This window comes from Xiphophorus maculatus, chromosome 23 (genome assembly GCF_002775205.1).
Source record: "Xiphophorus maculatus strain JP 163 A chromosome 23, X_maculatus-5.0-male, whole genome shotgun sequence".
Lineage (NCBI taxonomy): Eukaryota > Metazoa > Chordata > Actinopteri > Cyprinodontiformes > Poeciliidae > Xiphophorus > Xiphophorus maculatus.
In genome coordinates this window covers 29,630,518-29,757,826 of record NC_036465.1, presented here as the reverse complement: position 1 = coordinate 29,757,826, position 127,309 = coordinate 29,630,518, and the positions used below count along the sequence as shown (strand labels likewise).

Below are 127,309 nucleotides of genomic sequence, written 5' to 3'. Positions count from 1 at the left end.
CTGCTGAGCCGCCTTCTTCTGTCTACTTTCCTCACCTCGATATCCAGGAAGAACACCTTGCCTTTCAGCCCTGTCCATTTCCCTCTTCTTTTTCTCTTTGCGTTTATGTCTGGCAGCCAATTCATCAGCCAGAGGGTTTTGCGTTGGAGTTTTCTGTTGCTGCTGTATTTTATGTGACAATGTGGCAGTCTCATCCTCGTAAAACATGTCACAATGCTTTTTCTGTAAAAGAACATCACATTTCTTCAGTACGTCCTCTAAACTGTAATCACCAGATTTCTTTTTTTCTTTGGTACGCAGAGTCTCATTCTGTCTCAAAAATTTCCGGCATTGCTCTTTCTTCCGTCTCCTCGTCTCAATTTCCTCAGTTTGATGGAGTCTATCTGACTCAATCATGGCAGCCCTGTATTGCCTTTCAAGTTTAGCTTGTTTCTCCTCCTTCTGTTGTTTATATAGAATTTGAGCATCCCAGGTATCAGTCAGAGACTGTTTTATTTCATCTTTCTGCTTCCTTTCTCTTTCCTCTTGCAACTTCTGGAGTAACTGCTGATTGGCCCTCTCTGCACAACGCTTGTTCTCCAGAAGAATGTATTTGGCAGCTTCTTTCCTCTTTATTTCGTCTAGATTGTCGTAAACAATCTTCTTACAATCTTGTTGAGAAAGAACCTTTACAGGAAGCCTCATCTCACGCTGGTTTTGAAACACAGATATAGAAGGAAAGTCTTCATTTGTCTCCCGCATAGCCATTTCTTTAGAAAACATGTTCTCCTCTAAAGTGTCTTTTGCAACTTCTTTTTTCTTCAGGTCCTGTATGATGGGTTTCTGTTCTTTTTTACATGACAAAGGCTTCTTAAACTGTTTGTCATGTTTGTCTTTCCCAGTAACCTCATTGCAATTAGCTGTGGACACAGCTCTTTGTCTCATTTTTCGTTCATGTTCTGCATTTTTTGTATATATCGTCCAGTATGAAACAACGGTGTTTGAAGATTCTTCCTGCTCTCGAAGTCGCAAAGCTTGGTACAGTTCTTCATTTGGTTGTATCTTCTTTGTCCTTACCGTAGGAATAATAATCTTGGGTAAACGAGGGGAGTCCATCTTCCGTTTCTGTCTCACGGTGCAAAGAGAACAATTCACTATAAATCCGCTGGGTTCTGCAGGTCTGGCTCTAGAACACAAGTGACAAACTATTTAAGAGGTTTCAGAGCTGATGTCATAGACCTATGACACAAAGCATCTGATCCTAATGACATCATCAGTTAGGTAGAAGTGTAACATTAGTTGCTATTGCTATGGTAACCAGGAAAAGCTCTGAAGTGATTCACACCTTCTAGTAAAGGAGATGTCTCAAACCATTAAAACATTTCCAAATAAATTCATTCATATTAAGACAAATGAAACTTTCCCCAACAATTTAGACTAGGTTCTGCCAATGTGGCTGTAATTTAAATAGGCTTAACAATGCAAAACACAATCACCTGGTTTCCCATTAAATCTACTCAACAGTGTTTTCCTCATCAAAAGACATTTTTGATGAGAAAAAGTGTTGGATGAACTCAGGTTAAACTGTCTCTCATTTAGACATCTTTAGCGCTTTGTTCCTTTATCTCATTTTATTTTGTATGACACATGACTTCCAGTTTTTGATTTGATGTTATTTTATTTTTATTTTGCTCTATATATGTTGTAGAATGGCAGCTTAACGGCAGAAAGGAACAGAAGATTAGCGGCCCTATTGATAGAGGCACAAGGTATGTTTCTTTTGTAAATGAGGATGGTTCTAATTTTTTAATCGATTGAAATGGTGAATTTGTTGTATATAAACACTAGGGCATAGTTTTGAATTAGAGTTGATATTTTTAGAGGTGAACATTATTTTTAGTTGAAACGTTCTGGTTGTAAGAGTGTGTTTTTGTAGCTTACACTGCCCTTTTTGTGTGTGTGTGTGTGTGTGTTTGTGCATACAGCTATTACAGTGAAACTCAGGATTTACTTCCAATAAACAATCCTTCATTTGGGGCTGGGGGTGTTGCACACTTTTTTTTTTATCTTTAATCCTATTAGGCGTGTGCTGCTGTTCATGCCTGTATATATGTGTGGCCCAGTGTAGACAAATGAGCCAAACACATTCAACTGAAAAACGGAAGTGGGTTTTATTCCTGACTGTCCTCAGATGGAACAGTATTAATTTTGGTTTGATTTGTATGGCAGCGCATTGCTATCACACAGAAAAAAAAATATTTTGACTGCTATCACGCAATAGCGTGATACTTATCTTAGACGTGATACGTATCTTGTTTAAACGTGATAATTGTGTGTCCAGGAAGTGGCGGAAATTCAATGTTGAACTTTAGAGTATGGAGCATTATTATCATCGCAGATACAAGAGCTTTACTGTTCATTTTAGGCTGCTTTCAAACATCAGTGTTAGCATAGCTGGCACGTGTCATTCTTTGGTATTCCTAGGCCTGTCACAATAACAAATTTTGCTCAACGATCAATTGTCTCAAAAATTATTGCGATAAACGATAATATTGTTTGAAGACCTTTTTACACTGATGTAATGGAAATGACGTAATAATGCATGCGATTTCCTGCCAAAGTTAGATACGCTTTAATTTCAAAAGAACACTAAACACTGGAACTGATAAACAAAATAAACAAAACAACCAAAAATAAAATGGATTCTCAGTCTCCATTAACAAAAAATTTACTTGAAAAAAAACTAAACAACATAAAGCCAAAGTGGAAATAAATACTGCATTCAACCAAAAGAGTGCAGATTATGAAGTCTGTATACTATGTTGCCCTTCAGTAATAATTAGATTTAAATAGAGAAAATGGGCACATCGACTACCTGATGCAATAATTCACACTACAAGGTTTTTTTACCCCTATTTTTCCCCTTAAGACAATGTTAGAACGCCGGCCGTTCTAACATTGTCGCTTACGATTTCGTAACCGATCATCCTGTAGTGTTTGGTGTGTTACGGTAGATCAGGGGGCTCAATACGTCGATCACTGGAAGGTTTTGAGTTGATCTCGACAGTTGGTGACAAACTGAACACCGCCAGGACGATGAGACCAGAACTTCCTCTTCTGACACGTTTATCAAAATATTCACTAAGGTCCTAAACGTTTGTAGCTTCATTAAAGAATTATATCAACAAATAATAATCAACAAAACCTGTTAAAATTTATATTCTCAGTAATTATTGTTTCAACAACGTGTTGCGCAATTCAGTGCGTTTCAGTTCCATTAGCAAAATAAAAAGCGACTCAAAGACCAACTGACTAGCAGAGCAGGAGTTTACATTAGCTAATCAACCAATAATCGAGAAATAAATATCAAGCCTGGAAACTTGACATCGTAACGGACTGAATGTTATGTTTTTAACGTCGTACCTCCGCTTGCGGGGCGCAGGCGGTTGCCACGGCAACGGGCGTGCTTAACGACAAAAGAGAGAGAGTGTGTAAAACGGTAGGAGAATCTCACTGAGGAGGAAATATACTGCATTAAGTTTTCTATCACTTTATTATTTCTGCTATAACTGATGTATATTCGCATATAAAATAAGTCAATAAAGTTTAATTTACAATTTTTATGTCTTCCTGTCATGAGAGGTAGATCTCAGCCGGCTGGTGAGAGAAAAAGTAGATCTTGGTCTAGAAAAGTTTGAGCACCCTGCGGTAGATCGTCGTTGCCGCTCCGATCTAAATCAGGGGTTTTCACCGACTGGGAGCTTTAACTCAGCCTGTTGAATGTGACAGGCAGCCAATCAGAAAGAGTGGATTCTACTCGGTGCTTTCTGAGGGGAAATTACGTCGGGGAATCCCAAACAACTGACACGGCGCATCCCGAAGTCCAGCGGACATCGGAGATGATATGTGGAAACAACATTAATGTTTATTCAACATTTTGTGCAAATAATGCAGAAATGACAAGAGGAGGAGTTGGAGCTAAATTGCTACTGCAGTTGTTAAACCCGGTAACTTTTCAGCTGTTCTTCGTTAACGTGACATAAATAGGTTCTAATGATTTTCATTCAGTCAGGACTTTACGCTGACACTAGCCACATGCATTGCAGGTAGATTGTAGTAAAGCATTGATTAATGCCTGGTTTTAAAATTAGTTCACTGAACTTGTAGCCATTATTTTGTGCCCATTGTTGGACACCACGTGGCAGGAACGAACCGTTATACCTAGGATTTCTGTCGGCTAATAATGTGTTGTCTCTCGGGTTTCGAAAATGGGCAGCTCTAAGATCGTGTAGTGTCCGCTGGGCTTTACACTAAGGAAATGAGGAAGGGAGGAGTCAGTGGAGAGCACCGGAGTTGAGCCTTTTTTCATTTAGTGTCATTAACAGAAAGAGATGATAGTGCCGATAATTAAAATGACGTTGATAGTTTTAATTTATCGTACCATTAATTGATTTATCGTTTATCGCGACAGGCCTAATCATAGTATTAATTATTACCGCAATTAACTATGAAAACTCAACTTTCATGATTGAAAATTTTCATAATTTTCAATTTAATATGTGTCTGGGCTGAGGCCACGTTTCATAAACACTGTGACTTTAAACAGATCAAATGCTGTTTAAAAGTTTATCATCCAAGGTTATTTAACATGTTAATGGCTGTGTAGGGATGAACTCCTGTAGCAGTCTGTATTACTGCAGATCTGAAGAAGCCTCTGACTGAAGACACTGTTGTATGATAGTTTGATGATGAGGATGCTCCAGGTTGTTCATAATGTTCATCATTTGGTAAAGAATCTCCACACGTCCCGTTACGACGGTTGGAAGAGATGATTTGAACTTCCTCCTCCTCCTCCTGGATAAACGGCGTAACAGCAGGTACAGTACCATCAGTGAGTCCACCTCTGCTGTTTCTCTTCCTATTTCATCTTTGTGTGTGGTCAGAACATTGGCTCCATTGTGTCCTCAAAAATTACTTTTTTGTTTTTGGGTGGGGTGGGGGGCAGTTTTAGAAATTCAAGCATTCCCCATGATAGTTAAACTACATCCAGAATATGTCGGATTGTTGATGAATTTTTATTTCTCTGGAGGCATAGTTACAGATTTATTGTTCAAACTTTGGTCCAACTTAACCAAAATCTAGATTCTTTTTTAAACGAATACAATTGTCTGTTTAGTCATGTTTTCAATATCTTTACAGTGACTATTCATGGTTCAGATTTTGGGGTTCAATATTTGCAGATATTTCCATAGAATGCTATTTCAAATTATTTGTGAAAACCACAAATATTTTTTTTCTGTAAAGCCCAACTAAGTTATTATGAAGAAAATGCAGCTAGAGAAGTTGAAATGTCTTGATGCAACGCTGCTTAGCAAACAATTGGCTGTCGATTACAAAACTGTCAATCCAAGAGCACCGTTAAATTACACAGTATTGATCGTAAACTTCAAAGTGGAAATACGGAAGACTGGATGTTAGCTTCTGTGGTAGTGTCAACATGGCTTCCACTGTGTGTATTAATGCATATTAAGGTATATTTGATGTTTGAACTATTAAGACGCAGTTACAAGTGTTTTATGAAGGGGTCTCAAGTATTTATAGATTTTAGCCATTCGCAGACAACTCTGGTTCTTAACACCCACAAATCCTGGAGGTTCACTGCATACCAAAAACACATTAACATATCCTTAACTATCATATTAAAAGTGGATTTTACATCAAATATCATTTTCTAAGTCAATTTGAGGATTTAGCTAGAATATTTATCTGGACATCAGTACAGGCTGGTGAAATTGTCAGATATTTAATAGTGATGATATCATATTCTCCAATAAGGAACGTTACCCTTTGACTGATTAAAAAACGTTACAAGTCAGTTAACTGAAAATTATTTTAATCACTAAAAAGAAAAAATTATTTTTTCTTTTTCTTTCGAAAAATATTTATTGGTACTGTAAGCATTTTAAAAAATTTACATTTTTTTCAATTATACAGAAATTTTCAAGAACTTACAAATTCATCAGTTTAGACTAAAAGAAGCTAAGAACAAGAGTATAAAATACAAAATCTCTGTGTATTAAAAGTTGAGCAGGACCGGGGTGACTCCTTCCAAAGTCCGGAGCCGTCCCGACCTTCCAAACAGCGCTGGTGCTCAGAGGGGAAGCCTGCCCTGAAGCTCCTTCCCTCCTGCCTCACCCGGAGGGCCAGGCCGCCGCTGCTTGGACCTCTGTTCGTGGAGCGCCGGCTCCTTCGTCCACGGAGGCGCAGGCGATTCTCCTTGGTGGCTGTGTCCTTGGCGCGCCACCTGCAGCCCTTGATGTTCCTCTTTTTGCTGCCACCATCCGGATCACAGCCACGGGGGGCATCTGCCTGCGCCTGCTCACCAGCAAGTTTCTGGAGGTCCAAATGGCGTCTTTTATGGTGGCTAGGGTGAGCCACATCTCAGCGAAGTCCTTTTTCGTTATTTTCTGCTGGCTCACCCCGTACAGCACTAGCTGCCCATGGAGGACCTCCCTTGCTGGCAAGTGTGGGAATTGGAAGGAGCCGGCCTTCGCCCACAGGTCCACAGCAGCGCTGCACTCCCACAGCAGGTGCCTCACCGACTCCGGCGCGCCACAACCGGGTCGGGGGCAGATGGACGTTGCAGACATGCCGCGGGAGTGCATAACGGCTCTGACCGGCAGGATCCCATGAGCCACCATCCATGACAGGTCCTGGAGTCTGTTTGAAAGGACGGGATGGCTCACGTTGCGCCAAACTGTGGAGGCGTCACCATACAGGAGGCCGAGCACTGGAGTCACTGATTCCCGGTCCTGCACAACAGAAATAATAAAACAATGATTTGTTAAAATCTTGCTCTACTCTCCTTCCAGTTTAAAATGTTCTAAAAATTTCCGTATAAAAACATATGCAGGAGGAAGGTTAAAAGCTACTGGAGTTCTAAAATCAATTTTTATCATTTTTAATTTTCTAAGATAGGACCCACACCAGAATCTGGTCATCTTGTTTGTTTTGTTATTGCTGGAAAGGTTCATGGCTTGTTTCAGGTGAGTGCTCATATAGTGGCTACCTAAAAACAAGTGAAGGTCTGGGACTCCTTTTCCTCCTTTTTCTTTAGGTTTGTACATAATTTCTCTTTTTAACCTTTCCCATTTGGAGTTCCATATGAAATAAAAAAATGGCTCGTTGTAGTTCTAAAAACACTCTCTTAGGAGGGATAAAAACAGCACTGGTGAGTAAAAACACTGGTAAAATCACAGCTTTAACTATTAAAATCTTTCCTTCTATTGTGAGGTTCCTCATCCCCCAGAATCCCAGTCGCTGTTTTACTCTTCTTGTTATTTCAGTCCAGTTTGTCTTTCCTTCTCCATGTTTGTCAAATTTTACTCCCAGTATTTTTTGTTCTTCTTCCGTTACTTGAAACTCACATCCTAATTTTTCATTCTTTCCATGGTCCATAAAATTTTTTCTTTGTTTAATTTTGACCCTGATGCTTTCCCAAACCAATCGGTTAATTGAAAAATCCTATCTATTGATAAAAGATCTGTACATAAAATGTTAAAATCATCCATGTATAAAAGACATTTCGCTACCTGCCCTCCACTCCCCGGTATCGTTACACCTAAAATCTGTGGGTCCCTTCTCAAGATCTGCGCCAGCGGCTCGACGCAGGGCACATAGAGAAGGGCGGATAACGGACAACCCTGACGGACACCGCAGTTCACTTTCACTGCTTTTGTCAGAAACCCGTTAACCATAAATCTGCTGGAGATTTCTCGGTACAGCAGTCCCACCCACGCTACGAACCTCCCAGGAAAACCCATTTTTTGCAGTACCTGGAAGAGGTACTGGTGCGAGACCCGATCAAACGCTTTCTCGAAATCTAGATTTAGGACTATCAGCCGAATGTTTCTGTCTCTCGCAAAACAGATGGTGTCTCGGATCAGTGTCAGGCTGTCCGTGATCCTCCTTCCCGGGACGGCGCAGGCTTGATCCAGGTGGATTAGATCCCCCAACACTCGACGCATCCTGGTTGCTAAAAGTCTACTAAAAATCTTACAATCAACTGTCAGCTATTTTCAGATTTTTGCAGAGATATTCAGTCAGATTCAAGTCTGGATTATGAATTGGGCAGAATTGAGTTTTTAAATATAAAAAAATAGTAGAGAAGCTGGTCCTCGACCAGCCCCGAGCCAAGTGTCTTGATTTTTGATTTGCTTCTCCTCCTTTTCGTGTAGTGCCTGCGTTCTGCCTGCGGCTAGCTCCTCCGAGCCTTCCTGCGCTGGTTCAAACCAGCCTCCGGACTGCCTTCCAAGGCCCGAGCTCCTCCATCGCCAGCCACCAGAGCCGCCGACTACCCTCCACAAGCTGCCAGAGTAGTTAGCTACCCTCCACATGCCCGTGCATATACCTGTGCAGTCTGCCAGCATTCTAGGTCCTCCTAGAACCGGGGGGGACGTGTCCCCCACAATATTGGAGGCAGGCACATTTGTCCCTCCTAATAATTTCACAGCAGTTGTGAAAAATATTTGATTTTGAAATTTTACTGCTAACTTTGTCTAAAAACATAGCTACTCTAGCCACAATGTTCTATTTCATCACAAGGAAATGAAACAGCAGCAAAATTTGCCTTTTTTGTTGTTGCTTAAAGTTTAATGTCACTGTGAGCAATGGCCACACAACACCTGATAATACTGATCACTTAACATGTGAATTATATTGTATTATATTATATTAGATATTCAGGAGAATAGCAGTGCTAGAATAGTGATGCTGTTGAAGAAAGGTGAAGAGACCGAGGAAGCTCTGGTGAGGTCTTCAATTAGTTTATTGAATATTAACTGGTTTTAATTTTTAAATAAACTAAACTATTTTATTATGAGAAGAGCAGGTCAGGGATAGTTTGTGTGTATACGTTTCTGTGAGGCTGCTTATCTAAGCATTATAGTTTTCTCTACATTCTTCCTGCTAAGATATGGGGGAATTTTTCTGCCATAATTTGAGAGTCAATATTTTCAATTTGAAAGCAGGATTACATGTCTTTTTTTGTCAAAATGTGTAATGTTTGTACACCAACCTTTGTTCTTGTGCTCTCACAGAACTCTGCTCATCAACGAAACATTCTCTGCTTGCTTTTTGAACAAAGATGTAAGTGTTGTACTGGGTGCATTTGTTTCCTTCTAGTGGGTGTGCCTGTGTGGCTACTACTGATAGCCAATATTAAAGAGCACACATTTTCAGGTTGGCTTGATATCATGTCATGACTATGTTGTAACACAGTTGATCAGAATACTGTTAGCATCTGCTGGTGGGCATTTAGTTTAACATGGAGCAGAAAGCGCAAGCTGTTTCTTCCTACATCTGATGAGTGGTTCAGGTTGCTACAATTGAAAGTAGCCATATTCACCCATACACAGGCTCACCTGTGCTTGAAGGAAACAAATGCATCCAGTACACTTTTTTTCTATTCACTGAGAGGCTGCCAGGTGATGGTGCCTTTTTGCTCCAAAAGCAAGCAGAAAGTTTTGCGTATGCTAGCATAGAGTTTTGCAGGAGCTTGAGGAGCAAAGTTGGAGACCAAACACTACAAGTTTTGAGACAAAATACATGAAGTCCTGCTCTAGGTTCCTCTCACAGTCAGGTTAATTGGGTTTTCTAAATTTCTCGTTTGGTGTGAGTGTGCATGGTTGTGTTTCCTGTCTGTGATGCCCTGCAACAGACTTGTCCAGGGTGTACTGTGCCTGTTGCTAATTGGCTGCTGCAGATAGGCACCAGCAGCATTCCTGATCCTAGTGGGATAAAGGTGTAAGAGAATGAATGGATTAAATTAAACGCAAAGAGAAAAAGAAGAGGGAAATGGACAGGACTGAAAGGCAAGGGGTTCTTCCTGGATATCGAGGTGAGGAAAGTAGACAGAAGAAGGCGGCTCAGCAGAACCTGAAGACACAAAACTTTACTGAGCCAGAAAGAGCTGTTCATCATCAATCGGCCGTTCTAGATCGTGACAGTCACTGTGACATTGCTGATAACAACACAAGTCTTGAAATGCGTAAACAAATTGTGTACGACCAACTTTCACTTATAAAGAAAAAAGAAGATATGAAAAGGACTTCTATGGAGGAAAAGTTAATGGAAGACATTAAACATCGGGAAGCTGCAGAGCAGAAACTTGAAAAACTGGAGAAGGAGAAAAAAGCTGCAGCTAACATTTGTCTGATTGATTCGTGGGGTTCCCAGATACGACGCAAACAGCAGGAGAAAAAGGAACTTCGTGAGGCTGAGAGGAGAGAGATGCTGTCCTTAATTGAGCTGGACAGAGTGTGTGGAGGTGAAAGTAGAAAAATCAGCCATCAGAAATGCAAACAGCCTGTTCAGGGGACTCTGCCAGCAGCAAGACCAGGGAGAAGCAGCTCCAAGATCTGTGCGGGAAAAACCAGCAATGCTTGCAGATCTTCACCGAGTCGTCAGAAGGTTAGCAGTACCACGTCTGTCAGACTTCCCTCACTGGACTCCAGCTCTATACACCTCCCTGAGGATTGCCAAGAGACTGAGAATGACATTGTAAAACTCCCATCCATTCCCATACAAAATGAATAATTGTTTCTCAGCTGGCCAAGGAATGCGAGGGGATTCCCCTGGAGCTGAGGAGAGGGAAGTCTGGGCCTCCATACTTAGGCTTCCGCCCCCACGACCCGACGAGCAGAAGACAATGGATGGATGGATGGACGGATGGATGGATGGCTCTTCAAACCAGTCTTTCCTTTTGTCTTCTGCCTGTCTGTGAAAACAGCAGCTATCACTTTTCGTTTACATAACATCTTTGTAAGATTGTTAGCTACGTCAGACATATGAGGCCTTATCTTTGAAGGTAGCATACACGGTATTAGTAAGTTTAAGTTATTGTTAGTCATTTTAACAAAAGGTTTTCTCTGGGTGCTCCAGTTTTCCTACAAAAACGACAGACAGACAGACAGACAGACAGACAGATAGATGTGAGGCCTTTTAATTGTTATAATTAAAAAGCCTCAAACTTTTTATTATGACATTAAAAGTGTCACTTTTAATGACACTTTTAATGTCATCATTATACATATATATGTAGACATATATACATATAACTCTTTCCAATTCAATATATATATATATATATATATAGAGAGAGAGAGAGAGAGAGATTTATATGTATGTGTATAAACACATATCACTCTTTCCAATTCAATATATATATATATATATATATATATATATATATATATATATATATATATATATATATATATATATATATAACAAACAAAGGGTCCAGTCCCACCCAACTACCGACCAATAACCTGCCTCTCCACAACATGGAAGCTCATGTCAGGCATCATAGCGGCCAAGATAAGCAAACACATGGATAAACACATGAGCACGGCACAGAAAGGTATCGGTGTAAAGAGCAGAGGAGCCAAACACCAACTCCTCGTAGACCGCACAGTTGCCCGAGACTGCAAAACCCGACACACCAACCTGTGCATGGCTTGGATTGATTACAAGAAAGCCTATGACTCAATGCCGCATACTTGGATCATTGAATGCTTAGAGATGTATAACATCAACAGGACTCTGAGAGCCTTCATTGCAAACTCGATGAAGCTGTGGAAAACCACCCTTGAAGCCAACTGCAAACCACTTGCACAAGTGTCCATCAAATGTGGCATATACCAAGGAGATGCTCTGTCCCCGCTACTGTTCTGCATAGGCCTGAACCCTCTCAGCCAAATTATCAACAAGACTGGCTACGGATACCGACTCAAAAATGGGGCCAACATCAGTCACCTTCTCTACATGGATGACATCAAGCTGTATGCCAAGAGTGAGCGAGACATCGACTCACTGATCCACACCACCAGGATCTACAGCACGGACATTGGGATGTCATTCGGACTAGAGAAATGTGGTCGGCTGATCACAAAGAGGGGGAAGGTCATCCGCACAGAAGGGGTCTCACTCCCAGAAGGAACAATAGCAGACATAGAGGACAGTTACAAGTACCTAGGTATACCACAAGCAAATGGCAACCTCGATGAGGTCACAAGGAAAGGAGCCACAGCTAAATACCTCCAACGAATAAGGCAAGTCCTGAGAAGCCAGCTCAATGGCAAGAACAAAGTCCGCGCAATAAACAGCTATGCCCTGCCAGTAATCAGATACCCTGCTGGAATAATTAGCTGGCCAAAGGAGGAGATAAAAGCCACTGATATTAAGACTAGAAAACTACTAACAATGCATGGAGGATTCCATCCCAAATCCAGCACCCTGAGACTGTACACGAGCCGCAAGGAAGGAGGCAGAGGACTAGTGAGTGTGAGAACCACAGTCCAGGACGAAACAACTAAGATCCATAAATACATCGGGGACAAAGCCTCAACAGACAATGTGCTCAGTGAATATCTCAGACAACAGGGAACGGAGGTTGAGGTGCCAGAGATACCATCATGGCAGGACAAGCCCCTACATGGGATGTACCACCAGCAAATAATCCAAGTGGCTGATATCAGTAAATCCTACCAATGGCTGGAAAAAGCTGGACTCAAGGACAGCACAGAGGCCCTCATCCTGGCCGCCCAGGAACAGGCCCTAAACACCAGAGCAATAGAGGCCCAGATATACCACACCAGACAAGACCCAAGGTGTAGGTTGTGCAAGGAGGCCCCTGAGACAGTCCAGCACATAACAGCAGGGTGCAAGATACTGGCAGGGAAAGCGTACATGGAACGACATAACCAAGTTGCAGGCATAGTGTACAGAAACATCTGTGCAGAATATGGACTGGAAACCCCGAGATCAAAGTGGGAAACACCCCCAAAGGTGGCGGAGAACGCCAGAGCTAAGATCCTGTGGGACTTCCAGATCCAGACAGACAAAATGGTAATGGCGAACCAACCAGACATTGTCGTAGTGGATAAACAACAGAGGAAAGCCGTTGTGATAGATGTAGCAATACCAAGCGACTGCAACATCAGGAAAAAGGAGCACGAGAAACTAGAGAAATACCAGGGCCTCAGGGAGGAACTGGAGAGGACCTGGAAGGTGAAGACCACAGTGGTGTGCTTCGTTTTAATGAGAAGCGGGAATACGGTCACGTCGCAATGTTTTGCCCAAACTGCGGGAAAGAGCTGGTTGAGCCGTCACCAAACTTCTGCAGCAATTGTGGCAAGAGGCTTCAACTTCAGGAAATATTTATGGAAGATACTCCACAATGTTCAAGTAAGTTAATAAGCATAAAGAAATATTTATGTTTCTTATGGATGTAGCAACTTGCTAACGTTAGTGGTCTCCAGACCGTGTCCACTGTCATTTAGTTGTTCATTGTAAATGCAGTTAAAAGTACACAAACTCGATATAATACAGCAGCATGGTATTAGCCATATATAGAAAAAGCCCATCTAGGGACAAGTGCTGCGAATTAGCTGTTGCTATTGCACTGTGACGTAAACATGAGACTGCTGTTTTGTTCAGTTTGTCCATGTCGCTGTATGTCTGTCCCTACCAAATAAACCAATTAAATTAAATTAAAAATAGTAAGGTCCGTTACAGCCTTAGGCACTGCTTAAGGCTGTGGTCCGTTAAGGTCCGTTACAGCCTTAAGTAATTTGTGTCGTTCGTAATACATATCGTCTGTTTGCATGAATGTGATGTGCAACATTTTTTCTTTACTTTACTTCTAGCACAACAGCCTGTTCCATCCTGCCCTACACCAGCCCTCAGCACCTTCCTTGAATACAGAAAAAAGAAAAATGAGATATAAAAGATGGACCTTTCCTCCTTCTGTACCCAGATGGGACAGAGGTTATTAATATCCCTGGGACACAAACACCTTTTACTCTTGCAGCTTATAAGGCTGAAATTGGCAAGTCATACCAAAGGATCTCTTTTCCTCTGCTTGAAAAGGGACTTTGAAGAAGGTAAGCTCAGCTGTTTGTGTGTATTGTTTGGCACATTGCACTAACTTCAATAAATGTACATTTTAAAACTGTGCAATTAAGCATTGGTGGCATGAACCAATCAAGTAAAAAGTATACATAGATTGGCTCCTAAATGTAAACTTACTTCCTGGAAACTTGATAGCTAGACACTCAGTTATTAGTTTTTACCAGTGCTGTGTTTATGCTTCCAGATACAATGTAATATAGTTGACCGAACACGGTACTATCACTTAGTAGAAGTTAAATTGGCTTGTTTTGTCTTTTTTTCCTTGTTTATCAGTTGGAAAATTGTCAGACTCGTCCGATTCCGACCCAGAGGTTGTTATTAGAAAAAACTCTGAGTTTGATCTTGCTGATACACTGGTAAGTACAACTTAAAATGTATTTGGTCTTTTGTTTTTATTTGGTTGAGTGACCACAACAAGAGCATTTTACCTAAGCTTCATAGGACTATGCCGATGTTTTTATGTGAAATTGTGTTTCATTTTCTTCAGCCATGGGAACCTATGGATGAAAGCAGTCCTTTGCAAAAGGTGGCAGAAACAGAGTAAGTTATATTTTAGGTACATGCCATAGCATGGTGTGTGTATGTGTATGAAAAGTATTATAGCCTTCAGTGAATTTTCATACAGTATGTACTGGTGACATGTTGAATGTGGATATTTTTAAATTATGTGGTTATGGGAACATGTCCTGGGAAGTATTTGTATTTTTTTTCAAGATGTTTGTCTTTAAATGTTGAATATACTGGCGTGGAAATAATTATTACACTACCCTTGCTTTCTTCAATGTCTTATACATTTTACAAGTATACAGTTGTTTAGGTAAATATAACAAAAAGGTTCACAAGAGTTTCAGTAAATAACTTTTGTCAAATAGTTTTGCATGTTTTTTGCGATAATGAGTAAAATCCCTTTGCTTCTATAAAGATGGCATTGTACTGCCAAAACTGCTTTTAGGCATTCCATGTTTTAAGTTATGTCTGTTTTAGTCAGATGATGGACAGAGGAGTTACAGTGCAATAAAATGATTGAGACATTGAAGAAAACTGGGTGATCCCATAATTTATACTTTGACAGCATATGCTCAAAATACCCATTAATATGTTTTTTCATTGTCCTCTAAGGAATGGTGTTGGGGATCTTGTACTTGCAAATGAAGTACAACAGGTACAAACTTTTTATTATCTCACACAACAATCCACAGATTTTTATCTCAAACCTTTAAGTAAAATATTTAAATATTAAAATAACTGCAGGTTAGTCAATCATTAAGTTTTACTCTTGTCTTTTCTCTGTTTTCAGGTTATGGACTTGGATAACAATGGCAACAATCCAGGCACCAGTCCAGGGGCGTAGGAATAAGTTTACAATTGGGGGGGACACATGTCGGAAATCTGAGATTCGTAAATATTCAACAGAAATATATCTTAAGTACGCTACTTAAAAAAAAGGCTATTTAATCTTTTACTTTATTCCTTTATAAATTGTGTCTTGCAAAAATAATGCATTTAAAATTTACATAATGCATTTGTTCATAAGATGTGAGCATATCACCAAACAAAATGACTGGAGTCTTTTATTAAGCAAAGGGAGATGTCTTTCAAGGGCTTCAGCCCTTGGCATATTTAGTGTCCGCATACACACTAGAAAATCAAATATTTCAGTTGGATTAAAAACAATTCAGTAGGCCACACAAGTGCAAAGTTTGATATGTTTTATTTTGTCAAACTTGCAATAATGGTCAAAAATGAATTTATATAGGTTGACTGACCATAGAACCATCTCTTTGATTAAACAAAATTCTGAGATGAAAGAGCCCTCACAGACAATGTAGTGAACAAATTATTCACACTTTTAACATTAAGTAAAAGAAGAAAAGAAAATCAATCAAAATATGCTTATTCAGTTTGTCGAACTGTATGACTAATTAAACCAAATCAAAAATGAAGAAATATTTACCAACAATAAATACACATTTAATAGACAAGCTTTTTAACTCACTGACTACAGTGTGCTTTAACTGTCGGAAAAGCAGTTAGCACAGAGATTATAGGCCACATAACCCTAGGTAGAGATCAACACCTCTGTGCTTCTGAACAATTGCACTTTACAGCCATGCATTTATAATTCGCCAAAAATGTGCCGGAAACATAAAAGGATGGCAAACACTGGCTTAGGCAAAAGAGCCAAAATGTTTTTTCCGCCTTTCATTTGCAGCCACAAATTGCTTGCAAACTGACTTCTTGTCCAGTAAATCAAGTTTATCTTTATGTACATGACAGACAGCAACATGATTAAGCCTGTTTTGAGTCATTGTAGACCGGAGCCACGTTTTGAGTCTACGAAGCGCACTGAAACTTCTCTCTGCCTCAGAGGATGAAACGGAGACCACCAAAAGCAACCTAACCAGAGTTTCCACTTGCCCAAAAAGTCTACGGACCTCTCCAGGCAGTCCACCAATGATCCCTGCAGCTTCTGCGCTGTTGCTAAATGAGTAGTTCAGTCTAAACATAGGAAGTTGCACTGAAAGTAACTCTCTATTCAACTCTGGGTATTTCCCAATGACTGCAGCATCAATCGTTCCACTGAGAAGTGTCTCTTCCAACTTTTGCAAAGTCAGCAAGTCATCCTGGTTAAATAGCCCAGTGAGCTGTGCATCTACAACATCCAATACTTTAAAGAATTCACCTCTGTAGTGGTCATTGGCACATTCAGGTTGATGTGTCTTAGCTCCTTCAGTGAAGCGTTTTGGGGGTGGCCTTCTCTGTGTAACTGTGATGGGTTTAACACCCAAAGACTGAACCTCAGCCATCGCCTTTTCAAACAGAGTGTTGAAACTTTCTTGATTTCTTTTAGCCTTAAGTGAAGTCTGAACAACTTTCACAGCAGTCCTCATTCCAGCAATGGTTTGAGTTCTCTTCTGGAAAGAGATGCTCAGGCATTCAAGCTCATCAATCACAGGTGAGGCAAGGATGAGACCCAAAACTGTTTTACCTTTCCTAAACTGCCCCAGCAGTCCATTAGCAGTGGATGCTGTGTTTGAGGCACCAGAAGCCATCTCCTGCAAGCTAGCCAGCACTGACCCATACTGTGACAAAACATCTCTGATTGCTTTGCTCCGTACTGCCCATCTTGTGGGGCAGAGGGGTTTTATTGCAGTGCACGATGGATTCTCTGTATGTGCTGTTGCTGCATGGATTGCCTTAAACTTCCCTGACTGAGAGAAAAGAACTCCAAGCTGGTTCACCCAATCCAATGCGTCTCTGATCAGAACTGAGGCTAAGCAAGCTTTCTGTGCAATTAAATTAGTGCAGTGTGCTCCACAATGAACAAAAAGTGCTAGTGGCTGCTCTTGCTTTATCAGTGCCTGTGCACCTGCATGCTTCCCAGACATATTGGCTGCTCCATCATAAGTTTGACCTCGTAAACCATGCATTGGTAAGTTTAATCTGAGCAGCACATCTTTAACAACAGCAGCAAGGCTTTTTCCTGTTGTTTCAGAAACTGAGTACAAGCCAATAAACTCTTCATGGGGCTTCATGTCACTGTCAATGTATCGCAGACAAATGCTTTTTTGTTCTTTCCCAGAAATGTCCTGTGTTCCATCCATAATAATTGCAAACTCAAAAATTGGTAGGTTTCTGATTGTATCTGCTATTTCACTGACAATACTATTGCTCATAGAACACAAGATTTCATTCTGTATCTGTGGACTTAGGTATTCTTTCTGAGACCTCAGCAACCACTTAGCCAAAAGGGCATCATCTTCTGCCAGATTTTTTAACAGTTGATACAAATTGCTGTCATTATCGTCATGCCCTCTCAAAGCTTGTCCCTGCCGTACCAAATATTTTATGGAGCTCACAATTTTCTCCAGACAGTGCCTATTGTCACCTTGCTGAGTTGCCAAAGCACTGGATAATTGGGCATTTATAGGATGACTTTCTTGTGCAGTCACAGAAACAGCATGACGATGTGTGTGACTATTTTCATGTGCTTTAAATTTTTCGCATGCTTTTTTCCAATTTTTAAATCCAGAAGTGATAAAGGCGGGTTCGGATTTTGCACCAAATGGTGTGAGTTTGTCCTGGTAAATTGCCATGCAATAAAAACACAAAATGCCATTTTTCACTGCATCATAATGTAGCCAGGGAAATTCCTTGTACCACTTTCCTTGGAAATGTAAAGTTCTGTTGGCTAGAGCTTGAGGGTCTATGAATTTTGGATGTGGCTGATTTGGCTCTGTTCTCTGTCCACTGACTTCAGAGTCTCTCAGCTGTGTGTCCCTAGTCTGAACTCCCTAGAAGTAAAAGTTACAATGTCACTCAATGCCCCTGAACTACACTTACTACAAGCAAAAGATTAAAATTTTCAACTTTTTTTGTGGACTCTCATGAAGTATCTACTCGTATGAGTTACTCTATCTTACCTGTTGCTCCACTCCTGTCTCTCCCTCACTCTGACTTCCTGCCTCTAGCCCGGTTGCACTATCCTCTCCTTTTCCTGTCTCCTTTGTGCTGTCCCTGCATTGTTGCTCCTAAACATATGAGATGGTTTCAGAAATGAGGTACAGCTCTTGAGCCTAACTTGGCCAATTTTAAATCAAACAAAACATTTTATTTGTCACATTACAGACTTTACGCGCAGAGTTAATCGCAGAGGCAAATAAAATAAATCCATTAAAATCCTTTCAGAGTATTATCTTATGGACTCTGAACTAAAGTCTTTCTGACAGGGAGCTGACAGTGTGTTGAAGAATTATGGACAGGGCGCTTTGAAGCATCTGGTTCAAAAACGCATTCTAAACCTTTGGTAGAAATCCATCTATCCTTCCATTTTCTGTACACCCTTGTCCCTTAGTGGGGTCGGGAGGTTCTGGTGTGGGGTACACCCTAGACAGGTCGCCAGTCTGTCCAGACCTTTGGTAGAAATGGCGCCTTTAATTCCAGTTTGCAGTACAGAACAGAGAAAACTACAGAGTTGTCAATGTTGTGTTAATCTATTTATAGTCTAAAAAGAGGAGCCAGCAGTTTATTTGAGGAAATAAAGGTGCAGAAGTTAATTTGTTGGTTAGCCGCTGCTAAGAATTAAAATTAACTCTCCCTGTGGTTTTAACTAACGATCAGGAGCGCGGCAGGTATAATATCTGTCCATTTCGGCGAAGCAAAACCACGCAAAAAATAAAAAATCCTCGTAAAACGCACGCCCAGACCGGGCTAATTTCAACACAAGGGCAACACAGGTGTTGCCCTTGTGTTGTGTGACTGTTACTCACACTGACGTTACTCTTTTTAAAAAAGCTGAGTAAGTCCTGCTGCTGTTTCAGCCTTTTAGTTGGTGGTGGCATTGTACTGAAATGAGATATATATATATATAAAAAAAAGACATTTTGGCTAGCGTAGCAAACGTCTAGAGAAAGTTAGCAGTTAAATATTGGATGAGTGATCATCCCAAGACTAAGATGATTAAACCAAAAAGATTCAGTTCCTATATATGAAAGTGAACTGACAACAAGACGTTATAAATAAGCAATATTCATAGCAGCATTCCCGACAGACCATTTTACCTCATTCGCAAGTTTCTGACTTCTGTGTCGCTGTTTCCCTCCCTTCTGAGTGCTCACTCAGCAGTTCAGAGAGGGGAGGGGGAGTACCGTGACGTAACGCGATGCTGCGCCTTCAAAATAAAAGCACGCTAGTTAAAAAAATGTCAAAATCCAATATTTTGCGGTACAATTTTTTGGGGGGGACATATCCACCTGGCTTCAATATTGGGGGGGACATGTCCCCCCCGTCCCCCCCGCTTCCTACGCCGCTGCACCAGTCAATGTCTCACTGTCCAGAGCTCCTGTTACAGGTGTGTAGGGGCTTCTGTCATAAAAAAGAAGTGTGTTTGTAGTGTCATCATGACAAAGTAATACTGATACATCTATTGTAAATTTATGTACTTTGGATGTTGTATATGTAATTTATGACATAAATTGAATGTTTTGTGAAGGAAAGTTGGAAGTACACCTTTATGCTTTTTTTTTTTGTTACCTCATCTATATTGTGCATGTTTTTTCTCCAGAGACTACACCACTCTCTTTGAGCCCATTGTTATTGATGATGATGATGATGATGAGATTGAATATTTTACAGAAGACAAAAAGCAGGACCTGCCCCCAGAAGAACATTTGTTAGTAATTTTAATATTTTGTATTAAATTAATCTGCATCCTGGTCCTGAACGTAATTACATAATGCTAAGTGTGATCAATCAACTGTTTTAAAATAAGTTTATTTTTTTCTAGACAAACAAACGTGCAGCCACATGATATTATTGCAGAACTGGCCAAGAATATTGACCACAAGAAAGTCAGCCGGTTCAACATATGTCGTACTGATGTGTGGGATGGAGCTGTTCGGGGCTTTCACAGGAGCACATACTCCGACAAGAACGACATGTTCATCAAATTTAACGATGATGCTGGCTGTTTGGAGGAAGGGTTGGACACAGGTGGCCCGAGGCGTGAGTTTCTCACACTTCTTATGGCCATTCTGAGAAATCGTCCTATCTTTGATGGACCCCCAGAAGCTCGTTGCGTTGGGTGCAATTCGAGAGGTGAGTCATTTTTGGGTTAGTGAACCTAACTAACCTTAGTTAGTGAAGTGGTAGTACTTCTAAAATAAAAATTTGCAGAAACATGTGCCTATGTGTCTGTCTTAAGCAGATCTAAGATTTAATTACCCACAGTAAAAATTTGCTCTGTACAACAGCTGCCAGGGAAGATGAGTATTTTTTAGCAGGAAAGATGATTGCTGTATCGATTGTACATGGGGGACCGGCACCACATTTTCTCTCAAAGAACCTGGTCAACTACATGATAGGGAATCCAAGTTTCAGCGCCACTGTTGAAGATGTTTAAGATGAGGAGATAGGGAAAGTTCTAAAGCAGGTAGGAAATGACCTAGGTTTAGGAAATAGATTTATTGTATACCAACTGGAGATTATTTTCACGCTCAGATTAAGATTAGGAAATTATTATAACAAAATAGTAATTTCGTTTTCTCAAAGCTTGACAAATCTTTTTGTTTTGAAAGGCCTGATTTCAGCCTATCTCAACAAATGTGAAATCACAAATGCACAAAATGTTTATGCTATTTTTGTATTCATAACGAAGAAGTTGTCAAATTGATAGTTCTGTACTTCTTCTTATAATAAACTGCTTGTTTTATAGGTCCTGGAAGCTGAATCAGATGAATCTCTGCTAAATATAATTTTTCAAAACAGCGGGATGTTCCAAACTGCTGGTTGCTTCAGAAGTGTGAAGACTTCTGAGAAGAAAACGTTTGTAGAGGTCAGGTCTATGACATCAGCTCTGAAACCTCTTAAATAGTTTGTCACTTGTGTTCTAGAGCCAGACCTGCAGAACCCAGCGGATTTATAGTGAATTGTTCTCTTTGCACCGTGAGACAGAAACGGAAGATGGACTCCCCTCGTTTACCCAAGATTATTATTCCTACAGTAAGGACAAAGAAGATACAACCAAATGAAGAACTTTACCAAGCTTTGCGACTTCGAGAGCAGGAAGAATCTTCAAACACCGTTGTTTCATACTGGACGATATATACAAAAAATGCAGAACATGAACGAAAAATGAGACAAAGAGCTGTGTCCACAGCTAATTGCAATGAGGTTACTAGGAAAGACAAACATGACAAACAGTTTAAGAAGCCTTTGTCATGTAAAAAAGAACAGAAACCCATCATACAGGACCTGAAGAATAAAGAAGTTGCGAAAGACACTTTAGAGGAGAACATGTTTTCTAAAGAAATGGCTATGCAGGAGACAAATGAAGACTTTCCTTCTATATCTGTGTTTCAACACCAGCGTGAGATGAGGCTTCCTGTAAAGGTTCTTTCTCAGCAGGATTGTAAAAAGATTGTTTACGACAATTGTTACGACCTGACTCGTGAGCCGTAACAAAAGCCAGAGAAACACGGCCATCAAATAAAGAATATGTTCTTTATTGAACAACCCAAACACATAAACAAAGCCAAACAGCTTTCCCCCTCGGTGGTCGACGGCATCTCTGAAGTCAGTGATAACCGGAGAAGTTCTGCAAAAGAAAAGAAAGGTCAAACAAACAAAACATAACCAGAACAGGGTGGCCAGACAGGTAAGGGAAGAGCCACCTCTGTAGAGCCTTGCTGGGTGGAGAAGCCGACTCCCTTTTATAGCGATGACGCGCTGGTCCTGGTGAATCCTGGTCCCGCCCACTCTGCTCCGCCTCAGGACAAATCACAATAACTGACGGATCCCTCCACGTCAAGTGGAGGGGAACGTCACAACAATCTAGACGAAATAAAGAGGAAAGAAGCTGCCAATTACATTCTTCTGGAGAACAAGCGTTGTGCAGAGAGGGCCAATCAGCAGTTACTCCAGAAGTTGAAAGACCAACAAGAAAGGAAGCAGAAAGATGAAATAAAACAGTCTCTGACTGATACCTGGGATGCTCAAATTCTATATAAACAGAAGGAGGAGAAACGAGCTAAAATTGAAAGGCAATACAGGGCTGCCATGATTGAGTCAGATAGACTCCATCAAACTGAGGAAATTGAGACGAGGAGACGGAAGAAAGAGCAATGCCGGAAATTTTTCAGACAAAATGAGGCTCTGCGTACCAAAGAAAAAAAGAAATCTAGTGATTACAGTTTAGAGGACATACTTAAGAAATGTGATGTTCTTTTACAGGAAAAGCATTGTGACATGTTTTACGAGGATGAGACTGCCACATTGTCACATAAAATACAGCAGCAACAGAAAAATCCAAAGCAAAACCCTCTGGCTGATGAATTGGCTGCCAGACATAAACGCAAAGAGAAAATGAAGAGGGAAATGGACAGGGCTGAAAGGCAAGGGGTTCTTCCTGGATATCGAGGTGAGGAAAGTAGACGGAGGAAGGCGGCTCAGCAGAACCCGAAGACTAGGCCTGTCGCGATAAACGATAAATCAATTAATGGTACGATAAATTAAAACTATCAACGTCATTTTAATTATCGGCACTATCATCTCTTTCTGTTAATGACACTAAATGAAAAAAGGCTCAACTCCGGTGCTCTCCACTGACTCCTTCCTTCCTCATTTCCTTAGTGTAAAGCCCAGCGGACACTACACGATCTTAGAGCTGCCCATTTTCGAAACCCGAGAGACAACACATTATTAGCCGACAGAAATCCTAGGTATAACGGTTCGTTCCTGCCACGTGGTGTCCAACAATGGGCACAAAATAATGGCTACAAGTTCAGTGAACTAATTTTAAAACCAGGCATTAATCAATGCTTTACTACAATCTACCTGCAATGCATGTGGCTAGTGTCAGCGTAAAGTCCTGACTGAATGAAAATCATTAGAACCTATTTATGTCACGTTAACGAAGAACAGCTGAAAAGTTACCGGGTTTAACAACTGCAGTAGCAATTTAGCTCCAACTCCTCCTCTTGTCATTTCTGCATTATTTGCACAAAATGTTGAATAAACATTAATGTTGTTTCCACATATCATCTCCGATGTCCGCTGGACTTCGGGATGCGCCGTGTCAGTTGTTTGGGATTCCCCGACGTAATTTCCCCTCAGAAAGCACCGAGTAGAATCCACTCTTTCTGATTGACTGCCTGTCACATTCAACAGGCTGAGTTAAAGCTCCCAGTCGGTGAAAACCCCTGATTTAGATCGGAGCGGCAACGACGATCTACCGCAGGGTGCTCAAACTTTTCTAGACCAAGATCTACTTTTTCTCTCACCAGCCGGCTGAGATCTACCTCTCATGACAGGAAGACATAAAAATTGTAAATTAAACTTTATTGACTTATTTTATATGCGAATATACATCAGTTATAGCAGAAATAATAAAGTGATAGAAAACCTAATGCAGTATATTTCCTCCTCAGTGAGATTCTCCTACCGTTTTACACACTCTCTCTCTCTTTTGTCGTTAAGCACGCCCGTTGCCGTGGCAACCGCCTGCGCCCCGCAAGCGGAGCTACGACGTTAAAAACATAACATTCAGTCCGTTACGATGTCAAGTTTCCAGGCTTGATATTTATTTCTCGATTATTGGTTGATTAGCTAATGTAAACTCCTGCTCTGCTAGTCAGTTGGTCTTTGAGTCGCTTTTTTTTTGCTAATGGAACTGAAACGCACTGAATTGCGCAACACGTTGTTGAAACAATAATTACTGAGAATATAAATTTTAACAGGTTTTGTTGATTATTATTTGTTGATATAATTCTTTAATGAAGCTACAAACGTTTAGGACCTTAGTGAATATTTTGATAAACGTGTCAGAAGAGGAAGTTCTGGTCTCATCGTCCTGGCGGTGTTCAGTTTGTCACCAACTGTCGAGATCAACTCAAAACCTTCCAGTGATCGACGTATTGAGCCCCCTGATCTACCGTAACACACCAAACACTACAGGATGATCGGTTACGAAATCGTAAGCGACAATGTTAGAACGGCCGGCGTTCTAACATTGTCTTAAGGGGAAAAATAGGGGTAAAAAAACCTTGTAGTGTGAATTATTGCATCAGGTAGTCGATGTGCCCATTTTCTCTATTTAAATCTAATTATTACTGAAGGGCAACATAGTATACAGACTTCATAATCTGCACTCTTTTGGTTGAATGCAGTATTTATTTCCACTTTGGCTTTATGTTGTTTAGTTTTTTTTTCAAGTAAATTTTTTGTTAATGGAGACTGAGAATCCATTTTATTTTTGGTTGTTTTGTTTATTTTGTTTATCAGTTCCAGTGTTTAGTGTTCTTTTGAAATTAAAGCGTATCTAACTTTGGCAGGAAATCGCATGCATTATTACGTCATTTCCATTACATCAGTGTAAAAAGGTCTTCAAACAATATTATCGTTTATCGCAATAATTTCTGAGACAATTGATCGTTGAGCAAAATTTGTTATTGTGACAGGCCTAGGAATACCAAAGAATGACACGTGCCAGCTATGCTAACACTGATGTTTGAAAGCAGCCTAAAATGAACAGTAAAGCTCTTGTATCTGCGATGATAATAATGCTCCATACTCTAAAGTTCAACATTGAATTTCCGCCACTTCCTGGACACACAATTATCACGTTTAAACAAGATACGTATCACGTCTAAGATAAGTATCACGCTATTGCGTGATAGCAGTCAAAATATTTTTTTTTCTGTGTGATAGCAATGCGCTGCCATACAAATCAAACCAAAATTAATACTGTTCCATCTGAGGACAGTCAGGAATAAAACCCACTTCCGTTTTTCAGTTGAATGTGTTTGGCTCATTTGTCTACACTGGGCCACACATATATACAGGCATGAACAGCAGCACACGCCTAATAGGATTAAAGATAAAAAAAAAGTGTGCAACACCCCCAGCCCCAAATGAAGGATTGTTTATTGGAAGTAAATCCTGAGTTTCACTGTAATAGCTGTATGCACAAACACACACACACACACACACAAAAAGGGCAGTGTAAGCTACAAAAACACACTCTTACAACCAGAACGTTTCAACTAAAAATAATGTTCACCTCTAAAAATATCAACTCTAATTCAAAACTATGCCCTAGTGTTTATATACAACAAATTCACCATTTCAATCGATTAAAAAATTAGAACCATCCTCATTTACAAAAGAAACATACCTTGTGCCTCTATCAATAGGGCCGCTAATCTTCTGTTCCTTTCTGCCGTTAAGCTGCCATTCTACAACATATATAGAGCAAAATAAAAATAAAATAACATCAAATCAAAAACTGGAAGTCATGTGTCATACAAAATAAAATGAGATAAAGGAACAAAGCGCTAAAGATGTCTAAATGAGAGACAGTTTAACCTGAGTTCATCCAACACTTTTTCTCATCAAAAATGTCTTTTGATGAGGAAAACACTGTTGAGTAGATTTAATGGGAAACCAGGTGATTGTGTTTTGCATTGTTAAGCCTATTTAAATTACAGCCACATTGGCAGAACCTAGTCTAAATTGTTGGGGAAAGTTTCATTTGTCTTAATATGAATGAATTTATTTGGAAATGTTTTAATGGTTTGAAACATCTCCTTTACTAGAAGGTGTGAATCACTTCAGAGCTTTTCCTGGTTACCATAGCAATAGCAACTAATGTTACACTTCTACCTAACTGATGATGTCATTAGGATCAGATGCTTTGTGTCATAGGTCTATGACATCAGCTCTGAAACCTCTTAAATAGTTTGTCACTTGTGTTCTAGAGCCAGATCTGCAGAACCCAGCGGATTTATAGTGAATTGTTCTCTTTGCACCGTGAGACAGAAACGGAAGATGGACTCCCCTCGTTTACCCAAGATTATTATTCCTACGGTAAGGACAAAGAAGATACAACCAAATGAAGAACTGTACCAAGCTTTGCGACTTCGAGAGCAGGAAGAATCTTCAAACACCGTTGTTTCATACTGGACGATATATACAAAAAATGCAGAACATGAACGAAAAATGAGACAAAGAGCTGTGTCCACAGCTAATTGCAATGAGGTTACTGGGAAAGACAAACATGACAAACAGTTTAAGAAGCCTTTGTCATGTAAAAAAGAACAGAAACCCATCATACAGGACCTGAAGAAAAAAGAAGTTGCAAAAGACACTTTAGAGGAGAACATGTTTTCTAAAGAAATGGCTATGCGGGAGACAAATGAAGACTTTCCTTCTATATCTGTGTTTCAAAACCAGCGTGAGATGAGGCTTCCTGTAAAGGTTCTTTCTCAACAAGATTGTAAGAAGATTGTTTACGACAATCTAGACGAAATAAAGAGGAAAGAAGCTGCCAAATACATTCTTCTGGAGAACAAGCGTTGTGCAGAGAGGGCCAATCAGCAGTTACTCCAGAAGTTGCAAGAGGAAAGAGAAAGGAAGCAGAAAGATGAAATAAAACAGTCTCTGACTGATACCTGGGATGCTCAAATTCTATATAAACAACAGAAGGAGGAGAAACAAGCTAAACTTGAAAGGCAATACAGGGCTGCCATGATTGAGTCAGATAGACTCCATCAAACTGAGGAAATTGAGACGAGGAGACGGAAGAAAGAGCAATGCCGGAAATTTTTGAGACAGAATGAGACTCTGCGTACCAAAGAAAAAAAGAAATCTGGTGATTACAGTTTAGAGGACGTACTGAAGAAATGTGATGTTCTTTTACAGAAAAAGCATTGTGACATGTTTTACGAGGATGAGACTGCCACATTGTCACATAAAATACAGCAGCAACAGAAAACTCCAACGCAAAACCCTCTGGCTGATGAATTGGCTGCCAGACATAAACGCAAAGAGAAAAAGAAGAGGGAAATGGACAGGGCTGAAAGGCAAGGTGTTCTTCCTGGATATCGAGGTGAGGAAAGTAGACAGAAGAAGGCGGCTCAGCAGAACCTGAAGACACAGAACAACGTTACTGAGCCAGAAAGAGCTGTTCATCATCAATCGGTCGTTCTAGATCGTGACAGTCACTGTGACATTGCTCATAACAACACAAGTCTTGAAATACGTAAAAAAATCGTGTACGACCAACTTTCACTTATAAAGAAAAAAGAAGATATAAAAAGGACTTCTATGGAGGAAAAGTTAATGGAAGACTTTAAACATCGGGAAGCTGCAGAGCAGAAACTTGAAAAACTGGAGAAGGAGAAAAAAGCTGCAGCTAACATTTGTCTGATTGATTCGTGGGGTTCCCAGATACGACGCAAACAGCAGGAGAAAAAGGAACTTCGTGAGGCTGAGAGGAGAGACATGCTGTCCTTAATTGAGCTGGACAGAGTGTGTGGAGGTGAAAGTAGAAAAATCAGCCATCAGAAATGCAAACAGCCTGTTCAGGGGACTCTGCCAGCAGCAAGACCAGGGAGAAGCAGCTCCAAGTCCTGTGCGGGAAAAACCAGCAATGCTTGCAGATCTTCACCGAGTCGTCAGAAGGTTAGCAGTACCACGCCTGTCAGACTTCCCTCACTGGACTCCAGCTCTATACACCTCCCTGAGGATTGCCAAGAGACTGAGAATGACATTGTAAAACTCCCATCCATTCCCATACAAAATGAATAATTGTTTCTCAGCTGGCCAAGGAATGCGAGGGGATTCCCCTGGAGCTGAGGAGAGGGAAGTCTGGGCCTCCATACTTAGGCTTCCGCCCCCACGACCCGACAAGCAGAAGACAATGGATGGATGGATGGATGGATGGATGGACGGATGGATGGATGGATGGATGGATGGCTCTTCAAACCAGTCTTTCCTTTTGTCTTCTGCCTGTCTGTGAAAACAGCAGCTATCACTTTTCAATTACATAACATCTTTGTAAGATTGTTAGCTACGTCAGACATATGAGGCCTTATCTTTGAAGGTAGCATACACGGTATTAGTAAGTTTAAGTTATTGTTAGTCATTTTAACAAAAGGTTTTCTCTGGGTGCTCCAGTTTTCCTACAAAAACGATAGACAGACCGACCGACCGACCGACAGACAGACAGACAGACAGACAGACAGACAGACAGACAGACAGACAGACAGACAGACAGACAGACAGACAGACAGACAGACAGACAGACAGACAGACAGACAGACAGACAGACAGACAGACAGACAGATAGATATTTTCTTTATTAGTAAAATTAAGTAATCCTACTTCAAATATAAGTTTTCTCTGGGTGCTCCAGTTTCTCTAAAAACACAAGTCACAGACAGACATTGTAATTTGCTCTCTTAGTAAAATCAAATAATCTTGCTTTAAACAAAAGGTTTTCTCTGGGTGCTCCAGTTTTCCTACAAAAACGACAGATAGACAGACAGACAGACAGACAGACAGACAGACAGACAGACAGACAGATAGATAGATAGATAGATAGATAGATAGATAGATAGATAGATAGATAGATAGATAGATAGATAGATAGATAGATAGATAGATAGATAGATAGATAGATAGATAGATAGATAGATAGATAGATAGATAGATAGATAGATAGATAGATAGATAGATAGATAGATAGATAGCAGTGGCGGGCCGTGCATTTCACACCTAGGCCTTCAGTAGTGCTCCGTCTGAATCAATCCAACCCTCAATAACTATTTTATGGCTATAAAACTTCTACTGCAGGTACAGCTGCGACACACATAAAAAAAGCATCAAAAATAACCTGATAAAATTGCAATATTATTTAGGAATATAGCAACATTTTACTCACCAAAAATCCTGATTATTTGTACACAAAATCCATCCTCCTTTCTTTCCTCAAGATTTCAATTACTCTGTTGTGCAGATTATCCTTGCGTTTCACTTCCATGAAGAAGTCCTTTTCTATCGCCATCGAAGCTAATGCTGAAAGTCGAGCCTGCCCGGTCCTATTTCTGGCATAAGTTTTAGTTAGTAGACTGAAAGTGGCGGACAAATCCTTTTCCCGGTTGTGACAGGCTTGCTAGCTTCGGAGTTACCCGACCTTGTTTAACAATGTCCAGCTTTTCTTGAAAAGTCCGTCTTGAAAATGGCTTTGACAGTAAATCTCCAACCAAATCCATTTCTTCTCCTCCTTCACCATTGTGGGTTGACAAAACAGCTATTAAATCAACACAACAATATCTTTGCTTGCGCAGCAGATGCAGTTTGCTAGCTCTGGCTAGTACGCGCTTTGACTATCCAATGAGAGCGTGTGAATACGCTGACGTTTCCGCCAACTCAAAATCTGATTGGTTGAAGCAACAGTTTGATGGACATTTAATTTATTGTACAGACCCCGCAGAACTGATTGTGAAGGCCTCCAGGCAGATTTCTTTGACCCTGGCAACAAATAGCAGCTGAAATGTGATTGGTTAAATGCTTAAATATGAAAATCAGTCTGTGATTCAGATATTTTTAGGCCAGCATAGACAGACAGACAGACAGACAGACAGACAGACAGACAGACAGACAGATAGATAGGAGATTTAGGAGCACGAGGACAGGATAGGAGAAGGATGGAGCCGGCGAGAAAGAGGAGGATTTCCCCTCCTCTTTCGATTTCGAATTGATAAGCCCTAACAAGGTAAGGTGAACTGAACATTTGCAGATGCATTACGTTTGCTTATGAGGAACTGTATTTTTCACTGTTTCTTATTTTCTGTAAAGGTGAGGTGTTTATTGTGCTCCAAGGAGTTGGGGTACAATAATAACACCTCATCCATGTAGTGTCAAAAAAGAGAAATCGTTTGAAACCAAAAACTGTGGAGAAATTGTTGTTTCTTAATAAAAATGCATGAAATCATCCAAGTTACACAAGCATTAGCCTATTCACCACCCCCTCCCTAGTTCCACAAGCACTTTCACTGTCCTCTGCCTGATTAAGTCCATGCCATTTTTCTAGAGTCACAGAAAAACTTTATTACACAACATGCCATATCACATGACACTACTATTTTGGGAATAATTACACACAGAGGATACATTCAAACAATATTTTATTATACACATATGTGTATACATAATTTATGTAGACAAATGATTTTGTCCTACACCTTTTGTGAAGTCATTCCCAAGAGCCATAATAGACAAAAATTCAATGCATCACACGTGTTAAGATACAGCTGGCTGTGATTATACACCTGGCCAGTAGGTGGTTTCGTGTGCACATGAAGCCTCAAGAAATGAACCCTTTCTCGAACCATTTGGCTCAAGTGGTTCAATGCCTCATGAGGCTTCATCTCACCATCACTAAACAACAGCCTAATGTCTGTATGATAAAATACTGAATCGATAGATAAGAACAGTTTTTCCTTACTTTTCCTTCCTTCCTCCTCCACGTTGAGCTCCGCAGTAAGCTACTGCGCAGTCTCACTGACTGAGCGGGAGGCAGCTGCGTCATGCGTCACGGACAAAAGGTCAAAGGTAACAAGGTGACCCAAAGGGCTTATTATGTTGTTTTTCTTTAAATAAAAACAACAACAACAAAAAATAATAATTTTAGTACATATCAGAGGAGGGCTTGGGAAATTAACTTTAAAAAAAAAAAAAAAAAAAAAAAATTGGACCAAAAGGGCACTTTAGGGCAAGGAGCAAAAAGGGCAGGTGCTCAAGCACCCCCAGCCCCCCCCTCTGCACGTGCCTGTCCATTGTTCTCCAGTTTGAACCATTCCAGCCTGTGAGGACCTTGGTGGTCCGGTAATAACTTTACTGTTGTTAAGAAAAATGATTATTTTTTTTGGTGCTTAATACAGTTAATCGACGACATGTGTAACAGTTATATACAATACTTTTATTTGGAACAGGTTTCGTCTGAGATGCGGTAAGCAGACAAAGCAGGGCCCTTTTTTCCTCCCCCGCTGACAGACACAGCGATAAAATTTACATTCCGATAGAGCAGGAGACTCTTTGGCGCCTCTCCCCGTACCTGGCACGGCCCAAGACGAAGTGGTCCCCCCCCTTTTGCCTAGACAAAAACCAGACATCGGGGCTGTAATGAGGGGAGTTTCCGGGGTTCTCTGGGGGGCCGAAACAGGTCCCTGATTGGTCAAACAACAGAACGCCTTCTTTGCATATATTAAATAGGGAAACGCCTCTTTAGTTAAAATTCCAGGTCAGCACCGGAGAGTCTCTGAGTTTTTTCCATCTTTTTCTCCACGTGGGCGCCTTTGTCTGTCTCTGTGTTTCGTGTTGTCTGTTTCCCCTTGTCTATATAAAATGTATATATCTGTATCTCTGCAGCTTTGTTGTCGATTGCTTTGTATGAATTAAACTCTGTGATCTGTGACGTCATTGTGCCGCGCCGTCTCCTTGCCAGTCGTGACGACATCCGTTCGGGACCCGGGCGAACAGGAGGGAAGGAGAGCCATGCTTTTCCAAAATTTAAGCTAACCTAATAACTTTCCCTCTTAATACTGTGCAGCATTTAAATTGTCTTTAGTTTACGTTTAGTTTCTTCTTCAATGGCGGTTGGCTGGCAACATTTTGGTGCATTATCGCCACTTCTAACGTCCCATTGGCAAAAATTAAACCCTGTGATTTACGTTCCAAAAACAGGCATTCTGTTGGTAGTGAAAAATCTTTAAACTAAATTGAAATGGGTGGACAAGAGCCATAAGAAGTAAATGCAGGGATGAAAAGATCACCATGAAATAATCAGCTAATTATACGGTCAGTCAATGATGCGTTTTGAATGAATCACCGTTTTAGAAACAATGACCTGTAAAATAATCAGAGGAAATCTGATTAATTTATTTTTATTAATTTTTTTTGCGTGGTCCTGATACCACTACAACTACATCACCATGAAATAATCAGCTAATTATACGGTCAGTCAATGATGCGTTTTGAATGAATCACCGTTTTAGAAACAATGACCTGTAAAATAATCAGAGGAAATCTGATTAATTTATTTTTATTAATTTTTTTTGCGTGGTCCTGATACCACTACAACTGCAATCAGACTTGTGTGTGAACAGTTTGCGACTCCAACCTCATCGGGCTTCTTTTGGTGCAGAATTATGACGCATGTCGCATAGCAATGACGTAAAAGTTAGATTAAATGACCATTCAGAGTGCAGGCACTTTGAAAACAATTGGATTAATGATGCGTTCCAGTCGTATTCAGAACTGGGAAATTCTGACTTCCCAGTTGGAAAAATTAACTGCAACATCCTCCAAAGTCGAATTTGGGGATAGTTGGAGCAGCTCCAACTACACTTCATGGTCCAATCTGGCCGCTCCTGGCATCAACTATAGTAAGCCGTGGTGAAAGCAGTTTTATTTTTCAAAACACAGAAGTAAGAAGAGTGCATCTAACATTAATATTACAAAATCCAAAGCATGCCGGTGGGAACCGTAATCTGGCAATAAGTCATGACTGGGGTCATTCACCCCACAGGTCCACACTGACACCAGGAACACGGGGTAAAACTCTATACAGTTCTAACTGCAAACACATAAAACTGAGGCAAAAGTAGTGTTATGGTTACACTAGTACTTGTATAAGGATTTTTCATTTAATATCAGTTAATATTTACCCATCTGGAAGGCAGATAGAAGGGTCACCGCAGCCAGGAGAAGAGGGGAATCTGTTGCCATTGCAGTCTGAACTTTACTCAAGTATTAGGAGGAACTACCTGGGAAAAGACTTAAAGCCATCCCACTGTCTGTCCAAACATGTCCGTACAGTAAAGCTCTGCCCTGCCTCTGTAAAATACGGACTGGATTCTCAATTACATATTTTTGTTCGCGCCCTATGAAGGAAAAAAATGTGAGAATGTTTTCTCAGTGAAGCCTGGTGTGAGTTTTATATCGTTTCTTTCTCTCATTGCTACCTGTTTGATATGTCTGCAGGAACCTTTCTGGCAACGCTGTCAGGATTCCTCTAATGAAGTTTTTTATTTTTTTAAACGAGTTCAAGTCAACCGTTAACCGGTTCAGAGTGTCTAATAGGTGGCATGTGTTACCACGCCCCACGGCAGCCCACGGGTGACAGCGCAGGGTTGGGATTGCGTGCCGTGATCAGCCGGCTTCCTCCCGCGGCGGCATGGACAGCGACGATGAAAGCGTGGAGGAGGTGGTGGAAGGTTTGTACCGCTGCAGCGCACGCTGTTCACGGGGGGAATGCGATGAAGGAGGGCTTTGATCCCGCTTTAACTGCTAAACGTGTCAGACCCGAGCCTCCGTGAGGCGGTCTGACTCTGGGCCCGCTCGGTAGCGGGGAGCACCAGGGGCTGGAGTTGTGACAGCGATCCGCGTGAGAGGCAGCTGAAAGCGGCGTGGGGGCCGTCAGAGCTCCGCAGCCGGCGGACGTTTAACACGATGCAGTATGTTAGATTCCTCACCGCTGAACGCACCGGTGCTTTCAACAGCTGGTGTGTCTGTTGAACAGGAGTCAGTCAGGAAAGGTTGGATAGTTTGTTTCTTTAAGAGTTGACAGAAAGTTGACTATGAGTTTATAGAAGCTCCAGCTGCTGGGGTTGAGTGAGTAGTAAGCCAGTAAAACTACAGCAGCGGTAGGATCAGAACATGGAATGTAGAAAAAACGCCACAAAAAAAAAAATATATATATATATACAAGTACAGAAAATCAGTGGAATCACTCAATGTTAAGGGAAATTTCTCAGATCATTAACAAAAAACTGCATAGCAATACATTATGAAAACCTGTGATGTTGGACAGTGTTTTTCAAAGTGGAGGCACCAGAGGGCGCTAGATGGGCTGGATGGAAGTTGTGAAAAAAATGCAAAAAAAAAATTCTGGTACATTTTTTTAGCAAAATATTTTAATCAAACTTTTTTTTTTAAATCATGAATGCTACTTCGTTTTTCAATCATTATTAAAAACTAAAAATAATTTATTCAAAACAACATGGCTATATGTGCAGCAATGCCATAACAATGCAACAACATTCAGTTGATAATTATCTATCACGTGTTCAAATGTGGGTTTATTATGTGTGTAGATCACAAACAGTTGAGCCCGATCAGCCAGAACCTGTTTGTGTTTATGTGTAGGCCCGTTGGATGAAGATGGCCAGCCCCATGGTGTCTGCACAGTCACCTATTCCTCCAGTGATCGCTTCGAAGGACATTTCACCCACGGAGAGAAGAATGGGAAGGGGAAGTTCTTCTTCTTTGATGGAAGGTAGTGACTCACTGTATCATGGAGGTTCACTAAGGGCGCATTAACACCAGCCCTGTTTAGTCCGCTTTAATCAAACCCCAGTCCGTTTGCCCAGAAAGTCTGGTTCACTTGAGGAAGTGTGAATGCACAATCCAACTCTGATGCAAACTCTGTTCCTTCTAAAAACCGATATTCTGTTTGTTTCAAGTGAACTCTTTGTGCAGATCAATTCAAGTGGACCGGTGACCATTCCGAAAGTAGCAAATTAACTATAGCGCAGGGCACAGGACTATCAAGTCTGAAAATTTGATAGTCCAGTTTTCAACTGTGAAAACTGGACTATCAAGTCTAAGACCTTGGGTTCCCCCAGAATGAGTTGGAGGAGACAGATTTCTGGGGTTCCCTTCTGGACTTGTGGTCCCCGAGTCCCAATCTCGAATAAGTAGAAATTATTCCAAACTGTCAATTCTAGGTCGTATGGCCCAGCACTAGTTGGTGCCAACAGGAACTGCTTAAATGGCTTTGTCCTGAAGACAGAATAACTTGAACACAGAAAGACCAGTTCTATCCTCTGTAGCAGTGGTTTCTAACTCCTCTCCTCGAGGGCCGGACACCTGCAACTTTTAGATGTGTTTCTTGTCCTACACACAGCAGCTGTCTGTTTTGTGTCCGCAGCACCTTGGAAGGTTTCTACGTTGACGATGGTCTGCAGGGCCAGGGGCTGTACACACACGAGGACGGCAGTGTCCTCCATGGGACATATGTCGACGGTGAACTCAACGGGCCAGCTCAGGAGCTGGACGCAGATGGCCGCCTAGTCTTTAAGGGTCAGTACAAAGGCAACATCCGCTGTGGGGAGTGCTGGATCTACTATCCTGTGAGTGAGCTGAGTGCACTAATGGTTCTTTATTCTGAAGGACAGCAGCCATTTTATATATGTGTGTGTGTGTGTGTGTGTGTGTGTGTGTGTGTGTGTGTGTGTGTGTGTGTGTGTTGGTGTGTGTTGGTGTGTGCTGTGGTTAGGACGGGGGCAGCGTGTTCGGGCAGGTCAATGAGGACGGGGAGATGACTGGCAGCTCCATAGCCTACATCTACCCAGATGGCTGCACGGCTCTCTATGGAAGCTTTGTGGACGGAGAGATCATCGAGGCTCGCCTCGCCACACTGACCTCCAACCAGACCGGAAGGCCACGCTTCCAGATCGCTCCAAACAGTAAGATTTCATCTCATCTTCACTCACTCGCAACGAAAACATGCCATAGATAGAGAACTATGTTCTCTAATTTAACTGAGCTTGAGTTATTTTTCAAAACTTTCAGTCTCTAGATCAGGGGTCTCAAACTCCAGGCCTCGAGGGCCGCAGTCCTGCAGTTTTTAGATGTGCCACAGGTACAAAACACTGGAATGAAATGGCTTAATGACCTCCTCCTTGTGTAGATCAGTTCTCCAGAGCCTTAATGACCTAATTATTCTGTTCAGGTGTGGTGCAGCAGAGGCACATCTAAAAGTTGCAGGACTGCGGCCCTCGAGGACTGGAGTTTGAGACCCCTGATCTAGATGTAGAAAGCTGGCAGAGGAAAAGACTCCCAGCTGTAACTGCAGCCAGACCTGGTTCTGTGAAATATTACTCAGTGGTTCTGAATGGCTTGTTTTTTACATATTTATTTGTAAAATGTCTCTTCTGTAATGCTTTACTTAATTTCTATAGTGTTTGTTAGTGTTTTCTACAAATAATTTATGTGGAAAAAGTGTATATGCTGTTAGCTGGACTCAAACAGGAAGTGCTGTAGAGACATGTTGGTGTGATTGAACAGGTGACATGATGACTTCATGTGACCTGCAGGTCCTGTCTACTCCTATGACAAGTCCACCTCCACCTGCATCGCCACCCACGCTCTGCTGCCGGACCCGTACGAGAGCCAACGGTAGGGCCGCTCCGTGTGATGATGTCACATGGATTGAATGACAACGGTTGTTCCAACGAGCCGGAACAGAACCAGAACCATTTGGAACCTTGTGTGTTCCCTCTCTGTCAGGGTGTTGGTGGCAGAGTCTCTGATTAAAGGAGCCTGTCAGGGACTTTTTGCCAAGGCAGCTGCTGAGCCGGGTACCATCATGGCTTTTTATAACGGAGTCCGGATCACACATTCTGAGGTATGGCGCGCTGCTTCTATGGAAACGAAGATACGTTGGAATCACGTAATGAGGGGAAATTGACATAAAACGTAGCAAATTTGATTTATTGATTAAAAACGATTCCTAAATGACTGATGTTGCTTTGTCAGGTGGACAGTCGGGACTGGGCTCTGAATGGAAACGCCATCTCACTTGACGACGACACTGTGATCGACGTCCCACAGCCGTTCGACCAGACGGAGAGGTACTGCGCCTCTCTGGGTCACAAGGGCAACCACTCCTTCACTCCCAACTGCCAATACGAGCCGTAAGTAGAAACGACGGGAAGGAGGAGCGTCGACTTTTAAAATATGGGTCCATAATCAGATAGGCACTCAGCTACATGCAATGCATCCTTCAAGTCATTCAGAATCGGATGTTGTTTTTTTGTCTGTTGTTGTTTTGTTTTTGTTTTTTTTTGCTTGGTCAACGTGGATTGGTCATCAACCAATCCAACAAAAAATCCAATAATCTTCTAACCAGTAAATGCACCATACGTAGGAGCTAGCACATCGTACAACAACGTAGAAGTTATGACTGAGAGAAGCCATTTTCAGTTTCAGTTGGATGTTTAAAATGAAGTCACAGAAAACACAAAGATGCTGGAAGCTATTTAAAGGGGCAGCGTTATGTAAAATCAACTCTTTTTTTAGCTTTATGTCATGTTATAATTTTATCGCCTCATCAAAAACATACAGACATGCGTCTGTCTTTCATGCATGTCTGAGAAATCTTTTCATCTCCATGGCAACCATTCAGGTGTGCAAAATGCCTGGTTGAATCTAGCAGCGCCTTTGAGACGCAGCTCCTCCTCAGAGCTGAAGTTTTTTAAGCTACTGATCTTCCCCATAACTCCCCCATTCAGCTCCTTCAGACTAGCCCAGAACTATTAGCATGCACCTGGTGGAACGGCACATCTGATGATTTCATTATACGAGCTACTTCTCAGTGCAGAGCTAGTGAAGGCTTGACTTCCTGAAGGAGAGTGTTGGAAAGACCAGGGTTTTCTTAAAGAGACAGAGGCATAATTTTAAGGTGTTAAATTACAAAGTCAAATTTTTTTTCAAGTCATATTTGATGCGTATAGCATTTTAATAGCGTTGTGCTGTAAAATGTTACTATATGGCTGGACAACATATATATATCTATAAAACAAAAAAACAATGATCTAAAAAAAAACACGTATTTGTGAAATACACTATTATGAGGTTCTTCTGGAGTTCTGAGTTTTTCAGTTGATTAAAAACATCTTCCAAATCAACAGCACTACAGTCACAGATGATACTGTTGAGATTAGTTTAGCACCAGTAACAGTGGTCCCACAGATAAGGAATAGATTTCTCCCAATAGAAACTAAAAGTACTGCACGGAGTCGATTGAAGCTGCAGAGCAGGCGTCGTTTACACCGAACGATATATATATATATATATATATACAGTACAGACCAAAAGTTTGGACACACCTTTTAATTCAATGAGTTTCCTTTATTTTCATGACTATTGACATTGTAGATTCACACTGAAGGCATCAAAACTATGAATAACACATGTGGAAATATGCACTAAACAAAAAAGTGTAAAATAACTGAAAATACCCCTTATATTCTAGTTTCTTCAAAGTAGCAACCTTTTGCTGTGATTACTGCTTTGCACACACTCTGCATTTTCTTGATGAGCTTGTCTGGTTGGTTCGCCATTACCATTTTATAAGATCCTGTGGGACTTCCAGATCCAGACAGACAAAATGGTAATGGCGAACCAACCAGACATTGTCGTAGTGGATAAACAACAGAGGAAAGCCGTTGTGGTAGATGTAGCAATACCAAGCGACTGCAACATCAGGAAAAAGGAGCACGAGAAACTAGAGAAATGCCAGGGCCTCGGGGAGGAACTGGAGAGGGCCTGGAAGGTGAAGACCACAGTGGTGCCTGTGGTCATCGGGACCCTCGGGGCAGTCACCCCCAAACTGGACCAATGGCTACAACAGATCCCAGGAACAACATCAGACATCTCAGTCCAGAAATGTGCAGTCCTTGGCACAGCCAAGATACTGCGCAGAACCCTCAAGCTCCCAGGCCTCTGGTAGAGGACCCGAGCTCAGAGGATAAGAACCACCTGCGGTGGGTGAGAAGGGAATTTATATATATATATATATATTCTGTTTAAATTGAAATTGTGCTGTGGAGCTGTGACTGCACATCCCACATGTAAGGAGGTTTTCTGTTTCACGAGTCAAACAATTGGAATATGGTAAAAAAAACAAAAAAGAACTTTTTGTCTGTGTTTACATACAAAACTCTCAGGACAAGCAGCTCCTTCAGGAATGACTGTTGTCTTCCTCTCCCTGTCCATGACTGTCTTCTGGACAGTCTGGACAGTCAGCTGTCCTCCCCATGATTGTGTCCTACTGGCCCAGACTGAGACACTGTTTAGAGGTCTAGAACCCAAACACCAGATCAGGCCACAGTCAACATTTCTCTAGGAATAGAACTGCTATAATGTGCAATCCATGTCGGATACAATGTTGGTTTGTTATCTATAGCAACCAGGAAATGTCCATTGTTCCAGTGCGTTGATCTTTTTTCCTTTTCAGTTTGTGTTTTGTATGTACGTCTGTCTCTCTGCTCAGGTTTGTCCACCCTCGTTTTGGACCCATCAAATGCATCCGAACACTGAGAGCTGTGCAGAAAGACGAAGAGCTCACGGTCGCCTACGGTTACGATCACGAGTCATTGGGGAAAAACGGCCCGGAGGCTCCTGATTGGTACAAACGTGAGCTCGAGGTTTTCCAACAAAGACAGGCAGCTCCTGTGAGCCACTGAAAACCCAGAGGAAGACCCCCAAACTCCCCAAATTTGTGCTGCTACTTCATAAAACTCCTGGAACACTGCTGCAGCTGCCGACCTTCCAAACTGATTTGACCAGAGTGACACAAGAACTATGCAAGAAACCAAGTGGTCTTAGAGGTCGTTGTTCTGACTGGAAGTGCTGCTTCATCTCATGTTTTAAGATTCACATGTTCATCACTGGTGCTTCTAGACGTCATGGAAACCCATTGTTTTCATTAGGTCAGTTTACACGATAGGACTCTGTTTAGGTGTTTACTGTAAGAGCTGTACAGTAGATCTGACCTTCTGCCCAGACTTCCATTGCCTTAACATGTCTGTTGACCTGACATGTGAAACATGCTAGAGATCATTGTATTTATTACAAGTTACATGAATTGTGTTTGTGTAGGACTCTGAAGAAATGAGTGGACTTTCTGCTACACAGGAAAGAATGGAGCTTTCAAAATCTGTACACCCCAAATAATGAAACGCCCCAAAATAAACCAAACCAAATCCATTCCAATGCTTCTTTTTTCAATTTTCTTTTCTTTCACTGAAACTCATTGTGCCTATATGTGACAAAGTCTTAAAGTTCCTCTTATTTTTAGCCTGCTGTTCTATGATTCTTCAGACTAAAAGCGAAATGAACTTCGAGTCTTAAGCCAAAATATTTCAGGAAAAGAACATATGGTGGTGGTGGCAGCATAGTGGTTTGGTTGCTTTGCTGCTTCCAGATTCTAGATGGTTTGCTAGTTATAGATCCCTCAGTTCTGCTCACTAGAAGAAAATTCTGGAGAATTTATAGCCATCAGTTTGTGATCTTAAGCTCAAGTGCATACGGTTATAAAGGGTTACAAAGTTTTTTCAGAAGTAAGATTAAAGTTTCAGAAATCTTAAATTATGTTGGAAAATATCTTTGTTTGATGTTGGCCAGATTTGTCTCGGTATCCATTTTAAGCCGTTTCCAAATCTTGAACTTTCAGATACCAGCTTCGTTCCCATCTGCTGCACATGTTGTGTGCAGCTATATTTGTGCACTTCTTACATGAAGATACAAAGAAATGCAGATAGATATTATAGACAGTTGTTTACTGGAATAAAAAAGAAATTAATTTGCAACATTTTCCAAGAACAGTTTGAACAAATCTACTCTCAGCCAGTCCTAAAAACACAGAGAATATTGACTTTTCAAAAATTGGATATATTTCCTAAAAATAGTCTTTGAAATTTTATGAACAGCGAAAGCAAGGTCTTAAAAAAAACCCCCGCTAATCTCCACAAGGCACCTGTGATTTCTGTACCAGGAACGAATGGCTATAATGTGATGTGGGCGGGGTGTGAGAGCCTGAGAGTCCAAACTCTGGGCAGAAACATCCCACGCTTCCCCCTCCACCTGCGCCCGGTTCAGCCAGGTTAATGGATAAACAAACTTCCTGCCTCCCAACCTGACACCGAAACTTCTCCGGAATACTGCCGCTGTGGTGACGAACCTGTCAATGGGACTTTTTTACAAGAAAGTTATTTTTTTTCTCCAGTCAATAGTTATTAGTGTTAATGTTTCTGAGTCATAAACCCAACCAAACGGCGCTTAGCATCAGCCTCGCTCACACGTTTCCCTCAGAACTTCTTCAAACCGAAACAGAAGCAGAGCGGGGGGGATTTCCGTCTGAACATGGACCGGTACCGGTACTTCATATTCAACCAGAGGAGTGTGCTCATCCTTGGCATCCTCCAGATAGCCTGTGCGGGTCTCTGTGTCGTCTGCGGCTTAATGGACGCTGCTTTCCGCAAGAACACCCCGCTGAGCACCAGCAGGACGCCGGTGTGGGGAGGACTGGTCAGTATCACCTGGAAGGCTCTGCTCGGTGGGCATCCAGGTATCAGGATACCTACGGAGTGTTATTGGTGTGTTACAGGCTCATATAGGAGACCGTTTCTAAAATATGGTGTGGATCCTCTTGGAGAAGAATAATGACTGTTGACAGGTTCGGCCAAAGATTGGCTGAGGCCGTGAGCAGACTTTCATTCGCCCCCCGCCGTCCTCCCCCCCCCCCCCCCACTTCCATCTTCAGTCTTTCATGATTATTATGAACATGAAGAGTTGGGAGGACGGCGAATCGCTTTTTAAAATATGCTTAATTAATTTGCTTTAGATTCTGCTGTAAAAAAACAACAAAGCAATCATTGATTATTCCATCCATCCATTTTCTAACACCCTTGTCCCCAGTGGGGACAGTGGGAACCAGAAGGTACTGGTTCCTATCCCCAGCTAATGTTCCGGGCGAGAGGTGGGGTCACCCTGGACAGGTCGCCAGTCTGTGGCATTTATCCTTGATTATTATTTTTTCTTTTTAGTGATTAAAATAATTTTCAGTTAACTGATTTATAACGTTTTTTAATCAGTCAAAGGGTAACGTTCCTTATTGGAGAATATGATATCATCACTATTAAATATCTGACAATTTCACCAGCCTGTACTGATGTCCAGATAAATATTCTAGCTAAATCCTCAAATTGACTTAGAAAATGATATTTGATGTAAAATCCACTTTTAATATGATAGTTAAGGATATGTTAATGTGTTTTTGGTATGCAGTGAACCTCCAGGATTTGTGGGTGTTAAGAACCAGAGTTGTCTGCGAATGGCTAAAATCTATAAATACTTGAGACCCCTTCATAAAACACTTGTAACTGCGTCTTAATAGTTCAAACATCAAATATACCTTAATATGCATTAATACACACAGTGGAAGCCATGTTGACACTACCACAGAAGCTAACATCCAGTCTTCCGTATTTCCACTTTGAAGTTTACGATCAATACTGTGTAATTTAACGGTGCTTTTGGATTGACAGTTTTGTAATCGACAGCCAATTGTTTGCTAAGCAGCGTTGCATCAAGACATTTCAACTACTCTAGCTGCATTTTCTTCATAATAACTTAGTTGGGCTTTACAGAAAAAAAATATTTGTGGTTTTCACAAATAATTTGAAATAGCATTCTATGGAAATATCTGCAAATATTGAACCCCAAAATCTGAACCATGAATAGTCACTGTAAAGATATTGAAAACATGACTAAACAGACAATTGTATTCGTTTAAAAAAGAATCTAGATTTTGGTTAAGTTGGACCAAAGTTTGAACAATAAATCTGTAACTATGCCTCCAGAGAAATAAAAATTCATCAACAATCCGACATATTCTGGATGTAGTTTAACTATCATGGGGAATGCTTGAATTTCTAAAACTGCCCCCCACCCCACCCAAAAACAAAAAAGTAATTTTTGAGGACACAATGGAGCCAATGTTCTGACCACACACAAAGATGAAATAGGAAGAGAAACAGCAGAGGTGGACTCACTGATGGTACTGTACCTGCTGTTACGCCGTTTATCCAGGAGGAGGAGGAGGAAGTTCAAATCATCTCTTCCAACCGTCGTAACGGGACGTGTGGAGATTCTTTACCAAATGATGAACATTATGAACAACCTGGAGCATCCTCATCATCAAACTATCATACAACAGTGTCTTCAGTCAGAGGCTTCTTCAGATCTGCAGTAATACAGACTGCTACAGGAGTTCATCCCTACACAGCCATTAACATGTTAAATAACCTTGGATGATAAACTTTTAAACAGCATTTGATCTGTTTAAAGTCACAATGTTTATGAAACGTGGCCTCAGCCCAGACACATATTAAATTGAAAATTATGAAAATTTTCAATCATGAAAGTTGAGTTTTCATAGTTAATTGCGGTAATAATTAATACTATGATTAGGCCTGTCGCGATAAACGATAAGTCAATTAATGGTACGATAAATTAAAACTATCAACGTCATTTTAATTATCGGCACTATCATCTCTTTCTGTTAATGACACTAAATGAAAAAAGGCTCAACTCCGGTGCTCTCCACTGACTCCTCCCTTCCTCATTTCCTTAGTGTAAAGCCCAGCGGACACTACACGATCTTAGAGCTGCCCATTTTCGAAACCCGAGAGACAACACATTATTAGCCGACAGAAATCCTACGTATAACATAACATTCGGTCCGTTACGATGTCAAGTTTCCAGGCTTGATATTTATTTCTCGATTATTGGTTAATTAGCTAATGTAAACTCCTGCTCTGCTAGTCAGTTGGTCTTTGAGTCGCTTTTTTTTTTTGCTAATGGAACTGAAACGCACTGAATTGCGCAACACGTTGTTGAAACAATAATTACTGAGAATATAAATTTTAACAGGTTTTGTTGATTATTATTTGTTGATATAATTCTTTAATGAAGCTACAAACGTTTAGGACCTTAGTGAATATTTTGATAATCGTGTCAGAAGAGGAAGTTCTGGTCTCATCGTCCTGGCGGTGTTCAGTTTGTCACCAACTGTCGAGATCAACTCAAAACCTTCCAGTGATCGACGTATTGAGCCCCCTGATCTACCGTAACACACCAAACACTAGCAGGGGTGTCAAACTCCAGTCCTCAAGGGCCGCTGTCCTGCAACTTTTAGATTTGCCTCTGCTGCACCACACCTGAATAGAATAATTAGGTCATTAAGGCTCTGGAGAACTGATCTACACAAGGAGGAGGTAATTAAACCATTTCATTCCAGTGTTTTGTACCTGTGGCACATCTAAAACCTGCAGGACAGCGGCCCTTGAGGACTGGAGTTTGACACCTGTGCACTACAGGATGATCGATTACGAAATCGTAAGTGACAATGTTAGAACGGCCGGCGTTCTAACATTGTCTTAAGGGGAAAATAGGGGCAAAAAAACCTTGTAGTGTGAATTATTGCATCAGGTAGTCGATGTGCCCATTTTCTCTATTTAAATCTAATTATTACTGAAGGGCAACATAGTATACAGACTTCATAATCTGCACTCTTTTGGTTGAATGCAGTATTTATTTCCACTTTGGCTTTATGTTGTTTAGTTTTTTTTCCAAGTAAATTTTTTGTTAATGGAGACTGAGAATCCATTTTATTTTTGTTTTTGGTTGTTTTGTTTTGTTTATTTTGTTTATCAGTTCCAGTGTTTAGTGTTCTTTTGAAATTAAAGTGTATCTATCTTTGGCAGGAAATCGCATGCATTATTACGTCATTTCCATTACATCAGTGTAAAAAGGTCTTCAAACAATATTATCGTTTATCGCAATAATTTTTGAGACAATTAATCGTTCAGCAAAATTTGTTATCGTGACAGGCCTAACTATGATCAAATTAGGATCCTCGCTCACACTGCTTCCTGTTGTTTTCAGTTCATGGCCTGTCCTGGTGTGCTGGCGCTGTTTGCATCCCAGAGGAAGAACGCTGTGTTGGTGAGTTTCTAGCTTCTGAACTCTGCTTCTCTTTAGGTGACAATAGGCTGGTACATATGGCAAGCTCAGAGACACCTCTTGAGTCTGTGTCGACATGGCAACCTGCTGATGACACTCTAAGCTCAGTGATCTCTTCCAGTTTGATGCCTCACAATGCCAAGGTACTGTTAACTTTTTACAAGGACTGGGCGATATGGCTGAAAACCATATCACGATATAAATATTTTATATCAGTGGATGCTGATAATTATGGATCAGTGTTTTGTTTTAAATACCTGAAATGCTGCCAAGCTGGTGACATGATCTTTACTGTTTAATCCTCAATTTCAGTCATTTTCTCCTTCCACTCCATGCTGCTGCTGTTTATTTCTAAGCTGCTAAGAGGCACAGTGGTGAAACCTGAAACTGCTGCTGCGCATGGTACTCAGCAGGCTGTTGCTAGGAAACCAAAGAGTGAGCGAGCGAGTTAGTTGATGCCACCAATCTAGCTTAGCTGGCTGTGAGAGGTTGAGCAGCTAATGCCTTTCCTCTGCCTACATCCCCCAGAATGCTTTTCTGGAACAGAGTCCAATCAAAATTGTATCAGACATATTTTCTATTGATATTGATGATTTTCTGTTGCGATATATATCGCAACAGAATCGCCTCGAAGCCGTACGGCTTCGAGGCGATTCTGGTCCACCATCCGGCGTCTCAGGGGGGGGAAGCGGTGCAGCACCAACACTGTTTATAGTGGGGATGGTGTGCTGCTGACTTCTACTCGGGACGTTGTGGGCCGGTGGGCAGAGTACTTCGAAGACCTCCTCAATCCCACCAACATGCCTTCCACTGAGGAAGCGGAGCCTGGGGACTCTGGGTTGGGCTCTCCAATCTCTGGGGACGAGGTCACCGAGGTGGTTAAAAAGCTCCTCGGTGGCAGGGCCCCGGGGGTGGATGAGATCCGCCCGGAGTTCCTTAAGGCTCTGGATGTTGTGGGGTTGTGTTGGTTGACGCGACTCTGCAATGTCGCATGGACATCGGGGGCAGTTCCCCTGGATTGGCAGACTGGGGTGGTGGTCCCCCTGTTCAAAAAGGGGGACCGGAGGTGTGCTCCAATTATAGAGGGGTCACACTCTTAAGCCTCCCTGGCAAGGTCTATTCAGGGGTCCTGGAGAGGAGGGTCCATCGGATAGTCGAACCTCGGATTCAGGAAGAGCAGTGTGGTTTTCGTCCTGGTCGTGGAACACTGGACCAGCTCTACACCCTCGGCAGGGTCCTGGAGGGTGCATGGGAGTTCGCCCAACCAGTCTACATGTGTTTTGTGGACTTGGAGAAGGCGTTCGACCGTGTCCCTCGGGGAGCCCTGTGGGGGGTTCTCCGGGAGTATGGGGTACCGGGCCCTTTGATACGGGCTGTCAGGTCCCTGTATGACCGGTGTCAGAGTCTGGTCCGCATTGCCGGCAGTAAGTCGGGCTCGTTTCCGGTGAGAGTTGGACTCCGCCAGGGCTGCCCTTTGTCACCGATTCTGTTCATCACTTTCATGGACAGAATTTCTAGGCGCAGCCAAGGTGTTGAGGGGATCCGATTTGGTGGCCTTAGGATCTCATCTCTGCTTTTCGCAGACGATGTGGTCCTTTTGGCTTCATCAGATCGTGATCTGCAGCTCTCGCTGGAGCGGTTCGCAGCCGAGTGTGAAGCGGCCGGGATGGGGATCAGTGCCTCCAAATCCGAGGCCATGGTCTTGAGCCGGAAAAGGGTAGAGTGCCTTCTCCGGGTCAGGGGGGGTGTCCTGCCCCAAGTGGAGGAGTTTAAGTATCTCGGGATCTTGTTCACGAATGGGGGAAGAAGGGAGCGGGAGATCGACAGGCGGATTGGCGCAGCGTCTGCTGTCAAGCGGGTGCTGTACCGGTCCGTCGTGGTGAAGAGAGAGCTGAGCCAAAAAGCGAAGCTCTCGATTTACCGGTCGATCTACGTTCCCACCCTCATCTATGGTCATGAGCTTTGGGTCATGACCGAAAGAACGAGATCGCGGATACAAGCGGCCGAAATGGGTTTTCTCCGTAGGATGGCTGGGCTCTCCCTTAGAGATAGGGTGAGAAGCTCAGTCATCCAGGAGGGACTCAGAGTAGAGCCGCCGCTCCTTCACATCGAGAGGAGCCAGTTGAGGTGGCTCGGGCATCTGGTCAGGATGCCTCCTGGACGCCTCCCTGGTGAGGTGTTCCGGGCACGTCCCACCGGGAGGAGGCCTCGGGGAAGACCCAGGACACGCTGGAGGGACTATGTCTCTCGGCTGGCCTGGGAACGCCTCGGGATTCCCCCGGAGGAGCTAGAAGAAGTGGCTGGGGAGAGGGAAGTCTGGGCCTCCCTTCTGAAGCTGCTACCCCCGCGACCCGACCTCGGATAAGCGGAAGAAGATGGATGGATGGATGGATATATATTGTTATTGATTTATCGTCCACCGCTACTTTTTACACATTTTCAAGTTTTGACTTTTCAGAGTCAATTGCACCTCCAGGGAAGTTTCAGATGGATGGATGAATTAATTGATTGATTTGTCAATTCATTTTTTTACTGGGTTTTACGCTTATGTCTGGATTGCAGAAGATGACTCTGTATGCCTAGCTATGATCTGAATATGACTCTCTATGGGGGGCAGTGGAGTGAATGTTTTTCCAGAGGGGTCATGTTTACCCCTGATCCCCCTTTTGAGGGCGCCACTGTTCAGAGTCAGTCAAATCTCTTTGTTTTTGGCAATTTTATAGCTTTTATTTTAAATTCTTTTACACACCTTGATATAGAAGATCTCCTTAGGTGGTACCTTCCCTCATTGCACAAATGTACATCTCTCTGTCGTTCAGTAGATTTTTCAATACATATATTTCACTCATCTTAAGAACTACTTGGGATGGGATCATTTGAACATCCTTATTGGTGATGATTTAAATTTAGGGTGTGTGTATTTACCTTGTACCATGGCTGTGTGTGGAAGTGTTGTGGTGTAAGCTGATACTGTGGTGCTGCATGGCTCTCTTATGAAATGGCCTGGAAATGGAAAGGTCGCAGGATGAGCTGGAATCCCTCAACAGGCGTGAGGTTAACTCCTCATTCCATCGTTTCCCTGCTGCTCGTCCCTTCCACACATAAACACGTCCCAAACTGTCTGGACATTTTGTGTCTGTCCTCAGGTCAGCTGCATGGTGGTGGCTGCAGGACTTTCCTGTGCAGCTGCGGTCGTCATCTTCGGCTACTCCTCTCTGACGCTGACCTATGGGGAAGAGGACGAAGACGTCTTCCACCAACACAAAAGTGCCAAAGTGGTAACTACCGCGCACAGCCGGCTGCATTCAGAGCTCTTCATTTGGTGGAACTTCAACTACACACACATCTGTCTGCTGTTTCACAGCCTTTCTAACAACTGACAGCAGTGACAGTAGCTGCTGTCTACAAACCAGACAAGTTGAAGTGACTCAAGCTTCTTTTATTTTGGTGGAACATGGTTTTAAGTGTGGCTCTGGACGTATTTGTACCTAACAGCAGCAAACTGTGTCACACTGATATTATTTCTGTCTCCTAACTCAGACATTTGTTCTCCATCGGCTGGTGAAAGGAGCCAATGCCACCATCATCCTGACCTGCATCATCAGCCTGGTTCTGTCCTCCCTCATTGGTTATGTGGGTTTCCGGAGTCTTCCATGCTGTGGCTGCTATGATTCCAGGACTGGACTGGTAAGGACTGGTAGCCCACCGCCTCTTGGTGTGAGGCTGAAAGAATTAATCATGTCATGGTACAATGTTTCTCCAAAGGTCATGCTGTTGTGTCTGTGGAAGTTGCTAGTAGGGTTCTCAAGTCCAAATAACCAATGTCTCAATTTAATCAATACTAGAAAATGTATTGATTTAAAATAACAGACTCTTAGCTCCTTACCGTCCTGTGTTGTGAGCTTAACCTGCTAACATGACAGAAAGGAAACATATGCGACCCTGTGCAGCCAACAGGACTAACACAAAAAAGTCATTCAGACGAACTTTCCCATAAAGGCAGATGGAAAAAAAAAGAAGAATACCAAAGAATGACACGTGCCAGCTATGCTAACACTGATGTTTGAAAGCAGCCTAAAATGAACAGTAAAGCTCCTGTATCTGCGATGTTGAAAACTTCACAAACAAACACTACCTGTTTCATCTGCAGTGGTCAGAGATGGGTTCATTTGGACCGTCCAGTCTTTTCCTATGGTCTGCGCGGTCCAGTGAGATTGCGCTGACCTTGCGTGTGCTTTTACAAGGGGCTTTTTCTGTGTAGTTTTGGAATCTGATGGTTCCCCGGTGTCCCACTGTGACATTTCCTGCACTCCTCATAAGCATCGCGCTAAGACTGCAGGAGGGTTACACATTAGCTTCATAGACACATAAAGCCCTGTGACGGCTGCAGTCGGCTGGACCCCACCATCAAGACAGGCTCATGAAGTTCAAAACTCCCCAATTTTTTGTTCTAATCTGCGTGATTAGACAGTTCAGACACAGGTAAGGATGAGGCACTGCGTAGAATAAAATGTATTATAGGAATTTGTCACAAGTGTAGGAAAAGGACACAGTCAATGAAATCTATGAAATCTCAATTGTGACAAAGGCAAAATGCTTCAGTGTATTTGGCATACTCACCTAAATCCCCACCCACTGTTTAGTCCACATTAGTGGGCTAAACACTGACGTGTTCTGATTTCAAGACTGAAACCAGAAAGGTACGCGTCATGGAAACAGTTCCTGTTGCGATCAGTTAGCAAATTGCTCCTAATCCACCAACCCTTAGCAATAAACCACACAATCCTCGACCTGGTGCACCTTCACTGCCTGCCAGCTCACATGAGCAAAGGACAGAATGTATCAGTGATTAGATCACCACCATGATTCAATGGAGTCAGGACCATCATGTTTATGAAGCATGGCAGAGAGAGAGAGCCAAACCCAGATCAGCCTGGTCTGTAAGTGAGGTATTTTATATTTGGTGAACTCTGCTCCAGTAATAATAATGCTCCATACGCTAAAGTTCAACATTGAATTTCCGCCACTTCCTGGACACACAATTATCACGTTTAAACAAGATACGTATCACGTCTAAGACAAGTATCACGCTATAGCGTGATGGCATTCAAAATATTTTTTTTTCTGTGTGATAGCAATGCGCTGCCATACAAATCAAACCAAAATTAATACTGTTCCATCTGAGGACAGTCAGGAATAAAACCCACTTCCGTTTTTCAGTTGAATGTGTTTGGCTCATTTGTCTACACTGGGCCACGCATATATACAGGCATGAACAGCAGCACACGCCTAATAGGATTAAAGATAAAAAAAAGTGTGCAACACCCCCAGCCCCAAATGACGGATTGTTTATTGGAAGTAAATCCTGAGTTTCACTGTAATAGCTGTATGCACAAACACACACACACACACGCACACACACACACACACACACACACACACACACGCGCACACACACACACAAAAAAAAGGACAGTGTAAGCTACAAAAACACACTCTTACAACCAGAATGTTTCAACTAAAAATAATGTTCACCTCTAAAAATATCAACTCTAATTCAAAACTATGCCCTAGTGTTTATATACAACAAATTCACAATTTCAATCGATTAAAAAATTAGAACCATCCTCATTTACAAAAGAAACATACCTTGTGCCTCTATCAATAGGGCCGCTAATCTTCTGTTCCTTTCTGCCGTTAAGCTGCCATTCTACAACATATATAGAGCAAAATAAAAATAAAATAACATCAAATCAAAAACTGGAAGTCATGTGTCATACAAAATAAAATGAGATAAAGGAACAAAGCACTAAAGATGTCTAAATGAGAGACAGTTTAACCTGAGTTCATCCAACACTTTTCCTCATCAAAAATGTCTTTTGATGAGGAAAACACTGTTGAGCAGATTTAATGGGAAACCACGTGATTGTGTTTTGCATTGTTAAGCCTATTTAAATTACAGCCACATTGGCAGAAACTAGTCTAAATTGTTGGGGAAAGTTTCATTTGTCTTAATATGAATGAATTTATTTGGAAATGTTTTAATGGTTTGAAACATCTCCTTTACTAGAAGGTGTGAATCACTTCAGAGCTTTTCCTGGTTACCATAGCAATAGCAACTAATGTTACACTTCTACCTAACTGATGATGTCATTAGGATCAGATGCTTTGTGTCATAGGTCTATGACATCAGCTCTGAAACCTCTTAAATAGTTTGTCACTTGTGTTCTAGAGCCAGACCTGCAGAACCCAGCGGATTTATAGTGAATTGTTCTCTTTGCACCGTGAGACAGAAACGGAAGATGGACTCCCCTCGTTTACCCAAGATTATTATTCCTACGGTAAGGACAAAGAAGATACAACCAAATGAAGAACTGTACCAAGCTTTGCGACTTCGAGAGCAGGAAGAATCTTCAAACACCGTTGTTTCATACTGGACGATATATACAAAAAATGCAGAACATGAACAAAAAATGAGACAAAGAGCTGTGTCCACAGCTAATTGCAATGAGGTTACTGGGAAAGACAAACATGACAAACAGTTTAAGAAGCCTTTGTCATGTAAAAAAGAACAGAAACCCATCATACAGGACCTGAAGAAAAAAGAAGTTGCAAAAGACACTTTAGAGGAGAACATGTTTTCTAAAGAAATGGCTATGCGGGAGACAAATGAAGACTTTCCTTCTATATCTGTGTTTCAAAACCAGCGTGAGATGAGGCTTCCTGTAAAGGTTCTTTCTCAACAAGATTGTAAGAAGATTGTTTATGACAATCTAGACGAAATAAAGAGGAAAGAAGCTGCCAAATACATTCTTCTGGAGAACAAGCGTTGTGCAGAGAGGGCCAATCAGCAGTTACTCCAGAAGTTGCAAGAGGAAAGAGAAAGGAAGCAGAAAGATGAAATAAAACAGTCTCTGACTGATACCTGGGATGCTCAAATTCTATATAAACAACAGAAGGAGGAGAAACAAGCTAAACTTGAAAGGCAATACAGGGCTGCCATGATTGAGTCAGATAGACTCCATCAAACTGAGGAAATTGAGACGAGGAGACGGAAGAAAGAGCAATGCCGGAAATTTTTGAGACAGAATGAGACTCTGCGTACCAAAGAAAAAAAGAAATCTGGTGATTACAGTTTAGAGGACGTACTGAAGAAATGTGATGTTCTTTTACAGAAAAAGCATTGTGACATGTTTTACGAGGATGAGACTGCCACATTGTCACATAAAATACAGCGGCAACAGAAAACTCCAACGCAAAACCCTCTGGCTGATGAATTGGCTGCCAGACATAAACGCAAAGAGAAAAAGAAGAGGGAAATGGACAGGGCTGAAAGGCAAGGGGTTCTTCCTGGATATCGAGGTGAGGAAAGTAGACAGAAGAAGGCGGCTCAGCAGAACCTGAAGACACAGAACAACGTTACTGAGCCAGAAAGAGCTGTTCATCATCAATCGGTCGTTCTAGATCGTGACAGTCACTGTGACATTGCTCATAACAACACAAGTCTTGAAATACGTAAAAAAATCGTGTACGACCAACTTTCACTTATAAAGAAAAAAGAAGATATGAAAAGGACTTCTATGGAGGAAAAGTTAATGGAAGACTTTAAACATCGGGAAGCTGCAGAGCAGAAACTTGAAAAACTGGAGAAGGAGAAAAAAGCTGCAGCTAACATTTGTCTGATTGATTCGTGGGGTTCCCAGATACGACGCAAACAGCAGGAGAAAAAGGAACTTCGTGAGGCTGAGAGGAGAGACATGCTGTCCTTAATTGAGCTGGACAGAGTGTGTGGAGGTGAAAGTAGAAAAATCAGCCATCAGAAATGCAAACAGCCTGTTCAGGGGACTCTGCCAGCAGCAAGACCAGGGAGAAGCAGCTCCAAGTCCTGTGCGGGAAAAACCAGCAATGCTTGCAGATCTTCACCGAGTCGTCAGAAGGTTAGCAGTACCACGCCTGTCAGACTTCCCTCACTGGACTCCAGCTCTATACACCTCCCTGAGGATTGCCAAGAGACTGAGAATGACATTGTAAAACTCCCATCCATTCCCATACAAAATGAATAATTGTTTCTCAGCTGGCCAAGGAATGCGAGGGGATTCCCCTGGAGCTGAGGAGAGGGAAGTCTGGGCCTCCATACTTAGGCTTCCGCCCCCACGACCCGACAAGCAGAAGACAATGGATGGATGGATGGATGGATGGATGGATGGATGGATGGCTCTTCAAACCAGTCTTTCCTTTTGTCTTCTGCCTGTCTGTGAAAACAGCAGCTATCACTTTTCGTTTACATAACATCTTTGTAAGATTGTTAGCTACGTCAGACATATGAGGCCTTATCTTTGAAGGTAGCATACACGGTATTAGTAAGTTTAAGTTATTGTTAGTCATTTTAACAAAAGGTTTTCTCTGGGTGCTCCAGTTTTCCTACAAAAACGATAGACAGACCGACAGACCGATAGATAGATAGATAGATAGATAGATAGATAGATAGATAGATAGATAGATAGATAGATAGATAGATAGATAGATAGATAGATAGATAGATAGATAGATAGATAGATAGATAGATAGATAGATAGATAGATAGATAGATAGATAGATAGATAGATATTGTAAAAAAAGAGGTAAATTTAATGCTAGTTTTGGACAAAACGTTTGGCTCTTTTCCTCTCTAATTTTCCCGGATCCTCGGCGAGTGGCGGCGTGCTCTAAAGTGAAAGCAACAACAAAGCGTGTTGACGTCACAGATCACAGAGTTTAATCTCATACAAAGCAATGAACAACAAAGCTGCAGAGGAACAGAGATATGCATTTTCTCATAAAAATAAAGACACACAAGGGGAAGACAAACGAACACAAAACACAAAGACAAACAAAAAGCAAAAATAGCGGCCGCTCTCTCTTTTTTTTTCGGCGTGCTCCATGTACGTAATTTTTATACCAAATAGGTGTTTCCCTATTTAATTTATGCATTCTAGGCGTTCCTCTTGTTGACCAACTGGAAGCTCCCAGAGAAACTTGGAACTCCCCTCAATCTACGGCCAAGATCAAAGGAACATCTGTCTTCTGACGAGACAAAAGAGCGGATTGCTGGCCCTGACACCCTGTGGCTCCCTCGGTCATTCTGAGCACAGAACGATCTGAGATAAGACCTCACAGATACCTGAGAAATCTAAAGTCTCTGTCTCCCAAGGAAAATGCTAATTTTATGGCTTCGCCTGTGGCCTGGCCTCACAGTGGGGGTCCCATTGAGTGATCTCCCTTAATCTGCATTTGGTTCCTGTGTCTCTGAATGCTTACCCCTCTGGTTTAGTTTTAAATGCTCAACACAAACCTGTTCAAAATAAGAGTGTTCCATATATCTTTTAAGATTAACTGTATTAAGCATTAAAATAACAGACAGACAGACAGACAGACAGACAGACAGACAGACAGACAGACAGATAGATAGCAGTGGCGGGCCGTGCATTTCACACCTAGGCCTTCAGTAGTGCTCCGTCTGAATCAATCCAACCCTCAATAACTATTTTATGGCTATAAAACTTCTACTGCAGGTACAGCTGCGACACACATAAAAAAAGCATCAAAAATAACCTGATAAAATTGCAATATTATTTAGGAATATAGCAACATTTTACTCACCAAAAATCCTGATTATTTGTACACAAAATCCATCCTCCTTTCTTTCCTCAAGATTTCAATTACTCTGTTGTGCAGATTATCCTTGCGTTTCTCTTCCATGAAGAAGTCCTTTTCTATCGCCATCGAAGCTAATGCTGAAAGTCGAGCCTGCCCGGTCCTATTTCTGGCATAAGTTTTAGTTAGTAGACTGAAAGTGGCGGACAAATCCTTTTCCCGGTTGTGACAGGCTTGCTAGCTTCGGAGTTACCCGACCTTGTTTAACAATGTCCAACTTTTCTTGAAAAGTCCGTCTTGAAAATGGCTTTGACAGTAAATCTCCAACCAAATCAATTTCTTCTCCTCCTTCACCATTGTGGGTTGACAAAACAGCTATTAAATCAACACAACAATATCTTTGCTTGCGCAGCAGATGCAGTTTGCTAGCTCTGGCTAGTACGCGCTTTGACTATCCAATCAGAGCGTGTGAATACGCTGATGTTTCCGCCAACTCAAAATCTGATTGGTTGAAGCAACAGTTTGATCGACATTTATTTTATTCGACAGGCCCCGCAGAACTGATTGTGAAGGCCTCCAGGCAGATTTCTTTGACCCTGGCAACAAATAGTGGTTGAAATGTGATTGGTTAAATGCTTAAATATGAAAATACACGTCTGGAAGCGGCGCAACCAGGGGGCTAGCAATGAAAGGAAGCGCACAGACCATTTGGAATTATTTAATACGTATTTATGGACGAAATATAATTAACATCAGTCTGTGATTCAGATATTTTTAGGCCAGCATAGATAGATAGATAGATGGAGAGATGGATAGTTTTCTTTATTAGTAAAATTAAGTAATCCTACTTCAAATATATGTTTTCTCTGGGTGCTCCAGTTTCTCTAAAAACACAAATGACAGACATACTGATACATTTTGTCTGTAATTTTGTCTATTAGTTAAATAATTCTACTTTAAACATTAGTTCTCTCCAGGTCTCTACAAACATGATACCACATAGGTTAGCTAGCTAAAAATAGATTTTATATATATATATATATATATATATATATATATATATATATATATCTATATATATATATATATATATATATATATATATATATATATATATATATATATATATATATATATATATATATATATATATATATATATATATATATAGCTGGCTATAGCTGGCTGGATAGCTCAATAGATAATACGGTATATCACCCGAGAGGGCAGGGTTCGAATCCAGTCTGGGTCCTTAGGCAAGACCCTTCAAGCTACTGCCTACCTCATACCATGAGAGACACAAAAATGCATAACATGCCGGCTCAGACGTCGCCCGGCCAAACAAGGTCTGCGTCAGGTGTTGGGGAACCAGAGCACCTTGATGACAAATGGGCTACGGAAATGGGCGAGAGATGAAAATGTGGATCTGTTGGAATGCTACTACTCAAGTAACCCTAATCAGAGAGGTTACATGCAAAGACTGGTGAAGGAATGGTTACTTCGACATCCCCAGTCAACACTAAGCGCTAAACAACTAGTAGCTCAGTGTTCCAACATCCGCAAACGGCAACTGCTATCACAACTTGAGATTGATGAGATACAACACAAATGGAGGAAAAGGAGGAACCTGGATGTCAGAACTGTGGGGACTTAACTACAAGTCCCCACCCAGTCAGGGGATACACGGCCCCATTGAGCGAATCAGAGCTGAACGACCTGAGAGAGAAAATCATGACCCGAATGACAACCAGACCTCCTCGGCGCCAACTACAACGGCTGAGTGAAGTACCATCAGAGATCATTGAGAATGTGAATGCATAAAATCAAGGTATCAAGGAGGGAAGTGAGCCAACTGTCAGAGCTCCACAAGGGTACAATGAAAAGACCAGAAAGTACAGGCAGATGCCCATACCTGAAGCACTCGAAACTGCCAAACAGAGGCTCCAAGCCTTGGCCAGCCGCCTAAAGAGATACACAAGGGAGAATGAATCCAGAAGGATTAACCGGCTCTTCTCCACTCAACCAGCTAAGGTGTACTCTCAATGGCAGGGTAATAACAACAGAGTAGACCCACCAAGGCTGGAGACTGAACAATACTGGGAAAGGGAGGCGTCCCACAACAGCAATGCACAGTGGTAATAACCATAATAACCTCCCTGAGCAAGCCTTGGTAACCATCACTGTGACAGATGTCCAAGAAAGAGTCTCAGGTATGAAAAACTGGACAGCACCAGGACCTGACATGATCCATCCATGAGCGACTGGCAGACCAAATGAACCAGCTGCTACAAAGTGGGACTCACCCTGAATGGTTAACTGAAGGGCGGACAATCCTAATCCAGAAGGATCCATCAAAGGGTCCAGTCCCACCCAAGCTCATGTCAGGCATCATAGCGGCCAAGATAAGCAAACACATGGATAAACACATGAAGGTATCGGTGTAAATAGCAGAGGAGCCAAACACCAACTCCTCGTAGACCGCACAGTTGCCCGAGACTGCAAAACCCGACACACCAACCTGTGCATGGCTTGGATTGATTACAAGAAAGCCTATGACTCAATGCCGCATACTTGGATCATTGAATGCTTAGAGATGTATAACATCAACAGGACTCTGAGAGCCTTCATTGCAAACTCGATGAAGCTGTGGAAAACCACCCTTGAAGCCAACTGCAAACCACTTGCACAAGTGTCCATCAAATGTGGCATATACCAAGGAGATGCTCTGTCCCCGCTACTGTTCTGCATAGGCCTGAACCCCCTCAGCCAAATTATCAACAAGACTGGCTGCGGATACCGACTCAAAAATGGGGCCAACATCAGCCACCTTCTCTATATGGATGACATCAAGCTGTATGCCAAGAGTGAGCGAGACATCGACTCACTGATCCACACCACCAGGATCTACAGCACGGACATTGGGATGTCATTCGGACTAGAGAAGTGTGGTCGGCTGATCACAAAGAGGGGGAAGGTCATCCGCACAGAAGGGGTCTCACTCCCAGAAGGAACAATAGCAGACATAGAGGACAGTTACAAGTACCTAGGTATACCACAAGCAAATGGCAACCTCGATGAGGTCACAAGGAAAGGAGCCACAGCTAAATACCTCCAACGAATAAGGCAAGTCCTGAGAAGCCAGCTCAATGGCAAGAACAAAGTCAGCGCAATAAACAGCTATGCCCTGCCAGTAATCAGATACCCTGCTGGAATAATTAGCTGGCCAAAGGAGGAGATAAAAGCCACTGATATTAAGACTAGAAAACTACTAACAATGCATGGAGGATTCCATCCCAAATCCAGCACCCTGAGACTGTACACGAGCCGCAAGGAAGGAGGCAGAGGACTAGTGAGTGTGAGAACCACAGTCCAGGACGAAACAACTAAGATCCATAAATACATCGGGGACAAAGCCTCAACAGACAATGTGCTCAGTGAATATCTCAGACAACAGGGAACGGAGGTTGAGGTGCCAGAGATACCATCATGGCAGGACAAGCCCCTACATGGGATGTACCACCAGCAAATAACCCAAGTGGCTGATATCAGTAAATCCTACCAATGGCTGGAAAAAGCTGGACTCAAGGACAGCACAGAGGCCCTCATCCTGGCCGCCCAGGAACAGGCCCTAAACACCAGAGCAATAGAGGCCCAGATATACCACACCAGACAAGACCCAAGGTGTAGGTTGTGCAAGGAGGCCCCTGAGACAGTCCAGCACATAACAGCAGGGTGCAAGATACTGGCAGGGAAAGCGTACATGGAACGACATAACCAAGTTGCAGGCATAGTGTACAGAAACATCTGTGCAGAATATGGACTGGAAACCCCGAGATCAAAGTGGGAAACACCCCCAAAGGTGGCGGAGAACGCCAGAGCTAAGATCCTGTGGGACTTCCAGATCCAGACAGACAAAATGGTAATGGCGAACCAACCAGACATTGTCGTAGTGGATAAACAACAGAGGAAAGCCGTTGTGATAGATGTAGCAATACCAAGCGACTGCAACATCAGGAAAAAGGAGCACGAGAAACTAGAGAAATACCAGGGCCTCAGGGAGGAACTGGAGAGGACCTGGAAGGTGAAGACCACAGTGGTGCCTGTGGTCATCGGGGCCCTCGGGGCAGTCACCCCCAAACTGGACCAATGGCTACAACAGATCCCAGGAACAACATCAGACATCTCAGTCCAGAAATGTGCAGTCCTTGGCACAGCCAAGATACTGCGCAGAACCCTCAAGCTCCCAGGTCTCTGGTAGAGGACCCGAGCTCAGAGGATAAGAACCACCCGCGGTGGGTGAGAAGGGAATTTTTTTTTTTAATATATATATATATATATATATAAGGTGTGAGACAGACTCATATATATATATATATATATATATATATATATATATATATATAAGGTGTGAGGCCTTTTAATTGTTATAATTAAAAAGCCTCAAACTTTTTATTATGACATTAAAAGTGTCATTATTATGACACTTTTGTCATAAAAGTGTCATTATTATCACACTTTTAATGTCATCATTATACAACATATATATGTATACATATATACATATAACTCTTTCCAATTCAATACATACAGTATATATATATATATATACACTGCCTGGCCAAAAGAAAGTCGCCACCAAAAAATGGTCACACTCTCTAATATTTTGTTGGACCGCCTTTAGCTTTGATTACAGCGCGCATTCGCTGTGGCATTGTTTCAATAAGCTTCTGCAGTGTCACAAGATTTATTTCCATCCAGTGTTGCATTAATCTTTCACCAAGATCTTGTATTGATGATGGGAGAGTCTGACCACTGCACAAAGCCTTCTCCAGCACGTCCCAAAGATTCTCAATGGGGTTAAGGTCTGGACTCTGTGGTGGCCAATCCATGTGTGAAAAGATGTCTCATGCTCCCTGAACTACTCTTTCACAATGTGAGCCCCATGAATCCTGGCATTGTCATCTTGGAATATGCCCGTTCCATTTGGGAAGACAAAATCCATTGATGGAATAACCTGGTCATTCAGTATATTCAGGATTCAGTATATTCAGGTAGTCAGCTGACCTCATTCTTTGGGCACACAATGTTGCTGAACCTAGACCTGACCAACTGCAGCAACCCCAGATCATAGCACTGCCCCCACAGGCTTGTACAGTAGGCACTAGGCATGATGGGTGCATCACTTCACCTGCCTCTCTTCTTACCCTGATGCGCCCATCACTCTGGAACAGGGTAAATATGGACTCATCAGACCACATGACCCTCTTCCATTCCTCCAGAGTCCAATCTTTATGCTCCCTAGCAAACTGAAGCCTTTTTTTCTGGTTAGCCTTACTGATTAGAGGTTTTCTTACGGCTACACAGCTGTTCAATCCCAACCCCTTGAGTTCCCTTCGCATTGTGCGTGTGGAAATGCTTTTGCGTTCACAATTAAACATACTCCTGAGTTCTGCTGTTGTTTTTCTTCGATTTGATTTGACCAAACGTTTAAGTAATCGCCAATCACGATCATTCAGGATTTTTTTCCGACCACATTTCTTCCTGGAAGAACATGGTGCCCCACCATCCTTCCAGTTTTTAATGATGCGTTGGACAGTTCTTAACCCAATTCTAGTAGTTTCTGCAATCTCCTTAGATGTTTTCTCTGCTTGATGCATGCCAATGATTTGACCCTTCTTAAACAGACTAACGTCTTTTCCACGACCACAGGATGTGTCTTTTGCCATGGTTGTTTAAGAAATGAGGAGTTACTCATTGCATCAGCTGGGGTTAAATAACTTGTTGCCAGCTGAAAGATAATCGCCTATGCAGTACTTATCCAATAGGAGGCTTGTACCTATTTGCTTAGTTAAATCCAGGTGGTGACTTTTTTTTGGCCAGGCAGTATATATATATATATATATATATATATATATATATTGTTGAAAATGGATCAAAAATGTACCGCACACAGAGCAGAAAATCAGCCAGTACAAGTAATCAGACTTTACTTATTTTATTCTTTTTTAGCGCTAAAAAAGGAGACGCTTACCCTTACAGACTAGGTGTGGATGTGACCGAGTCTATACAGCATCTGATCAAAAACGGGAAGATTCGTTTACTATACTACGGATGCACCTGGTGGTCATCTGATGTCTTACGTCATTTTATCAACTAAGTTTCTATTTCCTGGGAGACGGGAGTCTGAGGAGTTTCTATAGATGTTACAATTACAAAGGGCCTTTGTGTGAGAATATGAGAATGCAGTGTGTGAAAGCATATGAATGTATTTGAGCTTGATAAGCGCCTCAACAGCTCCCCCTTTTGGTCTCAACGAGACCACACAAAACAAGAAAAATGGAAAATAACGAAAAGAATAAAAGAGGGGGCTGTACATCCTCGAGTAGACACTGTCCCTTCCGGAAAACTTCCCCCTGAGGCTTCGTCCTCCCACATCCTCAACCAATGTCTTTATTTCATGTCATTTCATTTCATCACATATTTTGGGGGTAAAAACGGACAGGGCACCCCTGGCCTCTCAGGCGGTGGAAAAAATCACAATGTCCCCCTTACAATCTGGAGAAATGCACAAATAGAAACAAAATTTTGAAGGGTGTTGGGGTTTAGGGAAATGTTAGTCAACCACCCATGGCATGACTATGTCAGCTGTTTCTGTTTTATATATTATATTTATTTTCAATAAAATGTTATCCGTAGTCTTGTTTTGTCTTAATCATTTTTGTTGTCATTATTACTTCATATGCCTGATTTTTCATTATATTCATTCTGTAGTTACCTCAGGTCAACGCCATGCCACAGGAGGGTAATGAACTCAAAAGAGCAAAGTCTAAAATTTTGTGTTAGGTTTTGTATTTTTTTTTTGTTGTTTTATTGTTAGTATTTAAAAACAAGGTGAAAAGTCACAGCTACGAAGTTGTTAAGTTCTACAAAAGTGCTAAGTGAACAAAATGTTAGGATAGTGTGTGGAACTTATAGTGAAGTGTTAGGTTAAAATTATTTGTAAAGGCAGTGAAATGTTAGGTAGTATGCAAAAATGAACACATTGTTAGAAGACTAAAAGGTGAGATTTCTATGTAATATGTAAAAGTTAATGAACTACGAAAAGGATGCAAAGTTAATGAAATGGTAAGAAAAGCTTAGAATTCTGAGTATTGAAAGGCACAGAACAATGAACACATTCGTAAAACATCAAATCAATAAAGTAAATCAGGATTAAAGGCAGTACACTCAAAATACACTGGCATGATTAAACTAGGATTAAAAGTAAGTAAAAATGTTTTCTGATCAAACTTTAATCATTGTAATGAAATCAAATCACTGCAGCCTCTCTATAGCGAGACCTCTCAACGTCAAATCAGTTTCTGCGTGTGTCCAGATGTAGAGCCGGCGCGGTCGCTGGGAAACCCCGACATTGCCTGGAAGGCTTCAGTGTGGGATTTCGGCTGTAACTCGGTCCAACAATCGTGGAAGGCGCCCACAGTCTCACACCCCGGCACACCCAGAAAGGATTGGACTTCATTCTGCAAGAAAAAACACAACAAAAGCGAAATCAATGGATTATATAAAGAACATTAAAGTGAAGGAAAATTTTCTTTTGTCACTGGATACTAGTACTGCCCTTAAACTCTGGCAATCTGGAATTTCACGGTTCTTTCACGTCTCCGGGATAACATCTGATAGGCAGGTGGATTTCCATCACTACTGCTGCCTTTCTCTATGGTTGAGGTGATGCACCGCACCGCCAATGACCTCAGACAGGGGACACAGCAGCAACCACAGGTGATCAGGAGGGCAAGGAAAGTTGTCACAGAAAGGAGCAAAGAGATGATGATTTCTTTATATTTTCCAAACAGATCAGTGAATCACTTATCCAAGGGGTTTGAAACTCCAGAGTGCTCATGCATCGTTTTACTAAGGGCCTTAAGTCCTTCTAGCGCCTTGGTCACTGTTAATTTAGTTTGTGCACAAACTTTAGCCAATTTTGTTTTTAAATTTTGATTCATTCATTCTGCTTTGCCTTAGGATTCCGGGTGATAAACCGTACCGAACTTGTGTTTCAAACCAAGATGAGCTTCCACTGTTTGCAGGTCCTTGTTTCTGAAATGTGTTCCATTGTCTGATCTGATTTTTTTTTTTTTTTTTTTCTGGAAAACCGTGCCTGGGGATGTAATGGTTGATCAGACATTTTATGACCGTTTTACTGTCTTCTCTCGCTGCTGGCCACGCTTCAGGCCATCCTGTGAAAGCATCAACACAAACCAACAAATATCTTGTGCCTTGCACCGTGTTTATCATGTCAGTGAAATCCAACACAACCTCTTTCCCTGGACATGTGGGTGGAAGAAACTGTCCCTGATGTGGCTTCAAAGTTTTCTTAGGGTTAACCTGTCCACACATTTCACAATTATTTACAAACTGTTTCACCATATTGATCATTTGGGGTTGCCACCATTCTTTGAGGTTGTGCAACATCTGTTTAATTCCCACATGTCCAACCCCATGAGCTTCCTCAAACAGCTCCTGTTTTTTCCCAGGGGGCAGAATTAACCTGCCGTCTGGGCCCCTCCAGCATCCATTTGTTTCAGAGGCACCTCGTTGTTTCCACATGTTTTTCTCTTCAAGTGGCACCCCCTTTTGGCATCTTACCCCCTCCTCCAGTGTGAGTTTGTCATGTAATTCCTCCTCCGAGGAACACACCATGGCCAAATTGGTGTACCCCGCAGCTACTTTAGCTGCTCTGTCCGCTGCTTGATTACCTTTTGCAATCATTGTGTCTGATAAGTCATGACCTTTGCATTTGATTACAGCTACTGTTTTTGGCAATAGCAATGCTTCCGCAAGTTTTTTTTTTTTTTTTTTTTTTTTTTTTTTTTTTTACCTCCGCCTCATGTTTTATGGTTCGGCCGCTGGTGGTCAGAGATCCGCCCTCATCCACTGGCAAAGTTCCAAATGCACTGTTCCTGCAACATAAGCGGAATCTGTGTACACATTTACCTGTGATCCTTGGGCAAGCTTTAACGCTTCGATCACTGCTTTTATTTCTGCCCTCTGCGCAGACGCTGTTCCTTCCAGTCTTTCTGCTTTTCTTGTGAGAAAGCCTGCTTTTGTGCTTTCTACTACTGCAAAACCAGCTCTTAGTTCTTGTGTTTGGTGTCTGTAACAACACCCATCTGTGAAGAACTGTCTCACCTCTGGTCCAATCAAGGGAGTTGCTTCCAGGTCTGGTCTTACCTTTTCTGACTTTGCCACCAACTCTGCACACTCGTGTGGTTCTCCGTCTGCAAAACAGTCTGCCATATTTATGCCTTCATGAGTGAATGAAATGTTTGGAGCTTCCAGAACTTTGGAAAGCCTTTGTTGTCTCAACGCCGTCATGGTGAAACTCTGTGAGTTTACATATGCCACCACGCTGTGTGTAGTTAACACTTGCAGTGCATGTCCCATGACAATATGTGCGGTTTTTTGTATGAGTTTGGCTATCCCAGCTGCATGTTGCGTACATGGGGGATGCCTTTTTTCCATATTGTCCATCATTACAGATAAGTACATCAGTACTTTTCTCTCTCCCCCTTTTTTCTGGAACAAAACTCTGTTAACGGCCAGTTTTGTAACAGAAACATCCAGAAAGAACGGCAAAGTGTAGTCTGGCATGGAGAGCTCTGCAGCGGACGACATGTGTTGTTTTACAGCTATAAAAGCTTGTTCTGCCTCAGTTGTCCAAAAGAGGAGATTATTCAGATTTCTCATGCCTTGTTCATTAACCAAGGCTCGAAGCGGCTGGGTCAGATCCGTGTAAGACGGAATGTAGCTTCTGCTGTAGCCAGTTAAACCCAGAAAGGAGAGCATGTCTTTGACTCTGGTGGGTTTCGGATGTTGCAAAATGGACTGCTTGTGGGAAGGAGACATGCTAGTTGTGCCTGCAGAAATTATCCTGCCCAGAAAAGAAACCTGTTTTCTTGCAATCTGCAATTTATTTTTACTAACCTTGAAACCCGCCTGATGTAGGTGCTGCAAAACCAGGGAGGTCGCTTTAACGCAGGTCTCCGCGGTGGGGGCAGCCAGCAAAAGGTCGTCCACATATTGGATGAGGGTCGTTTGTGGAGGGAGAGGACAGTCCTGCAAAACATCCTTCAGAACCTGGTTAAACAGCCCTGGAGACAGGGCGAAACCTTGTGGCAGCCTGGTGTAACGCCACTGTTCTCCCCTGAAAGTGAATGAAAAGTAGTCCCTGCAGCTTTCAGCTAGTGGGACACAGAAAAATGCATTTGCCAGATCAATACAGCTATACCACTGCTGGCTAGGAGTCAAAGCAGCAATGGAGACATATGGATTAGGAACTGCCACCGTTTTTGTTTTCAGAACTGCATTTACTGCTCTCAGGTCATGAGCCATTCTGTATTTGCCAGTACCTTTTTTCTGCACTGGCAAAATGAGTGTGTTCCAGTCAGACTGTGAGGGTTCCAGCACTCCAGCCTCACTCAGTCCTGTTATTGTCTCTGCGATGCCCTGTTCAGCTGCGGGTTTGTGTGGATACTGAGGAATCCAGAGGGGTCTCTCAGAGTCCACCTGAAATGAAATAGGAGAACAGGAAGCAAGCCCCACATCTGTAGGCGTTTCCGCCCAGAGAGATGTGGGCATGGATGTGATTAATTGAGCCGCTAAAGGGTGGTCTGATTTTTCCCTACCGTGATGTCTGGACACCTGTTCATGATGTAGCTCCACCTGTTTCAGACCCTGAAAAGCTGATCTTATATGTGTCAAGAGAAGGGGAGAAAGACAAACCTGGCACTGCTGTCGCAATCCAATCTGTGGCTGCCAGGGAGCGTTTCATCATTGGGCCCAATTCTTTTGCTTGGTGCTCAGGGTGCAAACAGAGAGAGATGTGAGGCACAGCTTCATCAGATATTTGATAACATTCTGACTGTGTTTCTGTGAAAGAGACAGCAGCAGCTACACCAACTGGAGCTACACGAATATCTGAGATTTTTACCTCCCAGGTTGTTTCCTCCAAAGTGGAAAGGAAAGGTTCCTGGTACCATTCAGAGACGTCTCTGTCGTAGAACAGGGTCACGTGGGGGGGGAATCCGGAGGAGAGACGTAGGAGCACAGACACAGGAGCCAAGGTTTCCAGTCCACAAACGTTGACATTAGATAGCTGGAGGGTAAGTTCGTTAAAAGGCCCCAATATATGTCTGCATACTCAGAAACAACTGGCTGCATGAGAAATTGTCCATCCGTGTGAAAGTTTGCACAAGGGAGGGACGTGCCATCGGGAAATGAAACAATTAATCCATTCACAGAGCACATAATTGTTGCTCCCAGTTTTATCAGTAAGTCTCTTCCTAGCAAATTGACGGGAGTTGTGGGAGAGCTCGAGCTGACAAAAGAATGTTGCAGGTGCTGATTGCCCAGTGTGAAGGTCAGAGGCTTAGTGAAAGGCAGACTTTGTTCTGTCCTTGAGAACCCAGTTAAAGATACAGTTTGTGACGTCAAACTGAGGGGAGAAACAAAGTTCAATGTGCTGTGTGTAGCACCTGTGTCCACCAGGAAGTGTGTTTCTCTCCCCTCCAGTGTTGCTGACAGCATGGGGTCTGCAGTTCCCATGCTGGGCTGTGGGTCTCCAGGGGCGTGTCACTAGATGTTCTGTGTGGGCTCGTTATTCCCCTGAAAAGACTGTCCAGGTATAACATTGGGATTGTGGGGGATCATACCTGGTTCCCCGTGATTTGGTATGGCCCAGCAATGTTTTGCCCAGTGTCCAACCCATCCACATCGGTAGCATATGTCCTCCTGTGGTCCCCTGATCCGCGCCCCACGACCCCTCCACGGAGCACCGCCCTCGTGACCGGCCAAACGCCTTCCCCGTCCACGAGGAAACGCTCTGTACCTGTTTTGAGGATATGAAACAGAAAAAAACAGGAAGAGGAACCAGTCCTCCCCCAGTCTGATTAGTGTTTGGCCAGGAAGTTGCAATAACCATCACATGTTCTTTTTTATCTGTCTTCTTATTCAATTTTTGTTTTGCTTCCTGCAATTGGAGCTTCAACAGCTGAATTTCTAAATCCTTAGTGTCAGACTGCTTTTTCTTCAACTCATCTTGTGCCTTTAATAAGTGATGAAGCAGATGCCTCTCCCATCTAACGTACTCGCACCCTGTTAAATCTGGATTATTTCTCATAGATTGTACAACCTGTTCAGGAACACCTTTCAAGATTGCCTCTCTAAACATTTCAGTTAAGTTTGAGTGTGGGCCTTTTGGATTAATTGTAGTTTGTCCGAGCCAGGTTTCTGCAGCTTTATTTATGTATTCTTTAGGATCCATGCTGTAATCCCATTCAAACCTGGTGATGGGAGCGATTGTGGCCAGTGGAAACTGCCTTTTTATTTCCCGTGCCAAAGGTGTGATGAATTGATGTGCTGGAGTAGAATTACTTACATTTTGGGTCCCTGCTGCGTGTTCTATGTCTCTCATAACCATGCCAGACATAGCTCTGCTCATTATTGCTCTGAAATCTCCCAGTGCTAGAGTCATTCCAGAGGTCAGCAGGTCTAACTCTGCCAACCAAAGACTCCCACCAGCTGTAATGCTGGGCAGTTTATCGACTATTGCATCCCTGTCACCTAGAGGAAAGGGAACATATTTCTGACCCCCAGTACTGTTTTTCAAAAGAGGATAAGCCCCTGTGTTGCTCCCAACCAGGGCGTGCTGTCCTTCTGCTGTGTGAAGGCCTAAGCCACGCATGCTCTCTAGAGGGCACGAGATGTGATAGACCTCTCTCAGTTCATCAGTTTTATCTGTAAAGTTCTCCTCTGAAACCCACGTTCCATTTGCATCCATTTTAATTTGAACGTTTTTGGCTAAATTAGATTTTATCTCTCCTCTCTCCATCTGTTCTGCTCTGTCACACAGGTTCTGCAACCTCTGAGCAGATCTGACAAAGGTGTCATTTAACTGAGACCAAGCCGTGGGATTTGGTGTGGACGGGGTCTGATCTAATATAGTCCAGTTCGGGGTTTCAGTCCCAGTGTGGACTTCGGGAGCGTTTTGTGGGGTAGCTGTCTCCCCCTCGACTGCTAAAATTCCCTGTGTAATGTTAACTATGGGATAAATGCCCTGGGAAGGCCGAGTTTCGTCTCCACTATATGGTGGAGGAAGTGAATTGTCTGTACTTATGTTTGTGTGTTCAGAGCTAGTGGCAACTTTTTGTTTTTTGTGTTCAAATGCATGTGAAAGTCCCTGCCAGAAAACCAAAAGTTCTTCCCTCTGCCTGAGTTCTCTCTCAGCATTCTGCTTGTTTGTTTTACAGCTTCTTTTAGTGAAAACTCCTGCTTCTCCTTCTTTTTGCATAGTGTCTATCAAATGTTTTTTAGAATTGTTGATTCCCTGCAACATATGTTTCCCCAGGGGCTGTCTGCTTAGCAAATCGCCTCCACCCATTTCAACCAGACCTTTTAATTTATTTTGTATTTTTTGTCCGTCCCCGTCCGTTTGGAATTCGTCATGTTCCCCCAGATAAGTTATTACTTCATCTATTTGCTCACTGAGCGCAATCCATGGCCCGATGCCCCACTTTGGATCATATTTCTCCATGTCGACCTCCTGCGCCATATTCCAACCCAGAGATCACCTCTCCTCTTTTCTGCCTTTTTTTACTGCCTCGCACTGCGGCGAGCCTCTGTCTCCCTTTTTTTTTTTTTTTTTGTTTTTGCTCGCACAGCGGCGAGGAAATCACACACAGCAGAAAGATTTTTTTCGCGCGGCGGCGAGAAAATCAAAGACCACAGATGAAATAAAGAAACTTCCCACAGATTATAATTCCCGAATGTTTACCATGGTTTTAAAAGACATTGCAATAAACGAAGGAGAGTACATTTAAACACGCAAAGTCTGCTCAGCGGCAGACGTTTACATACACATAGCTGACAGACACACACACAGCTGACAGATACACAGAAATGGATCCACGCTTTTCAGCTCCTATGATGTCCTCTTTTTATTTTCACTTATTTTCTTCACTTATTTCTCTGCAGAGGAACAGATCGCGATCAGCCTTTATCTTATTCTCTTATCTTTTTTCCTATGGTGGACCCCTCTCAACACTTTTGTGTTTTTTGAGCAAGTCACAGATTGGCTAACGCGTTCTTTTAGGGGGCAGCACTCCCCAAGGATAGAACCGACAAAACCTAGTCTTTCCCTTTCCCGCGTCCAGGAAAGGTCGGAGACGACCAGTTCTCACTACAGAGCCAATCGACCTTTTACTTTGACTATTAACTGTTTAAGTAACTTTAACCTTTTCTCCTATGAATAACTCGAAAGCCTTTAGACAAACAAATCAAAAGCAGTACGAACAACAGCTGACAATCGAACAATGGTTGACCACTTCAGACAACTCAGTAACACACAATATAACAGCAATCGATAGCTGGAATTCAGAGGTTTAAGAAGAATGCAACACCATCCACTGCTGATTTCTGGAATTTAGACAGTCCAACAGAAACAATGCTATGGTGTTTTTTAAGGAAAATTTTCCTCACCTTATATTTGGGCCCAACACCAGAACACTGCCTCCGTCAGGCTGCGCCGGAACGGCCTGTTCAATCTCTGCTCGTGTCTCAGCACAAAACCATCCTCTGCTACCAATTGTTGAAAATGGATCAAAAATGTACCGCACACAGAGCAGAAAATCAGCCAGTACAAGTAATCAGACTTTACTTATTTTATTCTTTTTTAGCGCTAAAAAAGGAGACGCTTACCCTTACAGACTAGGTGTGGATGTGACCGAGTCTATACAGCATCTGATCAAAAACGGGAAGATTCGTTTACTATACTACGGATGCACCTGGTGGTCATCTGATGTCTTACGTCATTTTATCAACTAAGTTTCTATTTCCTGGGAGACGGGAGTCTGAGGAGTTTCTATAGATGTTACAATTACAAAGGGCCTTTGTGTGAGAATATGAGAATGCAGTGTGTGAAAGCATATGAATGTATTTGAGCTTGATAAGCGCCTCAACAATATATATATATATATATATCAGGAGAGGAACTGCAGACCCATCAGAACCTAAAGAACCAGATATCAGCATCTCTTCATCTTCAATCATCTCCTGAGGCTGATTTGGTACAGAACATTTAGTTATGTTTGATTAAGTTTCTTATTGTGATTTTAGTTGACTATTGTGGTTTGATTCTTTGCTTAGGATGTTGAGTTTGGATGATATTTAATAAATAATAGCATTAGCCAAAATAAGTGGCCATTTAAAGAACAAATCATACGAATAGATTAACACTAAATACATCAATATTTTCTACATTACATTACTTTCTGTGTGTTTTATTCCAAAATGTGTATATATTTTATGAATAATTGTCCAGTGGTCATTCAATGTATTATTTCACTAATATTTTATTAATGTGGTTTACCAGTTTGGATAATCTGACTTCATATCAATGAAGAAAAAACATGCTAAGCAAAAATGCACCAGACCTGCAGGCCAGGGCCGGTTCTATACGGGGGCAAAGAGGGGTTCTAAAGAAATTTCACTAAATAAATGTCTTTTTTAAATATTCAGTGGTAGATATTTTTAAATCTTCACAATTTTATTTTAACAATGAATTAATAATTATAATACTGCACTTAAAAGTTTTAGCTGTTGTATGGAGATAGGATCACGCTTTCCATCTGCTGGATCAGAGATCTGCAACCTGAATCTTTGGAGACAAAAGCGTCTCTTTGGTTCACAATATTAAATGAGGAAATATTGCTCTGTTTGTGTTTAACTCTTTAAGTGTCTCCATTAAAATAAACAAACAAACAAAAAAAAAAAAAAACACATACTACACGGGCCCCTCGGATAAATTTGTTGTAGAAACAGCCTCCAAAGAAAACAGTAAAGACCATTATATGTATTTTTAACCAGCTGTAAGGCATCAGACTTGTATCATCAGCACCTTTATACAGATGACAATTTGCAATGCAAAATATTATGCTTAGTGATTTATTGCAATGGGCAATTTTAAATGGCAATGCAGTACTTAATTTAGAATTATTTTTATATATATGAATGGGCATTCATAAATATATTGGACAGTAATGGCTCTATTTATTTGAAGAGTATTTTGTACTTCAGCACAAAATGTTGTATATGTGCAAAATATTTGAATAAATAATGAGTTAGTCTGATCCTGGTCCTTAGCCTTGTTAATTACTCTTATTGCTCTTTTTTGAAGTTTGATTAGTGACTGGTGTGTTGTTTTGTAATTAATTTCCCAAATCTCTCTGGAGTCACTTAAATAATGTCAAACTAAAGAACAGAACAGAATGTTAGGCTGTTTTTGTGTGAATAGAAAGGTGTTTGGTACTGAAACTATGACAGGCCCACTACATGAACTGTGATCTGAAACAGTAAAACTCGACTCATCATGTCTACTTTTCCATAGATGGACAGACATTCTTGTAAAAAAGGCCAACAGCCACATAATGTTCAGATAAAAATAAGGGTAATGCAATTTCTAAGTATGATTTTCAAATAAAGTTCAGTCTAATGACTAGTTCTCACTAGTCATTAGACTGAACTTCTACCTAGATAATAAACTGGTTTTAGGTTTATTAATCCTATGAATTTAGTCAAATGTTCTTCAAATGACTTTAAATTCATAGTTTTGAGTAGATTTTATTTTAATTTCCACACTAGGACTGTGTCACTCCACAGCTGCTTGTGTCTCATTAATGTTGGCAGGTATTATGTGGTCTTGAGATTCTGTTTCAAATTGAGTTTATACACCTCCGGGAAAAATTGAAAGTTTCTCTGATTTTACTCTTTATAGGTATATGTTTGAGTAAAATGAACATTGTTTATTCTATGAATTACTGACAACATATTTCCTAATTTTGTTTGTGTATGTATGTAAATAAGCAGTTATATTTAGAAAACTGCACCAGCAAATATCTTATCATGGGTCTTAGCTTTACTGGGTGCTAAACATGCCTAAAAGTCAGATCCCAGAATCGCCCTGAATAACGCAGTTAGAATCTAGTGTATTAGCATATATAATAGCTTCTAAAACTCTGGTCTGAACTGCCCAACCTTAGCTTGGAAATAAATAGTATTGTATTTCAAATGTTGTAGTTTGTGTCCCATGTTCTAATTTAAGAAGCATCCATCAAGTATCACCTTCCTGAAATGTTATCGTCTGTGTTTCAGGAGACCCTGGTTCCTCAGAGTGACCCTGGAGACACTGAGTTGGTGTGTACTTGGCAAGGTAAGCCATCAAATCAGACGTGGTCTGTTTGGGTGACAGTTAGTGTGTGGAGCTCCAGACACAGTGAAAGTCTTAATGTAAAGGTAAAGACATATAAGCCTTTAGTGTCAGTATTGTTTTTCATGCATGGTGCATGTCAAGCCTGTTATGTTTTCAGATAAGTTTTGTTAGCTGATACTTATCAAGCTGTTTGTTTGTAGTATCACTAGTGATGGGACTTCATTAAAACTTTTAATCAAGTTAATTGCAGGGTCTGCAAGACAATTAATTCCATTAATTCCAATTAATGGAACTTTAATCCAAAGTATATCAACAAAGTAAGCAACATTTTAGTTCAAAAACCATTTTTTGCTGCTAAATTAGTAGACATAACAAAGATTTCTTGTTTTAATCTGTTCAGCTTATTTAGCCATCATAATGGTGCAAATTATTAAAAAATATTAAAAAATACTTATGTCTGTTTTAACATTCGTGCTGTGGCCATCAATGCTGCTGCTACATGTTTAGCATTGAGATGCTATTATGGGCTTGAATAGCTTCACTGACAGGTTAACTCTTTTTAGCACAGCCTGAACACAACAATTGTCTTCTAACAGCCCATCAGATCTTTTTTTGAAACAGAAATCCTCAGTTTGCCAAGAGAAGCAGTTTTGTTGTCCATTGCTGCTGTGTGCGTAATGTCTCTTGTGCATCAGATTTACTGGGGTACCAGAAACACATGAATACAAAGGTTCCAGCTCTAAACATTTGTATGTTTAAAAAGAACTGGGGTGAAATTTTTAACATGTTAAAATCAATGTAATTAGCTCTTTAAGGTCCTGACTCTAAATATTGCCCATTTGGTATGTCTCAGCCGTCTTGTGATATAGTTCTCCTGAATGTCCAGCAGGTGGTGATGACAAACTTTTCAACTCTCCTCAAACATCTGCTGGAGTCACCAAAGAGGAAGAGGAGGCTCCCTCTAACCGTCCTCCTTACAGCAGACTGACCTGACACAGAACCCTGACCATCCAGCTGGTTTCCATCACCACTCTAAGATCAGTTTCAGTGCTCTATCAGCCAAGCAATGTAATATGAAGTTAAAGATCGGTCAGACAGAGACTGATTAGTACAGCTTCCCTCAGTTTCCCTTTAACTCCCTGTATTCTCTGAATCTAAGTTATGATTTTATTGTGTTTAATAAATACATTTGAACAGTAGTGTTTGTTTTTGAACAATTGACAGCTTAAGACAAGACATTTATTGCAAGGTGATGTATGGTGAAAGGAAGTGCATTCCTGTTTAACTGTGTTCCAGGGTGCAGCTGTCAGTCTGTTTTCAGTCACATCCAGAGCAGCAGCAGTATTTCCTTGAGGAACCAGGTCGAAACACGATGCAAATGGATCAGATTCAGAGGAAAGCACTCAGTCTGGCTTGTGCTGACAGGCCACAGAAAGGCTTGATTAGGTTCTTCATGTGAACAGAAAGTCCTGATAGACGGCGACGGAGTGAAGCGTGAGGCGATCATCAGCAGAACCACAGGACCAGCTGTGGTCACACAGCAGCTTAAGGCAAACAAGATGCAGGTTGGTGCTGTCACTGTATGAATATACAAGCTTATTTCATATTCAGGAAAACACTTCTACACATTAAGACGCCTGAGGTACACGATGGAGCGCAAGCCTGCACAAAGTGTCTGATTCCTGGTGCGTTCTGGATCCCTGAATGCATTATGTGTCAAAAGGCTCCAGATCTACGATGAAATAATTGAAAATAATGAAGAGCTTCATTGTCCCATTCAATACAGGTTTTGGTCCACTTCAGCTGATGAGTTAAAGGGATAGCTCATATTTTAGAGTTGTGTTACAGAGTAAAGTACTACCTGCAATATACAGACATTTAAATAAGAACAGCAAAATCAAAGGAGGGTGATTAGCATTGCTTGCTAACAGTTGATTGTGTCATCTAGGACAGTGGTTCTCAAATGGGGGTACGCGTACCCCTGGGGGTACGTGGAGGTACTGCAGGGGGTACGTGAAGCTTTTCAAAATATCTTTAAAAAAATCAGTAGGCTCCTCATAATAAGTCTTGGGAAAAATTAGTTTGTAAAAAGTTCGATAAAATATAAATGTGTGTTCATGCACTGAATTATTATTTATTCAGTGCATGAACTGAATTATGAATTATGCACTGAATTATTTATTCAGTGCATTAATTTTGTACCATTACAGAGACCAATATAAATTAGCAGCGTTTTGCATATTTCAGTTTTGACTGGTTTTATACCTTCCTGGTGGTCACCGTTTTCTGTTTTTCTTTTTTGTTTAACCATGCAATGTTTGTAATATGGATGTATTTGTCAGGTTCACTGATATAAGTTGTTTGGCTTTAATAAATCAGACAGTGATTTTACAGCACTGTACCTCTTTTTTATTCCAAAAATGTTTTGCCTGTGTCAGGGGGTACTTGACTAAAAATATATTTTTAAGGGGGTACATCACTGAAAAAAGTTTGAGAACCACTGATCTAGGACATAATACATTAAATAATAAATTATATTATTTATATCAGTTATATCAGTCTCAAGTCATTACCACCATGAGGCTGAATGATGCAGCTGGCATCAGCATCCACAGCGACTCTAAAGATACTTGGTGATATGAGGTACGAAAACATTTCATTCCCTGAATAAAGTCTTTTTGTATAGAAGTGAATAAGAATTCAAAGCTGAATTATCCCTTTAGGTCAGCAGCTAAAGCAGCACCGCACTCCTTCCTGTTTATCATTTTGTTCAGAGACGTTACAAAAGCAGGTGTGAACATTTCACTCACATTCCACTAACACCGACATCCCAGTGTCAGTGGGCCGGTTTCCAGTAACAACACACACCATAGAATAAAAAAAAGTTACAGTTTCAAAGTTTTCATTACTGTTCCAAGAAAGACTAATTTGGCTGTTTGGAAATATTTCAAGTAGCAACAAAGTAAGAGTCATGGTGTGAAATCTAAAGGGCCACAACTCATCACTCTTATTAAGTAGGAATGCACAATATATCAGCACTAACATTGGGATTGGCTGATATTAGTCATGTTTTAACATATCTCTATCGGTCCGATAAATGATCAATATCCTCCTAAATGAAACTGCTGAATCTTCATTTCTTATCACACTGAGAGGCTCATACTGACCCAACTATGGGCCAACTATGGAGGAGCTCAGAACCAATCCAGGAATTCACATCGCTGCAGTCCAGGCTCCAGCTAATCTCTGTGTTTTTTAATCTACCATCATCCCAGCTCGTTTCTAATGAAGCTCACTGTTCTCCTAAAAAACAACACCAACATAAAGCCACTGAACGGTAAAATCAATGCAAAAACAAAAACAGCTGAATGTCCAGTTGATAATTCGTTTGATTAAACAATCACCTTGGATACCAAACCACCATATATAAAGATTAATCAGCTTCTGTGCTCAGTGTCTTCCATTTCACTCACGTTTCACTCAGATGCTCTGACATAACTGGAAAATCCAAAGAACAGAGGTGAGCCCTGAAGGCATCGAACCATGCTGCCAACCAGAGTGGACCTACCTGGACCGGTCCTCCTCCTCCTGAGTCTCTTCTCTGCTCACTAAGGTGGAGATGGTTCTGTTACAATCACGTCTGGTCTCCAACAACCAAATAAAGCACCTTTGATTGGAATTTACTGCTAAAATATGGGAGTTTTTATGGGAAAATTAGATCCTCCACTACCTCAGCTCTGCATGCTTTAGGTGTCACCTTGCTTCCAAACAGCTGAATTAAAAGAATGGGTGAGTAACAGGCTCCTGCAGCAGTGAGGGTCTGCAGAGGAGGTCATGAATGCATCAGGAGTGCATGGAGCAGGTTTATGAACCACTGTACTAATGGGTTGGACAGGATATTTGGCAGTGAAACAGATCATATCTGGACAACATGATCTGACCAGGAAACAGCTGAGTGAAGTGATGGCATTAAGAAAATCATGTAAACAAGCAGTATGGTTCATCTACAACGTGTACAAGGGCCATCGTAGACAGAGAAAAACAGGAGTAAATTTCCATCATTTTCTAGAACAAAAACATGGATATTTCTGAGTTTTATAAGTCGAAAATTTGCATCTTTTAATTAAAAAATTCTCAGATTTTTGTAGCAAACTTTTGACTTTTCAAACTGAGAAGCTTCCATGTTTCTTCTAGCAAATTTCTGAGTAATCGCAACATTAGAATTTTTTCTAGCAAATCTTCAACTTTCCAACCTCAGAAAATTTCCTTATTTTCTTCTAGAAAATTTCTGAGATTAATCTCAAAATGTCTGAGTTTTTGTATATACTCTTCCTTTCTTTTTCTATCTACATTGGCCCTAACACACTGTGGTATTCATCAGTGCTCTGTAGTTTTCCTCTCCTTGCTCCAGGTCTGGAGCAAGACCTGGAGGAGCAGGTCCTCCAGGAACTGCTCCTCCAGAGTTTTGACTAGCCAGTTTGAGTCCTCAAACTGGCTAGTTTGAGTCCACTAGCCAGTGGAGTTTGAGTCCTCAGCAGCTGCTGCAGCTCCACCCTCTGCCTCCGCCACCGTCGTCATTCCTCCCTCCGCTCAGGGTGACGGTGCTTCCCGACCCCTCGGCTGGCTGGCTCAGCACTAAAGGCTTCTGGGACTTGAGCTTGTGGGCCACAGTCATAAAGATGGCCTCGACGTGGTCGCTGTCGCGGTAGCTCCCGTCTCCCAGGCTGTTGGGGCTCTTGGCGGACGTCTCGAACAGCGGCATTGAGTGAGCGTCCGCAAACTGCTGCGCTACGTCCGTGCCCACCTGGACCGAGTCCTGCAGGTCGCACTTGTTCCCCACCAGGATCCTGGGCACCTCGGTTCCCAGGGCGTGCTGCTTGCACTCCTCGATCCAGGCGGGGAGGCTGCGGAAGCTGGCGGCGTTGGTCACGTCGTAGACGAACACCACGGCGTGGACGTTGCGGTAGTAATGCTGCACCATGGACTTCCTGAAGCGCTCCTGGCCGGCAGTGTCCCACAGCTGGATCTGGGGGGACAGAGCGGCCTCGTTATTTAGCTAACACGAACTAAACCAGACTCTAGTAGCTCTGCTGCTTCCTCCACAGGACTGGGAGTGATGGATCATAACAAGCAGCAGAGAAGAGGCAACATTCAAGAAGCCTCTGTTTCTTCCAACTAACTGAACATCTTATTTATTCATTATCAATTATTAGCATTACTATTATTTATACTTATGGCACAGCAAAACATCACAGGTGGATAACTGTAGTTAGTACTAATTGAACATGTTATTTATTATCTATTTATTATCAATTATTAGCATTACTACTATCATTAAGACTCGTGGCACAGTGAAATACTGTTATTGTTAGTCCACTACTGACCATGTTTACTGCACTGGATGACCTTAGATGACCCTGATGAAAACCAATGCTGTCCTGTAAATCATTACAACCAAACAGTTCAACACAGCCTCCATCAGGCCATCAGATCGAGGCCTTTAACTACACCAGAGCAGCAGAGCTTGTCCACATTCAATCAGTCAAATCACATCAGCCTGTATCCAACCAGCCAACGCTGCAAAGCCCCATGGGTAAGATAGTTTTCGGTCTTTTGCTGTATGATGTTTTAATGTTTCCTGAACAGGTCCATGTCGAAAATGAGAATTTGTTCTCAATCAACTGACCTGCTTATAAAAAGGTTCAGAAATAAATAAAAAGCAAACGAGATGGATTAGCAGAGTTTCCGCCACCAGCTGATGGTGTCATCCAGGTCATGTTACTGTCTAATATCATCTGCTGCCTGGATGTGGAGCTGTTAGCATGTCAGGACAGTCATATAGCAACAGTCTTCAGTCAGAGGCTTCAGACTGCAAGACTGACAGCTAGCTAAGATCCCTCCTGCCCACAACATCACCATCCACAATGACTGATTGCGTTATGACGTAATTTAATTTACCTTTAGGATGAATAAAGTATTTTTTTGTGTGTGTTTTGTGGTTTTAAGGTGAAAACATCAGCTCTTCTGTAAATTGGAGGAATATTCCTTTATATTTGGTTCTATACGAGACGAAATAAATATTCACAGTTGGAGTCGTTGTTTTTGCAATGAAACCCATTTAACCCATTATAGTTTTAGCTTTTGATATTTGTTATATTAATGAATTTCTCCGGGCTGCAGCACTAGAACAGCTTCTTGCACCGTCATGTTTACCAGACTGACGGTTTCTGTGTCTAAAAGGCCGCAGTGCACACCTTGATTTTCTCTCCGTCAATCTCCACCAGCCTCTCCCTGAAGTCCACCCCGATCGTGGCCTCGGTCTTCTCGGGGAACCTGCCCGCACAGAAGCGGAAGGTGAGACAGGTCTTCCCGACGCCAGAGTCCCCGATGACGATGATTTTGAAGATCCGGGTCCTGGGTGGCGGAAGAGCCGAGCTCGTCAGGGAGCCGGACAATTCAGCCGCGGAGCCGCTCTCTGCCATGTCGAGCCGACCAGTGACCTCACACGCCGGCGGAGGCTCCTTCACTGCCGCTCCCCGGGGAAAGGAAGAAAGGCGGACGCTGAAGAGCTTTCTCGAAGACGGCTGCCTCTCACATTTACTTCCTGACTCGGACGGTGTGTAAATATCAGCTGGTAGTTATCTATGAACGGATACTGTAAATGTAAACATTGTGTCTCCACCTCCGAACTAAAACACCCCTGAACCTCCACTGCCCAGCTGTGAAGCCACGTACTGCACTCGAAGGGATTTTCTTCTCGCGAGATAACATTTATGAGACGTTCATAGTCGCGTAAAAATTGTTGGAAACTTAAGCTCCATACATAATCGCCCTCCTTTTTTGTTAGAAGGCATTAGCGCATGTGGTGTTCGGGTCAAATCTGACCCGCTGACCACTGAAGGTGTAAAGTGTACCATTGGTTTTATTATAAAGTTCTTCTTCTTATTTTTTTTTTATTTGATTTAAAACATAATCATATATTATAAAGGTCGCTTAAAAGCGAGATTTGTACCGACATTATTGACAATAAATTAACGTGTTGGTAGCATTCAAACACATTAAAGGGGTTACAGTTCTTAAGTTTTACAACTTTGCTTTTTAAAATAGATAAAATAAATAAAATAATAAAATGAATAGGATCTTCTGACAATGTACAACTATGTGGCCGTTACAGCGTCTTGTATTTTTATAGTTCACTAAATGATTTAAAAAGAAAAACATTTGGCAAATAAGTAGTGCATGGTCCAGCTAAAAGGTGTTTGATGAATTTACTAAGCATCCCGTTTCAATCAAGGGGAGGGCTAAGAAGATGAAGACATCAGGTGAGTAAAATGACGGTGCATGGAAACTAATCAGCAGCAGCTGCTCTGTTGCTCCATCCTCTACGCTGGACAGAGTTCTGTGGAGAAAAGAAAGAATGCATCTAGTCAAGATGAAGAGTTTTAATGCTCAGCTAATGTCAACATCATGAAAACATTGAATTTTTTTCTTAAAACGTGGAAGTAAAAATGCATTAGGTTGACAAAGGGAGGTAGTGCAGAATACTAAAGTATTTCCAAAATGTTTCAGTTGAACAAACAGTTGCATAAAAACACAAAATGCATATTTTAAATATGCAATAATATGTAAAATATTATTGCATTTTGTCCAGGGATAAATTTATCCTTTCTTAAATGCTCTTAACAATATTACACCAAATACCACAACATCACACACCTTTCCAAAAGGTTCCCTTTTTTCTTGTCAGTCCACAGAATAGTTTCCCAGAAGTCTTGGCTTTTGGGAAAAGCCGGTCACTAAGATTTGTCCTAAATTTTTCAGCAGTGTTTTTAGCATTGGAACCCTAACACCGAGGTCACTTTTGCTCACTCTTTCTTTTTTACCTTGAACCTTGAAGGTGAGGCCTTCAGTGCTTTAAATGTTCTGGGTTCTTTTGTGAACTCCTGGATCAGTCATCAATGTACACTTGAAATCATTTCTGCGGGATGGACATGAGCAGGCTGAGTGCTGCTTTATGTTCGCTCCACTCATGAATAGTGGGTTTCCTTCTGGTGTCCCAAAACTGAAATCTGAACCTGTCATCAGTCTGGTAGATGTCAATTACTGTGCTTTTCTTCTGCTCTTGGGTTTTTAGCTCCACATTAAAATAATTTCTCTTTCTTCATGTTGTCAGACAGGTTCTATGTAAATAATTTATTGATTTTACAGTTCTGACAGTAATTGGGTCCCAGTACACCCAGTGAGACTGTGAGCCATGTAAATGTGATTATTCATAGTTGGTTCGTGATGTAACAAGGAAGACAATTACATTTTTAAAATTCACAAGTTGTTGTTTTGTTGTTTTTTTTTAACCCCTAATAAATCAAATTAGCATTCGAAAACTGCATTTTGTGTTCAATCAGGTTAACCTTGTCTGATATTTATGTCTGGCAAAAAAAAGAAGCAAAAACAGAAACGTGGCTTGTTCTTTTTAACCTGATGGCATCGTGTTATTTCATATCCCGGGTTGACATGCCAGACTCTCACCTTTGCTGGTGTCGTACTGAAACTTTGATGGCAGAGGAAACCGGAGGCATTCAGCTTGTTTCCTGAAGACGTTCAAATCAGAGGCTGCCACCGTTGTATTCCTGCCTGCAGAGGTCAGCAATAATGAACAAGATAACCACAGTGACTGGACAACAGCCCCCCGCTGCAGGGCGTCACCCCGCTCACCGTGGGTCATACATACCAAACAGGTAGAACATCTGGAAATGGTTTTCGTTGTTGTAGGTGTGCATGAGCAGGCAGTCAGAGCAGGTGTGCAAGAACCTGTGATAGGATGCAGCAGCTGGGACTGCACAGCAAAAACACACAGTGTCAGTTAGATTTCTCTACATTGAGAACGTGTTAATATTTTACACAGTTTTTACTTGTAGTAATGTCTTGTGACATTTGCACTTACAGTATCATCAAAAATTATTATTCATACACCTTGAACTTTTCCATATTTCACATTAAGACAACAAAGATTTTGTGTAAAAGAGCATCTCATTACTAGAGACGCACCGATCCCATATTAATCTGTACATGTCTTGATATGGACAAAAATTCCTAGATTGGGTATTGGTGAATTATTCAGTCTAATTCTATGCTTTGTGCTCTGTAAACATTGCACATTGAGGTTATAATTTCTCTTTTCACTTTCTGAACCATTAGAAAGAAAGTCTGTCAAAGTTAATTTACATGTGTGACCACTGTCTGCTGTTTTTGTCAGTTTCAGATTCTTTATTATTTATCTTCCATTACCTGTTCTACTCCTAATTGCACTGACTGAACAAATTCAAGTTGTTTTTACATGTTTGACCAAACTTGTGAAGCTATTGGTGGATTTAAATGTGCTGCAGAGTTAGAAAATGCATTTGTAGTTCAGTACATTTATGTCTGTGTTTAAAAAAGCAAATTATTTTAAGTCAAATTAGCTGTTTTTCTGTATCAGATCAGTATTGACTGATACTAAACCTCTGATATCTGTATTGAAGTAAAAACAGTAGATCAATGCATCCCTATCATGTGATTTTACAAGTTTGTAATATTAAAAATTCAGAAAATGCATCTTTATTTCCAGTTCTCCTTCCTGAGATGCGAATGAAAGAAAGTTCTTTGATCAGATTAGATCAAATCGGTCCTTTTCACAAACACATACATATATACAGTATGTGTGTGATGTATCATCAGGGACTGGGAAGCTGACCAGAGTTGGTAGGGAGATGGAAGACAAATCCAGGACAAGCCTGGAAGAAAACTCGTTAGAGACTAAGGCAGAGATTCACAGCTACACTGAGCCTGAAGCAAGTGATTTGATGGGTAACTTGGATCAAACTATATTCCAGAACGGCCCACTCAAAGTCCAGACACTGATCTGTGGGATCTCCATCCACTCTGACTGAACTTGAACTGTGTTGCTCGTCTCGATCAAGCAACACAAGACAAGCAATAATAAAATCCTAATTAAATACATTGAAGTTTCTGGCTGTAACATTACAAAAAGTAAAAAATGAATAAATAAATGGCTATTAATAGGGTCAGAGTTTCTTGAAAGTATTCTGCCATGTCAAAGCTTACTGTGAAACTCCAAGTCTTTGCCTCTGACCAGGGTAACATTCACTGCGCTTTGGAAACATTGTCCATTCCTAAAATAAGGAAAAATAAATAAATTAGTTATACTTGTGGGAAAATGTGTTATGGTTGACCACAAAGTGAATCGTATGCAACAGAAAACTGCATAAGAAGCTCTAGAATAAATGTTTTTGTAGAATAAGAAGAATTACTGGATGTGTGTTAAAGGCTGCTTCCTAAACACACCTATTGATTGTGTAATCCAGGCTTATTTAGGAACCAATAAAGGAGAGTTTTCTACCTGTAGTGTTTTCCAGTTGACCCTGCATGTGACTGAAGTAAGTTGTCTAATTTGCTGCCTAAACAAGACATGCAGACAGAAAACAATGTTTCCTTACATTGGTTCAGGCTGCTGCTCTGCAGCCAGGCGGTTTGCCTGGTTTAACATCAGGGTCTGGTTGTCTGCTGTTCTGTTCAGCACCATCCACATGCTTTCAATGTGGTCCAGCACAGGGCCAAAGAAGTCATTTTTAACTGTCCCCTCAATGAAGATTCAACGGCCCAGGATCTGATCAAAGCAAATAATCACATTATAGCTGCTCTGTTATTTTACACCTAGCGCAGGAAGACAAAGGTCTGGTGGATTCTAATCTGTACCTGGTCAATCTGTTCAGCTGTCAGAGTTCTGGTCATCTGGCTGCATTCGTCTTCTGCTGGTGCTGTGGCGCTGAAGGACAGCAGGGAAACAAGGACGACGGCCAAATGTGTCACAGTCATGGTGGACAGCAGCAAGTCGACGCTTTGCTCTGGAGCAGCTGGAACTCCTGACATTTATAGGCAGCACACACACTGTCCATTGTTTGCTGTGTTGTTTGATACGAGGTTCACTCCAGAACTGAGCAATTCTGGAAAAATATGTTGGTCAATCTTTATGGGGCAAGTAACATTTCTGCTAACAGGTTTTCTTATCAGGGTCAGTGTTTGAACAGCAAAGGCTGCTTTGAATGAGTTTCAATAATTTTTTTTCTTGTCCTTTTAACCCCGGACTATTCAAATAGTCCTTGTTTTGATTTTTAAAATGAAATTAAACATAATGACATATTTTTGTTGCTCACTCAGGGGCAGAGAGTGTCAATTTATTATTGCTAATATTGTTATTATTGTTATCAGTTTTTAGTAGCATTTTATTGTGATCAGTAATGTAATTAAGGACTTGTGTATTTTTTCCTTTGTTATATAATGCTTTATTATTGTTGTTGTTGTTATTATTATTATTATATTTCTTCCTTTACCACATCAACCAAACACACTCTGTTACTCATGTGGACTGCAATGGACTCTTTTCTTTTCTCGCACATTGTGTTTGGTTTCTGTGTATGTAACACCTATATTTGATTTGTTTATATCACAAAAATGAAAAAAAAAGCACAATGACACATTAGCTTTGGGGCTAAGAATGACAAGTTTTGCATTAGTGTATCTCATAAAATCCCAACGCTTAAATCTTATGTTTCTGGTTCGGACAAAATGCAAAGAAACGAAAAAAAAACTTTCAAGGGTAATGAACACAAAGCTTTGATACTTAGATCAGTGTGTTTACCTCTTGGTTTATTATTATTTGTGCATGTAATAATCTTTAGCTTGGCATTTGTGTTTACTGTTTAAACTGTGAGTTTCAGGTATAATTCATTTCTTCATCTATATCACTCCTATGTGTTCCAGCATGTGGAATATATAGGGAATAACAATAAAAAAAAACAGCCACATAAAATCGTAATAGTGTGTATTGGCGCTGGAATGGATGGATTATGACACAACATATAAATTCATTCAGCATCACTGATGTAACGCACGTGAAACCTTCGCGTATTTGTTACATCATGACCTTCACATGCCCCACTACCTGTGTCTGTCCCATTCCGGCCATACTCACAAAAAAACAGAAAAGGACAAAAATAACAAACTGTATGCTCTCGATAATTGTTTCACAATTGTTGTTCAGTTTATACCGTCTGGTATACATATGCATAGTATTCATGAGCGGCCGTAGAATATTTTATCATTCAATACAATTTTTCAGGCAGTATCTATACAGCCTAATTCGGGGTCCTTCGGTGGTGTCTGGTGCAACATGTGTTAGATCATTCCAGAAGCGTCTTCGCACTTTCTTTGCTGTTGCAGATCCGACACAAGTAGTCAGAACGGGCCTGAGTTGGAGCTTCTTTCCGCCTGGACACTGACAGAGGACACTTCTGCAGCTCTATCTCCACAGTTAAGCTGCTCTCAGGTCGCGCTGCTTTTTTGTTTGCTCGTTTGGAAACAGCTTTAGTTAGCTCGTTAGCCGGCTTGTCAAAAATGTTGAGTGTCGCAAGGAGCGTTTCAAGGTCTTTGCCAACCAAGAACTGCTCTCGAAATGTGTCGTCTTTGGTGAAGAAGGTAAGAGGTCAACCATTTTATTACTACATTTACACACGCTCTGTGCTCATTCCGGCATGACACCCTGTCAGCTAGCCGCTAGCACAGCATGCTAGTAGTGGTGCCTTGAGGCCACCTCGCAGTTCAGTGAAAAGCCTTTGAGGTTGACCGAAGTGGCTCGTGACATTTGCTGGGTTGTTGAACATCTGCTGGGTGATGCTGAGCTGCTCGTGCTCTTCAGTTTGCCTCCTACCTCATCACGAGAAGATGCGTCAAAACTGTCACGCGTGAACTTAAGACGTTATTACGTGAACAAATTAAGCAAAGTTAAAATTCACACATTCTCAGGTTGTTCATTCGTCTTCGAACTTTGTAAACGGGCAAATTTGCTGACAAGGTTTTTCCAAGCGGTTGGTAAATGGTTGTGTGACCTTCATGAGTCTGCTCACCCCCTTCATGCTGTTACACCGCTGAAAAGAGGCCTGAAAATCTTCTGGCTTCAACTGGTTTAACATGTTAATATCGACCGGTCCTCGTTGTAATTTCAGTGAGTTATGAGTCATTTTGTAATTTTGTGTTCTCAGGCATGTTGGAGTGGGTTCCAGTCGGATGCAATCAGAGCTCTGTCCAGAAGAGACTATGCGTGAGTGGAAACGCCATCATACTGCTGAGTGAAAGTTAGCCATATTCAAAGCCAGCTACACAGTGTGAAACACAAACTCATCACTTCCTGGTGTGAAATGTGTTTGTGCTGCAGGTCGGAAGCCATCAAGGGGTCAGTGATTGGCATTGACCTGGGAACCACCAACTCCTGTGTTGCTGTCATGGAGGGGAAACAGGCCAAGGTGAGGATTAGCTCAGGAATGTGGAAACACTGGCTTTAAACAGAACTGCTGTCTTAAAGTTGGTCAGCATATCTACTTTATTTTTCTTTTCATTGGATCTTTTTGATACACATTGGAATAGGTAAATTATTAAACATAATTTGTTAGTGTCAAATCATGTTTATACAGAGGTATTTATGTGTCAAGCATTGATTTAATCTATTTTTTGTCCTAGTAGGTCATTTTGTTTCCTATTGAACATATGTCATTTGAAATATTTATTTGTTGAAAGAGCAGTAAATTGGCGTTCAGTAGTTTTGTTTACATCCAATTATCGTGCAAATTTTGAGCAAACTCCAAAAATGTCACAAACTAGGCATGTTTCCATCTACTGGCTTGGAGCGAATCAACCAGGCTACACAAGGCATACTTTCATTAGATGCTGATGTTACTGGCTGTATTAAACAGGAAGTAGAGGTTTCAAACTAGCATGGACCACATCTCAGAAAAACGGAGAGTTCTCTCCTCTGAACTGGAAGTTTGCTTAAATATGTTTTGAGTTTTGTGCCTCTTTTAAGGCACAGATTGACCAGTTGGCTGGGGGAGATTTGATGCATTTAACTATTTGGCAAACATGTTTCCATCTCCTCTGTAGCATATTAACTGTTTTTGGAAAAAAACAAACCCACCCTGAAGAGTTCCTCCTCCTCCTGCAGGTGTTGGAGAATGCAGAGGGCGCAAGGACCACCCCGTCAGTCGTGGCCTTCACAGCGGAGGGGGAGCGACTGGTGGGCATGCCTGCTAAGCGCCAGGCTGTCACAAACCCTAAGAACACGCTGTACGCCACCAAGCGGCTGATTGGCCGGCGCTTTGACGACGCTGAGGTCCAGAAGGACATGTGAGTGACTCTCCAGAGGAGTGCAGCTCGATCCCTGAACACACAAAATGTTAATGTTCTGCTTCCCTCCGTCCTCAGAAAGAATGTCCCCTTCAAGATCGTCCGGGCCTCTAATGGGGATGCTTGGGTGGAGGCTCATGGGAAAATGTACTCCCCTAGCCAGGTGGGAGCCTTTGTCCTGATAAAGATGAAGGAGACGGCAGGTATGTTGCCAGGGGAACGCCAGTTCTGTGAGGGAGCAGAGGATGGTGATCTGATTCTGATTGTGTTTCAGAGAACTACCTGGGCAGCAACGTGAAGAATGCCGTCATCACTGTTCCAGCTTACTTCAACGACTCTCAGAGACAGGTACCACATACACACACACACACACACACTGCTCTTTTATTAATCCCCTGTTGGGCTGTTTGGGCTTCAGCTTTGATTTGATGATGCTCAGTTTCTAATAGGCACCTCAGCTTCTGGCTCTGCCTACTGAACATATTGCTTCTAACTAGGCCTGTCGCGATAAACGATAAATCGATTAATCGATTAATCGTACGATAAATTAAAACTATCGACGTCATTTTAATTATCGGCATTATCGTCTCTTCCGGCCTTTTTGTCTTTCTGTTAATGACACTGAATGGAAAAAAAGGCTCAACTCCGGTGCTCTCCACTGACTCCTCCCTTCCTCATTTCCTTACTGTAAAGCCCAGCGCAGACTACACGATCTTAGAGCTGTCGGCTGATTGTCGGCTCATTTTTAAAACCTGACAGACCACACGTTAGCCGACAGAAATCCTAGGTATAATGGTTCGATCGGGTTCGTTCCTGCCGTGTGGTGTCCAACAATGGGCACAAAATAATGGCTACAAGTTCAGTTAACTAATTTTAAAACCAGGCATTAATCAATGCTTTACTACAATCTACCTGCAATGCATGTGGCTAGTGTCAGCGTAAAGTCCTGACTGAATGAAAATCATTAGAACCCATTTATGTCACGTTAACGAAGAACAGCTGAAAAGTTACCGGGTTTATCAACTGCAGTAGCAATTTCGCTCCAACTCCTCCTCTTGTCATTTCTATATTCTTTGCATGTTGAATAAACATTAACCCTTTGGAGTCTTGGGTCTAAATGGCCGTTTTGGTCTAATTTTGAATTTACCCTTATATTTCCACCATAAAAACTATTTACCTTACCTTGTTTGGTATCATTATTTTCAGAACATCCTAAACTTTGTGATTTTACAGTGTTTGTTTCATTTTGACAAAATTTATTATCACATTGGAGCAAAAAACACACACAGAAACATGACGTCATGCCCGCCACAGGGCGGGCGTCGACCTTAAAAGGTTTTAATGTTGTTTCCACATATCATCCCCAATGTCCGCTGGACTTCGGGTTGCACCGTGTCAGCTGTTTGAGATTCCCCGACGTAATTTCCCCTCAGAAAGTGCGGAGGAGAATTCGCGCTTTCTGATTGGCTACCTGTCACATTCAACAGGCTGCGTTAAGTTCCCAGTCGGGGAAAACCCCTGATTTAGATCGGAGCGGCAACGACGATCTACCGTAACACACCACACAATCTTAGAAAGACCAAAGTTCTAAGATTGTTGTAAGGGGAAAAATAGGAGCAAAAAATCATGTAGTGTGAATTATTGCATCAGGTAGTCGATGTGCCCATTTTCTCTATTTAAATCTAATTATTACTGAAGGGCAACATAATATACAGACTTCATAATCTGCACTCTTTTGGTTGAATGCAGTATTTATTTCCACTTTTACTTTATGTTGTTTAGTTTTTGTTTTCAAGTGCGTTTTTTGTTAATGGAGACCATTTTATTTTTGTTTTTGGTTGTTTTGTTTATTTTGTTGATCAGTTCCAGTGTTTAGTGTTCTTTTGAAAATAAAGTGTATCTATCTTTGGCAAGAAATCGCATGCATTATTATGTCATTTCCATTAAATCAGTGTAAAAAGGTCTTCAAACAATATTATCGTTTATCGCAATAATTTTTGAGACAATTAATCGCTCAGCAAAATTTGCTATCGTGACAGGCCTACTTCTAACCATGAGCGAACTGGGTCACTGGATTCAGAAAAGGGAAAGGCTGCTCGGGACTGAAAACAAGACTGTGTGTTTGTTCTGATCATGAAGTTAGCCTCTTTATGCAGGAACTGGATATTCACTAATGATCTGTTGTTGCTTTCAATTTAATTGTAAAATATTTGGTGGAGACATTCACTTTTTCCACATTAGCTTGTAAAAGTTAACAATTTCCTGCTTTGGTTCCATTGAAGGAGCAAATGTGTCTGTTGCTTTCTTATATTACAAAAGAAGAGAAATTCTGTGTTTCACCTCAGTAATAATCAGGAAAATGTAAACTATGACATTCAGAATCAAAAAGACTTTATTTATCCCAAAGGGAAATTAAATGTTATAACTCATACCATCCAAGTGTCTTCAAAGAGTTGTTGTGGATGGTGATACTGAAAGAGCTCCAGTAGCAGTCAGTCTTGCAACAGATATGAAGAGGCCAGTTTTAGCATTCAGATCTACTGACTGGCAAATTGTCCAGGCAACATGATATTCCTTGGATGACATCATCAGTTGTTGGCAGCTCTGCTAATCCTCTACATTTGTTTTTGCTGCTCCTAAAGTACAGATGAGCAAATTCCAGTGCAATCTGGGATTTGAACTTCCTCCTCTCTCTGCTCTTTTCAGCTCCTTCTGGGGGTCATAGTTCAGATATCCTTTGAGTTTTAGTGATGCCAATCAGCTGCTCCCAGTTGTTGGAGCAACCAATGCCTCAACCCAAAAATTTAAATATAGAACAATCCCAACTCATGTAACAGATGTGATAAACAGTGCAACTGTGTCTGCTTAGTGTTTATTCCATCAAATGACCCCAGACAGTGAGTCGTTTGTTCAGCTACTGGAAATTAAATAAACATATGAGTTCTGTCAGGTTTTAATTGGCCAGAGTTTCTTCTGGTTTGAGATGACTCAGACCAGATCTCCTCTGGCTGCTGTCAGGATGAACTGAGCTTCACTTGTCTGTCCTCAGGCCACCAAAGACGCTGGTCAGATCGCCGGTCTGAACGTCCTGCGTGTGATCAACGAGCCGACAGCTGCTGCTCTGGCCTACGGCCTAGACAAAACCCAGGACAAGATGTGAGGAACAGTCTGAGGGATTCTGATGTTTGATGCTGCTCACCTGAGGTTAACTGACACCTCTGCTGCTCTTCCAGTATCGCTGTGTATGATCTGGGTGGTGGAACCTTTGATATATCTGTCCTGGAGATCCAGAAGGGAGTTTTTGAGGTGAAATCCACCAACGGAGACACTTTCCTGGGTGGAGAAGACTTCGACCAGCACCTCCTCAAACACATCGTGAAGGAGTTCAAGAGAGAGGTGAATTGAGTTCTATGAAAGCCATTTGATCATGTTCCCAAATTCCACGTGTTTTGTTTTATCCATATTTATTACCCCAGAAAGTATGTAATCATGTTCTGAATGAAAAAAATTAACAGATCACTAACTTGAGGTCAACGTTTCTGTTTTTCTGTTTCACAAATGTCACAAAGTGCTGGGATTCACAGAACATTAATTTTTGTTTCCTACTCTTTTTTTGAGAACTCAAACATTATGTTCAAAACCAAGTATCTTGTTTTTAACAAAAGAGAGTCTCCCTTTTGAAAATGCTTTAGAGTTCAACTCAACACCAAAATATACGTATGTTGCATAATAAAAACTATAAAAAGTAAAAGCTTGTACTCGCTTCCATAGGAACTACTGTAAATCCTTCTTGTTAACTTGGGCGTGCGGAAATCCACTAATTAAATGAAATTCCACATTTTATTGTTGGTTCCATTTTGTTTATTAAATTTTATAATTCCATCCTTGTTTTCCACATCGCAAAAATCACAGGGGTGTTGGTGAGCATTGTGACACACTGCTTTCTTCCTTCTGGAGGCTTTTATTGACTCTGTCTGTCTCTCCAGTCTGGTGTGGACCTGATGAAGGACAACATGGCGCTGCAGCGGGTCAGAGAGGCTGCAGAGAAGGCAAAGTGTGAGCTGTCCTCTTCTCTGCAGGTAGGAAGTGTGTTTTAGTGTCATTAGCTCCTGCAGACCATCCCTCCACACACACACACACACACACACACACCGTCCTCTGACGTGTCCCTCTGCTCCCCAGACGGACATCAACCTCCCCTACCTGACCATGGATGCCTCTGGACCCAAACACCTGAACATGAAGCTGACCCGCTCTCAGTTCGAGGGCATTGTGGCCGACCTGATTCGCCGCACCGTGGCCCCCTGCCAGAAGGCCATGCAGGATGCCGAGGTGTCCAAGGGAGACATCGGAGAAGTGCTGCTGGTGGGAGGCATGACCCGCATGCCCAAGGTATTAACAGGATTCCTGTGATTGTTCAGCTGAACCTGTTCAGGACTGGTTGAGATTTATCTGAGAAACTAGTTTTGCTGGGAGAACTGAGCAGCACATTAAAGGAGACCTACTATGGAAAATTTTCTTTTTGCACATTTACGTACTTCGATTTGGATTTCTACTGCTTCTGAAAACACTCAACCTGTTCAATAAGGTTGTTTTTTTGTTGTCTGGAAAAACGAGCCATTTCAAAAACCTCCCAATTATTGAGTCACACTGTGCTGTTACCCATCAACCCAAGTGGAGCTCCAGGAGGTTTGGTCAGCAGGTTTTACTGCTGTATGCGTTGTACAATGGCTGTTGGAAAAGACAAGTGTTTTGTTGTTGACTTACCATCCAGAAACATCTTGCTGCAGTGTTGTTTGTTGTGCAGGAGGCTCTACTAATGCTATTCAAATATTTATAATTGTATACTTGTGCATCTGTTTGCAGCCATTTTCACTTGCGAGTGTAAACATTGAGTTGGGGGCGTGGCCTGCTTATTGGGTTTTAGAGTGACAGAGCTTACTCTGAAAAGAAATAAGCACAACTGAGCAGTCTAAAATCTCTGCTAAGAATTATTCTGTGCAAAAAATGTGAACATGTTTTTTACCTAGCCTAACCTGTTCAAGTGAGCACAATAGATTGAAAGAATTGTGACACCTGCTGGCCAGGAGGGGTGTTACACAGTGGGATGCATCAGAAATGTAACAGTAAAGCTGTCATGCTGACAGTGACCCTGTGGCTCTCTGTGTGTGCAGGTCCAGCAGACCGTTCAGGACCTGTTCGGCCGAGCCCCGAGCAAGTCGGTCAACCCTGACGAGGCCGTCGCCATAGGAGCAGCCATTCAGGGTGGAGTTCTAGCCGGTGATGTCACCGACGTGCTCCTCCTGGACGTGACTCCATTGTCACTGGGCATCGAGACCCTGGGAGGCGTCTTCACTAAGCTCATCAACAGAAACACCACCATCCCCACCAAGAAGAGCCAGGTAGGTGGAGCAGCACCACTGGCCCGGCCCGGTTCACCACAGAACCCACTGCAGTGTCTCTGTTCTGTCTGCGTCCTCCGCAGGTGTTCTCCACAGCAGCTGATGGCCAGACTCAGGTGGAGATCAAAGTGTGTCAGGGGGAGAGAGAGATGGCAGCAGATAACAAGGTGCTGGGTCAGTTCACCCTGGTGGGGATCCCTCCAGCCCCCCGCGGAGTCCCTCAGATCGAAGTCACCTTCGACATCGACGCCAACGGCATCGTCCACGTATCAGCCAAGGATAAGGGCACGGGCCGCGAGCAGCAGAGTGAGTACGGCCTGACTGGAGGAGTCCATAGAGCCACTCAGCTTTAATGCAGCTTACTGGGAACATCAAAGAATGTCCCAGTCAAAGTCCAGACATAAATTGGAAAGAAAATGGGCGGAGACTGTTGATGCTGAACAGGTACAAAGGTGATAGGCATAAACCAGCTGATCTACTACTGTAAATGCAGGTGGTTCTACTCAGTTTTGACTGAGCATCTGAATTCATATTTGAGTTTCCTGTGCTGAAGTTGGAAGGTTTTAATCCTTGTGCTGCTTGGTGAGGATCCTGACCTCTGCCTGACTTGTTCCTTCAGTTGTGATCCAGTCATCAGGAGGTCTCAGTAAGGACGACATCGAGAACATGATCAAGAACGCTGAGCGGTACGCCGAGGAGGACCGGAGGAGGAAGGTGAGGCTGTCTAGACGTCAACATGTCCTCCAGGTGTACAGACTGCTTTCTCTTCATCTCACTGGTAACTGTGCTGTTACTGCAGGAACGAGTGGAGGCCGTCAACACAGCTGAGGGCATCATCCATGACACAGAATCCAAGATGGAGGAGTTCAAAGATCAGCTTCCTGCTGATGAGGTACAGCTGAAACATTTTCTGTAGTCTTAGACATATGGCTTTATGTCATGAGAGTTTGCTTAGAGATTCTACTGGGAAAAATCCTGGAAGTTTGCACTGTGATTGAGTAAAAAGACATAGTTAAATACATTTATTAAGTCTATGCTTCAAACTACCTGTAACTCATTTCTGACACATTCGTGCTAGCAGGGCTGGATAACATGGCTGAAAATGTATCTTGATATAAGCGTTTCCTATCAGTCGATTGATAATAGTCGATTAGATTTTTGTTTAAAAATCAAATACTGCCTAACTGGTGGCATGACCTTTCCTCCACTGCACACCTGTTTGTTTTTAAGCTATTATGAGGCAAAACCTGAAACTGAGAGGACATTTTCCTCAGTGATGACTCTGCTGTGTGTCCTCAGTGCACCAAGCTGAAGGAGGAGATCACCAAGGTTCGAGACCTCCTGGCCAATAAGGACACAGAGACTGGAGAGAACATCAAACAGGCAGCAAACAACCTGCAGCAGGCGTCTCTGAAACTCTTTGAAATGGCCTACAAGAAGGTAGGAAGGTCGTTCACAGTGAGTCTGGCCTCAGTTTGTCTGATGAGCAGAGCGTTGACTCCATGTTGGTGTTTGCAGATGGCAGCTGAGCGGGACAGCAGCAGTGGCAGCAGCAGCAGCAGTGGCTCAGAGGGGGAGAAGAAAGAGGGCCAGCAGTAAACTTGCTGTCTCCATGACAGCAAAGGACTTTGTGCTCAGGTGCTTCACCTGAGTTATTCCTCCATGTGAAAGAATATTCTACTGTGTTTTTGCAGTAAAATAGATTCATGTCGATATATGCTCCCATGCCCAGCAACACCCTATATGTTTGTAATTTAACTGTCTGTACAATGTTCTGTTATTTTTACAAAGCCCTTAATTGACATTAGATTATTTCGCCTCCTCTGAGGCACATCAGCTGATCTCCTCAGCCTCCTCTGTGATCACAGGCCTAACTCCACCCAGTGTTTAGCATCTGCTGGTCATCAGAGAATCATGCGCTGAACTCGGGTGTTGCTCCCACTTGTCCTCAACACAGGTGGGAGCAGAATCAAATCTTCAGTTCATTTTTTGCTCTTTGAATGTTCTCACCTCTCAGTGATCAGCTGGCCCTTCTACATAATGGGACGGTCTGTGTGAGGATCTCCTCTCTCATTGGTTGTGAGTAGATGAGAAGCCTGTGTAGATAACGTTATAAACCACAGTAAGGTGACTGGATGCTGGAAGCAGGCAGTACAGTCAGACCTCCCACTCTGTGAGGATGAGGAAACATGGATCCAGCTGCGTCTGTTCCCAGCCAGAGGCGATGCTGCCTCTGAGCCAGGCCATGCTGGATGATAGATGTGGTGCTGCTGAGAAACTGAAGGGTCACAGTAACTGTTGCAGTCTTTTCTAATAAAAAATGAAAACCTGACTGGCTGCTGTGTTCAGTGAGTTACTGGTGAAGTTGACTTGTGTTAATACTCAGTGCTGCTTTATGGGATGTTCAAGCTGGAGAAATGTACTTGCACTAGGCCTCTACTGTATTGGTGAATGTGTGGATTGAAATCCACTTCAACGGAAACTGTGGTCCCTTCAGAGTTGAGTATTAAATATGTATGAATGTTTTATAAAAAAAAGTTGTTTTTTTATAAAACATTTTTTAAAAGATGTTTACATATTTGTTCAAACTCACCATGTTGTGACAGTATGTATGAGACAATCTGTGACGAGATCCTCCTCCTCTGAGTGCTACTGTTGCCATCTGAAGACATACAGCGCTCCCAGTCAGAAACAACCAATCAGAGCCAGGAGGTGGGTCTTATTGCTGCCAATCAAACAACTTACTGTTCCAGGAAAACTGTTTCAGTCATCTCATGCTAATGAACTTGAGTATTCACAGGAAGATTTTGATGTGGGGCATCAGCTACACTGTAGCAGAGATGAAGGGGGAGGGTGTGAGCAAGCATGATTGACAGCACCAAGACCCTCCTGGATCTGATTAGTTGTTTCTGACCGTACTGTATTTCTGCAGATGGCAGCAGGACCACAATAGGGATGTACTGTAACAGAACAAAACATGGAAAAAGTGAAGGCCTGGATCATCTCTGAATGTGCTGTATGAATTATCCATAATTACAGAGCAATACAATAACGACAAACCTTAATTTGAATTTTTTGTGATAGACCTGCTCAAGATTGTTGCACGTATCGCTCAGCAGGTTGAAAGGCATTTTTATAAACATTGTGTAAAACTGATAAAACTGTCAGAAACTTGAATAATGATGAACGGTAGTGAATGCAGCTGTGTTATTTGGTTATGGGACCTTCCGTCCTGTAGAGGGAGCCATTGCTTTATTTGTGAAACCAGCAAAGCTTTGATGTTCAGCTCCCATTGCTCAGTCCTTCTGTCTTCATTAGACTCCTATTTCCTCATCGTGTTTAGAAGTCAACATTTTTCACCTTTGAGCGCCACTTCATGAAGAGAAATATACCCTACTAAAGACTATTAGGTTAAAAACGCCTTGTTTATCAAATGTATGTGACTTTAATAATTTAGAACATTTAGATCTAAATAGTGATGGTGATTTAGTTCTTAGGTTGTGAAAGGGTTAGCAGAGGATCGAATTTTTATAACAACTGAAGTTAACAGTTATTTAATTGTCCCATTTTATTGCACTATGTGCCTGGAAAACACATAATACTGTCCCTTTAAGCAATGGTCCACCTGAAGCCACAGGTTGATCTTCACCTGATTTAAATTGCTGCCACAACCAGCACACACAAATATGCACATGTCTGAACTTCCACAGGGCACGTCAAACTCCTCTATCTACATTTAGCCACTGCTGACTAAGATCAAACAGAGCAAGCCTAAATGACTAATAAGAACAAATAACTACACATTAGCTGAAAACCTGCAGGCTATTGATGAGTTTGTTACAGTTTTTTCTCTCAGCTAAGTGTTTGATCCTTAAAGGAAAATGACTGATGAAGAAATAAACTCCCATCAGTTCTAAACTATGATGACAGATAGAAGAAACTCATCCTCTTTCACTGGAGGACAAGGACTTGGATCGGCGCCGTGTTGGTTTCTGGATCTGAGTGGGTACCCACTGTGTGCTCTGGGCCCCTGGCTGAGGCATTGCAGGTGCATTGATTTCCTCACTGGGGGACACAGAATAGTTCTCAGCCACTCTGCTGGGAAATTACACATTGCTGCCATTTTAAACACAGAAAATCATTTCACAGGATGAAAGCAGTTTCATGCTGTTTCACAATCTCATAATAAACATTCAACATATCCAAAAACTATGGATTACACTAAATAAATAGGAAAATGATCAGTCTTCATGTTGCTGTATTTTGGATGGATTGAAGGTCAAAGCCATTCCACGCCACTAGATGTCCTGAGTAGTTTTGGTTCCAGCTCCCTGCAGCTGTTGTTTATCTCCAGTCAACGCACCTCTTGGCATTCAGAGCTGTGCACATCAGTTAAACTCTGGGCAAAGATAAATGTGCATTGAGAATATTTCACATTAGTGATTATTGCCCCCCTGTGAAACCTGAGTGATTACTCTAATCGGATCAGATCAAACTCTGGAAAGGTGCTGAGCTGTCTCAGCTGAAAAGTTGGAAGATAAACCCGATCTTGGCTTTAGCCGAGATAGTCTGGCTCACTGTCTGGTTCTGGTTCCACACTGAAACCTTGTTTCCTCACACATAGAGTTCATCCATTTCATGTATGAATTATAGGGTAAGATAACCTGCACTGATTATGTTAATACCTCAAATCTATCATTAATCAATCTGGAAGCTTTTTTTTTTTTACAAGCTTACACAATGAATGACATGAATAGATCATAAATTTGTTTAATCCAGATTCACAATACCAACACTTCAATACAAATTTGAACGATTATATTGAAATCAATCACTTAAGGAAATGGAAATTGTGACTACAATGGAAAATAAACATTCAAATGGTCATGAACTGATTAAAGGTCTAAGCTTCAAAAGTTTTGTCAGTGTCTCTTTCTGAATCTGAAACGTGTTTGCACATAGTTTTGATATCTAATCTGCGACATAAATTTAAAGGGGAGGTTTGGGGCAGGTGAACCCTGCCTCTGTCTCAATTTGTGGGAATAGGCATGAAAAACTTGTTCCTCTCCTCGCCTGTGGGGGCGCTGCACCAGTAACTACTGAAGGAAACTACATGAAAACCTGCTGAAGAAGACACTGAACTCCACTTCATCCCTCAAACATAAATGGAGTGGTGTCCAATTTCTAAAGACCACAAGCCATTTCTCCTGCTGATGCTATGGCTTGCACATTTGTTACCCAGAATGCACTGCGCTATGGTCCACTTCCGGCAATGGAACTAGTACATTTTCATCAGCATTAAGGAATTATTAACTTAAAACAAACTGCTACATGTTGCCGAGAAGCTACATTTGAGCTGGTTTTGTTGTACTCCACGTTTACTAGAAACTAAACCAAAGTGACTTGGTAATATTTAGTGTTTTTGTCATTAACTGTCCTGCTGTTGTAAAAGGAACTGCTGTAGCTTTCAGTAGATGCTGCCTCACTAGTGTAGATCTGTAGAATGTGGCTCCTCTGATGTGCAGTAAAACTTTTGGAGGTCATTAAAATTGTTCTCATTGCTAAGAGCAAAACATTATCTGATTACTCAGCAACTCCCAGTGAGCTTGTTTATTTGTGCTGTGAGCCGGAACAGAGCATCACCAGAAAGCAACATGCTCAGTAAACTCCCGGAGTTAGTTTGTCTCTGATAGACTTATCTCTCAGCCACATGCAGACACCGAAAGGTCAACGCTGCCAGGCCGTTTCCTTCACACATAGACCTCCTTTCTGGCTGTCTGTGGTTCAGTGAGCACACCGGCTTCTACGGACTGTCTGAGAGGAAGGTGGATACGGTGTGGTATCGATCCCAGCCATCATGGGTTGTTTGAAAGGGTCAGGGGGTCAACTGGAAGTGAAACGCTCTCTTTGTTGGCTGAATCTTTTTCCAGGAGTTTGATGCTTTCTGCAAACGGAGCTCATGTAACGGCTGGTCCTTTAAAACTTTAATCAAAATGGTTCTGAGCTGCTCTGATGCTGCTTTCAACTGACTGAATGAAACGGGAACACAAGGCAGGAATAAAATCTAGCCTGATTCCTTTGCACCTTTCAGTTTTTCTAAAGAAGCCCATTCCTGCCATGAAAGAAAAAAAAATAAAAGCCCAACACAAACTCATAAGTACAAGGTTTAAAGTAATAAATATGAGTTTTAAAAACATGATCTTGAGTGTTAAAGTCATAATTGCAAGAACAAAAGTCACAATTCTGGGAATAAAAGTCATCATTTCAACTTTCAAAATCCTAAGACATTCAGTCATAATTTTAAATACAAAGTCAATATTAAAAGATGCAATGTCATAATTTTGACTAGCAAAATAATAATAATGAAATAGAAGTTTCTCTAAGAAGACATGAGTGAGTATCTCTAATTAAGATGAGATAAAATAATAACACCTTACTGACCTCCAAAGGGGAAAGGGGGATGGGGGGGCGGGGGGCTGTTCCAGCATATAACACAATAGAAATTAAACATAAGTAAATAAATAATTACTTTGTATGTCATAAATATGACTTTAAAACCCATTAAGACTGAATATCATAATTATGACTTAAAGAGCTGAAATTATTATCTTAAAATGATCTCATAGATCTGACTTTGAAACTGATGCTGCTTTCAACTGACAAAAATTATCATTTTGAATCTCAAAATTATGACTTTGAAAGTTAAAATTATGACTGAATCTCATTATTATGACTTTGATCCTCGTATGTATGAATGTGAATTCTGACTTTGCATTTAATAATTATGACTTTAAAATTCAAAATTCTGACTTTGTGTTGGGCTTTAATTTTTTTTCTTTCATGGCAGAACTGGGCCTCCGTAGTTTTGTCTTGGTTGAGCTGTAAAAAATGAGTTTCCATCCATACCTTGATAACTGAAATGTAGTTTAAAAAGCTTGTCAGTCAGTTATTCAAATTTACACTAGCGCAAAAAACCCAAACCCGGTCTCCTGACGATGTCTCAAAACGGGAACATAGCATAGATTAAAAAGGCATTGGACCAAGAACTGAGCCTTGTGGAACACCAGAATTCACTCAATGTTGTCATAAAGATATGAATCAAACCCCTGATGTACGGTAACAGGTTTGCTTAATAGGATGAATCAGTCTACACCATTAAAGGCAGAGTTGTTGATTTCCCACAAATTTTATTAGCAGCTGAAGTTTGTGGTAATAAAGAGACAAATTGTGATAAAGTTCAGAGAGTATGAATACTTCTCAGAGGCTTGAGAAATGTATAAAAGGAAACGTTTTAGTCTTCCCAGCCTTGACTCCAAAACTGTGAACAAGTGAAGCACAGGACAGGCTCTCTGCTGCTGAATGACTGAAGCTCTCACATGAAGGCATCATTATAACATGTCCCTGGGTCAGAACGGTGCTACCTGTTATCTAAATGTGTGACTGACGGCTCCACTTAACTCTCCTGTGACTTTGCAGCTGTGTGTGAACCACTGAAAAGACAAACAGTGACGGATCCCAGCAGAGTAATACACACTTATATGATTTACTATAACTGCCAACTCCAAACGATTGTGAAGCTGCTTTCACTGCTGATCTGTTCCAGCTACCTATCATGTAAAATCCACTTCTTTGCGTCATTCATCAAAGGGACAGGATCATGTAAAATCAACTTTTGAGCTTCACATCATGCTATAATGTTATTCTCTCATCAACTGGAGCGTTGCCTTGGTTCGTTCATGCATGCTTGAGGAATCCCTTAATCTCCATGGCAACCATTCGGCTGTGCAAAAACATCTTGGTGGACCTAGCTCTACCTTTGAGACACAGCTCCTCCCACAAGCTGCAGCTTCTGGGCTTCCACCTCACAGAGCAGCCCTGCCCCACCCAGCTCCTTCAGACTAGCCAGCAGCAATCAGCAAACATCTGGTGGAGCTGAGAATCTGCTGAGCTCATTATAGGAGCTACTTCTCAGTGCAGAGCTGGTAAAAAACGTTGTTAAAGGGTTAATAGAGGAGCCATGTTGTGATGACTTCCTGTAGGCGGTGCTTCAGAAAGAGCAAGAGCTTCTTAAAGAGACAGAGGCCCAATTTCATGATTATTAAATATCATCATCAGATTTCCTTTAAGTCATATTTGATATATGTAGTATGTTTTATAACAACTGGAGGTCATGTTGCTGGAAAACATCTTGAACTCAAGGCAAATTGGAAAGTTGTAAATGAGATTTTAATCAAGTTTAATTTAAATTTGTCAATGTGGTAGGATTGTATTGGATTGATTTTTACACATATCAATGTTTCAGGGAATCATTTGGATGTGCTTGTCCTGTAAAGCGTCTTGAGGGGACGTTTTGAAGAAAAGCCTGCAGCAGTTTTTGAGCGAGAGCATTCGCTGGGGTTCTGGCCCAGAAACAGAATCCAGGGGGCTGTTTGTCTGCCCCACTCCAGTCTGCTTCATTAATATAGAACACCTTCAAATATGCAGAAAGCAGACACTTAATTGACTCCACTGGTGCTCCACTGGCTTATTTTCCACTCATAAGCACACACGGGTCTCTGACTTCAGGAAGGAACTCGCCTCAAAGATGTCCACCTCTCGCTTTAACTGCTAATTATTTCTCCCATTTATTCTAATCAGTTGAGGGTTTGAATGCTGGATGAGAGCTGAGGAAAAAGGGAGGTCAGCTCAGTGCAGCTCATCCACACAAAAACAGTCATCTGAATGCAATCAGGTCGTAAATATATCCCGTTATGTACAGTAAAACCCAGTTAAACAGAACTCCATCCTGTTATACATCCAGCTGAATGAGGCAGGGTTTCATTAGGAGGCTCACTTCCTGCTGACTCCTGTAAAGTTAATACAAAGTGAAGAGTCAGGTGAGATCAGATCTTTTTCACTTGACTATTTTTGTCGACGTAAGGGTTCGGTGAATGTTCTAACATTTATTACTTGGGTTAGTTTGCAGTATCTGTGGAAAAGGAAAATAAAAATAAAAAACCTAATTAAGGCCCACAAAAACCAAACAATAAAGACATGAAGAATAATGCTTTGTTAACTTGAAAGCTAAAATTTCCCATCCGTTGATCTACTAACAACAAATCCCAGTTCAGATGCGAGTGTGAGTAAGGATGTAAGACACACAGTAAATTGTGACTTTAAATAAATGTAGATTATAAGATTATATTTCTGAAGATTTTTACTGAGCGTATTTTTAGAAACCTTTCCTATGAAAATTCAATTTCCCTTTGGGTTCCACGTCAGCAGGAGGCACTAAACGTTTAAAAAGGTAACAAATAACTCGGGTCACCTGAACTGAAGGTGTTTTATGTGAGATTGTAAATAATCTTTGGAGGGAAATACATAACTAATTTACATCAAAGTTTCTTCAAATTGTTTTTTTTCTTCCTGCAAAGGGAATATGGAATTTCAATAAGGAATAAAACAGTTGAATATTTTTGATAAATAATATTATTCTGCTGGTCAATTTTTAGATTCATAAATGTAATTTTACAAAATTGCTTCCTGTCGAAGAAGCACTAAAAACTAGTTTTTATTATTTTGTAAATCTTTGAACAATATTGATACAGCCCTAGGAAGAAAATGTTTTTCAATTGGATCAGAATTCTGCTATAAACCCAATTTTATATTTTTACTTTTGCTTTTAATTTTTTATTTTACTGTGTTTACCCCTCCCCCCCAGACTGTCATATATATGTGTTGCTGTTAACAGTAATTATAGGTGTATTATTAGTTAGGAAGATAAATGCCATTTATCTGAGCTCTAGTTTCTGTGCAGTCGTAATATTTAAGATATAAAATATCTTAAACGTTTAAATGTGAAATGGTCGATGCCATTTGTTTTGTTATGTATCAATCTTTTGTTAAATAAAGAATTAGAAAAAGAAAAAGAAAACTCGAGTCAGCTCTGGATGCAGCGTTTGGCTACAGAACTAGCAGGTACGGACTTGACTCATTTGTCGAGAAAAGAATGGCTTCATTTAAAAAAAATACTGAACTGTTGTTAAAAGTAGCACATTTTAGCAACAGAGCAATTCAATAAATGGTAAAAACACTTTTAATGCAAAGTTGTAACATAATTTGTATTAAAGTCCATTAAAAGTGTAAATCATAATCGACTGAATGACACTACATGACAGCAGTCATAACCATTCCTGAAGACTCCTTCATGTTCATTAAAGATGTTATGTCATGCTTATGACAATCTCATGACAGTGTTATGCACATCCCTTCAAATAAAGTGTTGCCAAATGATCCTGCAATATAAGCCCCCCCCCCCACACACACAGCCAGCTATGGTTCCTGTGCAGCCTGTCAGCTGGTGTCACCTCTACAGCGGCTCTCTGATCACCAAATTGTTTAGTCTTTCAGACGTAGCCGTGTTTCGCCTGTCACAGTTAATGGCGGCCATGTTGGAGCAGATGGAGCATGAAAACACCTGATGCGCTGACAGATGTGAGCTCTGTCAGGACTCTGTGGCTGTTGGAATTATCTACGATGAAAACACTTGTTGACGGTGATGTGGAGAAATGAGAATAAAGTTTGAGTCTTTGCTCTCAGGATTATTGACCACACCGTTGTGTTTTGGATCTCGGGTTCATTTGTGGAAACAATTTTTCCAATTTTATGCCAAATGTATAAGCAACTTGTGTCTCTGAGGTCACAAGTTGTTGAAATGTTTCACAGATGAAAGTTTTGATAATAGAATGTCAGTGTTATGTAATAATGAAATGTCCTCAACTGTAATAACTGCAGTTGAGGACAAATCAACCTTACAAAAAATAAACTCTTTTTTTCATCCAGAAGCCTCTCATACCCTTCAAATTAAATATGAATTCAACAAAAATTATATACAATTCTAGGTATTATCATTTTTCAAGCACAGTCTTTTTCAAAGAACTTGCCAAGTCAAACAGAGGATAGCCAAAAAACGACACTGGAGTAAAGGTAGAAGTACTTTGACTAGGCCTGTCATGACAACAGATTTTGCTAGATGATAAATTCTCCCAGATGTTACAGCGATAAACAATAAAATTGTTTTTGAGACCATTTTCAAGTAATATGATGGAGAGGGCATAATAATGCAAGAGGTCATTCTCAAAGATCAATAAACTTTAAATCCTAATGAATGTTTAACACTGGAATTTGGTATTTTAGATTAAAATTGGAAAAATAATGCAAACATCATTTCAAAAATGACTAAATGATGAAGGACATTTGTACCTTAAATGTCCAACAGACAGTGGTACAATAAAGCTCTTTTGTGTTTTTTGTATACATTTATTTACATACATGTGGGATTACACTGCAGCCGCCCCCTCCGCCTCCATGTTTCTAGATCCACCACTGTTCAAATGTCATATTTAATATCAAGTTAATTTGATATGAACTGAAATGTTTCTTTTAAAGGTGCATAAACATTCATAAAAGTCCATCTAATTTTGTTCAGTCGTTCAGACCTTAGATCTTCCTGTCCTCCTCTCTGGCTCACTGCTGACCCAGTGGGCGTCGCCCACCCTGGTGGTGGTGAAGTCTGGTTATTTGGCGCCGCTGAACTACAGCAACAACCATCAGTTTGATTCCCGTCGGTTTAAGCAGCAACGCCTGCTGGCTGAACACAACAGAGATTAATTAAAGCATTTTCAGTTAGCAACTCTGCTAAATCAAACTTACATGTCTGTGTGCAATTACACCAAACTTTCATCTTTTAACAAAATACCATTTATCTGAGCACTTCTTCATGCAAATAACAAGCTTTTAATATGATGTATTTTGTGTTAGTCCCACCAGTAGGCGTTTGTCTCCGGTTGGTTTGTCCTCCAACGTTTGCATAAGGTTGCATCAAGTCTCTTTGATGCTAGCCAAGTTCATGTCAGTTATCCCCAGGAGGCGGTGAGCAGAAACCATCTATTTATGTTGTTGATGTTCATATTTGATCTGCTGCGTAGGAAACTTTGATCTGTCATCTCTCTTTGTTGCATGGAGCTTCCTGGCTCTTTCGCCGCCGTGGCCGTGTTCTTCTGCTCCCGACTTGTTCTGGAAGCCCCGAGGGAAAACTTGAGCCATTTTGTCGGTCAGGCCTCAAAATCAAAGAACACGTGGATCAGTTCCTTCACTTCTTCTCGTCAGCTTAAGGCTGAAAATAAATCTTTTCACATTGTTCCTTTGTGATCTTGACTCAGATCAGGACTGTGGAATGTAGCTATACCAACATTTTAGAAAAACTGACAGTCGTGTCCCAAACATTTCTGCCCTTCTGAGTTCTTCTGCTTTGACCTCTGCACTTTATTCATACAGCTGTTCTTGCAAAAACAGGAAGAAACCCTTTTCCTTGGAGAAGAAGCAACTCTGCACACTTTGTGTGTGGATGCTTGTGGTTGGTGTGACACAAACGTCATGGCAGCACTGACCCGGTTCTTTGGACAAATTATTTCTTCAGATATTCCAAACGATCAGAAATAGGATTTGTTGGAGAAAATAACTTCTTTTCCATCAGCCCTTGAGGGACTGAACCACACATGAAACAATATAAAAATATAAGGGTACATTAACACACTTTCAGTTTATAGACTGACATGGTGAAGAGAAATCTCAAACAGGAACCACTACATGTGTGGGATGTATGTGAAATCATTCTGCTCTCTGGCTACAAAGACTAATTCAGGCCATTGTAGATGTAAAGAAAGGAGGAGTCAATTTCTGCCAAAAAATCTGGACATTTTGAGATTAATCGCTGAAATTTTCTTGAAAAAAATAGATTTTTCCCCCCACATATTATTTTCTTCACATATTATTTGAAGTCGAAAATGTTGAAATTCAGAGGATTTCCAAAAGTTTTTTTCAAGAAAATTTCTAAGATTAAAATCAAAATTTCTGAAATTTGTCTAGGCTGTTTGTGACTTTTCAAGCTGAGAAATTTTCAAACTTTTTTCTGGAAAATTCCTGAGACTAATTACGTTTTTTGGCGCAGAGTACTCCTCTTCTTTTAATCAACAACGGGCCTAATAGGCTGTTGTAGGATCCACTGTTGGCTGCAACAGCTGAGCTGGCTTATTGAAATTCTACAGAAACAATATTAAGGAATTAAATTCACCTCTCACAGTCTGAGCTGTAGCTGAGAGAAGACGACCACAGCTCCACCCACACCGCCCCCATGTGGCAGTCTGAGGAAGCTCTACCAACATTCACTACCAGCAGAGAAAGTGACGGAAGCCTTCAGTCCGTGTTGGCCACGCCTCCAAATATTAAATAAACACTAGCAGCCCACGTACTTCTTTCTTTACACCGCAGGTACAATTTCCGGTAAGCTTCATAGTATCAAACTGCCACGTACAAATGTTAGCGATTGGGTCAAATTTAAAACCTCAACACAGGCCACGCCTCCAGGAACAAGGTGCAAAGGAACAAGGGTGGAACAAGCAGCTGGTTTTTATCAGGCTACAGTTCAGTCCAATTCAGTTCAGTAAGGTGTGACTTCTGCTCTCACTGCCACAATGACATATAACTAAATAATGTATTCAACAGAGATAACTCATATAACTCCAAGCAGCCACATTCTGTCTCCAACAGAATCTGATACAGAAGCTTGTGATTTCTAGTCGTTTCGGTCAGACTGTCTGCTTTGGGCAACGTCTGCAGTGTGATTAAACTCCTTCTGTCTGGGATGTTTGCCTCTTTCTCGGCTCGCTCATCCATTTCTCTGGGTCTGCGCGACACGCCTCCTGCTGCCCGGGTTTGGGCCTCTCTTCCTGCCCGTCTGGAAGACGTTCTCTCAGGACTCTGCAGTGACGATCCGTGACTTGGAAACGAAACAGTGAAGATGTCCTTAAAGACAGGCGGCAGCACACATTGTGATAATGAATCCATTAGTGGATACACTGTCATACTTGACAATCAATCTCTGACAGATTTAAATTGAATATTTTTCAGTCATTAAAGAAGTCAACCAGTGCCTGTGTTGGAATCAGAGCTTGTGTTAAAAGCTCCTCCTGTGACTTCCCCTTTTCCTGCTAATAAAAAATCACAGAGACTGACAGGAACTCAGGAAACCAGTTACTGCTGCTCCTTTTTAACGACGTCTGAATGGTTTCAACTGTTCTGATCTCTCATCAAGCTGGCTGTGCAGATTTTTTACTTGCTCTTTAGCTTCTATCTGTGGAGCCAAGCAGCCGAACTGAACAAGCTCCATCTGTTGCCTCATCTGATCCTTCCATTTTTCCAGAGTTGTTTCAGTTTGGACATAAATCTCATCTGATATCGGAGCTGGAACTACCGAGACTCCCAGAGCGAGATCATTGCTCGGTTGATCTCTTCCGTACTGTGTGTTTTCTGAAGGCTGTCACTCCTTCATCTATGGAAGGATTTCCAGGTTGTTTCCATGGCCACCGCCTCCATCGGTAGAGATGTGAATCTTTCAGCGTGTAGGGATTCGATTCTGATTTTTAGGGTCACGATTCAGAAACAATTTTTAATTCAGAAACCATTTTTTCTATTCAAACGGTCTGGAGATTCTGTGTAAATATTGGAACTGACAAGATTAAACAACAGTGTAAACAGTTCTATAAGGTTCCATACTGCATTAAATTTCCATCAGTTTTTAAAAAAATTCAAATTATGTCATCAAGTACAACACATTCATGTTAAAAGTTAATAATAGAACAACCGTTGTTTTGTACAAAGGTTTTGTAGCCACACGCTAATATCCAAATCCAGTTCTTGGTTGGACATTTATTAAATGACATCATAATTTCAACTAACTAAAGATTCCTGTCACACACACACACACGCCATCCCACACACACACACAAAAGCGAATGTCTGTGACTATAAACAAGAAAAACTAATTCTCCACAACAGTAAGCTGATATACATCAGTGTTCACATATTTGTTTTTGTTTCAGCCATTGGGATTTAACAACCATAAGACCAGTTACCATTTTATTGTTGGTTAGGTTAACTTAGCTGCTTAGTGCAAGGACCTACAACTTAAAACACATTTTAAATTGGATTTTTTTTTACAATTTGAATTGATTTCGGATACCCAGAATTGGGAATCGTGACTCTGTAGAGCTGATTTTTTTCTGCTCCTCCACCCATCAGTTAGTTCCTCCAACAGGCTCAGTTCGGACCATTCACTGTTCCATATCCGTAAAACTTTACCCGCATCTTTCAGAGAGTTGGTCTGCTTGTGGATTGGGAAGTTCCAAACAAACGTGACATTTCCTATAAACTCAATGCTGATCGTATGAATCATGCCTCCAGATCTTGTGGTATTAAAGCAGCATGATGTGTCCTGTTGAATCAAAGTCTGCTTGGCCGAGGCCTGTCTACTGGCTGTCAGTCTGAGCCTTTGTCCTGTGAAGTTAGTCTAAGCTCTTCTTACAGAGCCTGTAAAAACTTTTAACTCCGTTGGCTGTTTAACCTTTTGTTGCTTTAACAAATCAGTCATGATCAACAAAGCTAGGCTTTTTGTTTAACAACATTAATGAAAAAAAGCACCATTAACGCCAAAATGGAAGCAAATTCCTACAAAAATAAGTCTCTGCTTTTAACATTTTAGATTGTGGCAATGTTGCAGTTTATAAAGAGCTTCAGATAAAGGTAAAGAGCTTCTTGTGCCCTGATCTATTCAAATGCGTTTTCTGGCTGCAAAATGGATGAGCAGGCAGAAAAAAACACAACATAGTGAAATTGGGGACGTGACAAGAGAAAAAAACCATCCAGCTCTGGAAAACATAAAGAGACCATAAGAGACCACTGCAGTGAAACCCACTGAAAACCTCCTGGTTATTCCACCAAATATTGATTTCTGAACTCTTCAAACATTCAAACATTAGTATTGTTGTTTCTATATGAATATAAACTTGTTTTCTTTGCATTATTTGAGGTCTGAAAGCACTGCATCTTTTTTGGTATTTTGACCATTTCTCATTTTCTGCAAGCAAATACTAAATTGTGCTTGTTGTCAGTAGTTCATAGAATAAAACAACAATGTTCATTTTACTCAAACATATATCTATAAAGAACAAAATTAGAGAAACTTCTAATTTTAAGTGGTCTGTTAATTTTTTTCCAGAGCTGTGTATCAGAAAATAGCCAACACATTTTTGACATATTTTTCTCGTTTTCTACCCCCCAAACACAACACAGTTATTTTAGTTCTACCAGATCGTTCGCAGGTGAACAGATGTGAAAATAAATCTCTCATTTATCAGACAACAGGTGTTCATACGTGATGCTCTTTGTCTAAATCACCTTCCAAATGTTTCTGTTATTCATGTGGCTGAAACATAAACAATGGACTGAGCAGAGCTCTGTGAAATGTTCAAAGGTAAGATATTGTTTCACGATTCTGGCTGTTAACTAATATTATCAAACACAGGTGGGCAGATCGATTAAAAATATCAATAACATCGATATCAAGTCTGTATCAGCAGTAGATCGATAGTAGCACAATGAAAATCAATATTCTAGTTTTACATTCTCGCTTGAAATTTTATTTTATTTTTGTATTGTTTCTAAATTCAGCTGTAAGATTTTGACCTGATCTGCCCTGAAATTATCATTTTTTGCATTTTGTTCAGGAAAAATGTAAGCAAATTAGTTTTTTCTATTGATATAGAAGAGTCTGTATTGGTATCTGTGATACTTGCTCGGTATATATTTGATAAATAAAAGTGTTGACGAGAGAAGGAGCTTTTAAAGAGACAGAGGTCCAATTTCAAGGCATTAAATCATGTCAAATTTCTTTTAAGTCACATTTTATTTCTATAGCATTTTTATGACAACTGATGGTATGACAGTTACTTGATTGTACTATAAAATGGTACTATGTACCTAGAAAATAGGTAATGCTTCCCCTTTAAACAAATGCATTTATACCTTTTCATTCTTCTTCACAATTATGTGTCGATCTATCAAATAAAATCCCAGTGAAAATCATTTTGTTGTGTTGTGGATAAAATGTGGGAAAAATGTACATTGAATGTTTTTAGCACCGCTGCAGTCTACTGGGTTGGGTTTGGTTTGAGTTTCATGTTGTTGCTCCTTTGTACAGAGTTTGTCTTTGAATCTCAGCTTTTCTCTCACTATATACACCGAACTCTGCTCAGTTCGGTGTATTTCCACGCCACAGTTTCAAACCATAAGTCCTCCATGTGTCACATTGCAAACCGATGCAGTGTGGTCAGATTCAGCATCATGTCCCGTTACACACAGCCTGATTCCATCCAGTTATAACACACTTCATTCAGGTTCAGCTGATCATGAAATGCCGATTACTAAGCCGTCAACCTGAATAAAATGAACTCTTAATAACTCTCACTAAGTCTTTCTCCCAATCAGATTCTCCTCTCAGTTCATGCAAGATAGGAGCAGGATAGAAGAACTAAAAAAAAAAAGAAAAAAAAAGTTTGTCTTGTACATCGAACCGATGTCTTGTTGTGAGCCGTGTGACAAAGTGGGGGCCAGCCACAAAAAAGTGAAGCCATTCAAACTTTATGGTGCTTGCAATGGCCCTGCTGTCAGCTCTAATTGAAAACTCTAACACAAGGCCTGAGGAGGAGGAGAGGGAGCAGCTCACAGAGCTGAGGACAGCGTTGTGTGTGTGTCACTGTAGTTAAATCACACACTGGTGTAAAATGTGCTGTCTGTGAGGCAGCAGCAGGACCAGAGGAGCAGCAGGTAGCAGGACGGTGGAGTGGGTTCACTCAGGACCACCACAATCCAACTGACATCATCTGACAAACTGTACATAAAACAAGATGACAGGTCCTTCTGATCTGTCATCAATCACCCTGTCTGCAGTTGACAGTGTTCAAAGGGATAAAAGTGTCAATAGACAGATGGATGGATGGATGAATGGATGGATAGATAGATGGACTGAAGGATGGATGGGTCGGACCCCGAGGCGTCCATGTAATGTGTGATTAATTCTGCCACTGTTTCTGCTTCCAGTTGTGGATGAATTAGGAAAAGACAACTTTTTATGGCATAGTCAAAGCACAAAGAGCTTCTACAGAACTCTGTCCCAGCCCGGCCATGGCCTTCCTACGCAATTCTTTTTCAGTTCTCAACTCCCTGCGTAATTTTCCCAGTGAGCACGATGGCTCAAGTTGAATTTTATCCTGGCCAATCAGCAAACAGGAGGAGGGAGTTGTGATTTTCTGAGCCGTTTTGTTTTAGAATTGCAGCCTGCTTATACAGGTTCGTAGGTTTGGCAATGCCAGTGACTGAACGTCGGAGCAAGAGGGATGTTTAAGACGTTTTATAGCTGCTAAAGATGTTGTGATTCTGAAAAAGTCTTAGAGGGAGATGCTTGTTTGCAGAGCAGGTGATTCATTAAACGTTTATATACTTTATAAGTACATAAGATCAGTAAGATGCAATCAAGTATTGCATTATGGCAAAGGCCTGAGAAAATGCCCCACCATCATGTAGCTAATGTGTGCAAAAACAACTGGTTAGCATCTAGACACCTGAGTCTGCTCTGGTGTACGGGGAACTATTGTTTATGGTGTAGTTCTATGTGTTGTGAATTCAGGCAGTCAAATATTTGATCTAATCAACTAACAGGTCAGTGGAGAAGGTATGAGTCGATTTCTAAGCTAGCAACTTACAACTTTCCTCAACATGATTAGGTGACATACTGTAGTTGCAAAGGGTTGATGCAATGAGTGAATTTTTCCATCTCATAGAAAACACCTTCCAGAATAGACTGTTACCCTACATGCATCTAAAGCACACACAGGTCAGAGGTCAGAACACACAGGTTGGGAAGATGTATGTTAGCTTTCATTACACCTGCAACTGCTACAGATAATCAGTATCAGTACTGATGTTAAAAATGATACATGTGCCACATCTTAAATGTAACACATTACTACTAACAATTATTGGACTGGAATAAACTGACTTTAGAAATATTTGCTTTAATCATTCTTTTTCAATCCTAGCTGGACTCTCAGTCTCTTAAATACAAATAGAATGTTTTCAGGAATTTTAAAGATGACAGACCAAATGTTGGAGAATATTAAATTAGAATGGAAAAAGGAGAAGACAGAACGAGTGAGATTTAAAACCCGTAACAAATCAGTGACCTTGGGTTGAGGCTGAGCTGAACATAAAATGAAAATAAATTCCTGCGAACATCCATGGCTGTTGCTCTGCCTGCTGCGTCTCGCTCTGGGTATGAATGGCGGTGTGGATCTGTGTGGACGTAAATTCCATTGTGATAAATAGCAGCATTGATTCAGGCCATCGTTAACATTCGTCTTTATGGTTCAGATCATTTATTGTTATTTGCAATGAGAGAGCGCCTGCCTCTGCTAAACACTACCATCCTTCTCCATTTTCTCTATCAGAGATGGTAAATGTACTGCATTCATTTGCTACCTTCACCCAGGAGGTTAAGTATTTGTTTGTTGCTGCTCTGTGTTTGATGGAAAGCTGGTTGGGTATAAATATGTTGGATCAGCAGCTTTTTAAGCGATGATTCATACATTAATATGGGAGAGATGTTAAACATTCCTCTCTATGAATTTACCACACAAACAATCTGAAAGGTCCAGGTGTCTTCATCAGGCAGAACATTAACGTATAGACTGAGAGCAGGCTATAGGTGTGGCTGCATCCTTCAAAGGTTCCAAGGTATCCCAAGATGCATTGCAGACTGAACAGGAAATGTATGTTTCTATAGCAATGAGAACCAAGTGGAAGATGGAAGCAGAGCTTTTACATTTCCCACAGTGGTAAACAGTCTCATTAATTAATTAATTGATTAATTGATTAATGCATTTAAAAACCAAAGGCAACCAAAGTATTGTGCAGGTCAGTCAGAAAATAAACAGAATAATAAGCAATACAATCTTGAATGAAAAGCAAATAAAATAAACAATCTAATAGCATCTAATGGCAACGAATCATTTGATTGAACATTTCAGAGGATTTGGAACTTCTGACATTGCTGCAGTTTGTCTGAAACAGTTTTGAGTAGATGTGGTTCTAAACTTGGCCGGATCTCCAAACAATAGATTGACGTATTTACACAAATAACTGAATATGTGTGTTATTTACTGTCAGAAAGGTGAACTATTTTCAGCCTCGATTGATTTGCAAGTGGCCGAGGTCGAGTACAGAGCTGGCAAATAAGGGCATAAGTAACAGCATCACAAACAGACTGATGGTTGCTATTGGTATCTTAAGAGATGAGACCTTCTTCTTGCTGTTGACTTTGACCCTGTATACAGATTCTAAAAGAGGAGTTCTGTGATTGGCTCAGTGTGGGGGTGTGAGCAGGGAGATACTTCTGTTCAATGAAATGTCTGGGAAAACAGATTGTTATTGTTGCAACCTTTGCAGGTGCTCTTCCTCTGTCTTTTACAGATTCATGATCAGTCATTGGGCGAGACACTTCATCAGCCGTTCAATTGGTCAGCATAGCCTCTCTCTCAAAATAGCCAATGGCGTTGAATGGCAACCTCGTTTCTGAGTGAAAGGAGGTTCACATCAGTATGTACATACATGGGAATGACAGAATTAACCAGATTTAATGGGGTCATTTCATTTCTCTGGTGTTTCCTGAGCCTTGTCACCACACTGAACCGCCGAATCAAGCTAAAGATCCTGAACAGATCCTTACCTGGATCCCAGACCACTCTCAAAAGACACCTGGAAAGAATAAAGAAGGAAAGTCACATCACAAGCAGATCTGCACAGCCCTCCCCAGCCGAACTCCGCTCATGCAGTTACAGTATGTCACTTCCTTCTCCCCTCTGCTTTGAGAAATCAAGGCCAAACATTTCATTTATGCTCATTAATCACTCACCTTCCTCCTCCAGCAGCCTCAGAACCTGCCAACAGAAAAGAAACTAAGTTCGTTAAAAAAACAAAGTCTTTTCCTCCATACCATGGTTGTTTGTACTTTTTGCCTGCATTTGAGTGTGAACTCGTCATCATGAGAGCATCTGCATGTCTTCTCCTCTCTGAGACAACCCCCTGGTACAGTCTGTCTACGAGACAACGCCTGTCCACCCACTGCAATGTAAATTCTGCCTGTGTCACGATGAGATGCCCTGCAGTCCCTCCCAAATCAAAAAAAGAAGAAGCTTTCCTTTTATTTGAATGTATTACAGTATGTATACAGTAGCTACCACATGTTTTATATTAAAATGTCTATAAGATCATTGATCTTCTGCTAGAGTTCACTATGGACAGGTCACCAGTCCGTCACATGGGAACCCTTAGCGGAACATGTGAACTCTAATCTGCGACTTTTTTGCTACAATGCATCAGAGCTTCCAACAGTTTCCACCCATCCTGCTGGTTATAACACCACATAAGTCAAGATTTAAATAGTTCAGAAATGCCTATAAAACTTGATACAGTGAGTTTATCATGTTTTATTACAAGCTCCAATCGGAGGATCCACAGATCTGTCCCTAGCACCTGTCAGTCCTGCTGGGTTAATTGACTCTTCCTCTAAAGCCCAGCCTTAACCAGCACACAGCCCAGAGACAAATCACTGTTATTTGTGGAGGATAGAAGAATCTGCAGCTGTCTCTCTCTCTCTCTCTCTCTCTGTGTGTATCCACCTGACTTTTTCATCACTTTGGGGATTCACACAGACAACCTCTTTTGATCAGGAGCTGCCAGCAGAGCTCACAGCTGGCAGCGCCGCCTGAAATAGTTTAGTGAAGCACATGTAGGGTTACAATGCAGGTGAGCCACACGCAGACACCTTCACACAGCTGATCGCTCTGCGACGGCAGCTTAAGCGAAAAGAAAATGGAATATTTGATCTCCGAGGACCTTGGTGAATTCAGGAGGGCAGCGCTGGACGTTGTTTGTGTTGCGCTTCAGCAGACCAGAGCAGCCTGACCTCTTCCTCTCAACAAACTCAGAGAAGGTCGTGGGAAAGAAGCGTGTTTGAAAAAGGTACTGCAAGGTTATTGTCCAGCAAACGATGTCACACACTGAAATTTTTATATGCTTTTATATAAGTTTGTAAAATTAAACAGTGAAAAATGAACAGCAATCATTTGGTCTATTTATTTATTTAGGTTCACCATGTTATTCATTCATTCATAAATGTCACATTTTTAAACTAAATATTTAATTAGCTAGTGAAATATGAGTTAACGTGACTACTATTTATGTTATGAACTAAATATATAGCTTCAATTTAAATATTTAGCTTTGAACTAAATATTTAGTTAGCAAGCCAAATATTTAACTCCATGAACCTACAGTGAGCTAGCTAACTCTTTAGCTCTAAGCTAACAAAGTATCTAGTTTACAAGCTAAATATTGAGCTAGCTCAGAGCTCAATTCACTTGTCATAAGCAGAGGTAGACTTTCAAAATAAAAGGTTGATCCTGAACTGTTGAGGCTGAATACTTGAATGCTAATGCAGTCTGTTGCTGCCTTTTAAACGGCTCATCTTTTGTTTAAAACTGAAATGTTTTACAAGAAGGGAAGAAGGAACGACGATAAAGACGTAACAAGATCTGAAAGCAGCAGTTTACAAAGAGGTTTGCAAAAGCCAGCTTTTATTTTGATAGTTCACTTATCATCAAGTGAATTTGCATATTAGCTAAAAGTCTGATCAGTGCCTCTGCAGTTTGCCACATGCAGTACAGACACACAGTCCAACTCCAAACATGTTCAAGCATGGAAGTCAGCTGACTGCCTCACACTGGCCGCTCCAGGAGGGGATCATTTCATGGAAGGTGGGATTTTATTTTCAGCACAAATCCTGTGAGATGTGTGTATGAGGCTGCCCTGATGAAAGAAGTTGTTCACTAAAACTTTTACTCCTTATCCTGACTGCAGCATAAAAATCAACAAAGGGGCAGAGCTCTCATGTCACAGGCTGAATCTGTTAACTGAGGGGAGAAATGATGAAAGCCTTTTACATGACAGAGATCACAAAGTGTTGTGTCACAGTTTGGTGAAAGAACAGATGGTGTCAGTTCTGGTGGAAGATTTTCCTGTGTTGACCACAGGGTGGCAGTGCCACATCAGGAATCTCCCTTCAGCCTGCATTTGTTCCTGCATGCAGGCGTGTGTGTAAAGAACTAAATGAAGGAAATGAACTTCTTTTGAATGTCAACTTTAATAAATAATCACCTCCAGTGCACAAACAAAGCTGCTGTACACATGGTTTGTTACTCTGACTGTAATCTACTCTTAACTATAATGCAGCACAATCCCATACAGCATATTAAAATACAATATAAAGCGGGAGGCTGAACGTGACACAAGTACATTTACACATTCCTGAAGTGTAAAAACACAAAAACTGCTAGAACTTTTAAGTGCTGTGGGTCAATGGAAGCTAATTGGGTCTTCTGTTTGCACCAAGAAATTCTCCTCCAAGGTTCTGTTATTCAATAATTAGTGTGAAAGAGACAAAAAAAACTGACAAAAGAGGCAAAAACTTGGGAGATTTTCTTTGTGTTCACAACACAACAGTGAGATGAACTGTTGTGTAGAATTTTTGCTTGGTTTCCAGATCTAATTTCAAGAGTTTGTTAGTCAGAAATCTAATAGTGTCTGTAAAAGGAAGAACAAACAACAGAAATATCATTTGTTCGTCAATAGCTCCTTATGTATAGCCTGTGTAAATCAGGGCAGTGCCATGACTATCAGTGTTTTGGAGCTATTACCATCATCTAAGTGTTCATGGGAAAACCAAGAATTCTATTTTTCAGAAGCAGAGTAAAGGATTCACAAAGACTGTAGAAGAATTTAGTTTAGCTTCTGGTTTATTCTTAAAAATGGGACAATACATATTAATTAAGGCTGGAACATAATTATGTTAATTTTGATAAATTACATAGAATTTAACTTGTAAAAAATTTAGATAAAATTAAGTCTTTCTTATATGCATACCTCATGTTTCTAATACGCACAAACGACATCCGCTAACAGTGATGGATAACAAAGCCGCTTGTCTCAGCACAAAAGACTGTTGCGTTCAAGTTGTGCTAAAAGGAGTTAGCCTATCAATGAAGCTATTCAAGCCTGAAATACCATCTCAATGTAGCATGCAGCACAGAGGTTACCAATGCTAACGTCAGCGTTTATATTTCTAAAGAGTTCCTGAAACACTGGAAAGATGAAAGGTCAGAATAACACTTTGCTCCAATCTGATGGTTGAACACAAAGAACAGATTAAAACCAATAATAGGCTTGAATAGCTTCACTAGGCTAACTCCTTTTAACACAACTTGAGCAGAACTTTTCCTGCCTTCCTTTATATCGTTTTTGGAACCCAAAATTTAACCCCCAGTGGGCCAAGAGAAGCAGCTTTCACTGATGTTTGTTCGTTAGCTTTACATTTGTACCAGAAACACAAACACTAAGGTCCCAGCTTGCTAATTTATTATGTAAAAATAATACATTATTTTATATATAACATATGTTGTAACACAATGCAACCACCATGAATGATATTTTTGATGTTTTTATAAAATAGAATTGTATAAAATAAATGAAATATTTGTAAAAAAAATTAATAAAAAATACCTTTCTAGTTCTGATTAGAACTGCATTGGATTTAAAAAAAGACTTTCCAAGGTGACAAAAAATGACAGGGACCTTATTGGGACCCCAGGGTTCAAAGTGTGATGTTTTGTTTTTTTGTGGGGTTCAGGAGGAAGTGCGCCATCTTGTCATGCCCATTCCATCTCCTCCATCCCACCACCACCTTTGAGGTTCTATACTGTTTGTGTTTTCAACTCTTTACTGAGATGAAATAACCAAGGTTTGCTTTTTTAGATGAATGAATTTTTTTTTCCATTTCCATGGGTGCAGCAGCTGACTGGCCATCCTCCTTGGAGTGCATTGTTTTGATGAGAAAGGATTCTATTTTTAGCAGCTTTATGGCGCAGTGCATGGCGTCCCTCCCCCATCCATCAGCGCCGGCTCCCCAGTCACCTTTCATGTGATCTCTGTGAGATGTGACTCATGTTTTCTGTTTTTAGCTCATGTTGGGACGTTTGAAGTACCGGGATTGTTGCAGCTACGCAATAATTAGGAACATTTAGGGAAAAAAAATGTACATTCAAACTTAGGTGTAGTTTTCTAAAGGTCCACCATGTAATGTTCCACATTTCAAACCATTATGATATAATTCTGACCACTGCAACACAACATGTTACTAAAGGTATTTATTTATGGAGGAATTTTTCTGCCATAATCCAAGCGCATACATTTTCAGTCTGAAAACAGGATTTCATGTATTTATTCTGAAAACCTTCAATACTTTTGATTCCATTTTTATTTTGAAAGCAGGACTTTATGTAGTTGTCTGTAGTTAATTACCACTAATCACATTTTAATTTCAAAAATGCATTTGTGCTGCAACATTACTGAACAAAGACAAATGAGCTCAACTGCAAAGATATTTATTGCTGTAACATTTCTAGCTTTGAAATGGTATTTTAGTCCTTACAGGCAAACTCCTTTTAGCACCATAGTCTTTTCCAGAGTCCGATTTGATTCATTTTCGAAGCAGAAATGAAGCAGCTTCGTCGTCCATCACTGTTGTCTGTGGACGCAGCTTGTTTGTCAGATTTATGGGCAAACTAGAAGTGCACAAATTCAAAGGGCCTCTTTGTATTTCTTTTACATACAAATAAGGTTTGTATGTAAAAGAATAAAAACAAAAGACTATTAATTGTGTTAAAATTTGTAATTAATTCAAATTAACACAGTTTAGTCCATCGCTAATCTTGAACAAGGATATTTATTGTGCAAATGTCAAAAGGACGTATTTTTTTACCATTACAATGTAAACTGTTACATTTAGAAAAAGCATCAATCTCTACATTTACACATATTATTCCAAAATGCTCCAGGTTTTCATAGAAGTCAAGATACCACAACTTTGGACCAATTTTCTCTTCATTCAACCCCACATGGGTCTGGATGTATCTGTAGACGCCTCACGGTACTCTTTGTGACAAAGCCTGACTGCTGTCCAGGTGGGATGGTTTGTATCCAGGGGGACTTCCTGTCACTCCAGATGATCAGTGAGGAATGCTGATCGTATTCATTCTTCCTTCTCACAGACCTGAATGTTTTTAATTCCTTCTCAGTGTACACAATGCTGTACAGCAATAGAGCTCAGTCAGTTCTCGCAAACAAGACAGTTTACCAACCACTGCACTGCCATCAGTGTTGTGTTTTCTAAGGTAAACCCTGTATTATGTTCCAACAATAAAAAAGGAACCATGTTTTTATGTAAAAATTTTATTTTTTGAGCGACACATTATCCATAGATGTGTGTAGAAGCAGTCTGCATGCTGGATGTGGAACACCAAAACAAATCCTGTAAACGGACTGTTGCTGATGATAAGGCTGGAAAATTTATAATGATGAAAAAAAAAAAGCTTTTCTGCATTTCTTGCTGACAACTCCTCTTTGCCAAAGGGCACAGAATCAGAAACCCTGTTAAAGTGAGGTTTAGCCTCAGGCTGCTCTGACATGTCGGCTAAGCAGCTAGCTCATATCTGTTGCTCTTACTGCAGCTTATTGAGAGGAGACGTCTGCAATAGCAAAGATTTAGCCTTGACTTGTAAGATGTCAGATTAAAACTAGAACTTCAGCATCTGTGTTCCAAACCTTTATTGTGGGGCTGGAGTTATTTCCACAGAAAAGTCCAAGTTGCAGCGTTGTCTTTGGTTTGTAAATACAAAGGGTATGATTCGTTAGCATCCTAACATTACTTGAGTATGTTTTCAAAAGTGAAGTGATTTCACAAAAGCAGAGTTAGATCAGGATTGTTTAGTCATTAGCAGAATTTTATTTCAGGTCCATCACCCAGAAGGAGACACAGCTTCACTAGAACGTTTTCTGTATTGTCCATGTTGGAATGAATCTTCTGCTTCTGAAGCAACTTGTAGTTATCCTGAATTCCTTTTATTTTTTTCCTGTGAAAATCAACTCTATGTATCAGATTTCATGTCTGTGGCTTCATTGATAAATATCCATAGAAAACTATCAAAAATAGACTTTGACTTAAAAATAAGAATTTCCATTTAGAGAAAATATGTTTTTGTTTCTTCATTTCCTCAACATTTTCATTTTCTCCTTATTTTTGGAGAAAGAAAGACTTTGTCCAACAGTGAGGAAATGTTATACTTCACAGGGTCACTTCTCATCTGACTGACTTTTTTCCTCTTAAATCCTATGGAAGTAGTAAAGGTCCACATAGTTTTTGTACTGGCTTCATCTTAGCCTGGTAAAACAGGCCCTGGTTCTACACTTCACTTCGTTCAGAGGGTCTTGACCCTCAGCTATCAAGAAACAATAACTTCTTTTAGGAGTGGACTCTGCAAGTTTTAAATTTTACCCAATCACTAACATTTGTCCATGATGTAAGTAATGTAATGTCCACTGAAATGGGAGACGGAGCAGTGAAGAGAGATGAGAATGAAACAGAAGGCTCCAGTCAGGCTAGTTTAATCTTTATTTCATTATTAAAGACATGGTGGTTCCTATGCAAAGGAAAAATATCTGATTTTATTTCAGTTTTTCAATGTCAGTATAAGCATAGAGAAATATAATTGAGTATGGAAAACCTTTTGTATTTTCAGGATTCATTTCTTACGTTATCAAAGTACGGAACAGAATTTAATCAGTTAACAAGACATTATTACTTATGACTCATGGTGGTCATCTAATAAATTTAGGAATTTTCTCATTGAACTTGTCCAGAAAATGAACTTTGATTCAGGAATATTGAAATGAAAAATGAGTATGAAGCATGTCATTGGAGGTTAGCTTCTAATCATTATAGAAACTTAAATACAGCATGAATGTTAAAACTAGAACATTCTAAAGTCAACCTTTGACATTTGAAACAGATTTTTTTCCTTCTCCTGTCTGGGGCATTTAATTGCAGAGATGACCTTGATTAAACAATGTTTTCTCGAAGATGAAAGCTGATGAAATGTGTCAAGGGATTCATGAAGGCGGCTGAGCTTCGTATCAGGAATTCCCTCAACATTTGATCTTGTCAGGAGAGTTGAAGCCAGAAAGCGGCTCAGGTCTTTATGTGTGGACAAGGTAATCGGATCAGATGCGTGTCAGACACAGATTTAAAGAAAATCTCCTCTTAACAACATTTGGGCTTTCGATAATTTTTTTCTTCCTCAGCTAAATAAATAAAGGGCAAATTCTTCAAAGCTGCATCAGTAAATGTTGAGATTTTCTGATCAATAACTACATTTTCTTTTAAGACACTTGTTTTTAAGGCTTTGTTTTGTTAATTCAAATATCAGTAAAAACAGATTTCCAGAAATAAGACACAGGAATATTGTGGTCAATTGTTATTTAGCCCTTTGTGGCTAATATAACAACATGCTTTTTCAGATACTATCACAAATACAAACATGCAAAGCTGGCAGATATTATTATAGTTTGGAGTTGGAAATGCTTCTTCTTTTTTTGTCCATTCAAAGTAAACAGTTTATTCACGAATGTGTTGAGTTTTAAGTTTTGCTGATACTAGAAAATTTCAAATTCAAATTTCTTCTATCTGCCAAAATAGGGTTGGAGGATCCCAAAAAAACAACAACAAACAAAACAATTGGAAGCTGAAATAAAATCAGCTTCATCAAAGTGTGAGTTTAAGAATAACCAAACTTAAAGTTTCAGCTTTTTGTAGAAATATATCTTTCATCTTAACTTTTTTTATAGGCTGAATTATACAAGATATGCATCAATAAAAATGAAACTGCTTTCTGTGTTTGATCAGCCATTTCCTGTGTTCATCTTCAGTTTCTTACCTTCCTCACAGCTGCACCTTATTCCTAAGCAACCAGCTGCTTCTCATTCAGTAATCAACTCTCCTGTTTAAATGTCTCTCTGTGGTTAGTCCTGTTATTCCCACCAATCTGTTTCCTTCTTGTGATTTATTATTTTGGCTGCAAATATGAACCTCAGCAGCAGGTGTATGGTACACATTGAGGCTGAAATTATAATTCCTTTACGTTAATTATGCAAGAAACGAGCAACATTTTAAAAAGTAGTAACTCTTAAAATCAGTACCAATAAGTATATTTAAATAAATATTCCAAACATATATAGTAGAAGAAAAAAAAAATCACCAACATGACATTTTCCAACTTTTTGTCATGCTACTTAAACTCAGATGTACTTTATTGGGATCATATCTGACAGATCATCACAAACTAATACATCACTGTAAAATTGAATGGAAATGGTTAGAAACATCAGAGCAGGATGGAGATCATTGCTCTGGTTCGGCTCGTCTGGCCTTCTTGGTGGCGAAGCATCAAAATCTGCTCTCAGTTACACCAGCTGTGTTTCCATGACAAATATAACTTTGTGGATGATTTGCTAATGTTGGGGGTCAAAAAAACAACACAATTTTGCAATTGCGATGTTTCCATTAAATAAAATCACCACTTTAATTCATTTGTTAAGTCTTTAAAATACATCTTCCATTCCTGTTGAACTCTTTGTCATTTCCGTCAGTAGTAACATTCAGATGACTCATGTTTCCATGGAAGTTTTGCGAAATACACTAATTTCGATAAGCCTGAAAAACCTCCTCATGCTAGCGCAAGAAGCTTTGGTATTAAAAAAACTTAGATTTTTTTTCAAAATTGCAGTGTTTCCATTAAGCAAATACATTCAAAAACACATAGTTTATATAGCTTTTCCTGGATTTCAAGGTTACGCACAAGTGTTGCTTCATCCCTGAAAAGTTTGTTTTGACAAAACGTTAAGAAAATGCTTTACCGAGTCTCCTACTTTAAGTCTTCTTCCTACTTAAAGGCCAGAAGGAAAAGTGAGTAAATCCTCAATATGAAACAACAGGTTGTTCCTGACCAGCCGTTTTCCTGGGGAGGAACGTTGACTGAGGGAGAAGGCCAAAGATATACTGGTTGGAAATATTCACAAAGTGTCAATCAATGAAAAAAAAAGAGGTTGCTTTGAAATGTTATATTAAATAGATGCATACATGTGGTTTTTGGTGTGGGAGGGTGTGTGTGCATGCAGAATTGAGCAATAACCTTGCCAAATGAAAGATTAAAGACTGTATATGATTAGATGTGACTAGACTGCCTCATTGGCCTACACACACTGAGATGCAGAGAACACCACCTGTGTCCACAGCCACTTATATCTCCTTCGGTAATAGTGTGGAGGGGTGTGTTTGTGGGTCTAAGTGAAATAATAGAGAATGGAAGAAAACTGAATTTGTCCCAAACAATCACCATAGCAGGAGCTGTTATATTTATGCAGCGGAACAGACCCTTATTTATTGTAATCCAGTAAGTGTGCTGACTCTGACAAATGTTGCCATTTGCAGAGAGCAATATTGTGTGTGTGTGTGTGTGTGTGCGTGTGTGTGTGTGTGCTACAAGTAATTTGCAAAATGGTTGCAATCAGGCAGATTGCAGTAAGCAGGTGGCCGGTGGAAGAGAATCGTTAAACACCGATTCTATTTGTCACTGCTATGAGACCTTTGTTCATGAAGACGACATGACACACCTCATCTCGCTGAATGCATTCTCACCACGGCAACCGGGCTCCTTAAGTTTAAATCAGAGGGCCATTACAATCTGCTGATGGCTTCCAAGCAAAGCAGAGTTAATACGCCTGGGTAGAAAACAATGTACAGTTTTATTAGTTTCCAGAGTGCAAACATGTAGGGACATGTTGAAATTTGCAGGAAATAATCATAATAAACTATGAAAACTTAAGAAAAATCCTGTAATTAGCATCCGACACTTACTCAGACGTACTGAAGATCTTGACCTGTGTTGACTGATGTGATGCTGGCAGCAGTTGCGATTCCATTAACTATAAAACTACACAAATTTAAATTACAAAAAATTAGCTCAATGGAAACACGGCAATTTCGAAAAAATAAGTTTTCAAAATTTTTTTATTGTTTTTGCACTGGGATAAGATGTTTTTTTTGTTTTTTGGAAGTATCAAAATAGATGTATTTCACAAAACTGCAATGGAAACACTTTGATCAACAGCAGGATGTTACTACTGGAGTAAAACAATGAAAGCGGCGACAGGAGGATGATGGTTTGTCTAGTTTTTAGACAGTGTTCTAAAACATTGAGCAGAGCTCTCACAGCATCGCACAGTTCATAAAAAGTTGTTTAATTTGAACATATTAAATCTCTTTTGTAAAATAGCTGACTACAATTTCTCCAAGAACGCCACATACGTAGCCGCTCCCAAGTAGGCGGAGCTTGTCGCTCCAAAGCCTGAATAAACATGGGATATTAGGAAAGTGGTTTTCTTGGTTAAAGGGGGTTAGGGCTTTAAAATAGCCAATTATAGATCGAAATGTACACTAAATTACTCCTTGCTCTTGGAACCTATTAATAAAACCATATCTAACCTTTCTGGGTTATGTTTTTCCATTTCATTTTTCTGCTGGATAAAAGCCAACTTCTTAAAATTACACCTAAATGTCAATTGTAGTTTCTTCAACCAACCACTTACCACATACCATAAAAAACACAACTGTATGTCTGCGCTGCAATTTTTCATTTGAGTTCTGGCATGATGGGGTTTCCTAACCTGTCGTTGTCTTGCTAACCAGGTTAGCAATGCTGAACATGAGGACCTTGTCAAGTCTTTTAAATGATGAGGCTCTCTTCTCAAACAGTCTTATTGGCCAATCATTTTAATGCAGTGTGCCATATCCACCCTGATGAAACATTGTGGTAGATTGTAGGACAGACCAAAGCATTCATTAATGTAGCTCTTCAAATCAGAATGAGAAACTTTTCTACATCTGAACCAGGGCATCAAAGGTAGCTGAGGGATGCTTCACTGTCTGGTACCTGAGCATTGAGTTGGACTCCCATAGTGACAGAACTTTGCTAAATCAGTGTCTCTAATTCTCCCGGTGTGAGGAGAACTGCTTAATGAGTGACAGTATTGGGTTTTTATGATCCACTTTTAATCTGTCTTGTTCTTGTTTTGCACACGCTTGCCAAATTTGGTACGTGGCTTGGCTCTGGATCATTAAGGTCCATCAGCTTTGCAGCTCCAGTCTGCCTGAATCTTAGGTGTTTTTTTTACCTGTGCCCTCAGACTTCCAGACATAGTTCTGTTACAATGGCCAGTGTGCAGGTTTTCATCTGGGCTTGACATCACACTTGAGCACCATCGGGCAGGGAATTTCAAGTTTCTTTTCACATTGAAAGTATATATTTTTTACAAAAGCCTCTGATTTTTATAAATCAGGGAACATCTTGGCTCATCTAAAAGAAATGGTGTGTGAACGTTTGATCTCATCTATCCATTGGTAGACCTATCATTAAGTTTTGCAGGTTTTGTTTTGAGGAGAAAAACTTGCTTCAAAAACGTTGTCATTGTCTGGCTCAGCGTAGCTCTTTTCATCCTGTAATCCAGAGCAGCCCATACTTTGTGTCTGTTTAAGTTGACAAAAATGTAAAAGTGTCAACTGTTCACCAAACTGTTTGCAGAGATCGCTCCATATGTCATCTCTTTCAGTTGCAATGTCACAGTTATGGCGGCTTCTTTTGAAGCACACATCACTTCAAATACAGCATTTTTGTCCACTGCTGAGTTAATTGGCATTTGGCAAAATCAACAAAGCAGGTTTGTTGTTTTCCTGTAGAAAAGACAGTACTGCTGTCAGTCAGAACCGTAATTCAGTATCCGTAAGAGGACATAAACTTTGTGACGTGGCTTTGAAGTGGTGAATAAAAAAAAATTAACAACTGCTTTTGATAATAAAATCTAGCTTTAAAGTGCTAATTACGTAACTTGCATGTGTTTTCTTCCATTTTATTTTCCTTCAGAAAGTAGAATCTGTTTGACAGCGCCCCAAAGACTGGTTACTGTATGTTGTAAGAAGTGCTGTACCAGTTCACCCTAAACAATTAATAATTTAAAATCAGTTTAGCCTGGCTGTTTAAAATTAATGTATTCATGTTCTAACCTGCAATGACGACCTGTCCAGGCTGTACCTAGCCTAGCCGGCGCCTTCCTATGCAGTTCTGCTTGACTGCCGATTCTCCACACTGCTCCACTTCACTTCAAGGAGCTTTCTTGTTTGCCAAGAGCAAAGTATGGGCTGCTGTTAGGTCAAATTTAAAACTTCCAACAGAGTCCACGCCTTCAGGAAATAATCGTTTCTCAACAGCCTGGTCCAGACCGTCTGAACGAAGCAGAGCGTAGAACAAGAGGCAATTTTATTTAATTTTTTTAACTCTCTCACTCGTCCAATGACTGGAGATAAACAACAGTTCTCCAGCGACCCTGAAAGATAAATAGGTTTAAATAATATTTATGTTCATAGTGAAATACTGTATTCACAGCTACTTCCTAGACTAGTTTGTATTAGTTTCCCATGTCTGAAATAAATTAAAAAATATATAAATGGACTGAATTTATGCAGCGCTTTAAATCAAATCAACCACTCAATGTTCTTCACACTGGAGCCACATTTATCCATCTGCACTCACTGACTGGAGATTTATGCTGAATTCCTTCACAAGTTCTATCAGTTTAGTTTTTCTTTAAGCAAGATGAATGGATTGGAACCTATTTCTGTAATTATTATATTGGGAAAAGTTGATTATTGTGGTAAATTTTGAAGAGATTAAGACCAGGTCAAGGAGTGTAGTGGTAATATCTTTTGTTTGTTGTATGGCCTGTGTGAGTCCAGATTATTATTATTATTTTTTTGCCACTTTTGAACTTGTGGGATCAAATTAACCTTTGCTTACGTCTAAGTTGTAAGAAATGATCCGTTATTTTTTTGTCAATTGTTTTTTTTTAATGAAGTCGGAAGTGAATTCAGAACAAACCACATGTTGCCACCCGCAATCCTGGAGTATATTTTATTTTTGGGGGAAATAAAAAGCTGTGTGCCATGCTAAACATTAAAAACAAAGTCATTCGGATAGAACCTTCTGTCTGTTTTCATCTATTATTTTGTACGTATTCCAGTTTATTTACAGATAGCTTGCTGATATACATTTCTATATATTTCTGCTAAAGACCAGAGCACATTATGTCTTGAAAGGTAAAACATTAGAATCATGACATTTTTCACACAACTGTAAGAACTGGCATGAACATGCTAACCAGTGAAGTGGGGTCGGCCATGAAAACAAAGCCATCCTGATTCATTTATGGCTCAAATAATTTCTCTAAGAACAATCTGCCAATGACCTTCATTTTTAAATTGATTGTAGGATGTAGAACTGAGGAGGTTCTCTGACATGTCTAGGTGTTTTGCTTGGTGTGATTTCCTTCCTCTGTGTCTTCATGCTGCACTGACAGCTGGATCCGTTCGGCCATGCTGCCTGGACCTGGCGAAGAAAAAGTCAGCTGCCAGCCCTCCATCCTGAATACTAACTAATGTCCACAGACACATACACACCCACCAATGTGTGTTTGTCTTTGCTCTGCATGACAAAACACTTGCTGCTGACACTCAGTTGAATGAGTCATTGTATAAAGTCTGTGTGTGTTTCAGAGTGTGGAGTTTATGAGTTAATCTGTCTGTGGTCAGCTTCAGACTTCAGACTCCAAGAATTCAAAACTTGATTCAAAATTACTTTACTGATCACAAACGGAGATTAAATAATTAATATTGGGTTAATTGAGCAATGCTGGGTTTCTAACAAGCCATATTCCTCCGCCATCAGAGGGAGCTGAATGAGGGAAACTTACTCTAGAAAGGATTGGAAAGAAGGAATATTAGTGTTTTAATACTTGAATAAATAAATAAAACTGATTGATAAATCCTTTCAACTCAAATTCTAAAGTTAACATTCATACCAATTTCCTTTTTCAGTTATATTAACTTAAGGCATCAAACAAAATTACAATTTTAATTGAAATAAAATAATATCTTCAAATTCTATCTCCTCCTATTAGATTGGCACATTCAACAGTTTTTCCATCAAAACAAAACATACAAACATATACAACATGTTTACAACTCAAACATTTATTTTATATTAAATTCAGTCTTGGTAGATGAGAGATGGGACAAAACCTAAAGGCAGAGCAAGTGCATTTATCCCCAAGACTAGTAAATATGTCAAAGTGAGAGCATATTAGAACCACCTTAAACAGTCGCAGTTCAAACTCAGATATCATCTCTTAAACGATCTAATAATGTCACCTTCCTAAAATAAAGGCCTGTGTCATTTTTTGTCATAAGATATATGTATATATATATATATATATATATATATATATATATATATATATATATTTCTTTTGGCAAAAAATGACTGAGGCCATTGCTTTAGTGACGTTATGATCAAGTGCTATAAGATAAGTGTCTTGGCAATCTCAGAACGACAACACTGGGGCTGATGGTTTTTAGTAGTACACAATTTCAACACAGGCTCGTTCTTGCTGTAGGACTCCTTGTGGACCCTTATGACATTTTTACCCTAAAGAGGGAAAATCTAAACATAACAAAATAACAAAGACACTTGTAAACATGCCTAGCTGCTTATCGAATCAGAAACGGTGCGTAACATTACCCCTTCCCGCAACTCTTCTTTCAATCCATGATCTTGAGCAGAGACTTGTCTGGTTGTCACCACTCTGAAGAAACTCAAAGGATATTCCATGTTGAATGACGCAGCAGATGAGCCACATCTTTAATATGCTCTCCACCACATCAAACACCTCCTGTGGAATGACCCCAAATGCCATTACAACAAGATATATTTATATTACAGGTTTTTGGATCCCATTGCCCCCAACACTCATACATACACAAACAATACAAAAAGATTAAGAAAAAGGTAAAGGAAAACAAAAAAGAAAGCAAAAATGTGGAACCAGGAAAAATATAAACAGTATATGC

At 40.9% G+C, this 127,309-nt stretch overlaps 4 protein-coding genes, 1 long non-coding RNA gene and 1 pseudogene across 6 annotated transcripts; 4 read left to right on the top strand and 2 right to left on the bottom strand.

Annotated features, from left to right (window-relative positions):
- Positions 1-5,949: 5,949 nt before the first annotated feature.
- LOC111607160 lies at positions 5,950-19,731 on the bottom strand (annotated as a pseudogene).
- Positions 14,259-15,291, top strand: LOC111606871. Its single transcript, XR_002752266.1, has 3 exons — positions 14,259-14,493; positions 15,073-15,115; positions 15,251-15,291. It is a non-coding gene; the product is annotated as an uncharacterized LOC111606871 (long non-coding RNA).
- Positions 19,732-33,426: 13,695 nt separating the features above from the next.
- LOC111606868 (histone-lysine N-methyltransferase SETD7-like) lies at positions 33,427-40,074 on the top strand. The gene is made up of 8 exons (XM_023328243.1): positions 33,427-33,509; positions 34,441-34,570; positions 35,225-35,426; positions 35,573-35,762; positions 36,393-36,474; positions 36,586-36,703; positions 36,835-36,992; positions 39,353-40,074. The coding sequence occupies exons 1-8, from the start codon at positions 33,470-33,472 to the stop codon at positions 39,543-39,545; spliced, it is 1,113 nt and encodes a 370-aa protein (XP_023184011.1). The 5' UTR covers positions 33,427-33,469; the 3' UTR covers positions 39,546-40,074.
- An 869-nt stretch (positions 40,075-40,943) lies between these two features.
- LOC111606869 lies at positions 40,944-72,981 on the top strand. Of its 2 annotated transcripts, none has more exons than XM_023328245.1 (6): positions 40,944-41,388; positions 44,809-44,868; positions 48,033-48,164; positions 48,427-48,573; positions 71,725-71,782; positions 72,672-72,981. In XM_023328245.1, the coding sequence occupies exons 1-6, from the start codon at positions 41,224-41,226 to the stop codon at positions 72,773-72,775; spliced, it is 666 nt and encodes a 221-aa protein (XP_023184013.1). In that variant the 5' UTR covers positions 40,944-41,223; the 3' UTR covers positions 72,776-72,981. The 2 variants fall into 2 exon arrangements, with proteins under 2 accessions (XP_023184013.1, XP_023184012.1); XM_023328244.1 differs by having other exon boundaries at positions 40,946-41,388; positions 72,669-72,981.
- A 1,271-nt stretch (positions 72,982-74,252) lies between these two features.
- Positions 74,253-82,693, bottom strand: LOC102236194 (ras-related protein Rab-33B-like). Its single transcript, XM_005812777.2, has 7 exons — positions 82,535-82,693; positions 82,276-82,445; positions 81,884-81,951; positions 80,511-80,615; positions 80,309-80,413; positions 78,037-79,181; positions 74,253-76,808 (listed from the first exon to the last, which is right to left on the bottom strand). The coding sequence occupies exons 6-7, from the start codon at positions 78,262-78,264 to the stop codon at positions 76,314-76,316; spliced, it is 723 nt and encodes a 240-aa protein (XP_005812834.1). The 5' UTR covers positions 78,265-79,181; positions 80,309-80,413; positions 80,511-80,615; positions 81,884-81,951; positions 82,276-82,445; positions 82,535-82,693; the 3' UTR covers positions 74,253-76,313.
- A 1,290-nt stretch (positions 82,694-83,983) lies between these two features.
- Positions 83,984-93,748, top strand: hspa9 (heat shock protein family A (Hsp70) member 9). The gene is made up of 16 exons (XM_005812776.2): positions 83,984-84,313; positions 84,877-84,935; positions 85,050-85,137; positions 85,833-86,014; positions 86,093-86,217; positions 86,289-86,362; positions 89,064-89,170; positions 89,248-89,410; positions 90,001-90,093; positions 90,197-90,406; positions 91,189-91,416; positions 91,500-91,722; positions 92,036-92,130; positions 92,216-92,308; positions 92,716-92,856; positions 92,935-93,748. Exons 1-16 carry the CDS (start codon positions 84,233-84,235, stop codon positions 93,013-93,015), a joined length of 2,043 nt encoding a protein of 680 aa, XP_005812833.1. The 5' UTR covers positions 83,984-84,232; the 3' UTR covers positions 93,016-93,748.
- Positions 93,749-127,309: the final 33,561 nt, after the last annotated feature.

What these genes read in the sequence shown, in the direction of transcription:
- hspa9 (XM_005812776.2), top strand. Translation starts at nt 84,233, where the DNA reads ATGTTGAGTGTCGCAAGGAGCGTTTCAAGGTCTTTGCCAACCAAGAAC. An exon ending in AAAGATGAAGGAGACGGCAG is followed by an intron (nt 86,218 to 86,288) that starts GTATGTTGCCAG and finishes ATTGTGTTTCAG; the next exon opens with AGAACTACCTGGGCAGCAAC. An exon ending in TGAAGGAGTTCAAGAGAGAG is followed by an intron (nt 89,411 to 90,000) that starts GTGAATTGAGTT and finishes CTGTCTCTCCAG; the next exon opens with TCTGGTGTGGACCTGATGAA.
- LOC102236194 (XM_005812777.2), bottom strand. Translation starts at nt 78,264, where the DNA reads ATGGCAGAGAGCGGCTCCGCGGCTGAATTGTCCGGCTCCCTGACGAGC. An exon ending in TTGACGGAGAGAAAATCAAG is followed by an intron (nt 76,809 to 78,036) that starts GTGTGCACTGCG and finishes CTGTCCCCCCAG; the next exon opens with ATCCAGCTGTGGGACACTGC.
- LOC111606868 (XM_023328243.1), top strand. Translation starts at nt 33,470, where the DNA reads ATGGACAGCGACGATGAAAGCGTGGAGGAGGTGGTGGAAG. An exon ending in CGTGGAGGAGGTGGTGGAAG is followed by an intron (nt 33,510 to 34,440) that starts GTTTGTACCGCT and finishes GTTTATGTGTAG; the next exon opens with GCCCGTTGGATGAAGATGGC. An exon ending in AGTGCTGGATCTACTATCCT is followed by an intron (nt 35,427 to 35,572) that starts GTGAGTGAGCTG and finishes TGCTGTGGTTAG; the next exon opens with GACGGGGGCAGCGTGTTCGG.
- LOC111606869 (XM_023328244.1), top strand. Translation starts at nt 41,224, where the DNA reads ATGGACCGGTACCGGTACTTCATATTCAACCAGAGGAGTGTGCTCATC. An exon ending in AACACAAAAGTGCCAAAGTG is followed by an intron (nt 48,165 to 48,426) that starts GTAACTACCGCG and finishes CTCCTAACTCAG; the next exon opens with ACATTTGTTCTCCATCGGCT. An exon ending in GTTGGTGTGTACTTGGCAAG is followed by an intron (nt 71,783 to 72,668) that starts GTAAGCCATCAA and finishes CTGAATGTCCAG; the next exon opens with CAGGTGGTGATGACAAACTT.